The following is a 144,179-nucleotide window of genomic DNA, read 5'->3' on the forward strand; positions in this document are numbered from 1 at the left end:
CTGGGCGCGGACGGGAGGGGCGGGGCCGGGGCGGACAGGGGAGAGGAGTGGGGTCGGGGCCGGGGCACCCCGCGGTCCCGGGCGGGCCAAGCCTGACACTCCCCGCGAGCAGCATCGTGACGGTCGTTGTAATGAGTCGCTGAACGTGGCTGGCGGAAACAGATCGTGCAGCGCGTGCTCGTGGTCCGCGGGGACAGCGCTAACACGCACTAGCTATTCTGGTCGTCCTCGTGGGGAAACTGAGACACACAAAGCAGTGAAAAGGCCAAAGCAGGCCTGGGACTCAAACCCTGGACAGCACAAGCCAGAGCTGGGCCTGAGCCCTCACCCAGCCCTCGCCTGACCCTCGTCTGGCCTGAATGTCAGCTTAGACCCACCTGAATGTGACACAGCAGTAACTACTCTTGACGACCGAACTGACAGACGCTTTGAATGTCAAAGTCTCAGGTAACAATAAAGGCAGACACGTTTTTAAATGCAATTACTGTCAGGTTAGCCAACGTCGAGGGGACTCAAAGTGGTGAGCAAGTTCCTGATTTTAGATAAATTTCCTAGTGACGGGGGCTCAGCCTGCTCAGGGTCGGCCAAGTCCACCCAGAGCTTGAGACTGAGCCCGGGCTTTGGGTGCCTTGGACGGGTCTGGCGAGAGCTTCGATCACAGCTTCTGTCGCTGCTGGGGACAAGAGCCAGTGCAGCCCTAAATGCCCACGTGTGTGCCCGTTGCAGGGCTGGAGTCAGGGCCAGGTTGGTACCCCTGTACCCTGGGGATGGGATCCGTGCTGGCCCTGCGGTCCTTCAGGTGGGGAGGCAGGCACTGGCCTGGGACAGTGCCCTCCCCTCCCGGGAACATGCAGCCCTCCCTGGTTGGCCGAGGCTGCTCCATCTGCAGCGTTCGGTGAGGCGACAGAGGCCAAATAAGTCCTTGCGGGCAGCGGGGTGGGCAGAGCTTTGGCCTGATCCCTGCCACAGGCTGGCTGGAGGTCCCTTGCCTAAGAGAACTGAGGGTCACACCCCCTGGGCCAGAGGCCTGGCTGCAGAGGAGGTGCAGGGATTTCCTTCCCCGGGCTGCTTGGGGCCCGGAGACTCTGCACCTCTGTGCAGGAGACCAACAGGGGCTGGGACTCGGGCGCTCCCAGCCTGCTTCCCTGGTCTTGGAGCAGTGTCTCCATCTGGGATGGCAACTGTCCCAGTTTGCCCGGGACCTTTGGTGCTAAACCGGGGGCTTTCCCCTTTCCCCCCAAGTTCTGCAACACGCTTAGAAGCAGCTACTTACTCGCCTCCCACACTTGACTACGGATGTACCTGTAGGTGACAATTTTAGTATTTTGCCACTGTTTGCCAGTCCTGTGGGCAACGAGCACCCAGTACCTCGGGAAGCAGGGTGTGAATGCCCTGCAGGTCGGAGCAGAGAACCTATTCCAGACACCCAGAGATGATTCAGAGAGCCTGTGCCTGGGGCCCTGCCCCAGGACCGGCCCCGGGTCTGTCCAGGTGCAGTCAGGGAGCGCAGCGAGGGCTGTGGATGTGGGGTTGGCACAGGACTTCCGCCCACAGGGCGGGGCAACTGCAGCCTTTACAGAAGGCTGGGGTTGGTGGGGTCACCAAGTACTAACCAGGCCTGACCCTGCTTAGCGTCCGAGATCAGCCAAGACCGGGCGCAGTCAGGGTGGTACCGCCGTAGACAAGGAAGAAAAGGTGGTGCAGAGCTGGGGAGAGTGAGGGCACCCTGGGGCCCACATCTGAGAACAAAAGGACGTCACCGCTCTTCTGCCCGAGGTGGCCTTGGTGGGGGCAAGTGGAAAATGACTTTTTCACACCCAGTTCTAACCCAAGCTGGTTTCCAGACCCAGAGCCCACCCAGGGAAGGGGGACCAGGGTCCCGCAGCAGTTTCTGCAAGGAGAGCACGGGGTGGCTGGCAGACCCGGCCCCTGGATCACCTGCGGACCCCCGTGGGCCCTGGGCGAGTCTCTCTGCAGGAGAGCGGTGGGAGGGGTGCAGCTCTGCCGTGGGGGCTCCTCTCACGGGTAGTTTTTAAAATAGCAAATGGGCCATGAGCACGGGCACCCACGCCGCCTCCCCACGCCTGAAGGACCTGCCACCCCTTCTGAAGGCCCTGGCAGCCTCCTGGTGGGGGTGACACATTCTTAATAATGTATCGGGGTGTTGACAGCCTGCTCTCTGGTCCCCCAAGTAAAAGGAGTTTGGAAATAAGGTGCCTTCCCCCGATTGTCTGACCCTGTCACCCTGGACACCTATGGCAGACCGTGTCCTGCAGTCCCAGGAGTCCCCATCATGTGCTCTGTGACATGGGAAGGATGACTCGCCTGTTCACCTCTGGCGTCATGTGTCTGCTCCTTTCCTGTGCAGCCTCGGTGACATAGGAACGAAGGTCAGGGTACGGCAGGCCCCTCCCGAGGCCTCCCCAGAGCCCGCCTGGGTGCTGATGCCTCAGCCAGGTGCGCAGAGGCCAGCCTGGCCGGCGGCACTGCGGGTCCCTTCCCCTCCCGGGGGGCAGGGGGGCGCCCTCCACACCATGATGGGGGTCCGGGCGGACGGGAGCGAGGGCTGGACGGAGCACCTGGACGGTGCAGTTGTGCCCTGACTGGTCAGTGCGGCTGAATTCTGATTGGTCAGTGCTGCCGTGTCCTGATTGGACAGTGTGGCTGAGTTCTGATTGGTCAGTGCAGCCGAGTCCTGATTGGTGAATACAGCTGCGTCCTGATTGGTCAGAGCAGTTTGTCCTGATTGGTCAGTGTGGCTGAATTCTGATTGGTCAGTGCAGCTGAGTCCTGATTGGTCCGGGCAGTTGTGTCTGGATTGGTCAGTGCAGCTGAGTCCTGATTGGTCAATACAGTTGAGTTGTTATTGGTGAGTGCAGCTGAGTCCTCATTGGTCAATGTGGCTGAATTCTGATTGGTCGGTGCAGCTGAGTCCTGATTGGTCAGTGAGGCTGAGTTCTGATTGGTCAGTGCAGGTGAGTCCTGATTGGTCAGTAAGACTGAGTTCTGATAGGTCGGTACAGCTGAGTCCTGATTGGTCCATACAGCTGACTTCTGATTGGTCACTGCAGCTGAGTCCTGATTGGTCATTAAACCTGAGCTCTGATTGGTCATTGCTGCTGCGTCCTGATTGGTCCACACGGTTGAGTCTGATTGGTCAGTGCAACTGAGTCCTGATTGGTCAGTGCAGCTGAGTTCTGATTGGTCAGTGCAGCTGAGTCCTGATTGGTCAGTGCGGCTGAGTTCTGATTGGTCAGTGCAGCTGAGTCCTGATTGGTCAGTGAGGCTGAGTTCTGATTGGTCAGTAAGGCTGAGCTCTGATTGGTCAGTGCTGTTGCGTCCTGATTGGTCCATAGGGTTAAGTCTGATTGGTCAGTGCAGCTGTGTCCTGATTGGTCAGTGCAGCTGAGTTCTGATTGGTTGATACAGCTGAGTCCTGATTGGTCCGTGGGGTTGCGTCCTGATTGGTCAGTGCGGCTGAGTTCTGATTGGTCAGTGCAGCTGGGGAAACATACTGTCCCAACCAGGCAGGGACCTGACCAGAGCCACAGCCGTGTCCTGCCATTCTGTCCCTTCTCTCCCGGGGCAGGGCCTGCCCCAAGGCTCAGACCGCGGGTCCGAGATGTGGGTGACCCTGAGGTCTGCTGAGGGACTTGGGAAGCCTCGCTCTGCAGAGGGAAACCTTCATCCTTTGTCGAGAGAAGAGAAGATTCTACCTGTTGGGCTGGCCTGAACCGCACAGGTGTGTGTGCTGAGTCATAGCGGGGAGGGGGCTGCTCCTGCCGTTGCGGGGTTGGCTCAGATGGAGACGCCGTGCCAGCCCGACGGGGCCCACCCTGCTTACGGGGCACTGGGGGAGACACCGGGTTGCATCCCTCACCGGGCGTGCACTGGGCAGACAGGCTGGAGACGGTCCCCAGGAAGGAGCCTACGTCCCCGCCCTCTCACCAGCCAGTGCAGTGTGGCAGCAGCTGCCCTCATCCTGGGGTAGGTTTGGGAATCTGCCCTGAGCCACGGACCTAGCGGGGTGGGGGCTGGGCAGACAGCAGCGCACCCGTCTGCACCCGGCCAGGCGCTGGGGTGGGGCCTGGCGGGCGCTGGGCCTGGGAGGAGCACCTGGTGCCCGGCAGGGGCCACCACACCCACCTCCTCCGCCTTCCACGGCCCGCCAGGCCACAGGGCCACCTGAAGCCTTAAACGCGGAGGAGGGAAAGGCCCCGCCTCCCACTTTCCGGCGCTGCCTGGGCTTTCCCAGGTGGGCCCGGCGCCCCCAGCTGCACGCCCGGCTCTGGGACCCTCTGCCCGCGGCCCGGGGCGGGACAGCCTTGGCAGGAGCTCCCGAGAGCCCGCACCCCTTCCACGGGGCCGTGGGGCCCAGCGCACCCCCAGCCCTGGCAGGGAAATGCCGCGGGGCTGAAGGCTCCGCTCCCGGTGACCCCTCAGGCCTTCTCCCCATGTTTCGCCCGAGGCCCGACCTCCTGGGCCCGCCTCCCGCCCCATCCTCCACCTGCCCGTCCACCCCCCACCCCTCCCATCCCCCACCTGCCCCGCCACACGCCAGACCCCCGCCTCCCCGGCGCCCCCTTCCCCGCCCCTCTCCGTCCTCTCCCCCTCCCGGTCCTCCCGCCCCGCCCCGCCCCGCCCTCGCCCGCTGTCCGGCTGCGCCCCCGTGTGGCCGCGGGGGGACGAGCGGAGCCGCGGCGCGGGGCTGGGGGCTGGGCGCGGACGGGAGGGGCGGGGCCGGGGCGGACAGGGGAGAGGAGTGGGGTCGGGGCCGGGGCACCCCGCGGTCCCGGGCGGGCCAAGCCTGACACTCCCCGCGAGCAGCATCGTGACGGTCGTTGTAATGAGTCGCTGAACGTGGCTGGCGGAAACAGATCGTGCAGCGCGTGCTCGTGGTCCGCGGGGACAGCGCTAACACGCACTAGCTATTCTGGTCGTCCTCGTGGGGAAACTGAGACACACAAAGCAGTGAAAAGGCCAAAGCAGGCCTGGGACTCAAACCCTGGACAGCACAAGCCAGAGCTGGGCCTGAGCCCTCACCCAGCCCTCGCCTGACCCTCGTCTGGCCTGAATGTCAGCTTAGACCCACCTGAATGTGACACAGCAGTAACTACTCTTGACGACCGAACTGACAGACGCTTTGAATGTCAAAGTCTCAGGTAACAATAAAGGCAGACACGTTTTTAAATGCAATTACTGTCAGGTTAGCCAACGTCGAGGGGACTCAAAGTGGTGAGCAAGTTCCTGATTTTAGATAAATTTCCTAGTGACGGGGGCTCAGCCTGCTCAGGGTCGGCCAAGTCCACCCAGAGCTTGAGACTGAGCCCGGGCTTTGGGTGCCTTGGACGGGTCTGGCGAGAGCTTCGATGACAGCTTCTGTCACTGCTGGGGACAAGAGCCAGTGCAGCCCTAAATGCCCACGTGTGTGCCCGTTGCAGGGCTGGAGTCAGGGCCAGGTTGGTACCCCTGTACCCTGGGGATGGGATCCGTGCTGGCCCTGCGGTCCTTCAGGTGGGGAGGCAGGCACTGGCCTGGGACAGTGCCCTCCCCTCCCGGGAACATGCAGCCCTCCCTGGTTGGCCGAGGCTGCTCCATCTGCAGCGTTCGGTGAGGCGACAGAGGCCAAATAAGTCCTTGCGGGCAGCGGGGTGGGCAGAGCTTTGGCCTGATCCCTGCCACAGGCTGGCTGGAGGTCCCTTGCCTAAGAGAACTGAGGGTCACACCCCCTGGGCCAGAGGCCTGGCTGCAGAGGAGGTGCAGGGATTTCCTTCCCCGGGCTGCTTGGGGCCCGGAGACTCTGCACCTCTGTGCAGGAGACCAACAGGGGCTGGGACTCGGGCGCTCCCAGCCTGCTTCCCTGGTCTTGGAGCAGTGTCTCCATCTGGGATGGCAACTGTCCCAGTTTGCCCGGGACCTTTGGTGCTAAACCGGGGGCTTTCCCCTTTCCCCCCAAGTTCTGCAACACGCTTAGAAGCAGCTACTTACTCGCCTCCCACACTTGACTACGGATGTACCTGTAGGTGACAATTTTAGTATTTTGCCACTGTTTGCCAGTCCTGTGGGCAACGAGCACCCAGGACCTCGGGAAGCAGGGTGTGAATGCCCTGCAGGTCGGAGCAGAGAACCTATTCCAGACACCCAGAGATGATTCAGAGAGCCTGTGCCTGGGGCCCTGCCCCAGGACCGGCCCCGGGTCTGTCCAGGTGCAGTCAGGGAGCGCAGCGAGGGCTGTGGATGTGGGGTTGGCACAGGACTTCCGCCCACAGGGCGGGGCAACTGCAGCCTTTACAGAAGGCTGGGGTTGGTGGGGTCACCAAGTACTAACCAGGCCTGACCCTGCTTAGCGTCCGAGATCAGCCAAGACCGGGCGCAGTCAGGGTGGTACCGCCGTAGACAAGGAAGAAAAGGTGGTGCAGAGCTGGGGAGAGTGAGGGCACCCTGGGGCCCACATCTGAGAACAAAAGGACGTCACCGCTCTTCTGCCCGAGGTGGCCTTGGTGGGGGCAAGTGGAAAATGACTTTTTCACACCCAGTTCTAACCCAAGCTGGTTTCCAGACCCAGAGCCCACCCAGGGAAGGGGGACCAGGGTCCCGCAGCAGTTTCTGCAAGGAGAGCACGGGGTGGCTGGCAGACCCGGCCCCTGGATCACCTGCGGACCTCCGTGGGCCCTGGGCGAGTCTCTCTGCAGGAGAGCGGTGGGAGGGGTGCAGCTCTGCCGTGGGGGCTCCTCTCACGGGTAGTTTTTAAAATAGCAAATGGGCCATGAGCACGGGCACCCACGCCGCCTCCCCACGCCTGAAGGACCTGCCACCCCTTCTGAAGGCCCTGGCAGCCTCCTGGTGGGGGTGACACATTCTTAATAATGTATCGGGGTGTTGACAGCCTGCTCTCTGGTCCCCCAAGTAAAAGGAGTTTGGAAATAAGGTGCCTTCCCCCGATTGTCTGACCCTGTCACCCTGGACACCTATGGCAGACCGTGTCCTGCAGTCCCAGGAGTCCCCATCATGTGCTCTGTGACATGGGAAGGATGACTCGCCTGTTCACCTCTGGCGTCATGTGTCTGCTCCTTTCCTGTGCAGCCTCGGTGACATAGGAACGAAGGTCAGGGTACGGCAGGCCCCTCCCGAGGCCTCCCCAGAGCCCGCCTGGGTGCTGATGCCTCAGCCAGGTGCGCAGAGGCCAGCCTGGCCGGCGGCACTGCGGGTCCCTTCCCCTCCCGGGGGGCAGGGGGGCGCCCTCCACACCATGATGGGGGTCCGGGCGGACGGGAGCGAGGGCTGGACGGAGCACCTGGACGGTGCAGTTGTGCCCTGACTGGTCAGTGCGGCTGAATTCTGATTGGTCAGTGCTGCCGTGTCCTGATTGGACAGTGTGGCTGAGTTCTGATTGGTCAGTGCAGCCGAGTCCTGATTGGTGAATACAGCTGCGTCCTGATTGGTCAGAGCAGTTTGTCCTGATTGGTCAGTGTGGCTGAATTCTGATTGGTCAGTGCAGCTGAGTCCTGATTGGTCCGGGCAGTTGTGTCTGGATTGGTCAGTGCAGCTGAGTCCTGATTGGTCAATACAGTTGAGTTGTTATTGGTGAGTGCAGCTGAGTCCTCATTGGTCAATGTGGCTGAATTCTGATTGGTCGGTGCAGCTGAGTCCTGATTGGTCAGTGAGGCTGAATTCTGATTGGTCAGTGCTGCCGTGTCCTGATTGGACAGTGTGGCTGAGTTCTGATTGGTCAGTGCAGCCGAGTCCTGATTGGTGAATACAGCTGCGTCCTGATTGGTCAGAGCAGTTTGTCCTGATTGGTCAGTGTGGCTGAATTCTGATTGGTCAGTGCAGCTGAGTCCTGATTGGTCCGGGCAGTTGTGTCTGGATTGGTCAGTGCAGCTGAGTCCTGATTGGTCAATACAGTTGAGTTGTTATTGGTGAGTGCAGCTGAGTCCTCATTGGTCAATGTGGCTGAATTCTGATTGGTCGGTGCAGCTGAGTCCTGATTGGTCAGTGAGGCTGAGTTCTGATTGGTCAGTGCAGGTGAGTCCTGATTGGTCAGTAAGACTGAGTTCTGATTGGTCGGTACAGCTGAGTCCTGATTGGTCCATACAGCTGAGTTCTGATTGGTCACTGCAGCTGAGTCCTGATTGGTCATTAAACCTGAGCTCTGATTGGTCATTGCTGCTGCGTCCTGATTGGTCCACACGGTTGAGTCTGATTGGTCAGTGCAACTGAGTCCTGATTGGTCAGTGCAGCTGAGTTCTGATTGGTCAGTGCAGCTGAGTCCTGATTGGTCAGTGCGGCTGAGTTCTGATTGGTCAGTGCAGCTGAGTCCTGATTGGTCAGTGAGGCTGAGTTCTGATTGGTCAGTAAGGCTGAGCTCTGATTGGTCAGTGCTGTTGCGTCCTGATTGGTCCATAGGGTTAAGTCTGATTGGTCAGTGCAGCTGTGTCCTGATTGGTCAGTGCAGCTGAGTTCTGATTGGTTGATACAGCTGAGTCCTGATTGGTCCGTGGGGTTGCGTCCTGATTGGTCAGTGCGGCTGAGTTCTGATTGGTCAGTGCAGCTGGGGAAACATACTGTCCCAACCAGGCAGGGACCTGACCAGAGCCACAGCCGTGTCCTGCCATCCTGTCCCTTCTCTCCCGGGGCAGGGCCTGCCCCAAGGCTCAGACCGCGGGTCCGAGATGTGGGTGACCCTGAGGTCTGCTGAGGGACTTGGGAAGCCTCGCTCTGCAGAGGGAAACCTTCATCCTTTGTCGAGAGAAGAGAAGATTCTACCTGTTGGGCTGGCCTGAACCGCACAGGTGTGTGTGCTGAGTCATAGCGGGGAGGGGGCTGCTCCTGCCGTTGCGGGGTTGGCTCAGATGGAGACGCCGTGCCAGCCCGACGGGGCCCACCCTGCTTACGGGGCACTGGGGGAGACACCGGGTTGCATCCCTCACCGGGCGTGCACTGGGCAGACAGGCTGGAGACGGTCCCCAGGAAGGAGCCTACGTCCCCGCCCTCTCACCAGCCAGTGCAGTGTGGCAGCAGCTGCCCTCATCCTGGGGTAGGTTTGGGAATCTGCCCTGAGCCACGGACCTAGCGGGGTGGGGGCTGGGCAGACAGCAGCGCACCCGTCTGCACCCGGCCAGGCGCTGGGGTGGGGCCTGGCGGGCGCTGGGCCTGGGAGGAGCACCTGGTGCCCGGCAGGGGCCACCACACCCACCTCCTCCGCCTTCCACGGCCCGCCAGGCCACAGGGCCACCTGAAGCCTTAAACGCGGAGGAGGGAAAGGCCCCGCCTCCCACTTTCCGGCGCTGCCTGGGCTTTCCCAGGTGGGCCCGGCGCCCCCAGCTGCACGCCCGGCTCTGGGACCCTCTGCCCGCGGCCCGGGGCGGGACAGCCTTGGCAGGAGCTCCCGAGAGCCCGCACCCCTTCCACGGGGCCGTGGGGCCCAGCGCACCCCCAGCCCTGGCAGGGAAATGCCGCGGGGCTGAAGGCTCCGCTCCCGGTGACCCCTCAGGCCTTCTCCCCATGTTTCGCCCGAGGCCCGACCTCCTGGGCCCGCCTCCCGCCCCATCCTCCACCTGCCCGTCCACCCCCCACCCCTCCCATCCCCCACCTGCCCCGCCACACGCCAGACCCCCGCCTCCCCGGCGCCCCCTTCCCCGCCCCTCTCCGTCCTCTCCCCCTCCCGGTCCTCCCGCCCCGCCCCGCCCCGCCCTCGCCCGCTGTCCGGCTGCGTCCCCGTGTGGCCGCGGGGGGACGAGCGGAGCCGCGGCGCGGGGCTGGGGGCTGGGCGCGGACGGGAGGGGCGGGGCCGGGGCGGACAGGGGAGAGGAGTGGGGTCGGGGCCGGGGCACCCCGCGGTCCCGGGCGGGCCAAGCCTGACACTCCCCGCGAGCAGCATCGTGACGGTCGTTGTAATGAGTCGCTGAACGTGGCTGGCGGAAACAGATCGTGCAGCGCGTGCTCGTGGTCCGCGGGGACAGCGCTAACACGCACTAGCTATTCTGGTCGTCCTCGTGGGGAAACTGAGACACACAAAGCAGTGAAAAGGCCAAAGCAGGCCTGGGACTCAAACCCTGGACAGCACAAGCCAGAGCTGGGCCTGAGCCCTCACCCAGCCCTCGCCTGACCCTCGTCTGGCCTGAATGTCAGCTTAGACCCACCTGAATGTGACACAGCAGTAACTACTCTTGACGACCGAACTGACAGACGCTTTGAATGTCAAAGTCTCAGGTAACAATAAAGGCAGACACGTTTTTAAATGCAATTACTGTCAGGTTAGCCAACGTCGAGGGGACTCAAAGTGGTGAGCAAGTTCCTGATTTTAGATAAATTTCCTAGTGACGGGGGCTCAGCCTGCTCAGGGTCGGCCAAGTCCACCCAGAGCTTGAGACTGAGCCCGGGCTTTGGGTGCCTTGGACGGGTCTGGCGAGAGCTTCGATGACAGCTTCTGTCACTGCTGGGGACAAGAGCCAGTGCAGCCCTAAATGCCCACGTGTGTGCCCGTTGCAGGGCTGGAGTCAGGGCCAGGTTGGTACCCCTGTACCCTGGGGATGGGATCCGTGCTGGCCCTGCGGTCCTTCAGGTGGGGAGGCAGGCACTGGCCTGGGACAGTGCCCTCCCCTCCCGGGAACATGCAGCCCTCCCTGGTTGGCCGAGGCTGCTCCATCTGCAGCGTTCGGTGAGGCGACAGAGGCCAAATAAGTCCTTGCGGGCAGCGGGGTGGGCAGAGCTTTGGCCTGATCCCTGCCACAGGCTGGCTGGAGGTCCCTTGCCTAAGAGAACTGAGGGTCACACCCCCTGGGCCAGAGGCCTGGCTGCAGAGGAGGTGCAGGGATTTCCTTCCCCGGGCTGCTTGGGGCCCGGAGACTTTGCACCTCTGTGCAGGAGACTCGGGCGCTCCCAGCCTGCTTCCCTGGTCTTGGAGCAGTGTCTCCATCTGGGATGGCAACTGTCCCAGTTTGCCCGGGACCTTTGGTGCTAAACCGGGGGCTTTCCCCTTTCCCCCCAAGTTCTGCAACACGCTTAGAAGCAGCTACTTACTCGCCTCCCACACTTGACTACGGATGTACCTGTAGGTGACAATTTTAGTATTTTGCCACTATTTGCCAGTCCTGTGGGAGCGGAGACGGGCACCTTGCGGTCCCGGGCAGGCCGGCGGCTTCTCCACCCGATGGGCGACTCGGTTGAAACCTGACACTCCCCGCGAGCAGCATCCTGACGGTCGTTGTAATGAGTCACTGAACGTCGCTGGCGGAAACAGATCATTCAGGGCGTGCTCGTGATCCTCAAGGACAGCGCTAACACGCACTAGCTATTCTGGTCGTCCTCGTGGGGAAACTGAGGCACGCAAACCAGTGAAAAGGCCAAAGCAGGCCTGGGACTCATACCCTGGACAGCACAAACCAGAGCTGGGCCTGAGCCCTCACCCAGCCCTCGCCTGACCCTCGTCTGGCCTGAATGTCAGCTTAGACCCACCTAAATGTGACACAGCAGTAACTACTCTTGACGACCGAACTGACAGACGCTTTCAATGTCAAAGTCTCAGGTAACAATAAAGGCAGACACGTTTTTAAATGCAATTACTATTAGTTTAGCCAACGTCGAGGGGACTCAAGTGAGCAAGTTCCTGTTTTTAGGTAAATTTCTTAGTGACGGAGGCTCAGCCTGCTCAGGGTCGGCCAAGTCCACCCAGAGTTTGAGACTGAGCTCGGGCTTTGGGTTCCTTGGACGGGTCTGGCGAGAGCTTCGATCACAGCTTCTGTCGCTGCTGGGGACAAGAGCCAGTGCAGCCCTAAATGCTCACGTGTGTGTCCGTTGCAGGGCTGGAGTCAGGGTCAGGTTGGTACCCGTGTACCGTGGGGTTGGGATCTGTGCTGGCCCTGCGGTCCTTCAGGTGGGGAGGCAGGCACTGGCCTGGGACAGTGCCCTCCCCTCCCAGGAACATGCAGCCCTCCCTGGTTGGCCGAGGCTGCTCCATCTGCAGCGTTCGGTGAGGCGACAGAGGCCAAATAAGTCCTTGCGGGCAGCGGGGTGGGCAGAGCTTTGGCCTGATCCCTGCCACAGGCTGGCTGGAGGTCCCTTGCCTAAGAGAACTGAGGGTCACACCCCCTGGGCCAGAGGCCTGGCTGCAGAGGAGGTGCAGGGATTTCCTTCCCCGGGCTGCTTGGGGCCCGGAGACTTTGCACCTCTGTGCAGGAGACCAACAGGGGCTGGGACTCGGGCGCTCCCAGCCTGCTTCCCTGGTCTTGGAGCAGTGTCTCCATCTGTTATGATAACTGTCCCTGTTTGCCCGGGACCTTTGGTGCTAAACCGGGGGCTTTCCCCTTTTCCCCCAAGTTCTGCAACATGCTTAGAAGCAGCTACTTACTCGCCTCCCACACTTGACTACGGATGTACCTGTAGGTGACAATTTTAGTATTTTGCCACTGTTTGCCAGTCCTGTGGGCAACGAGCACCCAGGACCTCGGGAAGCAGGGTGTGAATGCCCTGCAGGTCGGAGCAGAGAACCTATTCCAGACACCCAGAGATGATTCAGAGAGCCTGTGCCTGGGGCCCTGCCCCAGGACCGGCCCCGGGTCTGTCCAGGTGCAGTCAGGGAGCGCAGCGAGGGCTGTGGATGTGGGGTTGGCACAGGACTTCCGCCCACAGGGCGGGGCAACTGCAGCCTTTACAGAAGGCTGGGGTTGGTGGGGTCACCAAGTACTAACCAGGCCTGACCCTGCTTAGCGTCCGAGATCAGCCAAGACCGGGCGCAGTCAGGGTGGTACCGCCGTAGACAAGGAAGAAAAGGTGGTGCAGAGCTGGGGAGAGTGAGGGCACCCTGGGGCCCACATCTGAGAACAAAAGGACGTCACCGCTCTTCTGCCCGAGGTGGCCTTGGTGGGGGCAAGTGGAAAATGAATTTTTCACGCCCAGTTCTAACCCAAGCTGGTTTCCAGACCCAGAGCCCACCCAGGGACGGGGGACCAGGGTCCCGCAGCAATTTCTGCAAGGAGAGCACGGGGTGGCTGGCAGACCCGGCCCCTGGATCACCTGCGGACGCCCGTGGGCCCTGGGCGAGTCTCTGCAGGAGAGCGGTGGGAGGGGTGCAGCTCTGCCGTGGGGGCGCCTCTCACGGGTAGTTTTTAAAATAGCAAATGGGCCATGAGCACGGGCACCCACGCCGCCTCCCCACGCCTGAAGGACCTGCCACCCCTTCTGAAGGCCCTGGCAGCCTCCTGGTGGGGGTGACACATTCTTAATAATGTATCGGGGTGTTGACAGCCTGCTCTCTGGTCCCCCAAGTAAAAGGAGTTTGGAAATAAGGTGCCTTCCCCCGATTGTCTGACCCTGTCACCCTGGACACCTATGGCAGACCGTGTCCTGCAGTCCCAGGAGTCCCCATCATGTGCTCTGTGACATTGGAAGGATGACTCGCCTGTTCACCTCTGGCGTCATGTGTCTGCTCCTTTCCTGTGCAGCCTCGGTGACATAGGAACGAAGGTCAGGGTATGGCAGGCCCCTCCCGAGGCCTCCCCAGAGCCCGCCTGGGTGCTGATGCCTCAGCCAGGTGCGCAGAGGCCAGCCTGGCCGGCGGCACTGCGGGTCCCTTCCCCTCCCGGGGGGCAGGGAGGCGCCCTCCACACCATGATGGGGGTCCGGGTGGACGGGAGCGACGGCTGGACGGAGCACCTGGACAGTGCAGCTGAGTCCTGATGGGTCAGTGCAGTTGTGCCCTGACTGGTCAGTGCGGCTGAATTCTGATTGGTCAGTGCTGCCGTGTCCTGATTGGTAAGTGTGGCTGAGTTCTGATTCGTCAGTGCAGCTGAGTCTTCATTGCTCAGTAGAGCCGAGTTCTGATTGGTTAGTGCAGCCGAGTCCTGATTGGTGAATAAAGCTGCGTCCTGATTGGTCAGAGCAGTTTGTCCTGATTGGTCAGTGTGGCTGAATTCTGATTGGTCAGTGCAGCTGAGTCCTGATTGGTCCGGGCAGTTGTGTCTGGATTGGTCAGTGCAGCTGAGTCCTGATTGGTCAATACAGTTGAGTTGTTATTGGTGAGTGCAGCTGAGTCCTCATTGGTCAATGTGGCTGAATTCTGATTGGTCGGTGCAGCTGAGTCCTGATTAGTCAGTGAGGCTGAGTTCTGATTGGTCGGTGCAGGTGAGTCCTGATTGGTCAGTAAGGCTGAGTTCTGATTGGTCGGTACAGCTGAGTCCTGATTGGTCCATACAGCTGAGTTCTGATTGGTCAGTGCAGCTGAGTCCTGATTGGTCAGTGCAGTTATGTCCTGATTGGTTAGTGAGGCTCAGTTCTGATTGGTCAGTGCAGGTGAGTCCTGAATGGTCAGTAAGGCTGAGCTCTGATTGGTCAGTGCTGTTGCGTCCTGATTGGTCCATACAGTTGAGTGTGATTGGTCAGTGCAGCTGAGTCCTGATTGGTCAGTGCAGCTGAGTTCTGATTGGTCAGTGCAGCTGAGTCCTGATTGGTCAGTGCAGTTATGTCCTGATTGGTCAGTAAGGCTGAGCTCTGATTGGTCAGTGCTGTTGCGTCCTGATTGGTCCACACGGTTGAGTCTGATTGGTCAGTGCAGCTGGGCCGTGATTGGTCAGTGCAGCTGTGTCCTGATTTGTCAGTGCATCTGACTCTGATATGTTAGTGAGGGTGAGTCTGATTGGTCAGTGAGGCTGAGTCCTGATTGGTCAATGTGGTTGAGTCTGATTGGTCAGTGAGGCTGAGTCCTGATTGGTCAATGCAGCTGAGTCTGCTTGGTCAGTAAGGCTGAGTCTGATTGCTCAATTCCGCTGAGTCTGTTTGGAGTGCGGCTGAGTCCTGATTGGTGAGTGTGGCTGAGTCTGATTGGAGTGCAGCTGAGTCCTGATTGGTCAGTGAGGCTGAGTCTGATTGGTCAGTGAGGCTGAGTCCTGATTGTTCAGTGAGACTGAGTCTGATTGGTCAATTCCGCCGAGTGTGATTGGAGTGCGGCTGAGTCCTGATTCATCAATACGGCTGAGTTTGAAATGGTCAATGCAGCTGAGACTTGATTTGTCCGTGCAGCTGAGTCCTTATTGGTCAATGCAGCTGCATCTGATTGGTCAGTCTGGCTGAGTCCTGTTTGGTCAATGGAGCTGAGTCTGATTGGTTAATGCCGTTGAGTGTGATTGGTCAGTGTGGCTGAGACTGATTGATCAGTGCATCTCGGTTCTAATTGCCTAATGCATGTGAGCTCCAGACGTGCTAAAGCTGAGTCTGATTGGTCAGTGCAGCTGAGTCCTGATTGGTTAGTGTGGCTGAGTCTGATTGGTCTGTGGGACTGATTCCTGATTGGTCAATTCCGCTGAGTCTGATTGGAGTGTGGCTGAGTCCTGATTGGTCAATGCGGCTGAATCTGAATGGGTGGTGCAGCTGAGTCCTGATTCGCCAGTGAGGCTGAGTCCTGATTGGTCAATGCGAATTGGTCAATGCTTTCCAAGAAGCCCAGCTGCATCCCAGAGCAAAACTCAAGAGTATTCGTAGCCTCATAAGAACACTTGGCACCCAACAATGTAAAATCCACAAGGTCTGGCATCCAACGAAATGTCCGAGCAAGCAGAAAAATATGACCCCCATACTAAGGAGCAGTCAATAAATTGAAAGCAAACCAGAACTGATACAGATGTCAGCAGAGAACAAGGGCATTAAAACAGCTGTCATAACTGCGTCAACGTGTTCAAAGCAAAGGTATAGAAGATGTAAATAAAGAAGACCCAAATGAAACTTACATAAATGAAAACTACCTTGTCTGAGCTGAAAAATACTTGGGAAGCAGGAGGGATGGCCTGGCCGCTGCACAGGCTCTAGCTCTCCCAGGTTGGGGTTTGCCCTTGCTGTGTCCTTACAAGGACAACGCTTGGATTTACTTCCTGTTTCACAGAACCAGGAAGCAGGCAGCGTCTGCACTGTGGGGAGGGCACTGTGGGGGGGCACGGCTGGGGCTCCGGATCAGGTTCCCGGCTGGGGCTCTGCCCTGCCCTGGGCTCCTGCATGGCCGGTGCTGAATCGTCCCGATGCGGGCCTGGTCTGGCCCTGCCTGTCCCCGGGGCTTGGACAGCTCCAGTGCCAGGGGCTTCTCCCAGCCGTGTGCTGACCACACAGCAGCTTCTGGTGCCTGTCGGCTCCCGCCTGGGCCGCGGACAGGGAGGACGCAGCAGGGACCCGCACCCACGTCTGAGCAGCCTGTGGGGGAACTCCTGGGTCACCTGGTGAGCTTCTCGCCAGGTGTGGGCAAACTCCTCTGGCGCCTGAGCAGGTGAACCTCTCCCTGGCCTTTGAAGGTAACAGCACAGCAAACCCACAGCTCAGCTGAGAGGCCGCTTTCTGGTCTGGAGCCGTCAGGCACAGGCAGCACCAGGGGCTCGTGGGAAAGCCGAGTGTGACGGGCCGGCAGGGGCTGCTGAGAGGCGGTGGTCTCCTCTGCGCTCCTTGCAGTGCGGGTAACGTCTGCCCGATGGCGGCCAGTGGGGGGGCGGATGCCCCGGCCTGGCCATGAGGTGGCAGATGGCGCCAGGGTGGGGGGCAGAGGGCATTGCCGCTGGGGCCTCAGCTGCTGGACCACCGGGTCCCTGCCCTGGAGCTGTCCCCTGTGGCCGAGTGACCAGGGGCGAGGAGGGCCCTCCTTGGCTTCTGACTCAGTCTCCCTCTCTGCATGGGGTGGGGGGGAGCAGTGGCCGGACGGTGCTCCGCTCTCACGCTCTGCGCACGGCAGGTGCCGGCGTTCCCTTCCCAGAGGGCCGCAGCGACAGCGTCCCTGGAGGAGGCGGCCACAGCTCAGCTGGCGTTGCCCTCTGGCCCCGCGGGGGTGGGGACTCACCGTGAAGCCCTGAGTCCCCCTGGGCTCCGGGGAGGTCCTGTTCTCTTGACCCGTGGGAAGGGCTGAGGCGCCCAGGCAGAGCTGCCGCCCCTGCCTTGACCCGCCACTGCCGAGTCTGTGTTGGCCCCGTCGTGGGGGACCCGGCGGAGCCGTCACCGAGGTTAGCGTTTGCGCGCGTGGGTGAGACGGTCCCTCCCTCTGGGACTCTGCGAGTTGGTTTGAAAACGCAGGATCGTTGGATGGGGACAGGGCATCGTTCTTGTCATCCTCGTTGTTTTGTGCAGATCCACCTTTCCAGCTGGTTAATGTTTTTTTGCTTGAAGAATTTCTTTTAGTTTTTTTTTTTTTGGTAATGAGAATCTGGTAGTGATAATTTCTTTCATTTATTGGTCTGAAAAAGTTATTTTATTTTCTGTTTTGATGGTATGTCAGATATACCATCTGTTTGCTCCTGTCCTCTGGCATCACGCCCTGTGTGAGAGGATGCGGCTGCCAGTGAGTTAGGCCTTCCCATGCCCAGACCTGAGGTTCCGAGGGTGAGTGCGACCTTCTGGTCCCAGCCCTGGGGACACTGCCTTGCTGTCCCCAGCCGCCTGTTAAGGGGCGGCCAGTCCTCAGAGACCTGGGAGGGGCTCCGTGTGGACATTTGGAAACGGGGAACCACAGTTTCCACCACACTGGGGTCCCTTACGCCCAGGACGTGGTGGCCACGGGTGTGACTTCCACCCGGTGGCCTCTCTACCCTAATGGGGTATCAGACTCTGAGCTGGACGTGGATCTGGCTCAGCCTCTGGGAGGAAGTTCGTTGTCATCTCTGTTTCACTGGCAGGGTGTGCAGGTGGTTGTTCATAAACGTAGTTTCCTTACAGTAATTTTCTCCTTCCAGGGAACGTGCGGTCGCAGCGTAAAGTCCTCTGTGTCCTGCCTTCAGAGTCTCCAGCGTCATTGCTGTGTGAGGTCTGCGCCTGCACGGTAGGTACTCCCGTGTGTTTCACTGTATGTTTCACAATAGCCACACGCTCCCCGATCATCACCGTTAACCCCAAATCAGGAAACACACCTTTCTCCCTGACAGTCCAATCCACCAGGCCCACTTCACCGCCTTCCTCAACTGGGAGAAAAATGTGTCTTTCCCTTCGGTTCCAGTTTCTTTTTCTGGAACTGTTTCTGAGACTGGCTCTCAGTTTCCCAGCCTTGGCAGATCTAAAGAGCAGAGATGACTCCAAGGCTGGTCTGGGCAGCACTTGCTCCTGAGCAGATGCAGACCGCACATTCCGGGCAGGAACACCCTGTGTTTATGCCATGCTCTCTCAGTGCAGCCCCCCAGGGGGAGCGCAGATCCCCCCCACACACACCGGTGGTCTCAACCTGACAAAGGCAAACAGCGCTTTACAGACTCAAGTCTCGTCATGTCGCTCTCCTGATTTATAACTTTGCCAGTGGTTTCCCACTGGCCTTGGAGAAACAACGCAGGACTGGCCATGGCCTCCAGACCCTGAGCGGTCCTGCCTGTTCCCCTCTCCCACACAGTCAACCCCAGCTGCCTGCAGTCTACTCTGCTCTCACTTTCAGGGACACAGCCGGTTTTTGGTGTCTCAGGGTTTTTATTCAGGTTCCCTCAAAGCATCCACCCAGTGGACACCCTTAGCAAATTTTCCAAGGGTTTGCCCAGCTAGAGCCTTAAAGTCACAGCAGTCTGAATGACAAAACGATTCTGACTGATACATTGAAAAAAACAGTGGTCGGAGGGTTTCAGGACCTTGAGGTCTCACCTGCCACCGACAGACACCTCGCCCCCCGCCAGCCCGGCACCCCGCTTCCTCGTCAGGGCACGGCCGCGGCCCACACCGCGCGCAGACGCCATCCACAGTTGCCTGCAGGCCGGGCGGGGAAGAGGCTCCCGCGCGCTCCCGCCCAGGCTCGGTCGCCATCTTCCGCGCGCGCTTTCCCGCGCAGGCTCCACCCCCTGCTGCCGGCGGGCGGCTCGCCTCGGAAGCGGCTGGGCGTCGCGGAGGTGGGGGAGCCGCCGCCGCCCAACCCGAGGCGGGGCCCGGCCGGGGCGGGTCCTGGCCGGGGCGGGGCCGTCATGGCGGCCGCGGCGGCTGCGTCACGAAGGCCCGCCCTCCCGCCAGTCTCGGAACGTGCGTCGCCTCTGGCTGCGCCGGCGCACGAGTCTGGGCGGGGTGGAGGGAGCCGGGAAGCGGCGAGCGTGCCTGGAGCGCAGCTGCCGCTGTGGGGGCGACAGGACCCTCGGAGCCGTCCCGAGAGCGGGGCTGCCGGAGCGGGCGGCCGAGACAAAGGCGACGGTGAGTGCAGCGCCGGCCCCGCGCCTCGCCCTCTCGGGCCCTTGCGCGGCGGCCTGAAGCCCCGAACCCCAGTCCCCGAGGGCTCCGCGGTGAGCGCTGCCCGGCGCTGCCAGCCGTGCGCTGCGGGCTGCGCCTGGGGCTCTGCTTCCAGGTTTGGGCGAGGTCTCTTCCCCGAGGACCGCCCTTTGGGTTTCGTCCATTCTCTCTGAGGAACTGACGCGAGCGCAGCTCGGCATTCAGGCAGGCGGGCACTGAGGCGGCCGAGCGCCCGCCGCGGGGACACGGGAATGCGGACCCCTCCCCCACTTGGCGGGTCTGGCGGTCGCGAGGGTGGCGCGAGGGGACGCCCGGGGTCTCCAGGTGTGGGTTGGGGGGGCGGGGACCCGGCTCTGGATCCCCAACTGTTGCCCGAGGCGCCCGGCGCGTCCCGCCCGCGGGTCCCGCCGAGGAGCTCGCTGGGCTCGGAGCGAAAGTCCCGCCGCCTCGTCGGAGGAGCGCGGGCGACTCCCCCAGGTGGTTTCACCGGCTGTGGCTGCGGGTTGTGACTTTGGTCCCGGGCGTGGTGGGTAGCGGCTCGCTCTGCCGCTTTAACAGCTGAAAAAGCGCCCCAATCCACTGACTTAAATATGTGCAATAAACAGTGTTGAGATTCCTTATTACCTTGCAATTATTTTAAATGATGAGGCTTCGTAGAGGAATTTGGTGGTGGTGTGCAGCTTAAAAAATTTAAACGTTAAAGGGCTTGGAATACAGTAGATGCTCCTTAAAATATTTGTTGAACGAATGAATCTGGAAACATCAGACAAAGCGGGTCTCACATGTAGTAAAATTTAGGCACATACCCTTTTGCCTAAGATGAAGGAAAAAACGTTGGCAAAAAACATGTAGTTTTGTTTATATGCTTGTTTTTGATTTTTACCCAATATATGCATACTTTGGAAAATCAGTTGTTACTCTCAGTGCTACTAACATAGAAAATAAGTTTGAAATGTGAATTTTTTATTTTGAGAAAAGTTGGTATACATTATCTATTTCTTAAAAACAGGCTTTATATCTCATTTTCTTTAAAAATAATGGAGAACATAAAGAGGCGCTGGGATTGTATTTTGAGACCCGGCTTTATTTTTCATTGTGAGTAAAGTTGTTTATGTGTTCTTGAGGGACTGCTATGGTCTTAAGTTTCTTTTTCTACAAGGGAGAACTGTAAATTGAAGGAGAGGAAAAAAAAAAACCTAATGTTGCACTAATACAATTAAACATTACCATTTACTCAACAGATATTCATTAAACATCTATTATGTGCTGAGATCTGTGTTGAGTGCTGTTTCTGGGATGAACAAAACTCACAATAATCCTTTTTTAAAACGAGCATAAAGTTCTTATAATCGATGTTGCAAGTGGAGGCTGTCTTAAACGCCTAGTGCCTGCTTTAGGTTGGGAAAGATTGCAGGTGAACTGCAGGAACTGTAAATTCCTAACAGTCTATTTAAAAGTTAATAAGTAACTTAAAAGGGCTAAGATCATTGGGTTACACTTTCCTATTGTCTGTTTAGTAAAATCTATCTACATTTTAAAAAGAAGGGAGGAAGAGATTTAACAAACTGGTGTTTTTATTATCTCTGTCTTACAAGAAGATTTTAGGATAGCATATTTATTGAAAGGTCTTGTACTTCTGGTTCTGTGTTCTGTAAATAATCTTTGCGACAACAATATTTTCTGTGTTTAAAAATCAGTGATGATAAACATTGGATTCCTTTTCCATAAGGAACATTTTTAATTAAAGCACCATTTCAGGAATTTTATTTTGTCCTTTTCTTTACTATTTACAAACACAGGATTAACTTGATAATGCTGAAATTAGAAGGATTATTAGTAATAATTTGTGGTTCCACATATGGACTTCATCTATAGTTTTACAACTGATTGAACTGCTTATTAAAAAGACGATGAAATTTTTAGTATTGCATTTATTCTAAGGTTGCATTGCCTATTATTATTTTATTTATATATGTTTAAAAACAATATTTGGCCTCTTCAGAAGTCTGAGTTAATGCACTCCAAAGCCAATCTTGATCTTTACAAAATAATGTAGATTACTATTTTTTTTGCAGTTAGCTTTTGAATTTTGGTGGACCCTTTTGACTTGTCAATGCTTATAATAGTTGCTGGATCGTTTCTGTCAGCGTATAGATAATATATGCAGCATATAGATACTGCTATCTCCCATCTTTAAAAAACCTTGTTCACATCTTTCTTTAGTTACTACTCTCCAGAAAAGTTGACATTTGTGGTCTTCAGTACTCCCTCTCTCTCTTGGATCCACTACAGTGAGGTTTTTTTCTCTTCCATTCTACCATAGCAGCTCTTTTTTGAGGTTACTAGTGACCTCTTTGGTGAATTCTAATGTCAGTGAATATAGCAGCAATAACAGCATTTGATGTGGTTGATAATGTTCTCTTGTTTGAAACCTTCTTCCCTTTGCTTCTGTGATATTACTGCTTATTTTCAGTTTCTTTTGCTGGTTCTTTTCATCACTCCAACTTCTAAAAAATGAGGCAGTGTTCCAGGTATATATATTTAGACCTCTTCTGTATTTATATTTAGTCCCTTTTGATCTCATCTAGCTAGAATTATATATTTCTAACTAAAAATTTTATCTTTAGTCTGAATTTCTTTCCTAATCTCCAGACTTGTATGTTCATCTGTGTACTCAACATTTTCAGCTAGATGTCTAATTTAACTAGACATCTAGATCCCAAAGTTAACATGTCACAACTGAACAACTCGTCGCCTCCTTCTTCTCTCCCACCCCCTCCAATAATAGTTTCCATTCCATTCTTCCTCATCTTTTAAATGTCCACTCGCTCTTGCAGTATCTCTGGCCCCAAACCTCATAGACATCTTGACTGCTTTCCTTCTGATACTCCCATGTCTAATTCAAATAATTGTCATGAAAGTACATTCTTTGTGTACTGTAAATGCTGCCATAACTATAAATGGAACCACAATTTGCTGCCACCCCTGTAAGCAACCATAATCCCTTGTTTGTGTTATTTTCATAGTCACTAGTCTCCCCGCTGCTTCTGTACTTTTCTATTCTCAACCCAGCAACCAGGGTGATCCTTTTAACATGAAAGTCTGATTATTTTACTCTTGTGTTCAAACCGTTCAGTGGCTTTCTATATCCTTGAGAGTAAAAGCCACAATATTTACTGTGCCTATAAGAGCCTCTGTTGATCTATACCTCCTGCCTTTCTGGTTTTGTGTCCTACACAATCAGGTTTCTACTTGGCTTTCTATACTCTGGTCCCCAGGCATCCTCCAGGTTTCTTGAACCTGCCAAGCGCAGGCTGGCTTTCATGCCCTCAGGGATAGAGCATTGTTTTACTCACTGCAGAGTCCCCAGGACCGTGGCCTCTTGATGGGCACTCACAGTTCCTGAATGAATGGCTGCTTGTCTTGTTACTCCTGATTCTGGTTACAGCCTATATGCATGTTTCTGTAACAAAAGTATTTGAACTTCACCTAAAACTGTATAGTCCTGTAAGAATTAAGTAGAAACAAATTTAGATACAAGAATATAAAGTAAGTTTTAACTCAATTTTTGTGTATGGGAAGTGAAAATACACAGTGAAATGGTAAGGAACAGAGGAGATGGGAAAGGAATGAAGAGAGCTAAGGCAAATGAAATAAAGAAGAGGAAAACCTGGTTTGGAAATAGGGTGACAACGTGTAAAAAATGTATTTTTTGCTTGTCCCGTATTTCTTTTCAGTTCCATTTCTTGAGTTCTGAGTGTTAGTGATTTTCATGGACTAGACACTTCAAGTTGGACTATATGATACCCTTCTTTTTATCAGGGATGTAGGCTCAGGTGCGATCAGAAGCCAAAACTTCATTGTTCTTCTGTGTTTTGCTCAATTCTTTTTGTTAAAGAAAAGGAGAAATTACTGAGAAAGCCTAATGGTATTCTTAGCAGTTTTTATTTTTTTTGTAGAAACCTCCAATAGAAGTCTCATAGTTTTAGGGAGAGATTTTCAGTGTACAAAAATGTATTGGTATGCCTGTCCTCTTGGTACTGTACCGCCTATTTAGTCCCCCCTTAAAAAAGGAGAGGAATATAAGTACATTTATTGTTTTGCACGGTAAACTAGCAGCTAGCTACAATAATCACAAGTTTATTGAGTAGCATTAAATGCATATACTTATTTGTGCTCTTAATGAAAAAAAAGAAAAATGCTTGTACAGACTTAAATGCATAGTCTAAAAATGCAGTTTAACTGATATTTAGTTGGGAAATGAGAGTGCAAGGGGAATTAATGATATGCAGATTTTTAGTATTTCCTTCTGCTAAGACAAGATTTTTTTCTTTTACCCTTTTTCCCTGAGCTGTAGGTCTCATTTCCTGTTGGTTGATTAAAAAAAAAATCTTTTAGATAAATTGTTGAAATGAGTAGCTCAGTAGTTCCTGAATGAATAAATAATTTTATGTGCAAGTATAAATTCTCCTTAAGCCAGTCTCCACAGTTTCCTATTTTTGTGTAATATGCAAAAATTTGTGTTTATTGACTTGGGGGACTTTTATGCGGCCATAATGTGGACTTGGTTTTCATGGCTATAGGGAGTGTGGGTGTATATGTGTGTATTTCTTTACAGTTTTTATAATATGAACATGTAATTTAGACTGATATGCTGATATTTACTTTAACTCCTGAGCACTAATTTGAACAAAAATCGGATTTGGTGTTATATTTTTCTTTCACTTTAAAATAAACATGACCTTTATAATTCTTAAAAAGTCTATTTACATACCAAATAAAATGATTTTGGATGATACACTAGAAGTGTTTGCCTATGGTTTTGAAATAATCCTAGCCTGAACAACATAGTGAATTTATTTTATAGACTAATTAGGTTATCTTCATTAGAATTCAACATTGATGTACTTAAATTCATATGTTAGCATTTCACATATGAAGTAACCATCTTGGGTTAGTAAGATCCTTATGTCTGAGCTGGTGTGTAGTCCTACCACTAAGTTTATTTCAGCTGTAGTCACAGGTTGTTTTTTTTTTTTTTTTAAGGGACATAGTTTTGCTCTGTTGCCAAGGCTGGAGTGTAGTGGTGTGATCATAACTCCTGGGATTGTTGTAGCTAGCTACTAATTTGCCATGCAGAACAATAAATGTACTTATATTCCTCTCCTTTTTTAAGGGGGGACGAAATAGGCAGTACAGTACCAAGAGGACAGGTATACCGATACATTTTTGTACACTGAAAATCCCTCCCTAAAACTATGAGACTTCTATTGGAGGTTTTTACATTGGCAATCTCCTGCCATTGCCTCTTGAGTAGCTGGGACTACAGGCGTGTACCACCGTGCCCAGCTGAGCAGAATTTTTTTTTTTTTTTTTTTTTTAGAGATGGGGTCTTGCTGTCTTGCCCAGGCTGGTCTTGAATTCTTGGGCTCAGGAGATCTTCCTGCCTCTGACAACCTCTCAGACAATCTCACCTTTGCTCATTACACTCTATCCAAGTTAGTCTGTTCAATTTCTCAAACATGCCATGCTTGGTCTTGCCTTAGGACTTTTACACTAGTTGTTTCCTTTGTCTGAATTGTCTTTCCCAGATCTTGAGCCTGGCCCCTTAACTTTAAGGTCTCAGCTTAAATATCACCTAAGTCACCACTCCGTTTAAAATAGCTTCCCCATTACTGTTTTAATTTCTTCATGGCATTTCTCAGTCCTTGAAATTATGTATTTTTATGTATATTTCTTATGAGAGCAGGGACCTCCTTTGTCTTGTTCCCTGCTGTCCACAATGCCTAGAACGCTACCTGGCACCAAACAGGTGTGCAGTACAGTGTTGAATGGATGAAACCGGGTACCAGTCTCAGCTGTTCTGTTATGAATGATTTTAGTGTACTAGTATTTTAAACTGTCAACAGCACATTTCTTCTGACCTGGGGAAGACAGAAACTGGATCGGTCAGACAAAAGCCTGGTTTTAGAAAAGGGTGAGACAGTCTGGGACCTGCTCTGGTCCTCAGCGTGTCCCGTGGAGCCAGTGGTGCTGGCGTCGGTGGGTGCCTGTGCCTCTCGCTCCGAGTCCGCGCCCGGTGCCTCGTCTGCAGCTTGGACTGGCCGTGGGGGGACAGTTACAACACGGGAGTGGGCAAAAGCTGCAGATCAGGGCTCTGTCTTTCAAAAGAGGTGGTGGTTCAGTATTTATCAGGAGACCACTGGGTGGGCCCATGTGAAATTGCTGGTTTTTGCTTGAATATTGGCAATTTCTTATGTTTTAACCTAGTAGAGTTAGTTGGTTTGGTTTAAAGATAATTTCTGCATAGGAGTTAGTGAAATTACCTCAGTGCTTTACTTTCTTTCTTTTTCAAAATTATGTTCCCTTCACATCTGATGATTACTTGAAATTTATTTAATGCATAAAATTAGCTATTTATATGTTTGTATGTTATTTAACTGTATATCTAATAGTTTAGCTTATTCCAAAGCAGGCACGAAAGATCTTCAGATTCCTCTGAGAATGTTCTTGGTTTTGCTACTGAGCAGTAACTAAGCCTTTTGAAAGGTGTTCCTTTTCTAGTCAAGAAAGCAGATCCGATTCAGTTAGTGATATGGCATTATCTACCCTTTTTTTCCCCCCAGAATGATTTACATAAATATGTCCGAGTTCAGTTCTTTGGTTTTTTTTTTTTTTTCTGGCTTTTTTCTTCTTTTGCCCATTATTACTCTTGAAGCGCTTGCTTACATTTTCTGATCATTTACTTTTGCTACTCCATGATTTCTTCTACAAATAAATGTCACTAAATCAATGAAATGATTTTGTCTTGTTTCTCAAGTTTTTTCCTGTTATCTTTCCTGTGGTTACCTGGACATTCCAGCCCATTTCCAACCCTCCCCCCAGCTCTCCAGTAAAGAGACATGAAATTACAGGCATCATTTTCTTATCTGAGGAAGTTTATTGTTTGAAAATTGAACTTTGTTGGCTCAGGGGAATTTATTGGTATTTCTTGAGCAACATTTGCTTTATGTTAATTCTGAATAAGTGGATTTGAACTGGTGGTATTGAATTGTTATAAAATATGACACCCACATTTCCTATCCTTTAACTCAAATTGTTCTCTTATGTGCATATGAAAAAAAAGTGTTTAATATAGAGCATCAGAAAGTACATATAAGGTAAAGAAGAAACCTTTACGCCTACCACCGCAAGATAACCAACCGCTGGTAATATTTTGCTGAGTGTCCTTCCAGATAAATCAGTGAATATATGCTTTTTCACAAAAGTAGAATCTTATTATACATACTATTCTATAACATTTTGCCTTAGCAAATGTTATGATCATATAAGCATTGCTTTTTATTACTTCAGTTTGAAAGGGTCTTATTGGAAAGTGAAAATTTTGTTTGACAAGGGTAAAGCTGTCAGTAAAGTTGTGATTAAAAACAATGGTGTTTATGGAGAGCAGAATGTGGCAGAGTCAACTGGAGACGAGAATTACTTAAGCAGTAATTGTTTTCTTAGGAGCTCTCTCACCATTGTACAATAGCCTGATTGTTTTATACTAGCTAACAAAAACCGTTCCTGACTCTATGTAAAGTAGAATTATTTTAAATAGCCATATGGTGAAATATGGGCCTGTAAATATGTTCATATTTTTTAGACTGCCCAAGTCCTACTGATGTCTTAATATTAAAAACTTCTAGAAGAAAAATGTGTTTTTTTGACATCCTTCATCTATGTGTAGTATGACAGTTTTATTAGATATTGCTACCCTTTTTATGTGTCAGAGTGAGGGAGTTTTTAGAAAAAGAAAATTTAGCATGTAAGAATTCTTATGTTAATGTCTGATTTGACTTTTGTTTTATGACTGAAAATTCTTGTGGAAGAATTGCTGATATGTATTGGTGTATTGCATTCTTGGAAATTACCAGTCCCAATCTTGTCAAGTAATTGTTTAGGTCTTAAGGTAGCAATTTTTTTTTTTTTTTTTGAGACAGAGTCTTAGTCTGTTGCCTGGGCTAGAGTGCCGTGGCGTCAACCTTGCTCACAGCCACCTCAGACTCCTGGGCTCAGGCAATCCTCCTGCCTCAGCCTCCTGAGTAGCTGGGACTACAGGCATACACCACCATGCTCGGCTAATTTTTCTATATATATTTTTAGCTGTCCGTATAAGTTCTTTCTATGTTTAGTAGAGACGGGGTCTTGCTCTTGCTCAGACTGGTCTCGAACTCCTGAGTTCAAACGATCCGTGCGCCTCGGCCTCCCAGAGTGCCAGGATTACAGGCGTGAGCCACCGTGCCCGGCCAGCAATTTTTTTTTGAGACAGCTCTTACTCAGTTGCTGGGGCTAGAGTGCTGGTGGAGTCGTTATATCTGTCTGCAACCTCCTACTTCTCGGCTCAAGTGATCCTCGTGCCGCAGCCTCCCAAGTAGTTGGGACTACAGGCATGGGCCACCGTGCCCGGCTACTTTTTTCTGTTTGTGGTAGAGATGGGGTCTCACTCATGCTCAAGCTGGTCTTGAACTCCTGAGCTGAAGGGATTCTCCCCCTTCGGCCTCCCAGAGTGCTAGGCTTACAGGCACCAGCCACTGTGCTGGGCCTGAAGTAGCAATTTTTAAAGCCAATCAAATATCCTTTAAGGGTTTTATAATTTAAATGTTTTTTCCTTTGCCACAGGAAAGGTACCTGTTACCTAGGGTAGAAGTAGGCTGTTGATGTTTTGCCTTGTTTTTAGCTATGTCGTTTTCTGTGTTGTATTACTGCTTGCTCGCAAGCTCTTGTAGTCTTTTTCTGTTCAGTAGCCATTTCTCTTACCCCGCAATGCTATATCCTGGACGGTGCATGTGTTGTGGAAAGCACTTCTCACATGGTAAAGAAGAATAAAAAGCAGTGTAGTCAATGTGGATTTTTTTTACTGAGAAATGATGTATTTCTTGTTTAGAGACTGGCAGTGTAGTCACTAAAAAATGTTTTTCATCCACATTATGTTTGTGAATGGATATGCAGGTGTCTCTGTTTGTTGGAAGGTAAAGTGAATCGTGAGATAAATTCGAGAAAAGTGTTTAGAATTATTCCATACATTTTACTGTTTTAAAAAAGTGTTATTTTTTAAAAAGTTTCATTCCACAGTGAGTTTTTAGCCTCTTTTTACATTTATTTTGTTTTTGTAAACTGTTCTAAAGAAGCTTAGAAACTAGTCACACAGTAAGTGGCAGAACTCACATTTGAAGTCTTTTCTGATTTTTCAGAGTCAGTAAGCTTGGGAAGCGCTGTACAGTGGCAGAAAGAATATGGACTTTGGAGTTAGACACACCTCAGTTTGATTCCTAAATCTGGCACATATTTGCTGCATGGCAAGTTCTTACCCTTGGTGATTTTTATTTTTCTTTTCATTTAAGTGAGGGTAATAGGCTTATTAAGATTAAATGAAGTAATACACATAAAGCGCTTGGCTTGTAGAAGGTGCCGATAAATGTTTCATTTCCTTTCTGCTACACCTTATGGTTTTAAAATATCTTGGGAGCCACTTGGACATTTCACTTGAAAGTGAATTGCAGTCAGGAAACTGGAAATAGACATAACCCAGGTGGACTCATATTGTAGTGACCCTCTTAATTTCCCTGTCTGAGAAGCAGAGTGGTTCTTATAACTGTTCAAAATATTTGACTTCAAGGCAGGTTTTATTGTTAAAAGCTGAAATGGAACCCATTGGGATGAGTTAATTATTGCTGACCAAAATGGTAAGAAAGTAACTATTTCTACATTTCCTGAGAAATTGAAGCATTTGTGCTGTATGCATAAAGATGGTAAATTTTAAAGGCTAAGAACTGACCCTTTGAAAAGAAATATATGATGAAAATAGGAGAAGAAAGTGTTAAACCAATAATAAAATTTTTTTTATCAGATTTAAGAGATGGTGCTGATTCAGACGTGCGCACAGTGACACAGGTGCTAAATGCAGTGCTGGAGGGAGTACAGATCTGTGGAACCTGTTGCAGAAGCACTTTGGCAATGTCACAGAGCAGAACTTAGTACTTCTGAGAGTACATCCTAAGTAACCGATTTTTCTGTTTTGCGGGAGTGAGGGGAGAAATAATTTTTTTACTGTAACAGCCTTATTGAGATTATTCACATAACATAAACACCTTTTTAAAGTACATAAGTCAGAGTTATATAGCCCTTGCCACTATCTAATTTTACAATGTTTTCATCACCCCCCCCCAAAAAAAAGAAATTAGTAGTCGTTCCCCGTTCTTCCCTCTCCTCAGCCCCTGGCAACCACTAACATATTTCATCTTTCTAGATTCGCCTCTTTGGACATGTGATATAAATGGAATTATATGCTGTGTGGCCAACTGGCTTTTTTTCACTTTGCATAATGTTTCAAGTGTGATCTGGACAGTGTATATCAATAGTACATCATTCTCTTTTATGGCTAAATATTATTCCATTGTAGGATATACAGCATTTGACTTATGTATGCACTAATGAATAGATAGTGAGTGAGTGAACCCAAACAACTATGATGAACAACGCTGCTATGAAAATTCATGTACGGGTTTTTTTGTGTGGATATGTTTTTTTTTTTTTTTTTCAGACAGTGTCTCACTCTGTTGCCCGGCCTAGAGTGAGTGCCGTGGTGTCAGCCTACCTCACGGCAACCTCAAACTCCTGGGCTCAAGCAATCCTTCTGCCTCAGCCTCCCGAATAGCTGGGACTACAGGCATGCGCCACCATGCCCGGCTAATTTTTTCTATATAGATTTTTAGCTGTCCAAGTCATTTCTTTCTGTTTTTAGTAGAGACGGGGTCTTGCTCTTCCTCAGGCTGCTCTCGAACTCCTGAGCTCAAACAATCTGCCCTCCTCGGCCTGCCAGAGTGCTAGGATTACAGGCGTGAGCCACCGCGCCCGGCCATCAAATCTCAATTTACTGAATCTTTTTTGATTTCAGACCAGGTTCCCTTCACAATATTGACTATGAGATTGCAGTCTAAGAATTTTCCATTTTTTTTGTCAAGCAAGAAAAAAATTATCTATAATCCTCGTATTTGTGGTTTCCAAAATCATACTGTTTAACTCAAGTAATTTGTCTCTTTTTCGTATGTGCTCTTAACATTATCACAAGCTATATAATACCTGCTGTTGATATTTGTCTGATTGAAAGGTTTTCTTGGTGTGCTATTTCCCCAGCAAAGGAATGTGTGTAAAGAGGTCTCTGAAACACTAGCTCTAGCCAGTGCTGACACTAAGGAGTTAAGATCCTGTGTACATCTGGTGTTCTCATAGCACTTCTCTGAACCAAGGACAAATGACAGACTTTTTTAGTCGTGATGTACAGTCAGCCCATGGGTTCTGTATTCATGGATTCAACCAACTTTCTTGTCATTATTTGCTAAACAATGCAGCATAACAATTATTTACATAGAATTTACATTGTATTAGCTAGTATAAGTAATCTAGAGATGATTTAAAGTATACAGGAAGATGTGTGTGGATTATATGCAAATACTATGCAATTTTATATAAGGGATTTGAGCATCCTCAGATCTTGGTATCTGCAGGGAGTCCTAGAACCAGTCCCCCAGGGATACCAAGGGACAGTAATCAGCTGTAACTGATTACTCCTTTTAGATGTAATTTATTCATTTGAGCTATGAGAGACTTAATATTAACTAATCCAACCCATTTATTTTTTAAGATATGATTAAGGCCCAGAAATCTTAGCACTGTACTCCAGGCTTTTGGTCTTTAGTCTGGTCTTGCTGATATTTGCTGATAACTTTATAATAAGCTTTGTGATAGTAAAAAGAAACCATGAAATATTTAGCAATTTTTCATTTTCTCTTAAACTTCTCAATACAATAATGATTATTTCTGTGGTATATTGTGTTTTTCTACAAGCAGAAATGAATGCCGAACCCTTACGAAGAGATAAAGGTTATTTGGTACATATTGGTGGTCTCTGTCCTTCAGTATCTGAGGTATGCCAAGATTTCTTTTTTGAACTTCATTTTTAAGTTTGTTAATTGTTCATATTATGATCATTTGTTGTGTTTCTACTTTTCACAAAGTTATTTCTCTTTTTTTATGCTGATTGGAGGTCTCATTTCCAGAAATACCAAGTTTCTGAAATTTCAATTTATGATTCTTCTCCTAATTACAGGTGTGTTTCCCAAATTCAGTCAAATGTGCATTGCTGTGTGCCTGCTGTTCACTAGAGGTTCTGTAGCAGACATCGGCCACAGTGGTGATAAAGTCAAAGGCCATTCCCACAGGAGTGTCCCAGGCTAGTATAGGGGGACACGTAGACAAATAGTTGCAGTCATTATGGACAAATAGCTGCAGTCATTAGTTTGTGCTGTTCTTAATCAGATCTTTCTTTGATTATACTTTGTAGCTTGTCATTAGAGTGCCTTAGTTAAGGAGAATGGGCTCCAGAAATAGATAACTTTGGCTCAATTCCCAGGTCTGTTAGCAACTTTATGAATAAATTTGGGCAATTTACTTAATCTTTTTGTACCTCAGCCTCCTCTTTGTCTATAAAGTGAGGTTAATAGTACTGTCATAGCGTTGTTGTGAAACTATGAGTTAAGTATGTAAAGCACTAAGAGTAAAGCCTAGCACGTAGTAGATGCGCAGAAAATTGTATTCTATTATTTCTAATTTTAATTGCTTTTTAGATGACACTTTTATGCTTTTTAGGTAGATAGCTACATCATCTATATATAATCTCTTCCAATATATACATTGGTACTTTCTATTTTGTGACATTCTCAGATCATTCAAATCACAGTGGTGATGGAAATACCTTTACTATCTTCTGATAAAAAGTGCTGGCTGTTCATTTCAAATATGAAAATCTTTATCAATTAAGAGAATCCTGTTTGTAGTTGGGGTTGAAATTTGTTAAAAAATAGGTGTTTAATTTTATTTAATGGAGTCACCTAAGAGTATGTGCTTTTTAAATTTTACTCATTAATGTGGTATTAATACATTTCATTATAGTAAAGTAGTATTATAATTCTAGTAGTATTACCTGATGTGAAAGATTCTTTCAATATCTTGTTGAATCCTTAAAACAAACTGTGGGGTTTTTTTTTCTTAATTATTATACATACTGTGTGGAAATTTAGGAAATACAATTAAATGCAAAAATACAAGGAGGTTATAAAAAATTATCCATAGTCGCATCATTTGAAAACAACCACTTTTTAGATTTGATCCGTATCCTGCCACTGTCTAGGTCTGTGCTTTTATAGGAATAGCTCTTGCTCGACTGCCTCAATTATATGGCTAAAATTCTGATTAGATGTTCCAGCTCTTTTTTTGGTCTACATATTTCCCCACAACAAGGCCATAAAGATATTCTCTTAAATATTCTGGTAAATGTTTTAAATTTTGACTTTCACATTGCAGGCCTTTGGGTCATCTGGAGGTTATGTTTGAACATAGGAATTAATTTTAATTTTTTTAGTATAAATAGTCCCCAGATTGCTAGTCTCTGCAACTTTATCATACATCAGCTTTGCAAATGTTTTATGTTAAATTTTAATATAAAATTAATAGGAGATAATTCATGAGAAATGCTTACTATCTTTTATTTCTCATCTTTAATTTGGTTTTTATTTATTTATCCTAAATAAACATTCTTCCTGATTTCAAGCTAAGTATATCAACCATTTTTTTTTTTTTTGGGAGACAGAGTCTCACTCTGTTGCCCGGGCTAGAGTGCCCTGGAATCAGTCTAGCTCACAGCAACCTCAAACTCCTGGGCTTAAGCAATCCTACTGCCTCAGCCTTCCGAGTAGCTGGGATTACAGGCGTGTGCCACCATGCCTGGCTAATTTTTTCTACATATATTTTTAGTTGGGCAGATAATTTCTTTCTATTTTTAGTAGAAACAGGTCTCGCTCTTGCTCAGGCTGGTCTCGAACTCCTGACCTTGAACGATCCACCCGCCTTGGCCTCCCAGAGTGCTAGGATTACAGGCGTGAGCCACCCTGCCCGGCTTAGTATATCATCCTTTATAAGAGCATTTATTATTTTGAAAACTATATTTGAGCCAGTGGTTACAAAATTAAGTTTGAGGTAATTTAAAGTCATTAATGAAAAATCTTTTGGTTTTCTGCTTTTGTATTTTAGATATGCATCTCTTGCTTTCCAAAAAAAAAAAAAAAAAAAAAAAACAGTGATGTAAAGATGGCTGTGAAAGGAATGATGCCAAAAAGGTGGGGGACTGCTGCTTTACAGTCTTTTTTTAATTCTTTATTCTTGAATAGTGCTACTCTATAAGTGACTAATTATTATACTTTCATCACTTTTTGTAGATAACGTTATCTCATAATTGTTGAAACCATAAAATGCAGTCATTTTATTTTTTTATGCCCTCATCTTTACCTCACTGAAGTTTTAAACACGATGTGGAAAATGATGGAAGTTTGCTTTGTTCACTCTTTCCGCTTCTCAGCAAAATGCCTGGGATCCCGTAGGCATCCACAGACCTTTCTTTTCAATGTACATGTAGTAAAATGCACATTTTGGTGTCCATGACTTTAGATGAAGGCATACGGGCAAGTAACCTCCACCATAATCAAGATACAGAACAGTTTCCTCATTCCAGAAAATTCTCTCATGCTCTGATTATTTCCTGTTCTTAAAATTTTACCTATTTCAGAATGTCATGTAAATGAAACCATACTATGTATCCCCAGTAGTCTGGCTTCTTTTACTTAGCTTAATGCACTTGACGTTGATCCATGCTGTTGTGTGTGTAAGTATTTCATTCCTGTTCAAGTATTCCTCATTTTTTTTCAGTTATTTTCTTACTGACTTTTGAATTCTTTATCAGATAGATATGTGATTTGCAAATAATTCTTCTCAGCTTGTGCCTTGTCTTTTCATCTTAACAGTGTCTTTCTTAGCAGGGGTTTTTAATTTTCATAAAGTATAAACTATCAATTTTGCTTTTGTAACTTTTTAGTGTTGTAGCTAAGAGCTCTTAGCATAATTCAAGGTCACAAAGGTTTTGAGTTAATTTTTATAAATTGTTTGAGGTTGAATTGTGGTGGTTTTCATTCTTTGTATTTGTTTCTGTTTTGCATATGGAATTGTGCCAGTGTCATTTGTTGAGAAGACTGTCTAATGTCCATTGAATTACCTTTGCACCTTGGCCAAATATCAGTTGCCCCATTTGTGTGGATCTATTTCTAGACTGTGACAGTTCCATTTAACTCTATCTATTTTTCCACCCATACTACATGGCCTTGATTACTGTAGCTTTATAGTAACTCTTGAAATCAGGTGGAATGAGTCCTCTAACTTTATTATTTTTTAAAATTGTGGCTGTTCTAGTCTGTTTTGTCTTGCTATATAAATTTTATAATTCAACTTGTCTATCCAACAAAAATCTTACTTGGATTTTTACTGGAGTTACTTTGAATTTACAGATCAGCACAAATCCCTTTTTAATAAATGGATGAAAGAAAAATATTCGTTGAATAAATGAATCTAAATTTTTCCCTTAATAAGATAAAGGGATCTCTTTCAACTCTGTCTGTTTTCCAATCCTTTCCTAATTCCTGGAGTTATCACATTCCTTTTCTATAGCATTACCGTTTCCATTCACAGATCTTTGTCTCTACTCTCAGTCAGGCATAGCCCTTCTTTATCCCGACAGGATTTTCACTTGACTTTGCATTCCTTTGACGTTACTATCCTTATCTGTCTTGTGTTCTTATTGCCAGACTTCTCAATGAAGTGATTTATATCCAATGTCTCAATTTCTTTGGTTGCTTCTCTCGTTTGTCCTAATAATCTGTCCTCAGTCTTTACAATTTCACTTGAACTCCTCTTTCCATTGTCACTGGTGACGTTTTCAATGGTCTTTCCCCATCTGCCTTCGTGACTCCTTGGCCTCTTTAAATTAGTCATTTCTTTCTGGAAACTCTTTTCGTCTCATCTCAGTGACACTTCACATGTAGGGTGAATTTTTTGTTTCCTTCCACAGTAGGAAGGAAGGAAACAAAGTACAATTAGGTTACATGGGGACCTAAACAGAAGGTTTGGGAACTGTGGCTTCTCCTCTCCCTTCTCATGTACCAATTAATATGGTTTCTTGCCTCTGCATCTCTGTGTGTTCATTCTCCTCCTCCTCTCTGCACATGACAGTTTTCTGCCCGCATTTGGCTTTGTGTTACTGAATTCTGACTCTACAGTATTTTCAGTTTGACAGATTAATTTGCTTGAGGAACACCAAAGGAGCACCCCGAACGCGGTGCCGGGTACCGGCACGGCCCCTTTGGGCCCTCGGACTCGGAGCTTCTTTGGTTGGACTGGTGGATCGTCCCGAGTGCCGTTTTTGGTTGATGGTCTTGGTTTACTCTGAGCCGGTTCTTTTCCTAGGAATTGTTTGGGATCCTAACTTAGATTTGGAGGTGCATCCTAAAGGGTCTTCTCCCTTGTCTTTTTATCCTAAAATTAATCTCAGTTGGCTTTGCTGTGCATTTTTGAAAGAGGAAACTGAACTGTCTTGTTGGTAGATAAATGAGAGACTGAGTTCCTCAGCTCCGAAGAGAAGGGGCAACCTTACTCCTCCCAGCCTTGGGAGACCCGGGTGACCGGGGTCCCGGGTGGGAGTTGCCTGGGGCGATTCCCTGAGGCACGAGTGGCCCCATAGGGAACCCCCCCACACACATTAATTAAAAGAAGGCTCTTCCAGGAAACGCATATAAGAGCTGATCACTCGGCGTTTGGAGCCCTCTCGGAGGTGCTAGACCTCCGAGAGAGAAACCTGAGACACCTAAGAGGGTGGGAGCGACTCAGTGGTGAGACCTTGAGGAGCCCCACCCACAAGCAGCACACTCTGATCCACAACACCAAACCCCGTGTTACAGTTCGGTTGCTTCTTTTAAAGAAAAAATGGGACATCCTTTAAACTGGAGGAAAGACAAGGGAGAATGACCCCCATGGGGCACCGCAGTTGGTGTGTGGTGCCTCTACTTGCAAGTAGTTCCGGAAATGAAAAGAGTCGAAGGCATGCCAGGTGTTGGTAGGGCTCCAGCTGGTTATAGCTAATGCTTGTGCACAAGTTTTTACGAAAGGGCAAATGACATCCAGGAAAATTCAGAGTTAAAACGGTCTACCTACCGCCTATAGAGTTGAAGTGTCTCGAGCTAGTTCTCTCTCTTCTTTTCTGGCTACTCTAAACCCTGCTAACTTTTTCTGTTGATGTCCAGATAACTCATTCTTTACGGCATTTACAATGGAAAGGCTACGTGGAGATCCTGATGCCAGTTATCGGTCAAAGGGGTATGAAAATATTTCCGTTTTGGTCTTTTAACCCTAAAGGCAGATAGAGTTTACCTCCACTGATTCACTGTGTATAGAGAGGTACACAGGAGGTGTTTGTAAACGCACTGTCATGTAATGTTAACCCGACCCTCAGGGACTCAGAGTTGTCCTACAAGTTGTGGTTAGAAGAGCTTAAGGTGAAAGCTTCGGTTTTCCCTTCGTCTCGTCCATTTTTGTCCCACTCTTTACAAGCGAGCAGGTTATGTGTACATTATGTGGCTGTGACAAAGTTTGTGCCTGGGGAAAATGTTTGTAAATTATTAATTTTTGTGTAGTCATTTATTTTAAGATGAAAAGTGAATGATGATTACAATCCAGAGAATCTGAAAACAGTCTTACTCTTTATGAATACTGCATGTACTCAAGTGTACAGCCCCCCCCCAAAAAAATTGTTCTGAGAACATTTAGATTGTTTCCAGACAGCTTAATCTTGATCCTCACGGAGAAAGCATGCTACTTCTTCGTGTCATTGTTTGAGTTGCTGAGGACTGGCGCTTAGAGTTGTTTTTTTTTTTTTTTCCTTTCTCTGTCTCTCTCTCTCTGAGCCTACACTCAGGTGATCTTATGTTGATATCGGATTCAGAAAACTTAACTTAAAATGAAGGCTTCAGGAGCAAAAATGTTCTGACCTTGCCTCGTCTGCCTGCATCTTGTACCAACCCCTCCCTGAAGCCAGCCATAAAAACCAGAATCCCTCTACCCAAGGCAGGTCGTACAGCCCAGAACCCCTGTTTTTCTGAAAGCTAGCCTCAAAACCCAAACTTAGTCTATGTAAAATGGCCATGAAGTAATTATCTGACCTGCTTTGTTCTTACTTTGTTTTACCGTAAAACCCCGTGCCAGAAAGGGCCTTGCCACCCAGAAGGGAGGAAGGCACACTGGAGAGAGGCCGAGCAGAATCTAAATGTAAAAGCCTTGTTGGTTCTGCCACTAGGCCTGTTAGAATGAGCGCACCCCCTTTTGGGCCAGTCATTTCTACTGCACTGGCCATGGTTTCAACATAAATAATGGGCAGTTTCCCCTGCACCTTTGAGTGTACGTTCTGAAGGTGTCCATGCATAAGTTTTATTCCTTTTTCCTAGTAACCTTCTCAGCAGTAAATTCTCAGCAGGTCTTCACGGGGACCTTTTTGGGCCTTTGCTCCCCGACTTTGGGGACCAGAGAGACTTTGATCCCTGTGATGTCAATAAATTCTATTTTGGCACGTGACGTTTTGGAAGGATCTAACGAACTGATGGGATGTTATAAAATGTCTACTACATTTATAACATTTAAAAGTGATGTCATATTTGCTGACTAAGTCTTACTGAAGGACTTACTTGCTTTTCTTGGTAAAATTTACGAGTTTAACATTGAAAAGCCAGTAACTTAAACGATATTTTAATCCCTGTTCCATGTTACAGATCTAATTTACAGGGTACAAAAATGGCAAACAGAAAAGTAACTTAAACGAATAGCTGGAATCTACGTAAACTGCTAAGGTAAATGAATAGATAAGATAAAGTAGGTAAACACAAATGAATAAAATTTTCCTATATTTTAAAATCTTAAAGTCATTATGTTAATTTAAAAGAGATAATCATAAAATGTTTGGATCGTTTATAAGGTAAAAGACTACAACAGTGGTTCTTAAACATAAGCTTAAAGCTTATACCTTGTTATCTTTGTATTTAGGAATGCCAATAAAATGGGTGACTAACACTTCAAAGTTACTTTAACTTCTTAGGTTTTTGTAAGAGTTGACGTGATCATCTGTATATGTGTGTAATTAAAACTTGTAGATGAAAGGAAAATAATTCCATACAAAATTTTTTAATGAAAATATCATAAGACATAAGTATTTTGTGAAAAGATGATTTTGTCTAATTCACTGGTCTTTGAAAGTGAACTTCAGTATGTCAATGGTCATTAAAAATTAAGTGGATGTGAAAGTTACAGGTCATAAAAGTTTGGCCATAGATGCCGTCTCTCTGACATATCTTGGCCAAAAGGGGGGACTTGCGAACTAAAGTAAAATTTTGAGGCTCACCCTCCCCCAACACTGCCGCAGCTGCCTATAACCTGCAAGCCGCTGCTTCCAGATGGCCCACCTCTTCAGGCCAAAGGGATGTGTACCTGCCACGTATTGATTTATGACTTTACCTAGAGGCCTCTTGGGCGTAGTTCGAGGTCATGAGTCTCAAATTTGGCTCAGATTAAATCTCTTTCAAATTATGTTACGGAGTTTGGTTTCTTTTCCATTGACAAGATTGACGCCTGAGCTTGGCGCTCAGGGAAGACTCAGGACCACCGGAGGAGCAGCCCGAACGTGGCCCCGGATACCGTTACGGCCCCTTTGGGCCCTCCGAAACCGAGCTTCTCCTTTGGTGGGACTGGTGGTTCGTCCCGAGCGCCGTTTTTGGTTGATGTTCTTGGTTTACTCTGAGCCGGTTCTTTTCCTAGGAATTGTTGTTTGGGATCCTAACTTAGATTTGGAGGTGCATCCTAAAGGGTCTTCTCCCTTGTCTTTTTATCCTAAATTAATCTCGATTGGCTTTGCTGTCCATTTTTGAAAGAGGAAACTGAACTGTCTTGTTGGTAGATAAATGAGAGACTGAGTTCCTCAGCTCCGAAGAGAAGGGGCAACCTTACTCCTCCCAGCCTTGGGAGACCCGGGTGACCGGGGTCCCGGGTGGGAGTTGCCTGGGGCGATTCCCCGAGGTGCGAGTGGCCCCATAGGGAACCCCCACACACGTTAATTAAAAGAAGGCTCATCCAGGAAACGCATATAAGAGCTGATCACTCGGCGTTTGGAGCCCTCTCGGAGGTGCTAGACCTCCGAGAGAGAAACCTGAGACACCTAAGAGGGTGGGAGCGACTCAGTGGTGAGACCTTGAGGAGCCCCACCCACAAGCAGCACACTCTGATCCACAACACCAAACCCCGTGTTACAGTTCGGTTGCTTCTTTTAAAGAAAAAATGGGACATCCTTTAAAATCGAGGAAAGACAAGGGAGAATGACCCCCATGGGGCACCGCAGTTGGTGTGTGGTGCCTCTACTTGCAAGTAGTTCTGGAAATGAAAAGAATGAAAGGCATGCCAGGTGCTGCTAGGGCTCCAGCTGGTTACAGCTAATGCTTGTGCACAAGTTTTTACGAAAGGGCAAATGACATCCAGGAAAATTCAGAGCTGAAATGGCCGACCTACTGCGCTATAGAGTTGAAGTGTCTCGAGCTATTTCTCTCTCTTCTTTTTTGGCTACTCTAAACCCTGCTAAGTTTTTCTGTTGATGTCCAGATAACTCATTCTTTACGGCATTTACAATGGAAAGGCTACGTGGAGATCCTGATGCCAGTTATTCATCAAAGGTTTATGAAAATATTTCCGTTTTGGTCTTTTAACCCTAAAGGCAGATAGAGTTTACCTCCACTGATTCAGTGTCTATAGAGAGGTACACAGAAGGTGTTTGTAAACGCACTGTCATGTAATGTTAACCCGACCCTCAGGGACTCAGAGTTGTCCTATAAGTTGTTAGAAGAGCTTAAGGTGAGTGCTCCGGTTTTCCCTTGGTCTTGTCCATTTTTGTCCCACTCTTTACAAGCGAGCCGGTTATGTGTACATTATGTGGGTGTGACAAAGTTTATGCCTGGGGAAAACGTTTGTAAATTATTAATTTTTGTGTAGTCATTTATTTTAAGATGAAAAGTGAATGATGATTACAATCCAAAGGATCTGAAAACAGTCTTACTCTTTATAAATATTTCCTGTACTCATGTACACCCCCCCCAAAAAATTGTTCTGAGACCATTTGGATTCTTTTCCAGACAGCTTAATCTTGATCCTCATGGAAAAAGCATGCTACTTCTTTGCATCATTGTTTGAGTTGCTGAGGACTGGCGCTGAGAGGTTGTTTTTTTCCCCCCTCCCTCTCTGTCTCTCTCTCTCTGTCAGTCTGCACTCAGGTGATCTTATGTTGATATGGGATTCAGAAAACTTAAAACGAAGCCTTCAGGAGCAAAAATGTTCTGACCTTGCTTTGTCTGCCTGCCTCTTGTACCAATGCCTCCCTGAAGCCGGCCATAAAAACCAGAATCCCTCTACCCAAGGCAGGTCATACAGCCCAGAACCCCTTTTTTTCTGAAAGCTAGCCTTAAAACCCAAACTTAGTCTATGTAAAATGGCCATGAAGTAATTATCTGACCTGCTTTGTTCTTACTTTGTTTTACCGTAAAACCCCGTGCCAGAAAGGGCCTTGCCGCCCTGCAGCCCAGAAGGGAGGAAGGCACACTGGAGAGAGGCCAAGCAGAATCTAAATGTAAAAGCCTTGCTGGTTCGGCCGATCGGGCTGTTAGAATGAGCACACCCACTTTTGGGCCAGTCATTTCTACTGTACTGTCCATGCTTTAAACATACATAATGGACGGTTTCCCCTGCACCTTTGAGTGTTCGTTCTGAAGGTGTCCTTGCATAAGTTTTAATCCTTTGTCCAAGTTAATCTTCATGGCAGTAAATTCTCAACAGGTCTTCATGGGGACCTTTTGGGGGCCTTTGCTCCCAGACTTTGGGAACCAGAGACACTTTGATCCCTGTGATATCAATAAATTCTGTTTGGGGACGTGACGTTTTGGAAGGATCTAATGAACTAATGGGATGTTCTAAAAAGTCTACTATGTTCATAACGTTTAAAAGTGATGTCTTATTTGTTTACTAAGTCTTATTGAAGTACTTACTTGCTTTTTTCAGTAAGATTTACGAGTTTAAGATTGAAAAGCCAAGGCCGGGCACGGTGGCTCACGCCTGTAATCCTAGCCCTCTGGGAGGCCGAGGTGGGTGGATTGCTTGAGTTCAGGAGTTGGATACCAGCCTGAGCGAGACCCCGTCTCTACTAAAAATAGAAATAAATTATCTGAACAAATAAAAATATGTATAGAAAAAATTAGCCAGGCATAGTGGCACATGCCCGTAGTCCCAGCTACTCGGGAGGCTGAGGCAGTAGGATCACTTAAGCCCAGGAGTTTGAGGTTGCTCTTAGCTAGGCTGATGCCACGGCACTCACTCTAGCCCAGGCAACAAAGTGAGACTCTGTCTCAAGAAAAAAAAAAAAGATTGAAAGGCCAGTAACTTAAACTATATTTTAATCCCTGTTCCATGTTACAGATCTAATTTACAGGGTACAAAAATGGCAAACAGAAAAGTAATTTAAACGAATAGCTGGAATCTAAGTAAACTGCTAAGGTAAATGAATAGATAAGATAAAGTAGGTAAATACAAATGAATAAAATTTTCCTATCATTGAAAATCTTAAAGTCATTATGTTAATATAAAAGAGATAATCAGAAAATGTTTGGCTCGTTTGTAAGGTAAAAGACTACAACATTGGTTCTTAAACATAAGTTTAAAGCTTATACCCTGTTATCCTTGTATTTAGGAATGCCAATGAAATGGGTGACTAATGCTTCAAAGTTACTTTAACTTCCTAGGTTTTTCTAAGAGTTGATGTAATCATCTGTATATGTGTGTAATTAAAACTTGTAGATGAAAGGAAAATAATTCCATACAAAACTTTTTAATGAAAATACCATAAGATACAAGTATTTTGTGAAAAGATGATTTTGTCTAATTCACTGATCTTTGAAACTAAACTTCAATATGTCAGTGGTCATAGGAAATTAAGTGGACATAAAAGTTAAAGGTCATAAAAGTTTGGCCATATATGCTGTCCCTCTGACATATCTTGGCCAAAAGGGGGGGACTTGTGAATTAAAATAAAATTTAGAGGCTTCCCCCACACACATACACCACTGCCGCCGCCTATAACCTGCGAGCCCCTGCCCGCTTCGAGATGGCCCACCTCTTTGGGCCAAACCGATATGTGCCTCCCACGTATTGATTTATGACTTTACCTATGACCCCTGTCTCCCTGAAATGTATAAAACCAAAGTACAACATACCAGCCACAGCGAGTCCACTTGCTCAAGGCCTCTTGGGCGTGGCTTGGGGTCATGAGCCTCAAATTTGGGTCGGATTAAATCTCCTTCAAATTATGTTACGGAGTTTGGTTTCTTTTCCATTGACAAGATTGACGCCCGGGCGCTGGGCTCGGAGAAGACTCAGGACCACCAAAGGAGCAGCCCAAACTCGGCGCCGGGTACTGGCACGGCCCCTTTGGGCCTTCCAACTCGGAGCTCTCCTTTGGTGGGACTGGTGGGTCGTCCCACGTGCCGTTTTTGGTTGATGTTCTTGGTTTACTCTGAGCTGGTTCTTTTCCTAGGAATTGTTGTTTGGGATCCTAACTTAGATTTGGAGGTGCATCCTAAAGGGTCTTCTCCCTTGTCTTTTTATCCTAAAATTAATCTCAATTGGCTTTGCTGTGCATTTTTGAAAGAGGAAACTGAACTGTCTTGATGGTAGATAAATGAGAGACTGAGTTCCTCAGCTCCGAAGAGAAGGGGCAACCTTACTCCTCCCAGCCTTGGGAGACCCGGGCTACCGGGGTCCCGGGTGGGAGTTGCCTGGGGCGATTCCCCGAGGCGCGAGTGGCCCCATAGGGAACCCCCACACACGTTAATTAAAAGAAGGCTCGTCCAGGAAACGCATATAAGAGCTGATCACTCGGCGTTTGGAGCCCTCTCGGAGGTACTAGATCTCCGAGAGAGAAACCTGAGACACCTAAGAGGGTGGGAGTGACTCAGTGGTGAGACCTTGAGGAGCCCCACGCACAAGCAGCACACTCTGATCCACGACACCAAACCCTGTGTTACAGTTCGGTTGCTTCTTTTAAAGAAAAAATGGGACATCCTTTAAACTGGAGGAAAGACAAGGGAGAATGACCCCCATGGGGCACCGCAGTTGGTGTGTGGTGCCTCTACTTTGCAAGTAGTTCTGGAAATGAAAAGAGTGGAAGGCATGCCAGGTGTTGGTAGGGCTCCAGCTGGTTATAGCTAATGCTTGTGCACAAGTTTTTACGAAAGGGCAAATTACATCCAGGAAAATTCAGAGCAGAAACGGTCTACCTACCGCCTATAGAGTTGAAGTGTCTCGAGCTAGTTCTCTCTCTTCTTTTCTGGCTACTCTAAACCCTGCTAAGTTTTTCTGTTGATGTCCAGATAACTCACTGTTTATGGCATTTACAATGGAAAGGCTACGTGGAGATCCTGATGCCAGTTATTGGTCAAAGGGGTATGAAAATATTTCCGTTTTCGTCTTTTAACCCTAAAGGCAGATAGAGTTTACCTCCACTGATTCAGCGTCTATAGAGAGGTACACAGAAGGTGTTTGTAAACGCACTGTCATGTAATGTTAACCCGACCCTCAGGGACTCAGAGTTGTCCTATAAGTTGTTAGAAGAGCTTAAGGTGAGTGCTCCGGTTTTCCCTTGGTCTTGTCCATTTTTGTCCCACTCTTTACAAGCGAGCCGGTTATGTGTACATTATGTGGGTGTGACAAAGTTTATGCCTGGGGAAAACGTTTGTAAATTATTAATTTTTGTGTAGTCATTTATTTTAAGATGAAAAGTGAATCATGATTACAATGCAGAGAATCTCAAAACAGTGTTACTCTTTATGAGTATTGCGTGTACTCAAGTGTACAGGCCCCCCCCCAAAATTGTTTGGAGAACATTTAGATTGTTTTCCAGACATCTTAATCTTGATCCTCACGGAGAAAGCATGCTACTTCTTCGTGTCATTGTTTGAGTTGCTGAGGACTGGCGCTGAGAGTTTTTTTTTTTTCCCTCTCTCTCTCTCTGTCTCTCTCTGAGCCTACACTCAGGTGATCTTATGTTGATATCGGATTCAGAAAACTTAAAACGAAGGCTTCACGATCAAAAACATTCTGACCTTGCCTTGTCTGCCTGCCTCTTGTACCAATCCCTCCCTGAAGCCAGCCATAAAAACCAGAATCCTTCTACCCAAGGCAGGTCGTACAACCCAGAACCCCTATTTTTCTGAAAGCTAGCCTCAAAACCCAAACTTAGTCTATGTAAAATGGCCATGAAGTAATTATCTGACCTGGTTTGTTCTTACTTTGTTTTACTGTAAAACCCCGTGCCAGAAAGGGCCTTGCCACCCAGAAGGGAGGAAGGCACACTGGAGAGAGGCCAAGCAGAATCTAAATGTAAAAGCCTTGCTGGTTCTGCCTCTCGGCCTGTTAGAATGAGCACACCCACTTTTGGGCCAGTCATTTCTACTGCACTGTCCATGCTTTCCACATAAATAATGGGCAGTTTCCCCTGCACCTTTCAGTGTTCGTTCTGAAGGTGTGCATGCATAAGTTTTATTCCTTTCTCCTAGTAACCTTCTTGGCAGTAAATTCTCAACAGGTCTTCATGGGGACCTTTTTGGGCCTTGCTCCCCGACTTTGGGGACCAGAGACACTTTGATCCCTGTGATGTCAATAAATTCTGTTTTGGGACGTGACGTTTTGGAAGGATCTAACGAACTGATGGGATGTTCTAAAACATCTACTACGTTTATAACGTTTAAAAGTGATGTCATATTTGTTTACTAATTCTTACTGAAGGACTTACTTGCTTTTCTCAGTAAAATTTACGAGTTTAAGATTGAAAAGACAGTAACTTAAATGATATTTTTCTCCTTGTTCCATGTTACAGATCTAATTTACAGGGTACAAAAATGGCAAACAGAAAAGTAACTTAAACGAATAGCTGGAATCTAAGTAAACTGCTAAGGTAAATGAATAGATAAGATAAAGTAGGTAAATACAAATGAATAAAATTTTCCTATAATTGAAAATCTTAAAGTCATTATGTTAATATAAAAGAGATAATCAGAAAATGTTTGGCTCGTTTGTAAGGTAAAAGACTACAACATTGGTTCTTAAACATAAGCTTAAAGCTTATACCTTGTTATCTTTGTATTTAGAAATGCCAATGGGCCAATTCAAAATGGGAGACTAACACTTCAAAGTTTCTTTAACTTTCTAGGTTGTTCTAAGAGTTGACGTGATCATCTGTATATGTATGTAATTAAAACTTGTAGAAGAAAGGAAAATAATTCCATACAAAATTTTTTAATGAAAATATCATAAGATATAGTACTTTGTGAAAAGATGATTTTGTCTAATTCACTGATCTTTGAAACTAAACTTCAGTATGTCAATGGTCATTAAAAATTAAGTGGATGTGAAAGTTACAGGTCATAAAAGTTTGGCCATAGATGCCGTCTCTCTGACATATCTTGGCCAAAGGGGGGTACTTGCGAACTAAAATAAAATTTTGAGGCTTACCCTCCCCCAACACTGCCGCCGCTGCCTATAACCTGCAAGCCCCTTCTTCCAGATGGCACACCTCTTCAGGCCAAAGGGATGTGTACCTGCCACGTATTGATTTATGACTTTACCTAGAGGCCTCTTGGGCGTGGTTCGAGGTCATGAGCCTCAAATTTGGCTCAGATTAAATCTCTTTCAAATTATGTTACGGAGTTTGGTTTCTTTTCCATTGACAAGATTGACGCCTGGGCGTGGGGCTCGGGGAAGACTCAGGACCACCGAAGGAGCAGCCCGAACGCGGCGCCGGGTACCGGCACGGCCCCTTTGGGCCCTCCGACTCGGAGCTTCTCCTTTGGTGGGGGACTGGTGTGTCGTCCCGAGCGCCATTTTTGGTTGATGGTCTTGGTTTACTCTGAGCCGGTTCTTTTCCTAGGAATTGTTGTGTGGGATCCTAACTTAGATTTGGAGGTACATCCTAAAGGGTCTTCTCCCTTGTCTTTTTATCCTAAAATTAATCTCAATTGGCTTTGCTGTGCATTTTTGAAAGAAGAAACTGAACTGTCTTGTTGGTAGATAAATGAGAGACTGAGTTCCTCAGCTCCGAAGAGAAGGGGCAACCTTACTCCTCCCAGCCTTGGGAGACCCGGGCTACCGGGGTCCCGGGTGGGAGTTGCCTGGGGCAATTCCCTGAGACACGAGTGGCCCCATAGGGAACCCCCCACACACACATTAATTAAAAGAATGCTCTTCCAGGAAACGCATATAAGAGATGATCACTCGGCGTTTGGAGCCCTCTCGGAGGTGCTAGACCTCCGAGAGAGAAACCTGAGACACCTAAGAGGGTGGGAGCGACTCAGTGGTGAGACCTTGAGGAGCCCCACCCACAAGCAGCACATTCTGATCCACGACACCAAACCCCGTGTTACAGTTCGGTTGCTTCTTTTAAAGAAAAAATGGGACATCCTTTAAAATCGAGGAAAGGCCAAGGGAGAATGACCCCCATGGGGCACCGCAGTTGGTGTGTGGTGCCTCTACTTGCAAGTAGTTCTGGAAATGAAAAGAATGGAAGGCATGCCAGGTGCTGCTAGGGCTCCAGCTGGTTATAGCTAATGCTTGTGCACAAGTTTTTACGAAAGGGCAAATGACATCCAGGAAAATTCAGAGCTGAAATGGTCGACCTACCTCGCTATAGAGTTGAAGTGTCTCGAGCTAGTTCTCTCTCTTCTTTTCTGGCTAGTCTAAACCCTGCTAAGTTTTTCTGTTGATGTCCAGATAACTCATTCTTTACGGCATTTACAATGGAAAGGCTACGTGGAGATCCTGATGCCAGTTATTTGTCAAAGGTTTATGAAAATATTTCCGTTTTCGTCTTTTAACCCTAAAGGGAGATAGAGTTTACCTCCACTGATTCAGCGTCTATAGAGAGGTACACAGAAGGTGTTTGTAAATGCACTGTCATGTAATGTTAACCCGACCCTCAGGGACTCAGAGTTGTCCTACAAGTTGTGGTTAGAAGAGCTTAAATTGAAAGCTTCGGTTTTTCCTTGGTCTCGTCCATTTTTGTTCCACTCTTTACAAGCGAGCCAGTTATGTGTACATTATGTGGGTGTGACAAAGTTTATTCCTGGGGAAAACGTTTGTAAATTATTAATTTTTGTGTAGTCATTTATTTTAAGATGAAAAGTGAATGATGATTACAATCCAGAGGATCTGAAAACAGTCTTACTCTTTATAAATATTGCGGGTACTCAAGTACACCCCCCAAAAAAAAAGAATTGTTCTGAGACCATTTGGATTCTTTTCCAGACAACTTAATCTTGATCCTCATGGAAAAAGCATGCTATTTCTTTTTAGCATTGTTTGAGGTGCTGGGGACTGGCACTGAGAATTTTTTTTTTTTTTTTCTCTCAGTCTACACTCAGGTGATCTTATGTTGATATGGGATTCAGAAAACTTAAAACGAAGCCTTCAGCAGCAAAAATGTTCTGACCTTGCCTTGTGTGCTTGCCTCTTATACCAATCCCTCCCTGAAGCTGGCCATAAAAACCAGAACCCCTTTTTTTTGAAAGTGTTAAAGCTGGTTCCCCTCATCCCCAGGAACAGAAAGACAGAGTCACTGAGGCTGCAAAAAGGCAAAGGAGTTTTATTGACTAGCTTGAGCTGGGGTCCAAGCCCTGAGCACCAACGCAGTGGTCTCTTTCCCTGGGCAGGGACCCTGCTCAGGGGGTGGTGAATGTCTTTTGTACTTTTCAGCACATTACATGCACGGGGTATACCATCCCCCCTCCCTCCCTTAATTCATTTGCTCCTTCAAAAGTGGCTGATTGTCTTGGCTCCTGATTGGTTGGTTTTCAAGCCATGGGACTGGCTTTTGATTGGTTGGTTTTTAAGTTGCAGGACCGGCTTCTGATTACACCTTGCCCTTCTTATCTGGTTAATTGGTTGGAAGGCCCAGGGACTCTCCAGCCCTTTATCAGGAAGTAACTTACAGTTATCTCCCCCCGGCCTGTCAAGTCCATCTCGGCTTCACTTAAGCTAGGTCAGGAAGCCATATTTACAGAAGCAATTAGCATCCGTTAGAATGAAGGAGAGCACACTTTTTTTTTTTTAAACAACTCCTGTTCTTCAAAATCTAGACTTAAAAGCCAAACTTAGTCTATGTAAAATGGCCCTGAAGTAATTATCTGACCTGCTTTGTTCTTTCTTTGTTTTACCATAAAACCCCGTGCCAGAAAGGGCAGAGGCCAAGCAGATTCTAAATGTAAAAGCCTTGCTGGTTCTGCCACTCGGCCTGTTAGAATGAGCGCACCCACTTTTGGGCCAGTCATTTCTACTGCACTGTCCATGCTTTCAACATAAATAATGGACGTTTTCCCCTGCACCCTTGAGTGTTCATTCTGAAGGTGTGCATGCATAAGTTTCATTCCTTTCTCCTAGTAACCTTCTTGGCAGTAAATTCTCAACAGGTCTTCACGGGGACATTTTGGGGGCATTTGCTCCCAGACTTTGGGGACCAGAGACACTTTGATGTCAATAAATTCTGTTTCAGGCCGTGACATTTTGGAAGGATCTAATGAACTAATGGGGTAGTTCTAAAACATCTACTACATTTATAGCATTTAAAAGTGATGTCATATTTGTTTACTAAGTCTTACTGAAGGACTTGCTTTTTTTGGTAAGATTTGCGAGTTTAAGATTGAAAAGCCAATAACTTAAACTATATTTTAATCCCTGTTCTGTGTTACAGATCTAATTTACAGGGTACAAAAATGGCAAACAGAAAAGTAACTTAAACGAATAGCTAGAATCTACGTAAACCGCTAAGGTAAATGAATAGATAAGATAAAGTAGGTAAATACAAATGAATAAAATTTTCCTATAATTGAGAATCTTAAAGTCATTATGTTAATTTAAAAGAGATAATCATAAAAGGTTTGGATCGTTTATAAGGTAAAATACTACAACATTAGTTCTTAAACATAAGTTTAAAGCTTATACCTTGTTATCTTTGTATTTAGGAATGCCAATAAAATGGGAGACATTAACACTTCAAAGTTACTTTAACTTTCTAGGTTTTTCTAAGAGTTGACGTGATCATCTGTATATGTATGTAATTAAAACTTGTAGATGAAAGGAAAATAATTCCATACAAAATTTTTTAATGAAAATATCATAAGATATAGTATTTTGTGAAAAGATGATTTTGTCTAATTCACTGATCTTTGAAACTAAACTTCAATATGTCAATGGTCATTAAAAATTAAGTGGATGTGAAAGTTAAAGGTCATAAAGGTTTTGCCATAGATGCCATCTCTCTGACGTATCTTGGCCAAAAGGGGGGGCCTTGCGAACTAAAATAAAGTTTTGAGGCTCACCCCCTCCACACACACACCGCTGCCGCCGCCTATAACCTGTGAGCTCCCGCCCGCTTCCAGATGGCCCACCTCTTTGGGCCAAACCGACGTGTGCCTCCCACATATTGATTTATGACTTTACCTATGACCCCTGTCTCCCTGAAATGTATAAAACCAAAGTAGAACATACCGGCCACAGCGAGTCCACTTGCTCAAGGCCTCTTGGGCATGGTTCTGGGTCATGAGCCTCAAATTTGGCTCAGATTAAATCTCTTTCATATTATGTTACAGAGTTTGGTTTGTTTTCCGTTGACGAGATTGACGCCCGGGCGTGGGGCTCGGGGCTCAGGGAAGAGTCAGGACCACCGAAGACTCAGTAGCCCGAAGTCGGCACCGAGTACCGGCATGGCCCCTTTGGACCTTCTGACTCCGAGCTTCTTCCCCGGTGGGACTGGTGGGTCGTCCCGAGCACCATTTTTGGTTGATGGTTCTGAGCTGGTTCTTTTCCTAGGAATTGTTGTTTGGGATCCTGACTTAGATTTGGAGGTGCATCCTAAAGGGTCTTCTCCCTTGTCTTTTTATCCTAAAATTAAGTTTCTTTTGTTTACAAGGATTTTTTGGCATTTGCTACCATAGCCTAAATGGACTAAGATAGTATCTTTCTAGCTTCATTTCCTAGTATATATCTTCTTTCTTGCATCCTTCCATGCTATGTAACGGTAATCCTGCTTCCTACAATGCATCCTAATTCCTTAGCACTTTGTACTCACATTCACAATGCAGCATTCTTTCTCTTCCCAAAATGATCTAGATAAATCCTATTTGTCTTTCAGGCCCAGCCCAAATGACACTTTGGGGCCCTAAATACCCAAATAGGAGTAACGTAACTCCTCCCTCTTTACTTATACTTTTATTAAAAACCAAAGGGCTTACACTTAAAAAACCTATGTAGTTCATGTCTTAGGGAGGATGGCTTGTTATTCTGAATAGAGTATCATTATATCTCACTAAAATTTCTTTTTGCACCAAAAATAAGATTCTCAAACTCACTCTGAGTAGTCCAGTTGCCTCAAATTTCAGTTTAAGATTATACTTGTCAGGAGGGAAAATGAGACCATAAAGTAAATCATTCAATCACCTAGTTGGCCTCAGCACTAGGAATAGGAGGACTAAGGCACAGCTGCTGCCTATAGGAACTCATATTCCACAAAGAGAAAGAGGTCAGCACACAATAACAGGGTGATGGGCTGTGAAAGCCAAGGAGACAGACACAGGAAAATGACAACCTAAAAATGCAGGAGCCAGTGAGTTAGGGAAAGTTCATAGATTAAACGATTTTATAGTAATCTATTTTCCTAAAGAACAGATGGAGGGAAAATAGGAAATGACTAACATTCTATGAGAATATGATTATTGACTAGAATGTCTGTCCCTCTAGGAGACCAACATTTAGCTTGTTGCATATTATGGAGCAATGTTTTTAATAAATGTACAGCAAACCACGTGTAATCCAACTCAATGAAAAAAAAACCAACTGAAATCTCAAGCTATTTTGAAACAGGAAGGAGAAAATTTGCAAATATAAGGTTTTCCCAGCTAAAGCAGAGAAGGCAAAACATACGCACCCTTTGGAAGGTATTAAAGAGGCTGTCACAGTCTGACTGCAAAGCAAGGTCATTGTCAGTTCTCAAATGCCCTTGGTCTCTGCCTCCAAGAAAAAAAAAATCATTTTTTTTCTAAGTTACAATAGTCAAGCCTGTAAATAAATATTTTTAAATTTCCGAAGCTGTATCTCCCCACTAAAAGATGCTCAAAATTAAAAAAAATAAATCAAAATATTTTTTAGCTACTTTTGTCAAAAAGCTAAATATTCTGTAAGGTCTCAATATGCATGTCGGCCCTCTCTTTATCACGCTGTAACACACCATCTCTTGGGTTTTGCCGTGACAGTAGGTAACAAGGCTTCCAGGCTCTCTTCAACGCCTCCAAGCTCCCCTTTCTCCAAACACAAAAGGAAGATGAAAACTACAAATCCCCATCTGCCCACCCTACAGTTCCTGGGAAGAGACAGTCCTCAAATTGTCCCTGCTTAGACCCCTGAAGCTTGGAGAAGGAGATGGGGACAAGTGTGGCAGCGGGTGAGGAAGGATGTCCAATGAGGGGACAGACGCGAGAAGGGACATGGAGAGGAGGGGTCAACGGAGATAAAACAGTGAGGGGGATGAGGAGGAAGAGCAAAAAAACAGGGAGAAAGGAGTGAGGATCACAGAAGAGAGAGAAAGATAAAATGGAAGAGAAAAAGAAGAAAGGGTCAGGGTTAAAGGACGGGGAGACGGTGGCAAAGAACGTGGAAAGGCTGTCACTGGGAAGAAGGGAGGTTAAGGCGGTGCCACCTACAGGGCTTTACCCCAGCAGGTGAATGGGCTGCACGGGGAAGGGGGAACTGGACACCGAGCGGGTGGTAGCAAGGGGCTCTGGGCGAAGGCAGGAGCCTGAGGGGGATGCCTGAGCCAGGGAGCGACAGGCACGCGGGGGCGGCGGCGGCTGCGGCTTGGGCGGGCCCCGCTCCCTCACCGTGGCTGAGCCGGCCCGATCCTCGGGCGCAGCCTCTGCCCTGGGTGCGGCGGTGGCCGGACCGGAGCCCGCCCCCAGGCTGAGCCAGCGCTGGGGCTCCGGGCTCAGCCCCAGCCTCGGCCTCTTTCCCTCAGAAGCCGGAAGTGCCGCGACCACAGCCAGCAGTGGAGCGGACGCTCCGCCCCAGCCGGCAGTGGAGCGCAGACTCCGCCTCGCTAGAGCCGCGCCTGCGCGTTCCTGTTTCTGTTGCTGGGTCCTGGGGTCTGTGTCACTGAGCAGCCGGCAGAGGGCAGGCTTCTAATTGTTGAAGGCCCCGGAGTGTCTGAGTGTGTCCAAGGGGGTTGTTGGGGACCTGTCACCTGGGCGCTGCTTGGTGAAGCCTGGGGGACTCCAGGGGACTGCCACAGTGGGTATGGGGAGCAGCCCTGCTCCGATGGCCAAGAAGATGAGGAGCCTGATCTAAGACCAGGAGGGAACACTGGGTACCGACTCCCAGCCCAGGCATCTTCCGTCCCATCCCTCCATCCCCCTCGCCTGTGAGAAACTGGAAACCGCATATATTGCTGATGAGAGTGAAAAATGGTGCAGCTATTGTTGAAACACTTTGGTGGTTCCTCAAAAGGTTAAGCATAGAATTACCGTATGACCCAGCAAGTCCACTTACAGGTGTGTAACCAAAAGAATTCAGAACAGAGATTCAAACTTACATTTGCATACCAATGTTCATAGCAACTGTATTCACGCTAACCAAAAGGCAGAAACAACCTAAATGTCCATCAACAGATGATAAATGGATAAAGAAAATGTGGCAAGTACACACAGGAATATTACTCAGCCATGAAAAGGAATGGAGTTATATGACACCTGCTACAGCATGGGTGAATCTTGGAAGCATCATGATAAATGAAATAAGCCAGGCATAAAAGGACAAATACCATATGATTCCACTTCTGTGAAATATCTAGAATAGGCAGATTCATACAGACAAAGTATGTTAGAGGTTACCCAGGCCTGAGGGCAGGGGAAATGGGAGTTATCGCCTAATGGTTACAGAGCTTCCGGTTGGTATGATGAGAAAATTGGAAATATATATTGATGATGGTTGCACAGCATTGTGAATTTACTTAACGCCAGTGAACTACACTTACAAATGGTTACAGTGGCAAATTGTGTATATCAGAAGAAAAATAGGTTTAAAGTGAAATACTTTTTAAGATACATAAAAGCTGAAAGAATCAATCAGCAACACACTCTTAAAATGCAAGAAATGTTAGACGTACTTTAGGCAGGAGAAAAATGATACCAGATGAGATTATGTTTAGAGATCTGCCCATGGTAACCAAATGGGTAGTATGTGACTTTTTTTCTTTTTAAAACGTCTTTAAAAGATAATTGACTCTTTAAACAAAAATAACAATAATGAAATTGCGGTGTATAACACATGTGTAAGTAACATGTATGACAATACCATAGAGACCCGAGGGGAAGCGATGGAAGTGTGGAGCATTCTGTATGGCTCTTACGCGGCACAGAAAGTGGTGTCATATCACTGGAAGGTAGAAACCAACGGTATTGTTTCGTATCCTATGCTGCACAGGACAGGTGCCCACACAAAGAACTATCCAACCCAAAATGTAAGGTTGAGAAACCATGCCCTAAAGCTAAATAACTGAAACAGTAAAACAAAAAGTTATAGCTAATGGGCCACAAAGGAAATAAGAATGAAAAAATACTCAATGCAAATGAAGTCATAAAAGAAAACAGAGCAAAGAGCTGATGAGATGAAGAGAAAACGTACAGGACGTGTTTGGTGAATGGAACATGGTGGAAATGACATGGTATCAGCTTCCAGGCCCAGGACTCATGAAACCAGCAGCTTCCACTGTCTGTCTCTTGGAACATTTGCTCTGGAGGAAACCATCGCTCACATTGCCACCTGGGCTCCACCTCTTGTCATACCAGGCATTAGATTGTCATAGCATTTAAAAAGAAATATTTACAGGTAAATCTGACAAAACTACAAAAGACCTGTACTATAAAAACTGTAAACATTGCAGAGTAAAAATAAAGGAGACCTTAGCAAAGGGAGAGATACTCTTTCTTCGCAGGTCAGAAAAACACTCAGACATCAGTTCTGACCAAATTGATCTGCAGATTCAGCACAAGCCCCGTCAACATCTAAGTGTTCTCTGTTATAGAAATTGTCAAGCTGATTCTAATATTCATGTGGACATGAAAATGACATAGAATAAGTCCTCCAGAAAAAAAAAAAAAAGAACAAAGTTCGAGGACTAATACCACTCAATTTCAGGATTTTTAATAAAGCTATGGTAATCAAGACAGTAGTATAAAGACAAATAGATCAATAGAACGAAATAGAGAGTTCAGAAACAGACTCACGGCTGGGCGCAGTGGCTCACTCCTGCAATCCCGGCACTCTGGGAGGCCAAGGAGGGAGGATCACTCGGGGTCAGGAGTTTGAGACCAGTCTAAGCAAGAGTGAGACCCCGTCTTTACTAAAAATAGAAAAAAAATTAGCCAGGTGTGGTGGTGGCACCCGCAGTCCCAGCTACTCAGGAGGCTGGGGCAGGAGGATCACTCAAGCCCAGGAGCTAGAGGCTGCAGGGAGCTAGGCAGACACCATGTCACTCTAGCCCAGCGACTTGAACAAGCCTCTGTCTCAAAAAAAAAAAAAAAAAAGGAAAAGAAATAGACTCACTCATGCATGGAAAACAGATGTGTTACAGATGAGCAAAGGCCATGCAGGGGAAAAAGGATTGTCTTTTCAATAAAGTGTGCAGGAAAATGTGGCTACTCGTGTATCAAAAAAAAAATTTAACTCATTCCACATCTCATACATATACGAATTGGGCCATCAATATAAATGTAAAACTATAAACTTCCAGAAGAAAATAGAAAATGTTTGTGATCTTGGGCTAGGCAAAGACATCTTAAATATAACACCTGAAGCATGGTTTTCCGAAAGAGCACGCAGAATTTTATCAAGATTTTAAACTTATATTCTTCCACAGACACTGTTAGAGTGAAAATACCAACCATAGACTGGCAGGAAATATTTGCAAAGCCTGTACCTGATTAAAGGACTTGTATCCAGAATATGTAAATAGGTCTCAAACTCAGTAATAAAAAGTAAATAACCCAATAACAAAATGAGCAAAAAATTTGGCTAGATACTTCACCAAAGAAGATGCTCAGAAGACAAGTAAGTATGCTCAATGTCATTAGTTGTGGGGGAACTGCGACTTACACCACAGTGAGAATTGCTGTGCACCTGCCCGAGTGGCTGAAAGAGCCTGGCAGGCCACGCAGGGCTGGCTTTGCAGGCCTGTGACCTGTGCAGTGACACAGAGCCCCTGCACGGAGGGCCCTGCGCCTTGTTTCATGCCCTCCTGTTTTCATCTTGAAACCCTTAATGATCTTAGAACAGGGAGCCCGGCATTTTCATTTTGCCCCAGACCCAGCAAATTATATAGCCAGTCTTGACTCCACATGTTAGCAAGGATGGGGGAAAGTGGGGCTCTCATACACCGCTGGTAGGAATGTAAAATGGAACCACCACTTTGGAAAACAGTTGGGCAATGTCTTAAAAAGTTAAGTGTTTACCTCCCGTAGGACCCAGCATTCCCACGCTTAGGTGTATACCCAAGAGAAATAAAAATATATGTGAAAGATTATGTAGATTTTATGGGGATTAACTAACCAATAAAATCCCTTTTCTTTCCATTATATCTTTCATGAATAGTGAAGGCATTACAAATACTTTCTCTGTAAAAAGTTTCTCTATTATGATTGTCCCAAAGGTTACACTGCAAATAATTACATTAGATTTTGACCTCTTATTTATGCAGTGACATTAATTAAAAGTAGAAAAGTAAAACATTTGTTTATCTTAAAGCTAGTAGAGACTTAACTATCCCTTCCATAACAGGCAGAGTTTTCATTTGGGAGAAATAAACCGTTTTTACTGTGACACATACACTACTTACATTATTAACATTGGTTCCATTTTATAAAAAGTATTTTTTAATTCTAAGTTGTGATTTCAGTAATGATGAATTGTACATTTTATAGCTTGCTCTAATCTTTTTACACAATTAAATTAGACCTAGCCCCAAGTTTTACCAACTTTTTAAAAACTTACCAGTCTATAACAATGACACAACTAGGCCGGGCGTGGTGGCTCATGCCTGTAATCCTAGCACTCTGGGAGGCCGAGGCGGGTGGATCACTTGAGCTCAGGAGTTCGAGACCAGCCTGAGCAAGAGCGAGACCCCGTCTCTACCAAAAATAGAAAGAAATTATCTGGCCAACTAAAAATATATATAGAAAAAAAATTAGCCGGGCATGGTGGCGCATGCCTGTAGTCCCAGCTACTCGGGAGGCTGAGGCAGTAGGATCGCTTGAGCCCAGGAGTTTGAGGTTGCTGTGAGCTAGGCTGACACCACGGCACTCACTCTAGCCCGGGCAACAAAGCGAGACTCTGTCTCAAAGAAAAAAAAAACAAAAAAACAAAAAACAAAAACAATGACACAACTGATGAAAATGACATATCTGTGTAACGATGCAAAACTCACCATAGGTTCAAGAATAATGTACTTGTTTCATATCTGAAGATTAAACATATTGTAAATTTGGGGGGGGGTGTCTTTTTCTTTTTTCTTTTTTTGGAGACAAGGTCTCGCTCTGTTACCTGGGATACAGTACAGTGTTACTACCACAGCTCACTGTGTTACCTGGGATACAGTACAGTGTTACTACCACAGCTCACTGCAACTTCAAACTCCTAGGCTCAAGTGATCCTTCTGCCTCAGGCTCTCCAGTAGCTGGGACTACAGGCACATGCCACCACACCTGGCTTTTCTCCCCCCCTCCCACTTTAGTAGAGATGGGGTTTCGCTCTTGCTCAGACTGGTCTTGAACTCCTGGCCTCAACCAGTCCTCCCTCCTTGGCCTCCCAAAGTGTTAGGATTATAGGCACAAGCCACTGCACCAGGCCTAAAATATACTGTAAGTTGTACAGTCCATTTCCTTGGTAGTTGGGAAAAAGAGCACAGGCAACAGCAGAGGACTGTCCTGGGACACTCTTCATCACACAACCAGTGACAGTTTAGTCAAAATCGGACCCGAAAGCCCAACCTTGACTACTCAAGACACAGGGCTATGCTCTGCCATCAATTAGAAAATGGTTACCTTTCTGAAAACCCTCAGGATAAATTTCTTTCTGGTTTTAGCATTGTGAATAATAGCTACGGTTCACCTGGGCAACAAATTTGCTTTATGGCCATCACTAAAATGTTGAGCTTGCCCTTTTATACCAAAACCCAAATTTGTGACACATCCTTAACAAGCTGTAGGAATTCATGGAAGACTTTCTCGTATTAGGTTTCCTCCTGGCTCTATTTTAGATCCTAAACTTCATTTCTCTTTTCCTCATCCTTCTCATCCCCTTCTAATATATATAGCCTTACTCTGTATCTTCTTTTCTAATTGTCCTCAAAATATTTTTGGAACAAAAGCTCTAATAAAATATACCATGTATACTGACTGATACACATGAGGACAATGTGCACACATGCACACACATGGATTAAAAGCCAACCGAATTTTATTCTTCCTTCAGGATAATGGGGACCCTGCTTCCTGCGCTGTGTGGCTTGCGTCTTGTACCGACAGCACTGGTGACAGCGCCAGTCTCACTCTTGGCCAGTGGCAAATATTCCCATCTCTTTTGTTTCTCCATTCCTCAGCAGTTGAGAATAGGAATTAATCAATGTCTCATAATGAAATGGGATGTTTCAAAATGTTACATTAAAGCTCAATTCCACCATTGAAAATATTTGTTATATGTTTTTCTTATTATATACATTTACTAGCCCTAAACCAAATCTAACTGTATTTTGTACAACACTTAGTACATAATCTATTTTAACAGAACTCTAAGACAAACTTTCAATGATTAGCAAACTTTATGATGTATAACCTACTAATTTTGTTGAATGGATTTTCTTTCAAAATAAATTATGTAATTACATCTTTCTAAATCATATACGTTTTTAAAACTTCTATTTTCATTTTAAACTCAATTATAAAATATTATCATAATAATGTACATTGTACCTGAAAAGCCCTAACCTCAGCATGATATAATTCATCCATGTAACCCAAAATACTTGTACCCCCTAAATCTATTGAAATAAAAACTAAAAAAAAGGTCACAATAAAATTATATGCTTTGTCCATTTGTCAGAGAAAAATAATTAATGGTAAATACTAGGCCTTCTTTTTCAATTCTGTATGAAATTTCTCTTGATAACACTTGATAGAATTCTACTCACAACAACACTCAGCCAAATACACTTCTTTCTATAGTGCCAAGTGTTCAAAAACACACAGCATTCAAATAATGTAGTTTCCATGTAATTAGGATATCATTTTCAGTTTGATAATCTCGCATAGAAAAGTCTTCAGTGGAAGAAAAGAGAAATACCTAAAAAGAAACAGTTGACTTAAATGATGATGATTACTACTGAATGAACCGGTTCCCTAAAACATAGTGGAATAGGCTGTCAATGCCTGAATGTGACTGAGATGTGCACATCTGGGAACAGAAGGAAAACTCTGCTGGCAACACAACAGTGATCCGACCAGGCAGGATAATCAATCCTTTCATTACATATCCCACCTCCTGACCCCTGTTTATCATCCACGTTCCCCAACAGGCTTCTGTGCCATCCACTTACTCCTTCTTTAAAATTTTTCATTTAGAAATTACTCATACAAGGAAGTATTTTAAAATATGTGCAGTTTGAAGAATAAAAGAAACACCAGAGAAACCACCACCTCGCCTCAGAAAGAGCAGAAGCTCCTTGGATAGGCCCCCTCCTGCTGGCTCCCGCCACCACCGCCAGTGTCCTTAATCCTGTGGTAACCATCTCCCCGTTTTTGTCTTCATACCGTTGGGTCCTGTGTATGTGCATTCCTTAAAAACACGTTGCTCTGTGCTGCCGGTTTTTGAGCTTTACAGAAATGGAGTCATTCTCCAAGTATTCTTTGGTAATTTGATTCCTTTCTTTGACATTACATTTTTGCAATTAATCCATATTGATGTGTGAGGCGACAGTTTATTTTTATTGTAGTGTAATAGCCTGTTATATAAACATATGACTATCTGTTCTGCTGCTAATGATCCTTTGTTGTTTCTATATTCTGCTGCTGGTGTTACAGTTGCTCTGGCCTAATTATTTTTCACAAATTGAATGTTATTTTTATATTTTATAGTTCATGCTTTAATTTTAACCACACTTATCAACTTTGCTCCTTATTCATTCTTACATTTCAGAACTTTCATTTGGGATCATTTTTTTTCTACCTAATGTAAACCATTAAGAATTTCTTTTCTCTCAGACTTTGTCTAAAAAAGCCTTTATTTCAATTTCTTACTTGAAAGGTAAGTAATTCTAGGCTGAGAGTTAATATCTCTCAAGACATATTGAAGCTATTGTTCCAGTCATTTGAATTCCAGTGCTGCAGTTAAGAAGTCAGTCATGAGTCTAACTACCACACCTTTATAAATGATGTCTTTTCAAAAATCTATTGTCTGTATTTAAGGTTTTCTCTTTCCCTCTAGTAAATTCTGCAGTTTTCACTATAATATGGCTAAATGTGGATATCCTTTTGATTTGTTCTGCACTGGGCTTCCTGGATTGAGTACTAGTATCTTTTACCCAATATCTCTATAAATAGTGATTCTTCCTCATTTCCTCTATTATCTCCTTCTAGAACCACAGATATATAGATCTGTCAGTGAACTCGTATTCAGCACATATGAAGAACTCTATAACACTTCAGTAAGAATGCTGAAATAAACCAACTCACTAAGAAATGGGCAAAGGAACTGAACAGACACTTTGTGAAAGAAGATATCATTGGTCAATAGGCACATTAAAAGGTGCTTACATCAGGAAAATGCAAACTTAAACTTTGTGAGATGCCACTAACAAACCCACTGGAATGACACAAATTTTATAAGATGGACAATACCAGGTGTAGAAAACTTGGAATTCTCATATACTGCTGGTGGAAATGTAAACTCTTCACTTTGGATAACAGTTGTGCTGTTTCTAATAAAGTTAAACATACATTTATCATATGGCCTAGTGATTCCACTCTTAGATATTTATCCCAATACACGCCTATACCTGTACATAAAAGCACACTCTATCTTATGTCATAATAACCCCCAAATGTCCCTTCAGCAGCTAAACGGATTTAAAAAATCATGGTATATATATATATGCACACAATGGACTACTACTCAGCAATGAAAAAGAATGAACCACCAACATCCTTAAGCAGATGAATCACAAAACATGTTGATCAAAAAAGCCAATCATGAAAAGTAATACACTGTATAATTCCACTTATATAAAATTCCAAAGCAGGCAAAGCTCATCACTGTGACAGCCAATTGGTGATGGAGTGGGGCTGGAGGGCAGGGTGGGCTGGCCACACAGGAGCACAGGGAACTTCCTGTATCTTGAATGAGACGGTGGTGACACAGAGGCACCGATTTACAGACAAAGTAAGAAAAATGACTCCCTCCAGAAAACACAGCCAGTTAATAGTAGAGCAATATTAGCATTAGTCTCGGTCTATTAACGTTTTCAAGCTTTCTCTCAGAAGGACAAACTGGCTACAGGAAAAGAGCTCACGTGCACCCAGCATGTAATAAACACTGCTGGAGACAGCTGGGTGAGGGCCACATGCCAGCCACACGCGACAGAGACCCCTGCCTCACAGAGACCACACACCGGTGGGAAGAGGTTTCACGGCAGAGGGCAAAGAACACTATGGCACTGCCAACAAGCAATTCAACCACATGGTCTGCTACAGGGGCCCCTAAAGTATCTCCCACAAGAGTTCTTAAGACTTTTAAGTTTAAAGTCTAAAGAAGAAGGTAGACTCACAACAAACAATAAAGTAAGGTAGATCCTCACCTAACACATAAAAAGATAACTACAGATGGTTTAAAGACCTATGAAAGGTAAAACTATAAAGTTAGTAAAGGAAAATGTAGGGAATATTCTTGTTGCCTTAAGGACTTCTTAAATAAAATTTCAAAAGCATAAAACAGTAGGCAAACTAGACTGAATTTGATCACATCCAAATTAGAAGTTTCTGTTCAGTAAAGAAAACTATGGAAAAAATTAATAAACAGATGACAGAGAAAAGATTTACAAACCATAAAACCTATAAAGGAATTATTGTCCAGTGTAACAAGAGCTTCTGGAAGTCAACAGGAAAAGACAGCAATCCCAGTGGGAAATGGGCAGAAGGCAGTAACAGGCACCCGCAGCAAAGGAAGCCCAGAACCATATAAGAACACCATGAGCTGCCTAAACCAAATACAGAAATGCAAATTAAAACATCCCTCTGAATGACAAAATTGGGGCAAGTGAACATCCAGTATATGCAGATGTACAGGAAAATAAAACCCAATGTGCACAGTGCTACCGAACTTGTAGACTGAGGCATCCTTTCTTAAGAGCTTAGTCAAATTAAGTACCCATATGCGTATGGCATCACCACGGAGGAATTCTTTCTGGACCTACATCCCAGTGAGTGGCCGTGAAGAGCTGGGGCAATGCACAGTTATCTGTGCTGGAAGGAAGCCAGAGACACTCGCCTGCGTGTCCACAGTAGGGAAATAATTCAAAGCACGAGGCAAGGGTATGATGCGAGGGGACACGGAGCATGGTGAAAACACCCAGGTTATCCTAGCATGCGATGGTGATGGCAGCGTGATGAAAAAGGCAGAGGACACTCACCTCAGGGTTGTAGACAGAGCCAGATGAGGTAATGCACGTAAAGTGCCCAGTCCCTTGCCCTTAGTCCTACAAAAGTAATTCCTGCTCCTTGGTATAGGTTACCCCTCTGAGCTTTCACCCCACTATTTATTTGTGCAGCTGGAGCACGGAGCTTTGTTACGAGAACTTAATAGAAGATGCGGCGGCCCCGTGAGCGCCCGGGGGAGGCGAGGCCTCTGGAGTCTGCGGGTCCCCTGTGCACAGCGGCTGCTGTACGGCAGGAGAAGCCCTCACTCCGCCTGCATCTCCACCTGCACACCTAGACAATCATTAAAGCCAGTGCCATGTGGCTGTGTTGCGGGTAAATGAGATAATGCAAACCTCATAACAAGTGCTCGTTCACCTCGCTTCTCCTCCCTCCCAGGTATGGGGAGGTGCCGTCTTACCAGGGGGAGCCCCGTGCCACCATCACATGTTGCGGTGGCCACACGACAACATGAAGGACGACTCAGCCATGCTGAGACAACACATACATATACAGAAAATGACTAGAAAGAACAACATCAAAATGAGTACCTTAGTTGAATTTGGGTAGAGAAATTACAGGTGGTTATTTTTCTGTTTTTCTATTTCCCAAGTATCCTATTATATGGTTATGTTACGTTTAGGAATGTAATATTTCATGGCAAACAAATATTTTACTTTAAAATTGCATTGAACAAAAAGTGTTAAACTTCAAAACCTAAACAGCATCTTTATAGATTCTGTATCAAATGGAGTTAATTTTAAAATTCTAGAATATATTCTGAAGCACTGGGTTCTTCTTAATTCTAACACTTAACCTGGGACAAATAATTTACTGAGAGCTGCATTCTTCACCTATAAAGTGCGGCTAGTTTTAACTCACAGTTGTGAGGATGAAATGAGATAATATGTAAGTACCATGGAGATGATCATGTTTTGAAAACTTCAAAGTTTGCAAAGATATAAATATAAACCCATTAAATACCAGAAGAAAAAATTTTAAATGTTTAGTAGCTTGAACTCCAACATTAGATGGACCTATTTTCAAATTTTAGCTCTGCCACCAACAACCTGGATGACTTTGGGCAACTACTTCACCTTCTCACTACAGTACCTTCTCAGCAGTGTGGGGGTAATGACCACATGCCTGCGTTGCTGTGAAAATTAAATAAGTAACTTATACATAGCACAGTGCTTGTCACAAAATAATGGCTCATTTAATGTTACCAATTATTATAATCCTCCTTAAAACCACTTCTGCAGTTAATAAAACTGAATATTATTATTAATGTCTCAATCACTGTTTCACATTAAGATACAAAAATAGAAGAGATATTCCCTACTCTTAAGGTTCTCACAGTCAATAAAAGAAATGGAAATATATTTCAAAGATCATAGGAGACTTCAATAACTAATAAAATCAAATTTTATATCTATTACTATGAGAATAAAGACAAAGGGGAACAGGATTGGTTACAATGAGGAATGTATCAAAATCTCAAAGGAGATGATATTTTAGTTGGATCTTGAAAGACTGGGTATGATTTTGTCCATTAATGAAGGAAAAATACAAAATTAAAAATCCAAGCCAGGCATGATGGCACATGCTTGTAATCCCAGCTACTCAGGAGGGTGAGGTGGGAGGATCATTTGAATCCAAGAGTTCGAGTCCAGGCTGGGCAACCTAGCGAGATCCCATCTCTTAAAAAAAAATATCTATAGAGTGCTCAGGCCATTGAGACTTGTCTCATCAGATGGAACACTGAGAGGGGAAAGGCTGGTTGTAAAAAGAAGAAATATTATGATCTAATTGTGAAGAGCTTTATAAAAATGCCCTGCTCCATTATTTGGACTTTATGCACAATAGGGAAATCAAAAGAGGATTTAAGAACACAATCAGACCTAAAATTTAGAAAAATAACTGGTAAAATTAGGTTGGCTTAACAGTGTCAGGAAAGACTTCCCAGGGATGACATTTGGAAGAAGAGTCTGGGAAGGTCATCCCATGTGGCGTGTGGGAGACACAGACCTGAGGACCTTCCAAGCACATCTCTGGCTTCTGGAGCGTAGCAGAGTGGGGGCGGCGGAGGTGATGTGGAAGACACGGGCCAAGACAGCGACACCTTTGCCCAGGAATGTGGGCTTTGAGGGCAAGAGAGAAAGGCCTGCGATGGTAGAGCGATCTGAGATGACGTTGTGGAAAAACAGGGGCTGGAGGAACAGGCAGGAAATCACAAGAGTGAAAACTCAGCCCAGAAGAGGGAAGAGCAGATGGACTCAAGAGACATTTGAGGGGACCATTCAGTCTAGCCTGAGAGGGAAAAAAATGAGTATGTTGTATTTTTACCATTTTTCTATTCAAAAAGCACTCACTATTCCCCTCTACCTATGGATTAAAATGTCAACGCTAGCGTTCAAGGCCTTCCTAGTCTGACCTCTCTGCCTTTTTATCCACTTTCCTTACAACCCACGGTCCCTCTACTTGGACTGTCCTCTCTGCCATGTCAAACCCCATCCGACGACTGAGGCCTGACTAATTCCATGCCACCCACAAGGCCTTCCGAGCTCTCCTGGTGTCTCTCCCCTCAAACAAAGCCTCCAGTGTTGTAAATTAATAAACCCTCATCATGTGGTAACGACCCTCTCCTATTACTAGGTACTACTGTCTGATTCTTTAACAGCTGTTTACATTTCTATGTGCCTTGTCTGTATGTTTCCTTCATAGAACTGCAAAGAAATGTCAAGCACATGAACACAGCTAGACAATCCAAGGCAAGATGAATGTCAGAAGATTTTGGCTTCCTGGAAAAAACTCACCATGGACTTTGGTTATTCAGAATTAGCTACTTCTTCTGTAAGGCTATCAGGTAAAATAAAATAGTAATGATAACAGTGGTAAAGTATACCTGCCAATCCACTTTCACAATAAGATACATAAGAAGAATAAATCCATATAGATTGAAAGGAGAATACAATGAGTAATTCCATGCAGAATCCTTGGAATTACATGAACAGCATAATAACAGGTAGTTTTTCAAACTAACTTATTTACAAAGAAGTAACTTAGGAATGGCCATTCTCCTCCTCTCTAATAATTCTAAGAGAGAGAGACATAGCAAACTTTAACTTAAATAAACAGTTTCTGGAAATTGGGCTTCAACAAGTGAAATTATAATACATAAAAAAAGAAATAATATGTACCTAGTTGCAACTTCAAAGTCAAGCTACACATGAAGAGGACTTGCAGTTTGGGCTTATGTATATCTGTAGCAACAGGAAGAACTCCAGGAGAACTCAGAACTTTCAATGCCAAACATGTCACAAGAGGTCAGAGGTCACATTTTTCTAACTTGGGTTTGACCCTAAAGTAAGCAATACATGTAATTAATCGATGCCCTATTCTGAAACATTAACTTGATTGGGACTAGTCTACCAATCTGCTGTTAGTCTAATCATGCTAGTCACAATGTGATCACCTCTAAAAACACAAAGTCAAAGTTACTCAAGACAGAAAGGAAACACATAGGTTGACTATTTTGATTGCTTTTTCCCAGTAGTCAATAAAAAATAAGTTAACCTCCCCAATCACACTGCCTAGCTAATAATGCCAGCAGAGACTAGTAAAAAATCCATATCTGTTTCAAAAGCATGTCTTTAAACTATAACTATTACTTAAAATAATGATAAACTTCTAATGCCATGTTATAATTACCCAAATTAGATGTGCATAATTTGTTTGGTTTAAAGAAAAGCAAGTGATATATGTAACTTGATTTTATTGGACATTAAACTATACATGGCATTTAGAGAAATAACATGACAATGAGTTATGAATCATATTAGGAATCTGCATGACTGAAGGCTTAAATTTCACTTGTTACTGATTCTTTGTTCTTTGATTCTTCACCCTTTACATCTTGATTGGAAATCTGTAAAACAAGGGCATCATCTGAAGCATAAAAATATTTTATAAATATTTAATAGAAATGATAAGTAACTGAGTATTTCAAAGCTTTAATGACACCTATCCAAATTACATAAAAGTGATGAATTCATGTGACAACTATAGTGTTTACAGACATTTAAACTGAAAAGAGGACTACTATTATCATGCGTATCTTCATACAACCCTCAACTGACTACTGTATTTCCTTTTTTAATAATAAAATGACTCAATTGTTTCAATTTTGTGATGATTAAACATTAGAAGACATCCATTTCTAGAAATGTAAAACGTTTTTACTGAGAGGCCAAAATTCATGCTTATTTAGTTCCCAAATGAAGTCATCTATAGAATTTATGTTATTATTAATTTATAAACATGAGCTGTAAATCAGAGGGACAGCTTCACCATTAATCAAAACATCAGACTTAATCCCAGATAGGTGTTTTGAGGTCAGATTGATCTTTTTAGTAAAAATACTTTCCATAGCAAAATAATAAAACTTGTGAAAGAAGTTTCCCTTAGGTATATATTTTTAAAGATTTGAATTATTGAATAAATCTCAGCAGTGATTCTGTAACTTACAGCACCTTTCCTACTTTCTTGGATACAGCACTAGCAGTTCTTTTAAAAAAGGAAAATTAAAAGAAAATGGTAAAAAGGACTCAGAACACTCTTTCCTGGGGAGGTATCATGGACAGGTACTGCTATGAACTCTGAATGTTGGATATCATCATACTTAGGTGGAATAAACATCTAGAATGAACACAGATACATTCTCCTATTTTTTTATTGAGATAAGAAGATTATTATTAGTTCCAATTAGCCGGGCATGGTGGCGCATGTCTGTAGTCCCAGCTACTCGGGAAGCTGAGGCAGTAGGATTGCTTAAGCCCAGGAGTTTGAGGTTGCTGTGAGCTAGGCTGATACCACAGCACTCACTCTAGCCCAGGCAACACAGCGAGACTCTGTCTCAAAAAAAAAACAAAAAACAAAAAGATTATTATTAGTTCCTAAGAGTTCAATCAATTATGAGGATCTGAGGCTTAACTACTTTAAAAGGCCACAAATTCTACTCATGGAATTTCCTTTTAAAATTGCAATGTAAGTCTTACAACATTCAGGATCCTGTATTTGATGATGAGATTGCTGTGGATTTTGAGGTGTCCAGTGTTATATACAAACATGAAGAACATGCCTTGGGTTTGTTTCTGCTAAAAGGGATTTTTTTTTATTGCTTTTAGCTCTGCTTTTGAACTCCAGAAAATATCCAGTGCCTTTAGCAACAAATTTTTTTTTTTTTAAAGATAAATCACAAGATTGTTGTCAGCTGGGAAGATGGTGGAGGTAACAGTTTTAAACTCACCCCTGAACCTCCTAGACAGAGTTACTGGAAGAGAAGCAAACAAAACAAAGCAAAAGGCCCTGGGACAACATATACAGTACCACAAAAATTAAGTGATAAGGAGTCCTGTGAATCCCAAAATTTGAGCAGTCAGGACAAATCTGCAAGAGCTACAGTTGCAATCAGTACTGACAGCTACGGAGGACAAGGAGGGACACAGTGGGGAATCTAGGGGAGCTGAGCACAGGAGGACCAACCTTGCAGCTGCAATGGACAGGGTGAGACATCCTCACATGAGATGATTCACAGTAACGCACGGATCCATGGTAAAGTCCTCAGGAGCTGGAGCACGACAGTCCTCTGAACACCCAAAATTAGGCAAAGCTCCCTTCCAGGACAAAGCCCCACATTATAGATAAGTGTGAGGAATTAAAATATCAAATACTACTGGAGTCAGTTAAAAAGACCTTTAGTATAAGAAAGGGTGGTTCAAGGAAAAATGGGGGAAAGATAGAGAAAAACCTAGGAAATCTCAAGAAATATGAGGCCATATTTTTAGCACTTCACAAAACTGGCATAAGAAGAGCATTAGAGCCATAAATCTAGTAAAAGGATTCAGACCCACTTCTACCTGCTACAAGTTTGGGAAAACAGATTTTCACACCAGAATGACAACAGGAAGGACTGCGGCTCACAGGACAGAGTGACACCCTTAGATGAAGGCATGTCAGAAAGATATGTCTGCAAAACAGAAGAAAACCAGGATCCACTGTTTCAAGAAATGAGAAAAGACATTAAGAAAATGATATAATAGGAATGCTGTAAATCAGAATTAGAAAAACTCAGGAATGGGTTAAACATTTGAAGTAAATGGAAAAGAAATCACTTCAGAAGTGAAGTCTAAACTAGAAGCTACACAAGAGTGATTATACAGCAGATAATATCAGATAAACATAAGTTGCAAAGAATGAAAAAATTAAAAATCAAAAAGAAAAAAGATGAAAAGAATTCAATTGAAAATTACAAACAGAAGACAGGAAAAGAAGACTGAACACACTAAGACAGGCCTCAAATAATATAAACTAAATATATATAATAGTAATATAATCTTAACTATATATAATTTTGTTTCTTATTCTCAGATAGCTGTGTATATAATGTTGCATAAAATATTGACTAATTATATGATATTCTAAAATTTTATTGTTCATGATATCCACAATTCTCACCATGTCAGAGAGGAGGTAAGATTTTAGATAGAAGAGATACATAAAACCCAGTAGCCATAAATTTCAATGGAAAATATCAGTATGAATTAATGAGGTGTTTTTATCTTTTAAAAGTATATTGATTTCCTAACTCTGTCCATTCCAAGGCCTAGAGAGACAACACAGTAGCAACACGGAGTGGCCAGAAAGTACTCTTGAAATACAATTTCAAACTAAAAGAAACCGGAGCCCTTGGAAGAAAGCAGTGGTTTAGGATGTGTACAAAATGGGCCTTAAACCTTGTCACCCGAGAAAGCAGGAACAAACTTTGGGATCCAACACAGAGGCCCCCACTGGTCAAAGATGGGAAAACCTCAGCATCAGAAAGGATTTTGTCAAAAAATGACAACTGAAAGAAAAAACCTAGCTGGTTACCACTGAAGGATGCTATTTTGAAAACTGGTAAATACATAAAGAGAAGGAATTAAACACTTCTCCTACTTTTCCCATGTGAACCATACCACAGCATAACCAAATAGCAGATAATGGGAAGCCTATGTCCTTACAGAGGCATTCCAGTTAGCAAAGGAAAGAAAATTAGATTACCATCATTTTGCAATTCTTAATGAATTACTGGATCTAGCATCAATAGCTACATATATCACAAAACGAGAAAACTGACACGTGTGCCTCCTGAAAACACAACTTTCCGCAGCCTGTGCAACAGCCTCGACCCACCCCACAGCCTCTGGACCAACCATCAGTTTCCGGGAAATACAGAGGACTGAGCAGCAGGTCAAACTGGACCACAGAGCTGCGATCCTCAAAAGCCAGACTATGAGAAACCAAATGACCCAGTTTCCCCAATCAATAAATCCCAAATGAAAGCCACAACAAAAAAGATGGATGAGAAATCCACAGATCAAAACAGAAACAAGCAGAATGAAGCCATTATACCAAAGTAAATGATAATGTTTAGGATGCAGGATGCAGGATAGCCTAAGAGGGAGTCACACCAACTCCCATAACTTTGAATGCATGACTAAAACTATGTAGCTTTCAATTTTTTTTAAAATGGAGTCACTAGTCAAAATAAAGAGTGAAACTTAATGACTACATATGCAATCCTAACAATAATTCTTCTGCAGCCTTCTGTAACTTCAGCCATTTCTAAAGTTTAAAAGACACCTCTATGTTGAGACTTACCTGTAAATAAGCAGAACAACTTGACTTAAAATGAATCCAAGGCTTGAGAGTGCAGAATAGGCATATCAGGCTTTACAGCAAAAGATCAGAGTGCCTGTCCTCATCCCACGCCACTTCCTAACTGACCTCAGGCAAGCGCAACAGGCAAGAAAGTTGACGTTAACCAAGAAGCAAAGGCACTGGGTCAGGCAGTTCTCTGCACAGTCCCCCCTGGAGCCAACTGTCCAGCAGGGAAATAGTTACGACTGTGACTGATGTTGGGAAAAAAGCACAGAACGCTGAGACGTGAGCCACTGCGATGGGAGGAAATATGACACAGCTCTCAGAGGGGACGAGGCAGAGGACACACGGGGAACCCCTCCTGAGCACTTAACCTCCGATTTTCTTCCTTTCTTTTTATCTATCTTTAGATGACACTAATAAAACTAAGACTATTTACTAGGTAAAATAAATTTATTGATATTTAATTAGGAACTATGGACCTCACAACATGAAGGAAAATAAGCCTTGGCATCATTTAAGGCTATACCGATGAAGCAAGGAGAGAAAGGAACACTTAACGACAAGCCGCGATACAAAAGGAGAAGGTGTGTGCAATCCTGTTTAACAACCTTCGCATCTTTTGTCACAGTTTAACTTGCGCACACACGTACACACATAAGTGTTGCGATAATCCAACAGACGTCTGCACCCGGCACTGTGGGGTTAATTCTCTGACTCCCACACAGCAGGTGGTCACAATCTAACAGCAATATTTACTAGGAGAGTCTGACAGCTTCCTAGGGAAATCCCTAGAGCTTCTAGAAGGATGCTACACGTGAGATCTAGAAAGATGCTACACGTGAGAAAAACGAATAGTCTGAAAAACTGAAATGTTTCAGTGAAGCTTACATGATTTTAATTTTTAAAAACAAATCCAAAGAACAGTATTTTATTTCAGCGGTCTTCTATGAGCAATTTGATATACAAAAACTGTTTTCTTAAAAGTCTCAACCATAAGAAAATACTTTTTATTCTTTGAGATTTCTTTAAATGTTTTTATTATCAACATCACCTCTCTGTAATTTGTATTTAGCTACCACACCTCAAATTATTTGCTTTAATTAAAACTATAATAATAAAAACAATGTACTATTTATTTTATTCTTACTTTTCATACAGTATTATTTTGTTCCTTCCACTAACCTACAGGAGCTAAGAGTTGAACATGGTCAGCGTCAAAGTATTCTGAGGGTGAGCATAGAGTCAGAGCCACACAGAGCCCGAACCCTTTCTCCATCTTCTGTTCCTTCCCTTGCAGGTAATTTTATGATCTTCTTCACCAGAATACAGGGAAGGGACAAAAATATATGAAATTCAATTTTGTTACTTATTAACAAAAGCCAACAAAAAGTGTTTAAGTGAGCTTTTGTAAATTATCTGTTTCCATTTTTACAAATAGCATTTAAAGAATATGGAGAAATAGGTATAAAGAAATTTTATCTAAATTAACAACAACAACAAAAAAACCAACCTCCAAACATTTAAAAAGATAAATTTGACTTTTTTTTTTTGAGACAGAGTCTCACTCTGCTGCCCGGGCTAGAGTGCCATGGCATCAGCCTAGCTCACAGCAACCTCAAACTCCTGGGTTCAAACAATCCTCCTGCCTCAGCCTCCTGAGTAGCTGGGACTACAGGCATGCGCCGCCGTGTCCGGCTAATTTTTTCTATATATATATTTAGCTGTCCATATAATTTCTTTCTATTTTTAGTAGAGACAGATCTTGCTCTTGCTCAGGCTGGTCTCAAACTCCTGAGCTCAAACAATCTGCCCACCTCGGCCTCCCAGAGTGCTAGGATACGTTTGGCTTTATTCCTTTAAAAATACCCAGAGAAACAAAATAAAACCAAGTTCTTATTTTAAGACATCCTTATAATTAGTATATAACAAGTAAATAGAAGAGTCATGAATTAGTTTGATTTTTTTTTTTTTGTATCCTGAATCTTTGTCTACCAATATAAATAGCATTACAAACTGGGGTGGGGAGGAAATTTCTTTTTAAAAACTGAGTGGTTTGGCCAGGCGCAGTGGCTCATGCCTGTAATCCCAGCACTCTGGGCGGCCGAGGCGGATGGATTGTTTGAGCTCAGGAGTTCGAGACCAGCCTGAGCAAGAGCGAGACCCGTCTCTACTAAAATAGAAAGAAATCATACGGACAACTAAAAATATATATAGAAAAATTAGCCGGGCATGGTGGTGCATGCCTGTAGTCCCAGCTACTTGGGAGGCTGAGGCAGAAGGATTGCTTTGAGCCCAGGAGTTTGAGGTTGCTGTGAGCTAGGCTGATGCCACGGCACTCTAGCCTGGGCAGCAGAGTGAGACTCTGTCTCAAAAAACAAAAAAACCAAAACCGAGTGGTTTATTTAATAATTTCTAAAATATAGAATGAAATTGTTAAAAATGCTGTCAGTGGGCTTTGACCTAATACAATTTTGCTTTGTTTTCTTTTGAGGGTCTTTGAGGGGCTCTGTGGCCCCAGTTAGAGTACAGTGCCATCATCATAGCTCACTGCAGCCTCCAACTCCTGGGCTAAGGTGATATCCTCCTGCCTCAGCCTCCCAAAGTGCTAGTATTACAAGCGTGAGCACACAGCCAAGATGTTATTTACTTACTGCGCATACCGTGCTTGTCCTGTATTACAATGAGTAATGAACAGTATACTATTTTTAGACAGCTTCACTACATAAAAGCAAATGATTAACTAAAATCCATTTTAATAAAAGACCTAAATAAAGTTACCAAGAGTTAAAAATTCTGATAACTGCAAAACTATTATAAATAGTACATACTGATATTTTACTTATCTAATATTTATTTTATAAACACAAGTTGCTTGTGTATGTTTCTATATTTGTTTTTCTAACAACTATATACTCCTGCAAAGAAAGTGACTTCAGTCCTTTGTAATATATGTTGATTAGCATAATAAAGTATTTTTGGACTTTTCCCCCAAGGTCTCACATGAAATTTTACAAGGATTTTTTTGTTTGTTTGTTTAAATTTACTTACTTGGTAATACGGTCAATGTTGGCAATTTGCTTCTGGTTCCGTATAATCTCAATGGCTGCCCAAAGATGCTGGATAGCTTTTGTATCCGCCTGTCATCTTTTTGTTAAACGTGCCATGAGCTGTTTACTTCTTTAGCTGTAGTAATACATAAAAACATAAGAGAAAAAAAGATTACAAATTGAATTATTATTAACACAAGCGAGTAACATCATCAGTGCCTCTTGACTACTGATCATACCAAGGTAGCAGGTAGCTCTGCCAACTTTCTGCCTCATTCCCTACCATCTGCCTCACCACTTTCTTCATACAAGTTACCATTTGCTTCGTTACTTCATAAAAAGTGAGAGTCTAAAAATGAAAGGGTTAAGGTTTTCCCAAGGAGAACAAATGGCTACATTATGCCAACATGTTTTTTTAAATAAATTTAAGTTTTATTCTAATGCACAGATATATTACAAGACAACATTTATCAATAATGCATTGTTTGTAATTTGATCAATAGAAAATGGAATTTAAATGCCCTAATTGTTTGTACTTTGGTTTATTATAATCATGGCTTAAAAAACCCAATTGTATATGCATATATTGATAAATGAAAGCATTTCAATAAAATAAAACCATGAACAGAAAATGCAAAAAGTATTAATAGTTACTTCTGGGGTAAGATGGGAAAAGCTGGCAAACAGGATACCAGAGGGCCACAAATTATTAGGAACAATCATATTCTTGAATAGATGTTAGTTTCAGGGGTATTTATTACATTATTAAGAAACAACATTGCTATTTTATTCAAATTTCAGTATTCTGGATTAACAGAAGAAAACAGTCACCCGACCTCCAGATGATTTTCCACCTGTGCCTGGCAAGACTGGGGAAAACCCTGGGGCTACACTCGGGTGTCTGATGACTGAGGGTTTCACAGAAGAGGCCTCTCCTGACTCAGCTTGGAGGGACTCGTCTGTTAGGAACAGCATGAGCCTAGGAAACCTTCACCACGAACCTTGTGTTAGATCATGAGCCCCAGCATTTGGGAACAACTGAAACATATCTCTAAATCTTACAGATTATAATACTGTTTAAATTCTAGGCCTTAAAAATACAGTAAACATTAAAGCTTCTGGGATTCCTAAAATCTCCTTGCCCGGACCTTTCCCGTCCCATAAGGGAAGAGAATGAGCGAGGGAAGCTCATTCTCAGCACTTCACTGTATTCCATGATTGCAACTGAGCCCTGTGAATCTCCTCTTTCCCCACCTCCACACTTCCTTTCACAGCCCCCTCAGTCCTCCCTTTCCTTGACAAACCCAAGTAAACCCCACAGTTCAACCAACTGTAGATCAAAAATATTTGAGAAAAAAATTGTATCTGTACTGGACATGTACAGACGTTCTCCTCTTGTCATTATTCCCTAAACCATGTAACAACTATTTGCATAACATTTACATTGCATTAGGTATTATAGGTATTATAAGTAATCTAGATATGATTTAAAGTAGATAAGAGGATGTGCATAGGTTATATGCAAATACTACACCATTTTATATCAGGGACTTGAGCATCCATGGATTTTGGTACCTATAGGAGGTCCTGGACCGAATCCCCCACTAAGGAACAAGGAACAAATGTATATGTATGTATGTATGTATACATGCACACACATACATACATATACACATAAACACAAAGATGAGTATACCAGCAGCAATGAGCATGCCAGACATCCAGACTTTGGTTTCTAAATACTATTCTCCTCAAAAGGAACCAGAGAAATGGCTAATTTCAGGGCTCAGGCAGGGAAAGTATTGAATAAGCCTAGAACATCATGTGCCATAAAGTATGGAAATTCCCAAAAGATCATGGAGATATGTCAAAATGACACTGGAGCTAACCAAGGGGCTCCCACTGGCTAAATCTGGGACAATTTGAACATCAAAGAAATGATATAATGAGAGCAATTGTCTATAACCCATTGAATAAAATAGGAACCTAGGAGCCCATACTGATATCAATTAATAAATAAATGGGGGGTGGATACAGAGGCAGGAAAGCTTTCCCTTACAATACAAGGTCAACTAATAAATGTAGAACGATGATGGAAGGGATGATTACCATTTGGTAACCCTTATAATAATTGTTTTGGTCAAGGAGCAAAACTGGATACTAATATAAATGGGTGAAAGTGTGATCAGGAACAGGATTTTTACATAGTCTCAAAATATCTCCAGACAATATTTATTCATTAACTTTCCATTGCAAAGTCTGGCAGATATCATCTTACCAAATGATAAAAGTAAATGTCATCAGCAATGGGACAAATCAACATCATGTGCCTTCTGATAGGATGCATTGAGAAGAACACAGCATCACTTCTGTGGTATTCCTGCCAAAAATGTATGTCCTGAGTACATTGGTGGTATAGTGGTGAGCACAGCTGCCTTTCAAAATGCATGTCCTAAATCCAGTCATGAGGAAACATCAGGCAAACACATACTGATAGACATTCTGCAAAGTAATTGGCCTGTCCTCTCCAAAATATCAAGGTCATGAAAGGAAGGAGAGACTCAGAACTGTTCAAGATAGAAGGAAACTAATGAGACATGACAGTTAAATGCAACATGTGATCCTATATTGGATCCCGGATCTATAAAAGACTTTATTGGAGAAAATCAGTAAAATTTGAATGAGGTTTGTGGATTAGAATGTGCTATTGTATTAATTTCCTGATTTTGATGGGCATAATGTGATTCATGTAGAAAAGTGTCTCTATTTTTTAGGAAACAGACATTGAAGTATTGAGGGGTCCTGTGACATCATATCTGTGACTTACTGTCAAATGGTTCCAAAAAAAATGGCTTGTATCTACAGAGAAAGAGAGAGTGATAAGGCAGATATGGTAAATTTCTAACAACTGGGAAATCAGGCTGAGGGAACACAGGATATCTTTGTACTGTTCTTGAAACTGTTTTGAAGAGTTTAATTATTTCCACTTTAACAGTTTTGAAATATTTTTAATAACCGTATTGTAACATCCCCTTCAGCAATTTAATTCAAGGTCAGTATAAAATAAGAGCATGAAGCTAATAAGAAATAAGTCATGCACAAAGGAAGAGAATTTATAAAGATAAATAGATAAGAGTTACTAAATATATTAAGACCTATGAATCTTGGACGCTATTTTTTAATTACATACTAAATTTTACTGTTAAAGAGCCATGGGGGGCCAGAAAAGTCCTAAGAGGTCTTTTCTTCATATATTTTTATATTAGGATCAAGAATAAAGTACAATGATCCCAAGAGGATTATGTATCAGAGAGTTCTTCTGGAGTTAACTCATATAAGGTTTTTATTTAATTTCGTCATAAAACAAGTCAAGCAAAAAAAAGCCTAGCTCTCTTTTTCTGCTGTGACAATGGGTCTGGTTGTCATCTGTGGCATATGTATCACACTCTGTAAACCTGTATCTTGCTCTTGCCCTATAATCCTATCTTTCTCTCCTCAATAAACCTCATTTCCATGCTTGCCTTACAAAAAAAAAAAAAAAAAAAAAAAAGCCTAGAGAAAACATCACCAGGACTTAATTTTGGACAGGGAATGAGGGAGAGGCAAGTCTCAAGGACAAAGCTTCCATTTCTGGCTTACACGGGGTACTGAAGTAAGGACTGTGGGATGAAGACTAAGTTTGCAGAAGGCAGTGGTGTGTGCACGTGTGTGCTGAGTTCAGTTTGGGGCAGACCAAGTTCAGATGCCTTTTAGAAATCCAAGGGAAGATGCCAAGCAGCTATGTGGAGATACAGCTGGGGAGTTCAGGAGAGCACATGATGAAGATCTGTGAGACACCCAAGAATAGTAACCAAAACCATAACTGCAGATTTGACTTCCCTAGGATAGAATATGGCAGAAAGAGACCTAGGCCCCAAGAACTAAGAGCAAATCCAGGAGAGCTATCCTATAGAAATCCAGTGAAGATAGGGTTTCAAAAAGTGCAGAGTATCACTGAAAAGTCAAAAAGCAAAAGGAACTGAAAAGTCCACTAGATTTAGCAAACTGTTGGTCACTGGTGACTTTAGCAAGAGTAATATTATTTTGTTGAAATAATATTGTTCCAAATCAGATCAGGGTGGGTGAAGGAGTGAGTGACAGGTGGCGAAACTGAAACAGAAATAGAGCTCTTCCCAGAAGACAGACTGAACAAAGGGAGGAGGCAGATGGGAAAGGACCTGGAAAGAGATGAGAAGGCACAGGAAGGTCTATGGTTATGCAAATTTTATCCTCATTTTAATTCAAATACGTACATATGATTTTTCAAAAATCAAACAATCCCAAACCCTGTACCTCTATTGCTGCTACCCTACGGCAATCCCTGCCCTCTATTTTAGTTTTGTTTTTTGGTACTTACCTCTGTATTTATAAGCCCTACCCTTACCTACTGACGTCCTACCTCAAGTCAATTAATCTCTTCCACATACACCCACCCCCAACAAAAATGCACATACACTATCCTTCCTCTTATCTTCTCAATAAAGTCATACCCGACTTTCTAATTAAACCAGCATTCACTGTTTTTATTTATCATTCATTCATTTATTTATTTATTTATTTATTGACAGAGTCTCGCTTTGTTGCCTGGGCTAGAGTGAGTGCCCTGGTGTCAGCCTAGCTCACAGCAACCTCAAACTCCTGGGCTTAAGCGATCCTACTGCCTCAGCCTCCCGAGCAGCTGGGACTACAGGCATGCGCCACCATGCCCAGCTAATTTTTATATATATATTTTTAGTTGGCCAGATCATTTATTTCTATTTTTAGTAGAGATGGGGGTCTCGCTCTTGCTCAGGCCGGTCTCGAACTCCTGACCTTGAGTGATCCACCTGCCTCGGCCTCCCAGAGGGCTGGGATTACAGGCGTGAGCCACCGCACCCGGCCCAGCATTCACTGTTTTAATTACCAGGACTACGTGCTGACACTCACAACTGCTCTGAACTCTTATCGCATCTCCAGTGCCCCAAGACCCAGTCAAGACATTTTCCCAGACACAGAGCAGGGCAACTGTGGGCTCATTTCCTCTATTTACTTCCTCTCGGGACTGCAGTCTTATACTGCCTATTGCCCAGTGCCGGAAAACAATAGCCTCATGTATTTTACCCAGTTTCATCATGGATGGTGGGAATGTAAGTCCATTAGCAGTTGCTCTGCCATGGCCAGAAGTAGAAGTCTAGACTGTTTTCTAGTACCCCTGTTTCTAGAAGGGCATCACCCACTTTCAAGACAGTCTAAATGAGAACTGTTCTCATTTGCCCTTTTCAGAAAACACACCTCAAGGCTTTTGCAGTATAGAAAAAGGTAGCGAGCTGGCTGCAGGTGCTAGGGAAGGACTCTGCGCATGTAACTACCACAGACTGGGAGAAATCACCCCATTCTCAGGCCCTTCACTTCCCCACCCCCAGAGGGACCTGGTGCCTCTAATTCTTGAGATTTCCATGGTTTTGAGGCTCAAACTGGCATGTTCCTTGACCTTCCCTCTCAGGCACTTACCTTTCCTGCTAAATCAAAAGACACTTCCACCACTTTCTTTCCAGTTTCCAAAATGTCATCTTTTCTACACTCTAGTCTATCTCATTCTTTTTGTCTCTATATATGGATTCACACACACACACACACACACCAACACTCATTTCAATAGGGTTTCAGGAAAGAATGCACATTCAGTTAATCATGTTTCAACAAAGGATTCATTTCAAATACTAAAGGCTTCAAAATGCTTGAGATCCTATAAAAAGATTCAGTTGAGAGGATGAGGTTGACTATATAAGAGAGAAAAGACATACATAAACTTTTTTTAAAGCCAGAAGATCAAATTCAAGCCACAGAAAACATAGTTTTTAATAAGAACAAAAAAAGTATATCACATGCAAATTAATAACTTTGGCCATATTTGAAAAAATTTATTAATATTTATAAATCTAAAGAATCCTAAGGAAAATAATTATCTTCTCCTAAATAGAAATTCAGGAATATGCCATAAAATTATTGAAATCAATATAAAAGAATAGTGAAAAGAAAGTATTCAATTTTCTCCTGCTTAATCATAAAGAGTGGGGAACTATAAAGGGCTTCTCTGTTAGCCTCAAGTATTTGATGCATAAAAATGTCCTATGTACCTATACAACCTGCACTGTACCTGCCAGAGCACAGCACAGTTCCCATAAGAGTTAGTTTGTTTTGACACTTTCTTTACATTCTGTGGGACAGAGACCCTACACCATTCAGCATGGGATCCAAGCTTAACATGGAAAAGTCTGAATTTAATAATTCCAAAACACTGTACAACACTGTATCCTGGGGAAGCAAATAAATCTATATAAACAGAAATTTTGGGTGCAGATTGCATAATTCAAATTTTTGCTTGCTTTCTTTTTTTTTGAAACAGAGTCTCACTATGTGGCCTGGGCCAGTGTACAGTGGTGTCATCACAGCCCACTGCAACCTCAGACTACTGGCCTCCAGCGATTCTCCTGCCCCAGCCTCCTGAGTCGCTGGGACTACAGGCGTGTACCACTACACCTGGCTAATTTTTCTATTTTTTGTAGAGACAGGATCTCGCTCTTTCTCAGGATGGTCTTGAACTCCTGGCCTCAAACAATTCTCCCACCTCAGCCTCCCAGAGTGCAAAGATTACAGGTGTGAGCCAAATTTTTGCATTCTGAACATGTCAAAAACACTATCACATACAAAAATGACCTAAAGCAGTTTGCTGTCTACACATTTCTCCATAAAAATGGAAGTCTACAAAAAATCATAAATTATGGAAGAGATTTGAGTTGTAATAGCTTATCAACAATTTACTACATTAAAAAGATGAGTATATCACGTTAATCTAAAAATTTTAGAACTACATTATGAAACCTAGGCTGTTAGTTTCTCTACTTGCTATAAATTATTTTGGTTTTATCCAAAGTGGGTTATGTGTCCAAACCTAACAAATATTAAGTTACAAACTTCCTCCATTAAAAACTCTAATATTTTACACTTCTAATAGAAAGCAGCCTATAAGTATATAAAGCTAAAATTTCAAAATGTAAAAAATTCTTTATTCACAGGAAGGAAACACTCTTTCATAAGGAAGAATGTCATTTACAAGCAAAAGGGAGTAATAATTATTAGTGACTATTCATTTCTGCAGGGACAGAAAGAACTAGAAGGAAGTTAAAAGGTGGTTTTTTTTTACATCTTGTCATGTAAAATTATGATTAAATATAACATAAATATCTCCCTATTCAGCAAAGATAAACAAGTATTCTCATAAAAATATAGCTAAGAGCTGAAAATATTTGCTGGTAGACAACACTACTAATTTTGCATCATTTTGCACTCCACGTTGTTGGGCCAGTGAAGTTTTTTACCAGTGATCTAAATCAATACTGCAATTGGAAGTTTATGGAATTATAAGCATAATACATTGTATTTTTGCGATAACTTTCTGGTTTGTATTGATTAATGATGGTGATTTCTAAAGACTTTTCCTAAAATGTTTTTGAATACTTAAAAAATAACTATTACTATCAAAGAAAATTACTCTCAGTTGTCTATAGCAATTCATATCAAAAGCACACCTAATTTTGTTTAATGGACATTAAAGAAAATAGGAAAAGGGCCCAGTTCTATTAAAGTGCGTATTCCCGTTAGTGGGAAGTGTAAAATTTTGCTTATTTCAAAAATTAACCTAGAATCATTCATCCAATGTTTTTGAGCACCTACTATTTGCTAAGCACTGCTCTAGGTACTCAGGATATAGTGGTGAATGATTCAGAAAGGTTCCTATACTTATATGGCTTAGTGTTAATATTTGAGGCTATTGGGGGAACAGACAATAAATGTGAAAACAAAAAGATGATTTCAGATAGTGACAAGTCCTGTGAAAAAAAGAAAAGAAAAGGAAAAAAACAGCAGGCAATGGGGAGTGCCACTTTAGATTGGGTGGTCAAGGTTGCTGTGGTGGTCATCAGTGTTGTTCACTAAATACTTCTAGTTGTCCTAAGCAACAGCAGTATTGCACTTGTAAAGGAAAATCAAAACCTCAGGACCCTCCAACTCCTTATGCCAAAAGGGAAGGTCAAGCCCAGATGCTGAGTCATGCAACACCCTCTTGCAAATGAACAGCTGTTACTAACACTACTAGCCAGATTGCCACAGAAAGGTAAAAGGCTTCAGGCATCTACATGGACAGTTCCCACAGATCATCCATAAGGACACTGTTTGCTGGCCGCCCATCAATGAGGACATGCAAATTGTAACTTCCAGGTCTGCAGGCTAACTCTAGCTCCTAAAACTAAAGTCCACTTTGATTCCACACTAATAATGTGGATTACAAGTTTATCTTCCCAAGTGCAGAACAGAGACAAGACCATTCTTTCTTCCAGCTACCCAGGGACATCTGCATAACCGATTCTTCCTTTACTCCCTTTTCTCTTCAAACATTTACCTAATCTTGTGTAAAATGAAGATTTCCTGGCACTAACACAAGAATGTCACCATTTGCATCATGGCCCATCCTCTCCCCTTTTTTCTTTCTATATGCCCTCACTCTTTAAATACTGAGTTTCCAAATCCCTCTTCAGATAGCACAGGTGCTTCTGTGGTTTGTCCTTGAACTTTGGCTTTGTAACCCTCCACTGATTGAGATCTTTGCCTGGCCACCTATTTGGGTTGTCACACTTCCCCACAACCCTAAAAAAGTGATTTATGACACTTGGCATTTGAAGATTCATGAATCTTACTCTGATTTGCTATGCTTTTTCTATATACCACAGGCAGTGGCAATGCCCCAATGGTGGCTGCTGTCAGCCTCCTACCAGAATGAGGACCATTCGAGGCAGAGCTCCCACTAACCCATGATGGATGGGTAGAATGAGCATGACCCATTTTTTGAACCACTGAGGTTTGAGGTTGCTTGTTTTGGAGCACAACCTAACCAATCCTGCCTATCATAGAAAGTTAGGGAGATCATAAATGAAGTAAAACTTAAATGATGAAAAAGAGCTAGACACACCAAGGGGAAAACACATGCAAAGACATAACTGAGAAAGGACAGTGGCGGGAGTGTGGCGAATAAGGAGAATCAGTATGAAGGAGGTGGAGAACTGTACTCAGATCAGGCCACGCAGGATTGAAGGCAGACTGTGGGCAGCTTGGGCTTAATACCATTTCGATAAGTGAGCAAGGTGGGGATTTTAAGCTGGAGTGGGTGGGATGGGCATCGGGGGGCTTTTAAGGGAAAAGCTACCTAATGAATCATGAACAGGTAAAGTCCCTTTCTACCACCAAATTCCAGTTGCCTGATCTCAGGCGCAGACAAGAGACCAAACAGTACCTTTCTGGAGAAATTAAATGATCCCAGAGAAAGAATTTTCAGACACTGACATTTGAAGGAACCTAAAGAAAAAGCCATCTGACCACCTGACATCCCAACAGTAAAACCCACACAAAGAATGTCCAACTAGCTTCCCAATGTCTCACTCATAAATACAAACAGACAGCCAGGAATCACCAGACATTTGAGACCAGCTTCTCCACAAAAGAGAGAAAGAGGCCACATGGAGCAAACAGAATACATATAATTGATATCATGGAAAAGTAAGAAATGGAATTGCACGTATAAACCATAAATAGGATACTCTAAATAGAAATATTCAAAAAACTTTAAATATGATAAACAAATTCAGTAAAAGGGTTAGAAAATAAAATTGAGGCAATCTTGCACAAAGTAGAAACAAAAGACAAGAAATACACAAATAGGAGATAAGAGAAAAAAACTTTGTGATACAATATCTGAATAACAAGAGTTACAGAATGAAAACGGGAAAAATTATTCAAGAAAAGTACCTACCAATGAAAAATAGGCATCTGCAAATGGACAAAGACCATGAAATGCCCAGCATATGAATGGAAGGAAGCGCAAAGCACATCCACCTGGAAAGTCAAACACTGGTGGTATGAAGAGGAGGTGAAAGGCTCCACAGGGTGGGTGACAGGAGAGGTCATAAAACAAACTGGTATCAGATTTCTCAGTAGCAACCTGGAAGCTAGAAAATCATGGAGAATGCCTTTTAAATTAAAAAAAAAAAAACAGAAGTGGAAGATGAAGATGTGACTCAATTGCCACAATCACAGGATAAAACTTTAACACATGAGAAGTTGCTTCTTATGAATGAGCAAAGAAAGTGGTTTCTTGAAATAGAATCTACTCCTGGTGAAGATACAGTGAACATCATTTAAATGACAACAAAGGATTTAATAAATTTAATTGATAAAGCAGTAGCAGGGCTTGAGAAGACAGACTCCAGTTTTTTTTTTTTTTTTTTTTTTTTTTTGAGACAGGGTCTTGCACTCTTTCCTGAGCTAGAGTGTAGCAACATCATCATAGCTCACTGCAACCTCAAACTCCTGGGCTCAAGCCATCCTCCTGCCTTAGCCTGTTAAGTAGCTTAGACTACAGGCACATGCCACCCCACCCAGATAATTTTTCTATTTTTTATAGAGACAGGGTCTTGCTATGTGGCTGAGGCTGATCTTAAACTCCTGACCTCAAGAGATCCTCCTGCTTCACCCTTTCCTATGACTCCAAATCCAGAAACAAAGCAAGCGAAAGGCTGAAAAATGGGACTACCACCACATACACACAAAAACACAAAAAAAACCCACAAAACCTAAAAACAAACAAGCAAAATTAAAACCTTTTACATGTCCAAAATACACCATAAACAAGGTAAAAATATGCATGACAAATGGGATAGGTAAAAGAAATTTTTGCAAATTAAATTATGAATTAAGGGTTAGTATCCTTGGTATGTTAAAAAAAAAAAAAAGAAACCTCTAAAATTTCAGAAAAAGCCCCAAAAACCCAATGAAAAAAATGAGCAAAAGATACAGACAAACAGAAAACACAACACAAAAGGTCAAGTTATGGAAAGACAATTTCTCTTAGAGAAGACCAATTTCTAAACTACATCTAATATAGCATTTCTATTTAATACCTATCAGACTAGCAAAACTATAAACAGGGATTCTCATATAGCAGTGGTGGGAACAGAAAATGTCCCAATGTTTATGGAGGGGAATGTGGCAATAACCACCAAAATTACATATGCATTTTCTCTTTGACCCAGCAATCCCACTGGCAAAAATCACAAAATGATATACATACACATGCATGTCTTATGGCAGTATTTGTAATAGTAAATCCACAAGGAACTAACTGGTGGAATACAGTGCAAGGCATCTACACAGTGGAATGCAAACAAACTAGAAAAAAGAGATCATATCATGTCAAAAGGCAACCAAAGAAAAAATTTAATGGATAAAATGGGCTACGTCAATATTAAAAACTTTTGTGCTTCAAAGGACACCATCAAGAAAGTGACAGCCACAGAATGGTCAAAAAGACCTGCAAATCCTACATCTGATAAAAGACTTCTACTCAAAACACATAAAAGGTTTTTACAATTCAATATAAAGACAACCCAACTAAAACATGGACAAACGATGTGAACAGACATTTATTCAAAGAAGATCAACAAACAGCCAATAAGCACAAGGATGCTCAACATCATTAGTCATTAGAGAAATGCAAATGAAAATCACAATGAGATGCCATTCCCAACCACCAGGGTAGCTATAGTCAGGAAATCCGGACAATAACAAGTGCTGACAAAGATGAGGAGAAACTGGTATTCTCATACATTGCTGGTAGGAATGTAAAATGGTACAGCTGCTTTCAAAAGCAGTTCAGCAGTTCCTCAAAAAGAAAACAGAGTTGACACGTGACCACAGCAATTCCACTTCTATATATATGCCCAAAAGAACTGAAAATATATGTCCACACAGAAACAGGTACATGTATATTCACAGCATTATTATTCATAATAGCCAAAAAGTGGGAAAAACTCAAATGTCCATCAACTGATGAATGGATAAACAAAATGTGTTACATCAGATGGAATATTATTGACACAATGAAACATTATTTGGCCATAAGGAATGAAATAGTGATACATGCTACAACATGGATGAACCTTGAAAACGTTCTAAGTAAAAGAAACCAGACACAAAAGGTCATATATTATATGATTTCACACATATAAAATGTCCAGAATAGACAAATCCAGAGACAAATAGTAGAACAGTGAGTGCCAGGGGCTGGGGTGAGAAGAGAATGGGAGACGACTGATATTGCATCTGGGGTTTCTTTTGGGGGCAGTGAAAATGTTCTAAAATCAGATACTAGTAACAGCTGCAAAACCTTGTAAATATACTAGAAACCACTGAACTGTATATTTAAAGAAAAAAGTCACTGGAGCCAATTTACATGTCACTTTGTTCAAGTGGGGAGTCAGCAGAGGATTATTTTTGTAGCTTCTATTTAAAATTATCAATTTACAAAGAATTTTCAATGATTCCTGATTTTTCCATGTGTCTCCCCTTCCTTTGCGACTTTCCCCCACCCTCTAGGAAAGTTTTCATCATTGTTACTGTTACTATTAACTTTTAAAAGTATCTGTTATGGACATTTTTCAAGCATACAAAAGTAGAGAGAATTATATAAGCCTTTTGTGCTACAATAGTTCATTAACATGTGCCATGTATTTTAAATCTAAATTATTTTCCTGAAATTGCCAAGACCCAGGCCATAGCCTGAGGCATGGCTAATCACTCAAACCTGCCAGGATGGTGCTGGGCCAGTCATGTAACACTTTCAGGCTAACTTTGGGTGAATTCTGGCAAACTATTTCCTTCACTCACAATGACATTTCTCAAATTTCCCCTTCACTATCTTTGAAGATAGGATGGGCAAGGTAACTAGTGACCATTACATCACCTAAGGAGCAGGGTTCCATAAAAAAGGAAGTGAAAGAGTGAAAACAATGCACGTCGTTAGACTGTTTCAGCTTTTGTCCTTTCTCACAATAAAGTGCCATTCTCCTAAGTGATATAATGTCTAGTTAAAGGGTAAGGCTTGATAAAGTATAAAATCCATCCCCATATACACTAAAACATACCCAGAATGTAGAGTACAAATATTTAAAATGCAAGGTAACTGAATATATTTAGTTATACTTTACTAGTGTGTTGCTCTTCCAAATGTAAACTATATTTTTAAAATAATAACCAGTTTACTGCCTTGAAGCAGTTCTCAGGCCACAGTGCAGGGACAGAGAATCCAAAAGGAGTCTGAGGACTGAGTTGCAGAGACAGAGACCAGAGACTGAAGTGGCCAATTTTCAGTTTAGCCTTTTTTCAGAGAATTCAGATTTTTCAAAGCCAATTATTTTCTATGATTAATACTTCAGAGTCTTTTGCTTTCCTATTATTTACAATATTTAGGATAATTCTATGAAATGGTACCTACTTAAGAATACTGACTCACAATAGTATAGCCACCTAACATTTTCTACTCTGTTCAAGATCAAATTTTATAAAAATATTCTCTTTAAAATGTAATTCTAACAGCAGCAATTAAGAATATAATTCTTGACTGTATCTGATAATCTGAGACTGAGAAAATGATATGTATTTAGAAAATTTGACTGAACACACTTTAAAAACACAGAACTTTGTGTGTTATCCCCGAGGCAAACTGAGAAGACAGAACACTAACACCACTGGGAATCCAGCCACCTGGGGAAGGGCCATGTCATGCAGTGGGAGAAGCAAATAAAGAACACGGACCAGACTCTGCTGAACACCCTGTCAACAGTGCCAGCCCAGGGAGGCTTCCCTGTCACTTCCCAGATGTCCCTCCTCCTTTAAAACCCATCTGCCATGCACCTTGACTTTGTGAAACTGGTGGAGAATGATGAACCTATATTAAAGAGGAATTAAAGAAACCTGTGGAAATTATCACAACTGTCTAGGTCCTAGGATCACTATGAAGCCTCAAAATGCTTGTATGAGAAATACAGTTAGTGAGGAGTGAACACAGATATTGTCCAGTAGTGGCTGAAGCCACAGTAAGTCTTGCAGCTCAAGGACTTCTTCCCAGGACAAAGGAAGTAAGTAATAATCTTCTAGAGCTCAGCTGAAAGACTTTGAGTCTCCTCCTCTGGATGGCCATACCCACTGAACCACCTGTAGGTGGAAATGCCACCCCCAATCTGAAGGGACAGGAAGAATCATCTGAAACCCAGACAAAGGCCAGGGAAAAGAGGGGGCTAGCCAGAGAGCAGGGCAGAGCCTGGAAAACTTTCTGAGGTTGTCTCATCATGGACTGCAGATGTGACCCCAAGACGGCTGGTCTGACTGCCCTAGGGAAAGGCTTTCAAGCTTTTCTGATTTTCGTACAGGATTATGAGGAATCCAGAGCACTGAGGGCAGAAGGGGCAGGAACACCACACTGCTGCTTTTCAGTCCAATTACTGGAATGCCCAGACATTCAAACTGGATGTCAGCCTATCTCCTGAATATTACCTACCTCAAGATACGGTACGTATTTACCTGTGATTATAGCTATATCTGAGCCCATCAGGGAACATCAGTCAATGATACTTTTGCTATCCATCTTACCTAGCAACACAGTAGCATTTCCGAGGAACCTGAAAAGACTTAAGGCTTTCTTCCAGGATGCACTTATTTTTCAGGTTGTGTTTTTTTCCCCCAGGTTGCTTTGATTATCGTCTTTTTTTCCCTAGGAAACTTAATTGATCTGATTCTTGAAAGAGAATTTCTGAGATTTAGAGCTAAAGGTCCCAGGGTACACCATTTTCTATAATCTATTCCAAAAAGAAATATTTAAAAAGAAAGCATGAATACCACTTAGAAAAATAAAAAATTTGAAATGTAAACATTTAAAAAAGTGTAACTTTTTTTTTTTTTTTTGAGACAGAGTGTCACTTTGTTGCCCGGGCTAGAGTGAGTGCCGTGGCGTCAGCCTAGCTCACAGCAACCTCAAACTCCTGGGCTTAAGCAATCCTACTGCCTCAGCCTCCCGAGTAGCTGGGACTACAGGCATGTGCCACCATGCCCGGCTAATTTTTTCTATATATATTTTTAGTTGTCCAGATAGTTTATTTCTATTTTTAGTAGAGACGGGGTCTCACTCAGGCTGGTCTCGAACTCCTGACCTCGAGCGATCCACCCGCCTCGGCCTCCCAGAGGGCTAGGATTACAGGTGTGAGCCACCGCGCCCGGCCTAAAAAAGTGTAACTTTTAAAACTTAGAGCTTAGATCCATCCCCAGAGATTCTGGTTTAATGTTTTTATAAAACAAAATTTAAAAAGCAATTTAGATGCTTACTCATGATTGAGAACCAGCATGCTAAATATTGTTTCTTCCTAATGTGACTTGTGTAGCACTGTCACCTAAAATCCCAAAGAATTCATTTAAAACAATACGGTACAAATACTACTGCAACTAAGGCTTACAATAGTACATTTTTAATCAGCATTTGTCTAAAAATGCAGATGAACCAAGAGAAAGTCCAACTTTATGTTAGAGTGCTGGTCGTTTGGCTTTTAAGTCACTTGAAAGTAACTGGGACTGGCCGGGCGTGGTGGCTCACACCTGTAATCCTAGGCCTCTGGGAGGCCGAGGTGGGTGGATTGTTCAAGGTCAGGAGTTCGAGACCAGCCTGAGTGAGACCTCGTCTCTACTAAGAATAGAAATAAAAATTATCTGGACAACTAAAAATATATATAGAAAAAAAATTAGCCCGGCATGGTGGCACATGCCTGTAGTCCCAGCTACTCAGGAGGCTGAGGCAGTAGGATCGCTTAAGCCCAGGAGTTTGAGGTTGCTGTGAGCTAGGCTGACGCCAGGGCACTCACTCTAGCCTGGGCAACAAAGTGAGACTCTGTCTCAAAAAAAAAAAAAAAAAAAAAAAACAAAATAACTAGGACTAAAACTAATTTTATTTGAATAGTCCTTAAAAAACATAAAATTTAACTTTCAAATGATTCAAATGGCAGTTTCTTGCCTGAAACAAACCAACATGAACATTAATCACAAGTAAGAGGCTTCTTAAGATTGTGTAGAACATGTATGTGAAGAGTGGTAAATAAGTAGGTATTTCAAAAGAAACATTTCAGGTATGTTGATATTAAGTGATATTAAACTTGGTATTTCCAAACATATAAGAGAAATGATAAATTATAAGTACAGTAGAAAAAAATTACTTTAGACTTTATATTGTCTATAATTTAAAAAGACAACATCTCTAATGGTAAATACACCTCCTCCCAAAACCTATTAAATTTGCCATCAATGGAAACCCCAAATAAATTATTCTTATTTTTTGACTGGACAGTTAAAACAGGCATATTTTATATTAATTGGGGAAGTGCCCCATGTCAAAATTCATTTGAAAATTAAGGACTTGCTCTCTCAAACAGCATTTTTCAGATGCACTTTTGAGATACAAAAAACAAACAATAAGCAAGTAAATCAAGAATCTACAAAAAGAGAAAAGTAAAAAATTCATAATAGCTTTCAAGTTCAGAGAGCTTCTCTATACTTAGCCTTTGTTAAAAAATTTCTTTTTAAAAATCTTTCCATAGCTATCAAATATGAGAAAATCATTTAATAACCCACTGGAACATTGCTATTGATGGCTGTCAGGATGCTCTGGATCTGTGGATGCTATAACTCACTTGGTCTGTTACTCTCTTCACCACATGCTTCTCATGAAAGGGTATTTTATTTTAGATGACAGTGCACACCTAATGGAATTCTGAAGCCTTAGCATTTACCGCAGCTTTCAAGAAATTAGCTATTTCAATCTAAATTGAACTTATCCAGTAGAAGGTATGTTAAAAGATTCCTCAAGACAATGACTTCCCCTTTGAAGACAAGAATGCTTTAATGTTGGAGTTAATTCCAAGTGTTTTCAAACATTTTTCTCCATTACATAAGTATTAAAATAAAGATCATAGGTCTCCCCACCTCCACTGCTCCTGCCTCAAGTTATCTTTATAACTAACGTGAGCTACCATAGTGACAGCAAGAAAATGAGCCAATTACCCACACTTGTTCTTAGATTGCCAGCTATCATCACCAGTGAAACTGGAATTAACCAGAATTTTATGTGTGGAATGTTTTGATTACCAGGAGTTTCCTAATATCCCTGCCTTTCCACTTTCTGCTTCTGTAGGTAGAATGAGCATAGTTTTTACATTTTGTTAATATTACATACTTTTGCAGACTTATAAAGATACATTGGGAAGATGAAGGCATATCAGTACAAAGACCCAAGAGGTTGATGGGTTTTAGGGAGACAGGCTAGCATAACATACTACAGGTTTGGTAGTCATCATACACATGGATTGAAACCAATTTGATTAACTCTGTGTGAACTTGGGTACCAGCAATTTAACTGTGTCTCTTCCCTTATTGTAAAATCGTTATAACAACATTCCCCTCATGATGCTGTTGTGAAGACTAAATGGAAAATATACATTGCCTAGTATGGAAGATGCTCAATGATGGACATCTTAAAAAAAAGATGGTAGTGCCACAGGCACTGTTTGTGATAAAACCTAGCTTGCTAGAAACTGCTTGCAAAGTGGACTTGCAAAGTGATCTAATGTGCATAGTCAAATTAAAATGTATATAAGTCAGATTCTCTTGCTATAAACCATAGTATCTAACTGAATTTTTTAAATAGTATTTTTAATCCCACTTATGAGAATTAATGTGACAAGCTCTCAACAGAAATCCATTGAAAAATATTTGTATATCTTGCTTTTATGTCCATATGATAAATGCTTAAACTAAGAAAGAAGATCCTACATTCTTTGAATTATATTTTAAATTTATTTAACATACAAGCTGACCAAACTGGAAAAAAAAAACACTAAAACTTTTAAATGGGTGTATGTTTCACTTAAATGCTCAGATAATATCTGGAGAACATAATATATGTTTGATATTTAATACAGGTCTACTTTTTAACAGAGTACTGTAAAAAATTAACATAAGAAAGTTGCTTTTAGGCTGGGAGTGGTGGCTCATGCCTGTAATCCTAGCACTCTGGGAGGCTGAGACAGGTGGATTGCTAGAGGTCAGGAGTTTGAGACCAGCCTGAGCAAGAGCGAGACCCCGGGTCTACTAAAAATAGAAAGAAATGATCTGGATAACTGAAAATATATAGAAAAAATTAGCCGGGCATGGTGGCACATGTCTGTAGCCCCAGCTCCTCGGGAGGCTAAAGCAGTAGGTTTGCTTGAGCCCAGGAGTTTGAGGTTGCTGTGAGCTAGGCTGATGCCAGGACACTGTAGCCAGGGCAACAGAGTGAGACTCTGTCTCAAAAAAAAAGAAAGTTGCTTTTAAAAACCCGCAGGTGGTTAATACGGTAAAATCTCAAAGTTACAAATTAGAATAAATTTTAAATCATCAGTGGTAACACCTCACAAGTAATCTTAACTCAAATACAATGTATCTTACTTCAGATTCTGTTCCACAGTACCCTGGACTTACTCTCTTCTGTTACACTTTATTGTGCTTCCTTCAGTAATTGTGTTACTCTGAACTATAAACTCTGCAATGGCTAGAACTCTCTTATCTTGTTCACCTCAGCACCTAGCAAGTGTATGGCACATAGCAGAGTTCCAATAAATAACAATGTATTAATAAATGAAGTTAAGACATTAAAATTGCATATATTCTACTTGTACAAAAATGCAATTTTTAATATGATTTTATGAAACAGATTTAATTATGAAGCAACTTGAACTATAAAAGCATTTATTTAAAATAAAACTAGCTTACCTACTATACTTATTATTCAGTTTAAAAAATAAAACTTTGTGTACAAGTTTTCAGCAACACATTTTCCAACTAATGTATAAGATAATGTGATCTGGAAATATATCACTCTCATCTTTGAAGAACACATAGATAAGAGTCTATATGACTCCTTTAAAACTCTGATGCAACAGTATTCTATTACCCTCATCATTTCTCTTTTTAATTTTACATAAAGACAAACTTTTAGCCATTTATGGAGCAAACACTCTGGACAATTGCTGATGTTACCAACTTTAAGTGCAATCTGCCACATACCCAGTGCAAACGTAACTTTCCAATGACTTAATAGTGTGAATAAATTACTTCAGTGTTTGCACATAAGGGTATTTCTACTGCTATCTGATCAAACACATTTAAAAGATCTTACCCTGCACCTTAATTGTGAAAATACATTCCAAGATGCTAAATTTCCCCTAAAAGAAACCTGTGTTAAAAATCAGAATACTACTCTGAAATAGAAAATATACAAAAAACAAAGATTAACTAAATATCTAAATAATTTGTTGAATTGAGTTAAATATCTAATTTGCTAAATTTCCCTCCTAAAATATGTAATGGATTATACAAGTACTAAGAAAAATTCCAAATAATTTTTATTTTATAGACTATTTCTTTCCATTTGTAACTAATTTTGATATTAAAGCTTATATAGCATTTTCACAATACAAACTAAATAACTTTTTATGAATTTCCTACAGAAAAAACATAACAGCAGGTACCTACACACACATAAGCTCTTTCTTTAAAGCAATAATTCATTTCTGTATGTTTTAAAAATTAAAGTTAAGCCGTGATTACTCAAAAAGACTATTTTATTGAGTATTTAGATTTAGAGTCTTATGTCCCTCCCATTATCTTCATTTCTATCATTTACCTCTTATTCCAGGGATTCTCAAACTTTCATGTGACATGGATCACATTCTCTCTCAAAACATCTGATTCACCCACTTCTCTTCTGCTTGTGTGTTTTTCTGTTTGTCCTGCAATGGGAGGGGATGAGGGGTGTGCTACAAGGAGGTGAACCTTCCATAACTTAAAGGAGGACTGCTATGCTTTTAAGATGATAATACATAAGGGTTTTAAGTGAGATAATGTATGTAAATAATTGCACAGTGGCTGACATACAGTAGATGGACAATACATGATATTAATATATATCATTATAACTCATCTGTGTTATAAAATTGTAGACACCAAAACATTTCAAAAACCAAGACTACTGGGGGGCAAAACACTCATAACCTGCAGTGCAACCTCTGCACAAAGTCTCTGCACCAAAGCAGATTCATACTTGTTTTGAAATGTGACAGTGGTACTGCAAGTAACTAACTCAAAGTTATTACATGACAGATACAGGTAGACACTGAACTCAAATCAGTTACTTTTTACTTCTTGTGAAAATTCCTAGTAAAAATGTTGGTAAGGGATTAAGGACGATCAAATGAAGAGGTGACAAAGATTTTCTTTATTCAAAAAGTCTGTTTCAAACAAATATAAAACATACAACCTGAAACAATTACAGACAGGGTGACAGATGTGGGGGGAAACATTAATTTAAAACTAATGGTTAAAATAAGAACTCTCACAATGCGTATTTCAGATATTTGTATTATTCGTCAAAGATTGAGTCATGATAAAAAACATTAAAATTGCTTCAGGTAAACAAGCCCTCAGGAGTGTAAGGAATGCTTATTTTCCAACATTCTGAGATAACTACTGTGCAAAAGCAGAGATTCAGATGTATGTCATGAGAGTTAAATACAAATTAATAAGACAAGGCATATCGTATGTGAATATATCATACCATAATTTCAGATCTCATCCCTTTCCACACTAGTTTAATTACTATTTTCCTGAATTAGATTTGACTCATAAACCACCTTGAGTACCTTCTATGTATGTGACAGTCCATTTTCTTCTTCCTTCTATTCTTAATATGACTTATAAAAAAATAATAAGAGCACACTAGGAAAAGCAAAGCAGAAACAAAGCAAACTAAACACAGAAACTGTCTAACTTCTATCATAGGAAACAACAGTCAAAATCAATGATGAATGAGGTTTTAGGTTATTTATGAATTTCATTTAAATCCATGCTTTGGGCACATGAGGTTTCAAAACCTAAGGTACATGGTACTTGAGCTCCAAATACTAAAACTACCATTTCTAATAGGCAACTTTTATACTGGCAGCTTTTAAAAAATAGTGACGGGCATGCATTACACATATTCCTTCTCCTAGTAGAATGAAGAAAAAACAAATAAATTTAGAAAGAATTCTTAAGGTTAGACTGTCACTGGGAACACAAGACAGCCTATATCAGAACACAGTACGGAAATACCTTTATTGAGACTACAGGTTGAGGATCTGTGTTTCCTAAATCAACTTGAAAATAATGTATTGTAAGAAGGAGCTCAACTTGTGTTTACCTATCTTTGCTGTGCTCATTATGAGCCAGGCACTGTTTCAGGTGCTTTAAAAATGGTACCTCATCTAATCTTCACAATAACCCTATGAGTTTGCTGCAATTACTATCCCCCTTGTTTTTCATATAAGGAAACTGAGACAAGGCATGGCAAGTTAAAGTGATTTGCCCAAGGTCACTGTGCTAGTAAAGGACAGAGGAGAGATTCAAACCTGAGCTGTTGTGTCTCAAAGTCTGTGCTCTTCATCATTTTGCCATGCTACCTCTAATGACAAAGGAAAAAAAAAAAAAAAAAAGCCAAACGAACAAAAAAACCCCTATCACCCTGTAAAAAAAATTAAATAGTAAATCCAAGTTAAGGTTTGCAAACAGTGAAAAGTTTTTAACTATCAAGGATAAGACTATTTTCTCCATTTTTTTTTTTTTTAAGACACAGCCTCTTTGCTTAAATGTAATGATGGTCTCTGTGTAGAATTCAATTGAAGGACAAGGAAGACAAAGACAATCTGACATCAGAGCATTAGGGCTTTAAGTAAGCAAGTTAGAGCAGCATTTCATACTTCTATTACAAATGTTAAAATTCTTAGTTCGCTCCAATTAGTGTCTCAATTAAGGTATGCCAAAGGGTATGAATGCCCGTATTATACATTATCTGAGCAACCCTAAAAAGAAAAAAGGGGGGGTTACAAAACGGTAAGAGTTCAAACAAACATATGTCATTTACTGAAGCATGCAAGATGATATCTATTCAAAGCACCAACATAACCACATCCTAGGAATGTTTAGTATGAACTAAAGAGCTAAATTTTAACATTTTAATTGATTTTTCTTTGTAAAGCTGGAAGGACATGTATGCTTATTTAAATACCTCACAAATGGTAATTGCAAAAATAAGGTGCCCAATTTAGAGAATGTAAAAGGGAGATTCAGTTTTCACATCAGCAATTTCTACAGAAAACAAAGACATTGTAAAATACAGAAATCCTCTTAATCTCATACTTAAATAAGAAAAATATTTTGATTCTGTCATAATTACAAACTATATCTTCTGATCTGATTCTGTATCCTGTTCATCTTATAAAGATGAGTCAACCAAAAATAATGACTGTAATGTAATCTGCATCAATTAGTCAAAGACAAGTAAAATAATATGCCTGTACAGAAAATCATATTTTATCTCCTGCATGTACAAATCAGACATTCAGAAGAATTACAAATATGACCTTGCCTACCAGAAAGCACTCAAACCTTTAAACTTTTAAAGTACAACCAACATTCTCTCTCTGATAACTTCAGACCATTAATTAGAACCAATGACCCCAAAATCTGAAAAGTTTAAACGTTCCATTATTAGTAAGCTGATACTACTGTGCTTCTCAGTTTAAAAGTAAACAAGTAAACATTAATTTTCTGCCTGTGGACAAACAAATTAGATTATTTTTAAGAATTGTCTTGCCTCATGAGACACAGCGACTGTGGGGTGCAGAATGCCACAGTGAGGCAGAGCAAGGACCCAGGACCTTCCTAAAAACCCAGCCTGCCTGTAGGATGCCCGCTCCTTGAGGGGGCCACCTGGGCATCACTTCCAACCTCACAAACATCCTTATTACCAGGGACAATGTTTACACTTTGTATGACATAGGGTACTACATACTCTGGATAGGACACTGGGGACTGTGTACACACTGCATCTGACAGTGGGTGCTGGGTACACAGCTTATGTGACAAGGATACTACATACACACCAAATATGACATCAGGTACTACAGACACACTATATGTGACACCAGGTACTGTGCTAGGTACACACTGTATGACACTGAGTATTGCATACATACTGTACATGACAGCAGGGTACCTTGTACACACTGCATAGAGCATCAGGTACCGCATACACACTGTATATGACACTGGGTACTGCATGCACACTGGTACTGTATGTATACAGCATAGAACACCAGATGCTGCACATACACTGTATATAACACTGGTTATGTACACAGGGTACACAGCAGAAGTGACAAGGATACTGTACACACCATATATGACACTTATTACATATACAATGTATAGGATAGTGGGTCCTGCATACACACCGTATATGACAATGGGAACTGGGTACACAGCAAAAGTGACAAGGATACTGTGTACACACTGTATATAACACCAAGTACTATGTACACATTGTATGTGATGCCAGATGCTATGTATATAATGTATATGACACCGAGTACTGTGTACCCAGCATGACAAAGATACTGCATACACAGCAGTCCTATGTATATGCTATATACGATACATTGTATACTGCGTACTCAGCATGACAGGGATACCATCTACACGTTATATGACACTTGGTACTATGTACATACCCCATGATACCAAGTACTATGTATATACTCTATTTATGACACTGAGTACCGTATGCACAGCATAAGTGACGAGAATACTCCCTACACACCATGTATGACATGCGGAACTATGTATACACTGTTGTATATGACACCAAGTACTTCGTATACACTGTATGAGACAACCGGTAGCGCTTGCATACACAGCGTGACAAGGACAGTGTGTACACACAGTACAGAACACTAGGTACTATGAACACACTGTACATGGCATTGGGTACTGTGTAATACTCTATATGACACTCGGTACTGCATACACAGCTTAAGGACAAGGATGCCGTGCACACACAGCATGACTCTGAGTACACACCACATACAACCCCGCACAGGACGCCGTGTAAAACACCAGGTGCTGTGCACACACCGCAAAGCGCCTCCACAGCCTGGCTCTGAAGAAAACCGCAAGGGAGGACAGAGCAAAGGACAGTTCGCGGCCCGGCCGTCCCCAAGGAGCCCCCTCGTCCCAGCGCGGCCCGGCAGCTTCTCCCCAGAGCTCCGGCGGGAGGAGGGCGGCGGACCCCACGGGACAGTCCCGGAGGCCTGCGAGGACCCGTTGAGGCAGCGGCGGCCTCACCCCCGGGATCGCCCGCAGCCCCCGGGACAGGCACGGACCCCCGCCTGGCCTCGGCCCAACCCTGCGCAGCGGCTCCCACCGCCCACGGCGCCCAGAGACTGCGAAGCGTCCTCTCCTCTCCGCCGTCCACACGCCGGGCCCGCGCTGCCGCCGGCCCCACCGCGCACGGCCGGAGGCCTGGCCGGGCGGGCGGCTTGGGGCCCGGCGGACGTGATCACGCGACTATGCAGCTTCCCGGCCCGACCAGGCCCCGCGCCGTCCTCCCGGGCCTCCGCCCCGCGCCGCCGAGCTTTCCCCACCATTATACTCCGGCTCCGCCGCCGCCACGCCCGGCCCTCCCTCCGGAGCCGCCGGTTCCCGCCGCCCGGCGCCTCTGGGGCCTGAGCCGGCGCCAGGCGGGCGCGGGGGGCGCCATGTTGGCAGCGCGTCCGCACTGTCTGTGTGTCCTCCGAGCGGTGGCCACGGCCAGGAAAGGAAGTTCGGCGCCGTCGCCGGAAAGGTTGGCGTCCCCGCGGGCCGCCCGTCCCTGCCGCCCGGCCGGGCTGTGCCCGCCAGAGCCCCGCGCGCCGCTCCTACCTCCGCTCCGTCCCGGCTTCGGCGCGCTGCCCGCAGCTGCTTCAGCGCGTTCCCGCGCAGCCGCACGCGCCCTCCGTCCGCACGCGCGCCGAGGGGCAGCCGGCTCCGCGGTCCCAGCGCCGCTGGTTCTGCAGCCACAAAACCGGCCACCTGGTTCTAGCATCTTTTTAATCCGTCGTCAGGAGGAATTGCAGACAGGTGCTGCACTCCCGTTCCGTGCACAGGCAAGCAGCACCTCAACAAGAACAGGACCAGCCCTTGCCAATTTGGCAAGAGCACCGCAAATTTGCGTTCCAAGTAGGTTGTCTATCAGTCAGTCAGTCTGCATCTGACATCTAACGGGAGGAGACCCCGCACACCTGTGGTTTAAGAAAGTGTCAGCGATAGGCATACTTTTATAATGCTCGCATATTTTCCGTCTTGTCCTTTCTCCCAGGAGTTTGGAAGGAAGACATTTTGGCTAAGACGTCTTGCTCTCGTCATCAGTGGGCACGTGCACCTATACTTAGTTCCAGTTACCAGCAGTCAAGTGAGGTCTGAAAATAGGCGAGTACAGTACAGTAAGATATTTTGAGAGAGACCACAGTCACATAACTTTTGTTATAGTATTTTGTTATAACTCTTCCATTTTATTATTATTGTTGTAAATCTCTTATTGTGCCTAATCTATGAATTAAACTTTATCATAAACATGTATGTGTAGGAAAAAATCATAGTATAAGTAAGGTTTGATAGTATCCTGGTTTCAGGCATCCACAGGGGGTCTTGGAACCCCTACAGCTTAAGGGGGGACCACTATACCTGAGAATCATCAGAAAGAGACTGTTCTAGAAATTTTGGGAATCTAATCCAATTTATCAATTAGCTTTCATTGCTGGTCTCTAAGATTAAGTTAGAACTTAGAAACAGGTGGTACTTGAATAGGTCTATGATGTACATCAGTCAAACATGATCTTTCAAACCATTCACAGCCCTTGTTCTCATACATCCCAGAGTTTTTGTCTATCTCAAAGACCATCACAAAATAATTTTAACTTATTTTGATTTTAAGGATAAATATATGCCATTAAAATTTAGTAGAGAGGTTAAAGAATGTGAGAAGAAAAGCAAGCCATAACTGGTTTGAACATTGGACTTCCAACAATGAAAAGCTTTAAGTGAATCGCCTTTTTTTTTTAAGTCTGGTACTTAATTTATAAAATAGAGGACTGTATGGTTCTATATATTAATATTTCACAGAGACCACTCGAGTAAGACAGCATCATATATGTGTAGGAAAGTAGTGGCTGCATAACTGCACATTTTTCTCCTCTTATACTTTGTGGGCATCATTTCAATTTTTGTACCCACATACCATCTCTCATTCAACCTAAGTTAAATTAGGTAACTTATCTATGAATTTCTAAATGGTTTTGCCTAGCATTTAACCCTTGGCTCTGTTTTCCCTTTACAATGGTTCTATTTATCTCTTTTGTCCTTCTGCTGAGTGAATGTGTGTGTGGGTCTGGTGGCCAGGGGCTGGAGGTTGGGGGGAAGTCCAGAAGACCAAAAGAGTTATTTCCATGCAACCTAATTCGGATTAGGTTGAATTTATGAATTTATCTACTAGATTGTGAAGAGAGGGCAAGAGACTAAGGTGGTGAGGGGAAGGAAGGGAAAGGGAGAGTAATGGGGCATGAGGTATGGTTTTTCATCAACTAGTTTCAGAGCCGGGACCACCTAGGGAAGGACCCCCAGGCATGGCCCTCCAAATTCTTCCTTGCCCCAATGAACACTCTCTGTGTTTCATAACACCTGACCAGTATACCACTTCTCCAGATTCTGCATTGAGACATGTTATATAAATAGAGAAAGCATGGATTAGTCAACAAACTGGAGTGGAAAATTTGTCTCTGTAAAAATTAAATATATCCTTACATTACACTACACTCTTTTTACAAAGTCCAAATCACTTAAGTAATACAACTGTAAAAACACAAGATTTTTTTCAAAAGCTATAAGAAAATATAGGCACCTGTTTGTAAGATTGAGCATGGAGAAGAATATCCAAAGCCCTAAAGCAATGGGGAAAAAAATCACACGCACACAAAGACTGATAAATTTGAGTATGTAAAACTTTATAAATCCTATATGTGAAAAACAAGTATAGTCCTACTCTAAAATATGTCCATAAGAAGTTTCTTGTAATACCCTTTCTCCTACTTTCTTTGTATAATAAAGACCAACTCAAATTTCTTAGGACTTGCTAATGAGCCACGTGGGCAACTTGAGACCAAGGTGGATAATGATGAGCTAAAAGTTGTAGTGGAAACGAATCCATCTCAATGGATGCGTGAATGAGCCAGCAGCAAGGTTTGCTGTTACTGTTCCAGTGGCATTGGATCATTTGAAACAAATTGGCAAGGTAAAGAAGCTGGATAAATGGGTTCTGCATGAATTAAATGAGTGTCAGGAGAGAAATCACCCCAAAGCTTGCTTTTCTTTGCTGTCACAACATAAAGATGAGCCATTTTTACACCATATTGTTATGTGTGATGGAAAATGTATTATTTTTGACAATTGCAAGCATTTGGCACAATGGTTGGATAAAGATGCAGTGCCAAAACACAGTCCAAAACTGAATATTCATCAAAAAAAGCTAATGGTGCCTGTTTGGTGTCCAGCGCTGGTATTATCCACTACAGCTTCATGAAGCCTGGTCAGTGGATTACAGTGGATGTCTACTGCAGCCAATTGGATGAAATGATGAGGATGCTTGAAATTAAGCAGTGATATTGGTTGATAGAGACAGGCCAGTCCTCTTGCAAGACAATGCTCAACCACACATTGCACAAACAACACTGCTATAACTGCAGAGGCTGGACTTGGAAACTCTGTCATCCACCGTATTCACCAGACCTTGTACCAACTGACTACCACTTTCAGGGTTTGGACCACATCTTGCGAGGAAAAATACTCAATTCTCAACAAGCTATGGAAAACACCTTTTGAGATTTCATTGCCATTCGCTCTCCAGGCTTCTTCGTTGCTGGCATAAAGAAGCTACCATTAAGATGGCAAAACTGTGTCAGTAGTTTAGGCACATACTTTGATTAATTGTACTACTTCTTGTTTAAGATATAATAAACAATACTTTTGATTAAAAAGTTAGACATTTCATATTTAATGACTTAAATATATCTGATAAGGGATTGATACTCAGAATATGTAAAGAACTACAACTCAACAAGAAAATCACCGAAATAAAAAATGGGCAAAGGATCTGAGTAGATATTTCTCCAAAGAAGATACACAAGTTGCCAATAAGCACACAAAAAGGTGTTCAATATTACTACTTATTAGGGAAAAGCAGTCAAAACCACAATGAGGACCGGGCGCGGTGGCTCACACCTGTAATCCTAGCCCTCTGGGAGGCCGAGGTGGGTGGATCGCTCAAGGTCAGGAGTTCAAGACCAGCCTGAGCGAGACCCCGTCTCTACTAAAAATAGAAATAAATTATCTGGACAACTAAAAGTATATATAGAAAAAAAATTAGCCGGGCATGGTGGCGCATGCCTTTAGTCCCAGCTACTCGGGAGGCTGAGGCAGTAGGATCCCTTAAGCCCAGGAGTTTGAGGTTGCTGTGAGCCAGGCTAATGCCACAGCACTCACTCTAGCCTGGGCAATAAAATGAGACTCTGTCTCAAAAAAAAAAACAAAAAACAAAAAACCACAATGAGAAGCCAGGCGCTGTGGCATGCTCCTGTAGTCCTAGCTACTCAGGAGGATTGCTTGAGCTCAGGAATTCAAGACCAGCGTAGATAACATACCAAGACCCCATCTCAAAACACACACACACACACACACACACACACACACACACACACACACACATACACTGAGATACCACTTCCTAGGCATTAGGATGGCTATTACCCAAAAAAGAGAAGATAATAATGTTATGGAGAAACTGGAAGCTTTGTGCATTGCTGGTGGTAATGTGAGATAGCACCACTGCTGTGGAAAACAATATGGCAGTAGCTCAAAACATTAACATGGCATTAATATATAATCCAACAATTCTACTTCTGAGTATATACCCAAAAGAAGTGAAAGCAAGAATTCTAACAAGTATTTGTACTCCCATGCCGGGATCCCAGCAGTGTGGGGGCAAAGTTTCCATGCTGCCCTTCCCTGCCAATTGATCGGTGTCTGCCAGTCAATCTTTGTGCAAGTGCTCTCAGCTGGGAAAAATGCCACCAGCCTGAAGGAAAGGCGAGGGGAGGGACATCGGAGGGTGCAGCCTTCCCAGTGCTCAGGAAAAGACAGGGGCAGGTCCCAGGGCCCGCGGGGTCCTTCCTTCTCCTAGGGAGACTTTGGTGGGGGGCTGTGCTGCCAGTTCCCCAGGAACAGGCTGTGTCAATGCCCCAGCGTGCGGGCTTCCTGGAGTGCCTCTGCATTGGGCCCACAGGGGTCTGCTGAGCCCAAGGTGCGGGGCTGGGTGTAGGGTTGGTTCCTGAAGACACTGGAAGCCCTGCCTGGCCGGACAGTGCTGGTCCCTCTGTCCCCACCCATGGGGGAGGGGAGGATGACCTCAGAGCCTAGCAGCGGGTGAATAAGCTGTGCCCCCACCCCCACCCCCTGGGGGCCACGCTGGGTTCCACTCGGTGTCCCTGCAATGCCAAGATTTCCCAGCAGGACTCAGGCCTGGTGTGTCTTGGGGTCCTGGCACCCTGTCCTGCCTGGACTCTGGGCAGCATGTGCCCCTCAAGGGCTGGAGCCATAGGGGGCCTGTGGTCCTTCCATAGGGGACAGCACAGCAGCCGCAAGCCAACTCAGTCTGGGAAGGGTGACTGCGGGCCTTGAGCAGCCCTGGAGGGACCCCCACTCTCTCCTGCAGACCCATAGGCCAACAGCACCTCCAGGTCCCCGGCAGCACCTACACAGAGAAATCCCCTGGAACAGAAGGTGCCGGGGGACCCTGGGGTCTGAAGTCACCCTCAGAGGCCTGGCGGGCAGCTCAGAGCCCACCTGTGAGCAGGGGTCCGCGCCAGCTGAGATTCTGCCCTGTGTCGGGAGCTCCCCACTCCTGTTGGGAGCTGGGTTCTTATGCAGATGGGGGGCAGATGGAGGGACCTCCCGGCAGGCCCCCGGGGCCTTTTCCCCTTTGTTTCCTGCACTGCAGTGTGTGTGTGTAGGGCCCTGTCACCCTCCCTGGAAACTACACCCCCTCCTCATTGTCATGTGGGGGCTGAGCCTAGACACTGGCTGCCCCCCAGGTGGATGGGACGTGGGGACATCTACATGGGACATGCACACCGGGGTTGTGACGGTGGGGTCCCACCAAGGCACTCGTCCTCTCCTGGGAGGATCTCTGTGCCCCCCTACCCTACTCCATGGTCAGCCTGTCGCCCTTGATGGTTTTCAGGGGCCAGAGACCTCTCCTGGGGGGCTATAGCCCTCACCCGCAGGGAGCCACTACTGTGGTGGGTGGGGGTGGACCTGCCCAGTGCTAAGTCCCTGGGGGCTTTGGGGGGCACCTGTGGCAGCATGAGCTCACCCCCAGCCCCCAGCCCAGAAGGACCCTCAGCCCCCAAGAGCCTCTGCTGCTTCAGGGGCTCGTCCCAACAGGCCTGGGTGATCTGACGAGCTGGGCCCAGCATACGCTGTTGGGCTGATGGGCGCGTGTGCGCCTTGGATGTAGGCATGGGGCCAGTGGGACAATCATGGGTGTGTGCAGATGCCCATTTGGGGCAGTGATGACCAGCGAGGGGATGCCCAGGGCCGAGGGTGGGGTGGATGGGCTGCAGTCAGGGAGGGCTTCCCGGAGGCAGTGTCCAAAGTGCCCTACGAAGGCTGTGCTGAGGAATGACCCTACTAAGTCCCAGGCACAGGCATAGGAGATGGCCCAAGATGTGGTCCTCCAGCTAGAACAATGAGAAATAAGGCTACGGGCACCTCCCTGGGATCAGGCAGGGCCAACATGGGGAGAAAGCAGGAAAGGTGGCCCAGGCCCCTTGGGCAGGGCCTGGGGGTTCCAGGTGCATCTCGAGGAACAGTTTCCCTTTGCCCTGGGCCAGGGCTATCCCATGAGCCCAGGGCCACAGGGAAGCTGCAGCCCCCAGTCCTGGGCTAGTGAGGCCTCCCAGCTTGGCTCAGCACTAGAAGGGCCCATTTGCCAATCTGTCTCCCCCCAGGGCTCTGATGGCAGCACTGGGTCCCAACTTGCTTCATTCCACCTGGCCCGGGACTCAGTGGCTGGGGGCCAGTCAGTGGGTGACAGGACAGAGCCCGTCCTGGGACGGCACTGACTGTCAGATGTTCTGGGGGCTGGACTTGCTTGGTGGTGGGGGCACTGTCTGGCCACCTGTCCTGGCCAGACATCATGCTGTGGGGACACTGGAATGTGCTTGTGTCTCCACCTTGGCCAGGCCCACTGCCTGGGACCTCCCCCAGTGAGCCCTGTCTGCAACCACAGAGCCTGAAGGATCAGTGTGACCCCGAGCTTCCGGCCAACACACCCCAGGCTCGGGAGGGGATTTCTCAGAGGGATGGTAACTATCTTCATCACTGTCCGCAGTGCAGGCCTGTCCCCTGGGTCCTTCTGCCCCTGGCAGGCAAATCCACATATGCCCCTGTGGGGCACCTGTGTCTTGCATCACCTGCTGTGGCCCTCCCGATTGGCAGGGGCACCTTGATACCCTCGGTCCCCACAAGTTTTCCACGTGGCCTATGTGCTCATCAAGTTTGCAAACTTGGGCACTGGGGCTGCTGTGACCATGGTTTCTTGAGGTCTCGGTCACCAGCCCGGCCCTCATGCCCAACCCCTGTGTGGGTCAGGACCATCTGTGTGAGGACCGAGAAGCAAAGGGGAATTCATCAGGTCACCCCCGACTTTCAGCACAGCTAGGCCCAGGGGCTGGTGGTGGCAGGAATCTCGGTGCCATCTCCTGGCTCCCTCTGCGCTGCCTTCATGTTTGACAGCTCCCTGTGGTGGTGACACAGGTCCCTGGTGGCTCCCAGCTGGCTTCCTCCCAGCTCAGCTGCCTGTGTCAGGAGAGCCGGGTCCTGGAACTCACTCACCGGCTGCCTTTGGCCACCTGCCACCCTGATGGGTCAGGTTGGCAGGATGGGGATGCTCCAGTTTGGCGGCCTGGTCACATGTCCCCCAAAACTCCCTGGCCCGAGAGTGGAGGAGGGGCAGTTCTCTCACAGGCAGTGGGGGACTGCCCCAAGGAAGGACATGAAGACAGTCCTCCAAGGGGACCGGGAGATACTTGCTGTCTAGACATGTCCCAGGGAGAGGGGTGCAGGGGTGTGGGTGGTGAGCCGGTGCAGCTGTGCACACCCAGCGTGGCCGGCGGGGCAGGAGCTCCTCCTTCAGCAGGGTTCAGTGACCTTTTCCCCAAGTCCTACTGGCTGGTGGAGCCTTGGCTGGGTGACCCGTCGAGGGCACAGCATTCCCACCTCAAGATGAGGTGGCCGGGCTCAGGCTCAGGTGACCAGTCCAAGAGGCAGCCTTCCAGGTGCTCAGGCTCAGGGAAGTCAGGGAGCCCAGGGGCCCCGCCTCTTGGCCCACGGGCTTTTCTGGTGGCCTCAGCACTCCTTTTCCAGCCCTTTCCTGCAGCCTCCAAGAGGGGCTGCCTGGAGCGGTTTGGGCCGCGGTCACGTGGGATGACGACGCCATCTGCACCACTGAGTACTCACGCATAGTGTCCCTGGAGAATGGCGAGGTGAGTCCGAGGACAGCGTAGTGGTGGGTTCTGCCAGTCTGCTCCTGGCGGCCACACCTGGCCTCACCGTCCACACCTTCTGCAGATCATGGTGTCCCTGGTGAATGAGTGCCCAGGGTCCATGAACTACTCCTACTCGCCACTGCTGCGCAACTTCACCAAAGCCACCAACGTCCGCCTACGTTTCCTGCGCACCAACACACTGCTGGGTCACCTCATGGGCAAGGCGCTGCGGGACCCCACAGTCATGCACCGGGTGAGCCCACCCTGTCTAGCATGTGGGGCAGCCCCTGGCGGATGGGGGGGGGGAGCCGGCTCTGGGGGGCAGCCGGGACCTGAGGTCCTGGGACGCGGGTGGGTGAGCCTGGGCCCTGGCGCTCAAGGGCCTGCAATGCAGTATTATTACGGCACCAAGGACATCAGCATCGGCAGCCGCTGAATCTGCCATGGCCACGTGGTTGTCTGCAATGCCAAGGTCCCTTCGGACCCTCTCAGGAAAGGCCATTTCAGCTGAGGCCCTTTCAGCTGAGGCCACTCTCAGGTGAGGCTGCTGTCAGCTGGGGCCCCCTCAGGTGAAGTCCTTTTCAGGTGAGGCCCTGTTAGCTAGGTCCCTCCAGCTGAGGCCCTGTCAGGTGAGGCCCCTTTCAGTCCTTTTCAGGTAAGGCCCCTTCAACTTTGGCCGCTTTCAGGTGAGTCACCTCTCCGATGAGGCTCCTTTAGGTGAGGCCTCTCAGTGAAGCCTGCTCAGGTGAGGTCCTCTCAGTAGCTACGTCAGCTGAGGCACTCACAGCTGAGGGCCCCTTTCAGGTGTGACACCTCTCAGTTGAGGCCCTTTTAAGCTGAGGCCCTTCCCAGGTGAGGCCCCTCTCAGTTGAGGACCCTGTCAGGTGATGTCCTTTTCAGCTGAGGGACGCTCTCAGCCGAGACCCTTTTCAGCTGCAGCCCTTTCAGCTGAGGGGCCTCTCAGGTGAGGGATCTCTGAGAAGAGCAGAGGTCCCTTACAGGTGAGGCCCTTTCAGCTGAGGACCCCCCCCCCCCAGGTGAGGCTCCTCTCAGGTGAGACCCACTCACCTGAGAACACTTTCAGTGCAGGTCTCTGTCAGGTGAGTCCCCTTTAGGTGAGGCCCTTCCAGCTGAGGGTCCTTTCAGCAGAGGCCTCTTTTACATAAGGCCCCTTTCTGATGAGACTGTTAAAGGTGATCCCCCTCCCAGGTGAGACCCCTTTTAGGTGGGGCCCTTTCAGCACAAGCCCCTCCCAGGGGCCTCCCCATTTTCCTGAAAGACACAGGACAGTGAGCCCATCTGAGTTTGAATTTCCAGATCCTGGCTCCGAAGATGCTGAACTTGGATTTTAACTGGTTCTCCAGCAAGGCCAGGAGGGAGTGCTCTCCACCGCCCCCCCCCTCATGAGCACCGAGGGCTGCAGGGCCGGTGCCGGCTGGCAGGGGGCGGAGCGCCCGTCATGCCCCGCGGCTTTGCATGCGGCGTTACAGGTGGCGTGAGAGGACGCAGTGCCGCCATGTTAGCTTTCCCAGTACTAGCCATCTGCCGCTTGCTGGCCGGGCCTCAGACCCGAAGCGAGTGCGACCTCCTTGTCCTTACTCAGACGTGAGGCCCCCAGGGTGAGTTCAACCTTCCTGTCCGAGCCCCACGGGCACCGCCTTCCTGTCCGCAGCTGCCTGCTGAGGGGCGGCCAGTTCTCAAAGACCCGGGAGGGGCTCCGTGTGGACATTTGGAAATGGGGAACCCACAGTTGTCACGACACTGAGGTCCCCCACGCCCAGGACGTGGTGGCCACGGGTCTGACGTCCACGCGGTGGCCTCTCCACCCTAATAGGGTATCATACTCTGAGCTGGATGTGGGTCTGGCTCAGCCTCTGTGAGGGAGTTCGTTGTCATCTCTGTTTTACTGGTAGGGTGTTCAGGTGGTTGTTCACAAACATAGTTTCCCTACAGGAATTTCATCCTTCCAGGCAACGTGCCTTCGCAGCGCCAAGTCCTCTGTATCCCGCCTTCAGAGTCTCCAGCGTCATTGCTGTGTGAGGTCTGCTACTTCACGGTAAGTACTCCCGTGTGTTTTACCATGTGTTTTGCAGCAGCCACACGCTCCCAGGTCATCACCGTTAACCCCAAATCAGGAAATACACCTTTCTCCCTGACAGTCCGATCCACCAGGCCCACTTCACCACCATCCCCAACTGGGAGAAAAATGTGTCTTTCCCTTCGGTTCCAGTTTTCTTTTTCTGGAAGTGTTTCTGAGACTGTCCCTCAGTGTCCCAGTTCCACCAAGGTGATTTAGGAAACCTGATAATTTGCATAGATGAGCCGTGGTCTGTAGACCAGTCCCCCCAGGGATTTAGGGAACCTGGGACAGCCCACAGATGAGCTCTGGTCCTTAGGCCAGTGCCCCCAGGAGATTTAGGGAACTTCAACAGCCTAGAGATGAGCCCTGGTCTGTATAGAGGTACCCCCAGGGATTTAGGGAACCTGGTCCAGCCCACAGATGAGCCCTGGTCCTTAGGCCAGTGCCCCCAAGAGATTTAGGGAAACTTAGCAGCCTAGAGATGAGCCCTGGTCTGTATACAGGTACCCCCAAGGATTTAGGGAACCTGGGACATCCCACAGGTGTGCCCTGGTCTCTGGATCATTCTGACCAGGAATTTAGTGACCTGGGACATTTCACAGATGAGTCCTCGTGTGCAGGCCAGTCCCTCCAGGGATTTAGGGAGCCTGGGACATTACAACATGAGCCCTGGAGAGTAGGTCACTGCCCCAAGGAATTTAGGGTACATAGGAAATCCTAGAGATGAGCCCTAGTCTGTATGCCAGACCTCCCAGGGATTAAGGCAACTTGGAACATCCCAGTGGTAAGCCCTGATTTGTAGGCCAGTACACCAGGGATTCAGGGAACCTGGGACATCTCAAGATGAGCCCTGGTGTGTAGGCCAGTTCCCCGAGGCATTTAGGGAACATGGGAAATCCCACAGATGAGCCCTGGTCTGTAGGCCAGTACTCCCAGGGATTTAGGGAACGTGAAACATCTCAGAGTTAAGGCCTGATTTATAGGCCAGTACCCCAGAGATTCAGTGAACCTGGGATATCCAAATAGATGAGCCCTGGTCATAAGGCCAGTCCCTCCAGGGATTTAGGGAACCTGGGACAGCCGATAAATGAGCTCTGTTGTGTATGTTGGTACCCCCTCACGGATTTAGGGAACCTAGGACAGTGCACAAATAAGCCCTGGTCTGTAGGGCAGTCCCTCAATGGGATTTAGGGAACCTGGGACAGCCCACCGAGGAGCCCTGCTCTCCAAGTCAGTCCACCCCAGGGATTTAGTTAACCTGGGACATCCCAAAGATAAGCCCTGGTGGGTAGGCCCATGCCCCCTGGGCATGAGGAAACCTGGGACAACTCTGGTCTGTAGTCTAGTCACCTCAGGGATTTAGGGAACCTGGGACAGTCCACAGATGAGCCCTGGTCTGCAGACCAGGCCCCCATGTGATTTAGGGAACATGGGACATACCACACATGATCCGTGGTTTGTAGTCCTCCCTCCAGGGATTTAGGCAACTTGGGAGAGCCCACAGATGATCTTTGGCCTGTACACAATCCACCAGCGATTTTGGCAACCTGGGACACTGCACAGATGAGCCCTGTTTTGTAGAACAGTCACCCCAGGGACTTAGGGAACCTGTGACAGGCCACAGATGAGTCCTGGTCTACAGACAGTCTCCCCAGGGATTTAGGGAACCTGGGACAGCCCACAGATGAGCCCTGGTCTGTAGATCAGTACTCCAAGGGATTTACGGACCTGAGACTTCCCACAGATGAGTCCTGTTCTTAGGCTAGTCCTCCCCAGGGAATTATTAGGGAACCTGGGAAATCCCACAGATGAGCCCTTGTGTGTAGGCCAGCCCCCCAAGGGATTTACGGGACGTGGGACATCCCATAGTTGAGGCCTGGTCTGTAGGCCGGTATCCCAGAGATTCAGGAAACCTAGGACATTCCAATAGAGGAGCCGTGGTCTGTAGACCAGTCTCCTCTGCGATTTAGGGAATGTGGGATATCACACATATCAGCCGTGGTCTATAGACAGTCCACCCAGGGATTTAGAAAACCTGGGACAGTCCACAGATGAGCTCTGGTGTGTATGGCTGTCCCTCCCCAAGGATTTAGGGAACCTGGGACAGACCACAGATGAGCCCTGTCTCTAGGCCAGTCCCCTTTGGAATGTAGGGAACCTCAAACATTCCACAGATAGGCCCTGGTGCGTAGGCCAGACCCCCCTGGGTTTTAGGGAGCCTGGGAAAGCCCACCAATGAGCCCTGGTCTGTAGACAGTCCCACAATGATTTCAGCAACCTGGGACAGCCCACAGATGAGCGCTGGTGTGTAGGTCAGACCCCGCAAGTATTTAGGGTACCTGGGACAGCCAATAGATGAGCCTTGGTCTGTAGGCCAGTTTTCCTTGGGATGTAGGGAACATGAGACATCCCACAGATGAGCCCTGGTCTACAGACTGGCCTACCGGCCAGTCCCCTGTTGGATTTAGGGAACCTGGTAGACCCACAGATGAGCCCTGGTCTGTAGACAAGTTCCCCCCAGGGATTTAGGGTCATGGGACATCCTGCAGATGAGACGTGGTGTGTAAGACAGACCCACAGGGATTTAGGGAACATGGGACATCCAAGAATTATGCCCTAGTATTTAAGCCAGTATGGGAGGGATTCTGGGAACCTGGGATGGCCCACAGATGAGCCCTGGTCTGTAGCCCAGTCCCACCCCCAGGGATTTAGGGAACCTGGGACCGCCCATAGGGGAGCTGTGCTCTGTAACCCAGTCTTGCCAGGGATTGAGGAACCTGGGACAGTTCTGGTCTGTAGGCTAGTCCCCCCAGAGATTTAGAGATTTTGGACATCACTGAGATGAGCCGTGGTCTGTAGCCCAGTCTGTCCCAGGGATTTCTGGCACTGGAACAGCCTACGGATGTGCCCTGGTCTGTAAATGAGTCCTCAAGGGATTTGGGCAATCTGGGACATACCACAGTTGAGCCTTGTTGTGCATGCCAGTTCCCCCCTGGGATTCAGGGAACCCGGCACAGCCCACAGATGAGCCCTGGTCTGTAGGGCAGTCCCCCCAGTGATATAAGGAACCTGGGACATGCCACAAATGAGCCCTGGTCTATACAGTCCCCCCAGGGATTTAAGGGACCTGGGACAGCCCACAGATTAGCTCTGGTGTGTAGGTCTGTTCAATGCCAAGGATTTATGGAAACTGGAACAGCCCACAGATGAGCCCTGGTCATAAGGCCATTCTCTCCAAGTATTTAGGGAACCTGGGACATCACACAGATGAGCCCTGGTCTGCAGACAGTCTCCCCAGGGATTTAGGGATCCTGGGACAGCCCACAGATGAGCCCTGGCTAATAGACCAGTCCCTCCTTGGGATTTAGGGAACCTAGAACAGCCAACAGATGAACCTGGTCTGTAGGCCAGTTTCCCCCAGGGATTTACAGAACCTGGCACAGCCCACAGATGAGCCCTGGTCTGTAGGCTAGTCCCCTCAGTGATTTAAGGAAACTAGCACAGCCCTCAGATAAGCCCTAGTTTGTATGCCACTCTCCAACAGGGATTTAGGGAACCTGGGACAGCCCGTAGATGAGCCCTCATCTCTAGATCGGTACACTGAGGGGTTGAAGGACCTGGGATATCCCACAGGTGAGCCCTGATGTGTAGGACAGTTCCCACCCAGGGATTTAGGGAACCTGGGACATTCCACAGATGAGTCCTGGTCTCTAGGCCAGTCCTCTTTGGAATATGGGGAATCTGGGACATCCCACAGATGAGCCCTGGTCTGTAGGCCAGTCCCTCTAGGATTTTGGGAAGCTGGGACATCCCACAGATGAGCCCTGGGCTGCAGGCCAGTACCCCCCTTGGATTTAGGGAACCTAGTAGAGCCCACAGATGAGCCCTACTCTGTAGGCCAGTTCCCCCCAGGGATTTAGGGTAATGGGACATCCCACAGATGAGCAGTGGTCTGTAGGCCAGACCTCCAGGGATTTAGGGAACCTGGGACATCCAAGAATTATGCCCTGGTCTTTAGGCCAGTCTCCTCCAGGGATTCAGGGAACCTGGGACCACCCACAGAGGAGCTGTGCTCTGTAGCCAAGTCCTGCCAGGAATTTAGCAACCTGGGACAGTTCTGTTTTGTAGGTTAGTCCCCCCACAGATTTAGGGAACCTAGGACAGCCCACAGATAAGCCCTTGTCTGTAGGGCAGTCCCTCCCTGGGATTTAGGGAACCTGGGACAGCCTACGGAAGAGCCCTGCTCTCCAAGTCAGTCCACCCCAGGGATTTAGGGAACCTGGGAAATCACACAGATGAGCCCTGGTGGGTAAGCCCCCAGGGTTTTAGGGCACTGGGACAGCCCACAGATGAGCCCTGATCTGTAAATCAGTCCCCAAGGGATTTGGGCAACCTGGGACATCCCACAGTTGAGCCTTTGTCTGTACGCCACTCCTCCCCATCTGTGATTTACAGAACCTGGAACATCCCTCAAATGAGCCCTGGTTTATAGGCCTGTCCTATCCAGATATTTAGGGAATCTTGGCCCTGCCACAGAGCAGCCCTGGGCTGTAGGCCACTCCCCAACAGGGATTTAGGGACCCTGGGACCACCGACAGATGAGCCCTGTTCTGTAGATCAGTCCCCCCAGGTATTTAAAGACCTGGGACATCCGACAGATGAGCCCTGGTATGTAGGCCAGTTGCGCCTTTGGATTTAGGGAACGTGGGACATCCCACAGATGAGCCCTGGTGTGTAGGCCAGACCCTGAGGAAATTAGGGAACATGAGATATCCTGTAGATGAGACCTTGTCTTTTGGCCAGTCCCCCCATGTATTTAGGGAACCTGGGACAGCTCTGGTCCATGGACCACTCCCCCCAGTGATTCAGGGAACCTGGGACATCCCACATATGAGCCTTTGTCTTTAGGCCAGTCTGCCCCAGGGATTTAGGGAACTGGGAGAGCCCACAGGTGAACCTTGGTGTGTAAATCAGTCCTCAAGGGTTTTGCGCAAGCTGGGACAGGCCACACCGGAGCCCTGGCCTGTAGACCTGTCCCCCCTTGAATTTAGGCAACCTGGGACGGCCCACAAATGACCCTGTTCTATATCCCCATCCCCCCAGTAATTTAGGGAACCTGGGACAGCCCACAGAGGATCCCTGGTGGTAAGCCAGGCCCCCAGGGATTTAGGGAACCTGAGACTGCCGAGATGAGCCCTGTTTTGTAGGCCAGTCCCCCCTCCTGGCATTTACAAAATGTGGGACAGCCAACAGATGAGTCCTGGTCTGTAGGCCAGTCCCCCCAGGGATTTAGGGAACCTAGGATATCCCAAGAATGAGCCCCGGTCTGTAGGCCAGTCCCCTCAAGATTTAGGGAACAGTGTACAGATGAGCCCTGTTATATTGGCCAGGCCCCCCTGGGATTTAGGGAACCTGGGACATCCCACAGATGAGTCCTGGCCTGGAGGCCTGTCCCCCCAGGGATTTAGGGAATCTGGGACATCCCAACAGTTTAGCCCTGGTCTGTACACCAGTCCCCAAGGGATTTACGGAACCTGATATGGCCCAGAGATGAGCCCTGGTCTTCAGCTGGTCCCTTCCAGGGACTTAGAGAACCTGACACAGCGCACAGATGAGCCCTGTTCTGTAGGTCAGTTCCCACCTCTGGGATTTAGAGAACGCTGGACAGCCAACACATGAGCTTTGGTGGGGCTGCCGTGTCCTGCGTGAGGAGTGGGGACGCATTCCCTGCTTGAGGGAAGGAGGGGCTAACACGTCCCACCCACTGTTAAAAGAGGTGGGGCCACAACACAGTGCTTGAGAGGAGACAGGGACCCTTGCCCAGAGTGAGAGGCGTTTTAAGCAATGCACTCTCAACACCCTTAGAGCAGGCGGTGCTGTCGCAGCCTACATGGGGGAGGTGGGATGGCCACGCCCTATGGGGGAGGAGCCAGGGCTCCTGAGCCAATCCTGGGAGTAAGTGGGGCACCGATTCCCCGCGGAAAGAAGGTGGGGCCCCATATCCTGCATGAGACGAGGTGAAGGCCCGAATCGTGTGTGAGAGGAGGGGTAGCCCGTGACTTGTGTGAGGGTGGAAGAGGCCAACACATCCCACCCACTGTTAGAAGAGGCGGGGACACAACGCCGTGCTTGAGGGAAGGCGGGGCCTCTTGCCACGAGTGAGAGGAGGTTTAGGCAATGCACTCTCAACACCGTTGGAGCAGGTGGGGCTGCTGCGTCCTGCATGGGGGGCGGTGTGACGGCCATGCCCTATCGGGGAGGAGCGGTGGCTCCTGAGCCATGCCCGGGAGGAACTGGGGCCCTCATGCCCGACAGGAGAGGAGGTGGTTCCCCATACCCTGCATGAGGATGTGGGGACCTGAATCACGTGTGAGAGGAAGGCGAGCCCTGTGCCTGCATCAGAGGGGGTGTGGCACCTTGGAACTTGTTGATGTGAGGCGGCCCTCCCTACCCTGTGTGAGAGGAGGTGGGGTTGCTGTGTCCTGCATGAGGAGAGGAGGGACCAATGTGCCTGCCCCCAAAGAAGACGAGTGGCCCCGTGCCCTGCATCAGAGGAGGCGGTCCCTCCATGCCCTGCATGACGGGAGGCTGGATACCTGCGCCTTGCTTGACATGAGGCGGCCCTCGATTCCCTGCGTGAGAGGACGTTAGGTGGTTGTGTCCCGTGTGAGGGGAGGAGGGGCCAATGCGCCTCCCCTGAAAGAAGAGGAGGGGCCCCTTGCCCTGTATCATAGGAGGCGGTGCCGTCATGCCCTGTGTGAGAGGATGCGACGCACCTGCGCCCTGCTTGACAGGAAGCGGCCCTCTGTGCCCTGCCTGAGGGGAGCAGGGGTCAATGCGTCGCACCCACTATTAGAAGGGCGAGGTCACAACGCCTTGCTTGAGAGGAGGCGGGGCCCCTTGCCCACAGTGATAGGAGGTTTAACCAATGCACCCCTCCCCCGCATTAGAGTAGGCAGGGCTGTTGCAACCTGCATTAGGGGAGGTGGGATGGCCATGCCCTATGGGGTGGGAGCCAGGACTGCTCAGCAAATCGTGGGAGGAAGTGGGGCCCCCATGGCCCACGGAAGGGGTGGCGGTGCCCTGCACCGTACATGGGAGGAATTGGGGGCCCTCATCCAGCGGGATAGGAGTTGGGGCCACAACGCCCTGCTTGAGACGAGGCATGGCCCTTTGCCCAGAGTGAGAGGAGGTTTACCTAATGCACCCCCCAATCGTTAGAGCAGTCGTGGCTGTTGCGCCGTGCTTGAGGGGAGGTATGATGGCCACGCCCTATGGGGGAGGAGCCAGGATTCCTGAGCTATGTCTGGGAGGAATTGGGGCCACCATGCCCGACTGGAGAGGAGGTGGCTCCCCGTCCCCTATATGCGAGGAGGCGGGGGCTCGAATCACGTTTGAGAGGAGGGGGAGCCCTGTGCCTGCATCAGAGGGGGTGTGGCACCTGCAAACTGGTTGATATGAGGCCGCCCACCGTGTCCTGCATGAGAGAAGGTGGGGTTGCTGTGTACTGCGTGAGGAGAGGAGGGGCCAATGTGCCTTCCCGCACAGAAGAAGAGGGGCCTCATGCCCTGCATCGGAGGAGGCGGTGCCGCCAAGCCCTGCGTGACAGGACGCGGGGCACCTGGGCCGTGCCTGACAGAAGGCAGCTCTCCGTGCCCTGCGTGAGAGGAGGTGGGGTGGTTGTGCCCTGCGTGAGAGGAGGAGGGGCCAAGGTGCCCCCCTACAGAAGAGGAGGGTCCCCGTGCCCTGCATCAGAGGAGGGCGGGGACTCTGCCCTCTGTGAAAGGAGACGACGACGCACCAACGCCCTGCTTGGCAGGAGTCGGCCACCTGTGTCCTGCGTGGGAGGAGGTGGGGCCAATGCATCCCACCCACTGTTAGAAAGGGCGGGGCCCCTTGTTCAGAGTGAGAGGAGGTTTTGCAAATGCACCCCCCCACACACACACCCTTAGAGCAGACGGGGCTGTTGCGCCCTGCATGAGGGGAGGGGGGATGGTCACGCCCTATGGGGAAGGAGCCAGGACTCCTGAGCCCATCCTGAAAGGCAGAGGGGACCCATGTCCCACGGAAGAGGACGTGGGGACCCAAATGCAGTGTGAGAAGAGGTGGGCCTGCCGTGCCCTGCGTGAGAGGACGCGGGGCCCCTTGCCCACAGTGAGAGGAGGTTTAGCTTATGCATTCCCCCACCATTGGAGCAGGCAGCGATGCCCTGCTGTGCGTGAGGGGAGGTGGGATGGCCACGTCCTATGGGAGAGGAGCCGGGACTCCTGAGCCAATCCTGGGAGGCAATGGGGTACCAAATGCAGCGTGAGAGGAGGTGGGACTAATGTGTCCCACCCACTATTAGAGGAGGCGGGGCCCCTTGCCCAGAGGGAGAGGAGGTTTAGGCCATGCAACACCCCTACCATTACAGCAGGTGGGGTTGTGCCCTGCATGATGGGAGGTGGGGTGGCCACGCCCTGTGGGGGAGGAGCCCGGACTCCTGAGCCTATCCTTGGAGGAAGTGGGGGTCCCCTTGCTCCACTGAAGTGGAGGTGGGGCCTTGTACCCTACATGAGAGGTAGTGTGGTCCCAAATATAGCGTGAGAGGATGGGGGCCTGCCATGCCCTGCGTGATGGAGGCGGGGCCCCTTGCCCATAGTGAGAGGAGATTTAGGCAATGCATACCCCTACCGTTAGAGCAGGTGGGGCTGCCTCAGGCTGCATAAGGGAAGGTGGGATGGCCCCGCCCTATGTGGGAGGAGCCGGGACTCCTGAGACAATCCTGGGAGGAAGTAGGCCCTCCCCCATGCCCCAGGAAAGATGAGGTGGGGCCCCGTACCCTACATGACAGGAGGTTGGGGTCCGAATGTAGCGTTAGAGGAGATGCAGCTGCCATGCCCTGTGTAAGAGGAGGAGGGGCTTATGCGTCCCACCGACTGTTAGAGGAGGTGGGTCCCCTTGTCCAAAGTAAGAGGAGGTTTAGCGAATGCATTCCCCTACCATTAGAGCAGGCGGGGATGCCGCGCTGTGGGTGAGGGAAGGTGGGATGGCCACGCCCTATGGGGGAGGAGCCCAGACTCTTGAGCCAATCCTGGGAGGCAGTGCGACCCATGCCCCACGGAAGAGGAGGTGGGGGCCCAAATGCGGCATGAGAGGAGGTCGGCTAGCTGTGCCCTCTGTGAGAGGAGGCGGGGTCCCTTGCGCAGTGTCAGAAGAGGTTTATCCCATGCAACCCGCGGCGTTAGAGCAGGCGGGGCTACCGAACCCTGCATATGGGGAGGTGGGATGGCCACGCCCTATGGGGGTAGGAGCCTGGACTCCTGAGCCAATCCTAAGAAGAAGTGGGGCCCCATACCTTACATGAGAAGACGTGGGGACGCGAATCCAGCTTGAGTGGAGGTGGGGCTGCCGTGCCCTGCGTGAGAGGAGGCGGGGCCCCTTGCCCACAGTCAGAGGAGGTTTAGCCAATACACCCCTTTAGCGTTACAGCAGGCGGGGCTGCCGCACCCTGCATGAGGGGAGGTGGGATTGCCACGCCCTATGTGGGAGGCGCAGGGACTCCTGAGTCAATAGTGGGAGGAAGTGGGGCCCCCATGACCCCCCGGAAGAGACGTGGGGCCCCTTGCTCAGACTGAGAGGAGGTTTATGCCATCCACCGCCCCCCCCCCGACTGTTAGAGCAGGAGGTGCTGTTCTGCCCTGCATGAGGGGAGGTGACATGGCCATGCCCTATGGGGGAGGAGCCGGGACTCTTGAGCGAATTCTGGGAGGAAGTGGGGGCCCCCATACCCCACGGAAGAGGAGGTGGGGCCCGAGGAGCTGGGGCCCGAACCATACATGAGAGGAGGTGCGGGCGCAAATGCAGCATAACAGGAGGTGGGCCTGCTGTGCCCTGCATGAGAGGAGGCCGCGCCCCTTTCCCAGAGTGAGAGGAGGTTTAGCCAATGCACTGCCCCAGCGTTAGAGCAGGCGGGGCTGTCGCGCCCTGCATGAGGGGAGGTGATATGGCCATGCCTTTTGGGGGATTCGCTGGGACTCCTGAGCCAATCTTGGGAGCAAGTGGGGTCCCCATGCCTGCGAAAGAAAACATGGGTCCCCGTCCCCTACATAAGAGGAGGTGAGGGCCCAAATCCAGCGTGAGGGGAGGTGGAGCTGCTTTGCCCTGCGTGAGAGGAGGCCGGGCCCCTTGCCTAGAGTCAGAGGAGTTTTAGGCAATGCACACTCCCACCATTAGAGTAGGTGCGGTTTTCGCGCCCTGCATGAGGGGAGGTGGGATGGCCACGCCCTATGGGGAGGCGCTGGGACTCCTGACTAATCCTGGGAGGAAGTGTGGCCTCCTTGCCCCTCGGAAGAGGAGGTGGGGCCCCGTACCCTATATGAGAGGAGGTTCGGTTCCCATTTCCTGCGTGAGAGGAGGAGGGCCAATGCTTCCCACCCACTGTTAGAGGATGTGGGGCCACAAAGCCCTGCTTGAGAGGAGGCAGGGCCCCTTGGCCAGAAGGAGAGGAGGTTTAGTCAATGCACACCATGCACCATTAGAGCAGGCAGGGCTGTCACACCCTGCATGAAGGGAGGTGGCATGGCCATGCCCTATGGTGGAGGCGCTGGGAATCCTTAGCCAATCCTTGGAGGAAGTGGGGCCCCCATGCCCCACGGAAGAGGAGGTGGGACCTGAACCATACATGAGAGGAGGTGTGGGCACAAATGTAGCGTAAGAGGAGGTGGGCCTGCTGTACCCTGCGTGAGAGGAGGCGGGGCCCCTTACCCAGAATGAGAGGAGGTTTAACCAATGCACCCCCCCCCACGGTTATAGTCGGCGGGGCTTTCACTCCCTGCATGAGGGGAGGTGGGATGGGCGTGCTCTATGGGGGAGCACCCGGGACCCCTTAGCCAATCCTGGGAGGAAGTGTGGCTCCCTTGCCCCACGGAAGAAGAGGTGGGGCCCCATAGCCTATGTGAGAGGAGATGGGGGCCGGAATCCAGCATGAGAGGAAGTTGGGCTGCCGTGCACTGCGTGACAGGAGGAGGGGCAATGCCTCCCACCAACTCTTAGAGGAGGTGGTGCCACAACGCCTTGCTTGAGAGGAGCCAGGGCCCCTTGACCAGAGTGAGAGGAGGTTTGTTCAAAGCACGCCACCAGCGTTAGAGCAGGCGGGGCTGCTGGGCCCTGCCTGAGGGGAGGTGGGATGGCCACGTCCTATGAGGGAGGAGCCAGGACTCCTGAGCCAATCCTGGGTGGAGGTGGGGCCCCGATGCCTAGCGAAAGAGGAGGTGGGGCCCCATACCCTACATGAGAGGAAGTGCGGTTGCCATTTCCTGCGTGAGAGGAGGAGGGGCCAATGCTTTCTACCCACTGTTAGAGGGATGTGGGGTCACAACGCCCTGTTTGAGACGAGGCAGGGCCCCTTGCCCAGAGTGAGAGGAGGTTTACTCAATGCACCACCCCCACTGTTAGAGCAGGCGGGGCTGTCACACCCTGCATAAAGGGAGGTGGCATGGCCACGCCCCATGATGGAGGTGCCGGGACTCCTGAGCCAAGCCTGGGAGGAAGTGAGGCACCCATGCCCCATGGAAGAGGAGGTGTGGCCCCGTACCCTACATGAGAGTAGGTGGGGCCGAAATGCAGCGTGGGAGGAGTCAGGGCCCCTTGCCCAGAGTGACAGGAGGTTTTACCCACCCCTCCACCGTTAGAGAGGTGGGGCTGTCGCGTCCTGCCTAAGGGGAGGTGGGATGGCCACGCCCTATGGGGGAAGGAGCCGACTCCTTAGCGAATCCTGGGAGAAAGTGTGGCCCCCATGCCCCACGGAAAAGGAGGTGGGACCTGAACCATACAGGAGAGGAGGTGCGGGCACAAATGCAGCGTAAGATGAGGTGGACCTCCTGTGCCATGCGTGAGAGGAGGCAGGGCCCCTTGCCCAGAGTGAGAGGAGCTTTAGCCAATGCACCTCCCCACCATATAGTTGGTGGGGCTTTCGCTCCGTGCATGAGGGGAGGTGGGATGGCCACGCCCTATAGGGGAGCACCTGGGACTCCTTAGCCAATCCTGGGAGGAAATGGGTCCCCATTTCCCTTGGAGGAAGAAATCGGGCCCTATACCCTATATGAGAGGAGGTGTGGCCCTGAATCCAGCGTGAGAGCAGGTGTGGCTGCCGTGCCCTGCGTGAGAGGAGGAGGGGTCATTGCGTCCCTTCCACTATTTGAAGAGGTAGGGCCACTATGACCTGTTTGAGAAGAGGCAGGGCCTCTTGTGCAGAGTAAGAGGAGATTTAGCCAATGCAGTCTCAACACTGTTAGAGCAGGTGAGGCTGCTGCGCCCTGCATGAGAGGAGGTGGGATGGCCATGCCCTATGGAGGAGGAGCCGGAACTTCTGAGGCAATCGTGAAAGGAAGTGGGGCCCCCATCCCCCCCGGAAGAGGAGGTGGGGCCCTTTGCCCTACATTAGAGGAAGTGGGTGCTCAAATCCAGAGTGACAGGAGGGGGGGGCTGCCGTGCCCTCCGTGAGAGGATGGGAGGTCCCTTGCCTACAGTGAGAGGAGGTAAAGCCAATGCACCCCCCCCTCTGCTAGAGCAGAGGGTGCTGTCCCGCCCTGCACAAGGGGAGGTGGGATGGCTATGCCGTATGAGCGACCACCCGGTCATGTGGGCTGTGGGCTGGTCACATGGCTGGTTATGTTGGCTGTGGGCTGGTCAGGTGGCTGGTCACGTGGCCTGTGGTTTAGGGTTACGGTTTAGGGTTAAGGCTAGGATTAGGGCTACGGTTACAGTTAGGGTTGGGTCAAGGTCAATGGCTGTGGAATTGTCACGTGGGAGGTCACCTGGTCAAGTAACGGTCACGTGGGCTGCTTACATGGGCTGGTTATGTGGCCACGTGATGGTTACTTGGCGGTCACATGTTGTTCACATGAGGGTCACCTGGTGGTCACGGGATGCTCCCGTGGCCAGTCACGTGGCAATCACGTGGCTGTCAAGTCGAGGTCACCTGGTGATCACGTGGTAGTCTCGTGGAGGTCACGCAGCAATGACGTTGATGTCACGTGATGGTCATGTTGAGGTCACGTGACCTGCCCACGTGACTGGCCCTGTAACCATAACCTGATTATCACGTGACTGCCACACAATCGCTACAGGACCGGACACATGACCATCACGTGACTGCCCTGTAACTGCCACACGATGATCACGTGACCTTCAGGAGGCCATCACATGACTGCCACGTGACCATCTTGTGCCCTCCACGTCACCTCCTCGTGACCTTCAGGTGACCACCACATGATCATCCCATGACCTGCACATGACCAGCTATGTGACAATCACGTGACCATGTAACTAGCCGAGGTGAGCAGCCACGTGATGATCACATGATCTTCACCTGACAATCATTACTGCTGGGTAACCATCACCTTAGCAGCCACGTGACTACATAACCAGCCCATGTTACCAGGAACGTGACCAGCCCACGGCCCAGGTGACCAGCCATGTGACAAGCCCAGAGCCCACATGACGGGGTGGTCCCTCATAGGGCATAGCCATTCCACCTCCGCTCATCCAGGGCGCAACAGCACCATCTGCTCTAGAAGTGGGGTGGGTGCACTCGCTTAAACTCCTCTCACTGTGGGCTAGGGGCCCCCCCTACTATGAGGTAGGGCATGGAAGCCCCACCTCCTCTTCTGTGGGGCATGGGGGCTCCACTTCCTTTCACTATTGGCTCAGGAGTCCCAAACCCTCCCCCCTATGGTGTAGCCATCCCACCTCCCCTCATGCAGGGCGCGGCAGCCCCGCCTATTCTAACAACGGTGTGCGGATGCATTGGCTAAACCTCCTCTCACTCTGGGCAAGGGGCCCCGCCTCCTCTCATTCAGGGCACGACAGGCCCACCTCCTCTCAGGCTGGATTCGGGCCCCCACATCCTGTCATGTACGGTATGGGGCCGCACCTCCTCTGCCGTGTGGCATGGGGGCCCCACTTCCTCCCACTATTGGCTCAGGAGTCCCAAACTCTCCCCCCTATGGCGTGGCCATCCCACCTTCCCTCATGCAGGGCGTGGCAGCCCCGCCTGGTCTAACGGTGTGAGATTGCATTGGCTAAACCTCCTCTCACTCTGGGCAAGGGGCCCTGCCTCCTCCCAAAGAGATTGTAGTGGCCCCACCTCCTCTAACAGTGGGTGGGACGCAATGGCCCCTCCTCCTCTCATGCAGGGAAGAACAGCCACACCTGCTCTCACCTGAATACGGGTCCCAACCTCCTCTTGTGTAGGGTACGAGGCCCCACCTCCTCTTCCGCGGGGCATAGGAGCCAGACTTTGTCCCAGGATTGCTCAGGAGTCCTGGCTCCTCCCCTAGAGGCCGTGGCCATCCCACCTCCTCTCAACAAGGACCGGCACTCCAGCCTGCTCTTATGGTGGGGAGGGTGCATTGCCTAAATCGCCTGTCACTCTGGGCAAGGGGCCCCGCCTCCTCTCACGCAGGACACGGCAGGCTCACCTCCTCTCAGCCTGGATTCGGGCCCCCACATCCTGTCATGTACGGTACAGGGCCGCACCTCCTCTTCCGGGGGGCATGGGGGCCCCACTTCCTCCCACTATTGGCTCAGGATTCCCAAACCCTTCCCCCTAGGGTGTGGCCATCCCACCTCCCGTCATGCAGGGCGCGGCAGCCCCGCCTGTTCTAACAGTGTGGGGGGGCATTGGCTAAACCTCTTCTCACTCTGCCAAAGGGGCCCCACCTTCTCTAACAGTGGGTGGGACGCAATGGCCCTTCCTCCTCTCAGGCAGGGCACAGCAGGCACACCTACTCTCACACTAGATTCGGGCCCCCAATTCCTCTCATATAGGGTACAGGGCCCAACCTCCTCTTCTGCAGGGCATGGGACCCCACCTCCACCCAGGATTCTCTCAGGGGTCCAGGGTGCTGCCCCATAGGGCGTGACCATCCCACCTCCTCTCTTGCATGGTGCGGTAGTCCCGCCTGCTCTAGCGGTGGGCGGGGGGTGGGTTGCATGGGCTAAACCTCTTCTCAATCTGGGCAAGGGACCCTGACTCCTCTAAAACAGGGCGCTGTGGCCCCACCTCTTCTACCAGCCTGTAGGACGCATTGGCCCGTCCTCTCACACTGGATTCAGGCCCCCACCTCCTCTCATCTGTGGTACATAGCCCCACCTCCTCTTCCGTGGGGCATGGGGGCCCCACTTCCCGGCAGGATTGGCTTAGGAATCCTGACTCCTCCGCCATAGAGCCTGGCCATCCCACCTCCATTCATGAAGGGTGAAAAGCCCCGCCTGCTCTAACGGTGGGGGGATGCATTGGCTAAACCTCCTGTCACTCTAGACAAGGGGCCCTGCCTCCTCTCTAACAGGGTGTTGTGGCTCCACCTCCTCTAACAGTGGGTGGGACGGATTGGTCCCTCCTCTTACCCGGGGCATGGCAGCCCCCCCTCCTATCACGCCAGATTTGGGACCCCACTTCCGCTCATATATGGTACGGGACTCCACCTTCTCTTCCGTGGGGCAAAGGGCCCCACTTCCTCCCAGGATTGGCTCAGGAGTCCTGTCTCCACCCCCATATGGCGTGGCCATCCCACCTCCCATCATGCAGGGCACGACAGCCCCGCCTGCTCTAATGGTGGAGTGGTTCATGTCCTAAACCTCCTCTCACTCTGGGCAAGGGGCCCCGCCTCCTCTTACACAGGGCATAGCAAACCCACCTCTTCTCATGCTGCATTTGGGCCCCCACCTCCTCTTCCGTGGGGCATGGGTAGAACTGCCTCCCAGGATTGGCACAGGAGTCTCGGCTCCTCCCCCATAGGGGGCGGCCATCCCACCTCCCCTCAGGCACAGTGCGGCATCCTTGCCTGCACTAAAGGTACGGGGATGCATTGGCTAAACCTCTTCTAACTTTGGGCAAGGGGCCCTACCTCCTCTAATAGTGGGTGGGATGTATAAGCTCCTCTTACACAGGGCACAGCAGCCCCACCTCCTCTCACGCTGCATTCGGGTCCCCACCTCCTGTCACATAGGTTATGGGGCTCCACCTCCCCTTTTGTCGGGCATGGGGGCCCCACTTTCTCCCAGGATTAGCTCAGGAGTCCCGGCTCCTCCCCCATAGGGCGTGGCCATCCCACCTCCCCTCGTGCAGGGTTCCATCAGCCCCGCCTGCACTAATGGTGGGGATGTTCATGGGCTAAACCTCCTTTCACTCTGGGCAAGGGGCCCCACGTCCTCTCATGGAGAACACTGCAGGCCCATCTCCTCTCACGCTCCATTTGGGCCCCCACCTCCTCTTCCGTGGGGCATGGGTCTCCACTGCCTCCAAGGATTGGCTCAGGAGTCCTGGCTCCTCCCCATAGGGCGTGACCATCCCACCTTCGCTCATGCAGGGCGCCACAGTCCCGCCTGCTCTAATGGTAGGGAGTGCATGGCTAAACCTCCTCTCACTCTGGGCAAGGGGCCCCGCCTCCTCTCACTCACGGCACAACAGGCCCACCTCCTCTCAGGCTGGATTCGGGCCCCCACATCCTGTCATTTACGGTACGGGGCCGCACCTCCTCTTCTGTGGGGCATAAGGGCCCCACTTCCTCCCAGTATTGGCTCTGGAGTCCCAGCTCCTCCCCCTAGTACGTAGTCATCCCACCTTCTTTCAGGCAGCGTGCGGCATCCCCGTCTGCTTTCATGGTTGAAGCATGCATTGGGCAAACTTCGTCTCACTCTGGGCAAGGTTCCCCGGCTGATCTCACGCAGGGTACGGCAGCCTAACCTCCTCTCATGGTGGATTCAGGCCCCCACCTCATCTCATCTGGGGTATGGGGTCCCATCTCCTCTTCCGTGGGGCTTCAGGGCCCCACTTCCTCATAAGACTGCCTTAGGAGTCCCGGTTCCTCCCCCAGAGCATGGCCATCACATCTCTGCTCTTGCAGGGCACGACGGCCCCGCCTGCTGTAGCGATGGTGGGGGTGCATTGGGTAAACGTCCTGTCACTCTGGGCAAGGGGCCATGCCTCCTCTCAAGCAGGGCATTGTGGCCCTATCTCCTCTAACAGTGGGTGAGACGCACTGGCCCCACCTCCCCCCCTTTAGACTGAGGCCCCCATCTCCTCCCATGTAGAGTACCGGGCCCCACCTCCTCTGCCGTGGGCCATGGGGGCCTCACTTCCTCCCACGATTGGCTGAGGAATCCTGGCTCCTCCCCCATAGGGCGTGGCCATCCCACCTCCCTTCATGCAGGGCGCCACAGCCCTACCTGCTCAAATGGTGGGGGGGGGCATTGGTTAAACCTCCTATCACTCTGGGCAAGGGGCCCTGCCTCCTCTTAAGCAAGGCGTTGTGACCCCACCTCTTCTAACAGTGGGTGGGACGCATTGGCCCCTTCTCTCACGCAGGGCTCAGAGCGCCGCCTCCTGTCAAGCAGGGCGCAAGTGCATCGCCTGCTCTCAGGCAGGGCATGGCAGCACCGCCTCCTTTGATGCAGGGCATTGGGCCCCTACTCTTCTGTGGCGTGGGGGTGCCTTGGCCCCTCTCCCCCACGCAGGACAAAACCACCCAAGCTCTTCTCACGCAGGGCATGGAGGGCCACCTGCTGTGAAGCACGGCGCAGGTGTCCAGCCTCCTGTCATGCAGGGCAGGCCGGCACGGACTCCTCGGATACGGGGCACGGGGCTCGTCCTCTTCTGTGGGGGAAGGCACATTGGCCCCTCCTCTCCTCACGCAGGACACAGCATCCCCTCCTCCTCTCACGCAGGGCAGTGAGGGCCGCCTCATATTAACCAGTTCGCAGGTGCCGTGCCTCCTCTGATGCAGGGCACATGGCTCGCCCTCCTCTCATACATAATTCGGGTCCCCACATCCTCATATAGGGTATGGGTAAGCACCTCCTCTCCAGTCGGGCATGGGGGCCCCAATTCCTCCCAGGCATGGCTCAGGAGCCCCGGCTCCTCCCCCATAGGGCGTGGCCATCATACCTCCCCCCATGTAGGACGCAGCAGCCCCACTTGCTCTAAGGGTGTTGAGAGTGCATTGCCTAAACCTCCTCTCAATCGGGGCAAGAGGCCCTGCCTCCTCTCAAACAGGGCATTGTGTCCCTGCCTCTTCTAACAGTGTGTGGGATATGTTGGCCCCTTCCACCCTCACGCAGGGCACAGGCCCCCCCCCCACCTCTCACACAAGATTCGGGACCCCAACTCCTCTCATATAGGATACAGGGCCCAACCTCCTCTTCTGCAGGGCATGGGGGCCCCACCTCCACCCAGGATTCTCTCAGGGGTCCAGGGTGCTGCCCCATAGGGCGTGACCATCCCACCTCCTCTCTTGCATGGTGCGGTAGCCCCGCCTGTTCTAGCGGCTGGCGGGGGGCGTGTTGCATGGGCTAAACCTCTTCTCAATCTGGGCAAGGGGCCCTGACTCCTCTAAAACAGGGCTCTGTGGCCCCACCTCTTCTACCAGCCTGTAGGACGCATTGGCCCGTCCTCTCACACTGGATTCAGGCCCCCACCTCCTCTCATCTGGGGTATGTAGCCCCACCTCCTCTTCCGTGGGGCATGGGGGCCCCACTTCCCGGCAGGATTGGCTTAGGAATCCTGACTCCTCCGCCATAGAGCCTGGCCATCCCACCTCCATTCATGAAGGGTGAAAAGCCCCGCCTGCTCTAACGGTGGGGGGATGCATTGGCTAAACCTCCTGTCACTCTAGACAAGGGGCCCTGCCTCCTCTCTAACAGAGCATTGTGGCTCCACCTCCTGTAACAGTGGGTGGGACGGATTGGTCCCTCCTCTCACGCAGGGCACGGCAGGCCCCCCCCTCCTATCACGCCAGATTTGGGACCCCACTTCCTCTCATATATGGTACGGGACTCCACCTTCTCTTCCGTGGGGCAAAGGGCCCCACTTCCTCCCAGGATTGGCTCAGGAGTCCTGTCTCCACCCCCGTAGGGCGTGGCCATCCCACCTCCCATCAGCCCCGCCTGCACTAATGGTGGGGATGTTCATGGGCTAAACCTCCTTTCACTCTCGGCAAGGGGCCCCACGTCCTCTCACGGAGAGCACTGCAGGCCTATCTCCTCTCACGCTCCATTTGGGCCCCCACCTCCTCTTCCGTGGGGCATGGGTCTCCACTGCCTCCAAGGATTGGCTCAGGAGTCCTGGCTCCTCCCCATAGGGCGTGGCCATCCCACCTTCGCTCATGCAGGGCGCCGCAGTCCCGCCTGCTCTAATGGTAGGGGGTGCATGGCTAAACCTCCTCTAACTCTGGGCAAGGGGCCCCGCCTCCTCTCACTCACGGCACAACAGGCCCACCTCCTCTCAGGCTGGATTCGGGCCCACACATCCTGTCATGTACGGTACGGGGCCGCACCTCCTCTTCTGTGGGGCATAAGGGCCCCACTTCCTCCCAGTATTGGCTCAGGAGTCCCGGCTCCTCCCCCTAGTACATAGTCATCCCACCTTCTTTCAGGCAGCGTGCGGCATCCCCGTCTGCTTTCATGGTTGAGGCATGCATTGGCTAAACTTCGTCTCACTCTGGGCAAGGTTCCCCGGCTGATCTCACGCAGGGTACGGCAGCCTAACCTCCTCTCATGGTGGATTCGGGCCCCCACCTCATCTCATCTGGGGTATGGGGTTCCCATCTCCTCTTCCGTGGGGCTTCAGGGCCCCACTTCCTCATAGGACTGCCTTAGGAGTCCTGGTTCCTCCCCAATAGAGTGTGGCCATCACACCTCCACTCTTGCAGGGCACGAAGGCCCCGCCTGCTCTAGCGATGGTGGGGGTGCATTGGGTAAACGTCCTGTCACTCTGGGCAAGGGGCCATGCCTCCTGTCAAACAGGGTGTTGTGGCCCCATCTCCTCTAACAGTGGGTGAGACGCATTGGCCCCACCTCCCCCCCTTTAGACTGAGGCCCCCATCTCCTCCCATGTAGGGTACGGGGCCCCACCTCCTTTGCCGTGGGCCATGGGGGCCCCACTTCCTCCCACGATTGGCTGAGGAATCCTGGCTCCTCCCCCATAGGGCGTGGCCATCCCACCTCCCTTCATGCAGGGCGCCACAGCCCTACCTGCTCAAATGGTGGGGTGGGGGGGCATTGGTTAAACCTCCTATCACTCTGGGCAAGGGGCCCTGCCTCCTCTTAAGCAAGGCGTTGTGACCCCGCCCCTTCTAACAGTGGGTGGGGCGCATTAGCCCCTTCTCTCACGCAGGCTCAGAGCGCCGCCTCCTGTCAAGCAGGGCGCAAGTGCATCGCCTGCTCTCAGGCAGGGCATGGCAGCACTGCCTCCTTTGATGCAGGGCATGGGGCCCCTACTCTTCTGTTGGGTGGGGGGTGCATTGGCCCCTCCTCCCCCCACGCAGGACAAAACCACCCAACCTCCTCTCACGCAGGGCATGGAGGGCCGCCTGCTGTGAAGTATGGCGCAGGTGTCCAGCCTCCTGTCATGCAGGGCAGGCCGGCACGGACTCCTCGGATGCAGGGCACGGGGCTCGTCCTCTTCTGTGGGGGAAGGCACATTGGCCCCTCCTCTCCTCACGCAGGACACAGCATCCCCTCCTCCTCTCACGTAGGGCAGGGAGGGCCGCCTCATATTAACCAGTTCGCAGGTGCCGTGCCTCCTCTGATGCAGGGCACGTGGCTCGCCCTCCTCTCACACATAATTCGGGTCCCCACATCCTCATACAGGGTATGGGGAACCACCTCCTCTCCCGTCGGGCATGGGGGCCCCAATTCTTCCCAAGCATGGCTCAGGAGCCCCGGCTCCTCCCCCATAGGGTGTGGCCATCATACCTCCCCCCCATGCAGGACGCGGCAGCCCCACTTGCTCTAAGGGTGTTGAGAGTGCATTGCCTAAACCTCCTCAATCGGGGCAAGAGGCCCTGCCTCCTCTCAAGCAGGGCGTTGTGTCCCTGCCTCTTCTAACAGTGTGTGGGATATGTTGGCCCCTTCCACCCTCACGCAGGGCACAGGCCCCCCCCACCTCTCACACAAGATTCAGGCCCTCACCTTCTCTCATGCAGGGTATGGGGCCCTACCTCCTCTTCCGTGCGAAATTGCTGCCCCATTTACTCCCAGGATTGGCTCAGGAGCCCTGGCTCCTCTCCCATAGGGCGTGGCCATCCCACCACAGCCACAGCCGCTCCTGCTCTAACAGCGTTGAAAGTGCATTGTCTGAAACTCCTCTCACTCTGGGCAAGGGTCCCTGTCTCCTCTCAAGCAGCGCGTTGTGGCGCTGCCTCTTCTAACAGTGGGTGGCATGTGTTAGCCCCATCTACCCTCATGCAGGGAACGGGTCCCCACTTCGCACGCAGGACATGGCAGCCCAACCAAGGCTCATCTGTTGGCTGTCCAACATTCTCTACATCTCAGGGGTGGGGACTGACCTACAGAGCAGGGCTCATCTGTGGGCTGTGTCAGGTTCCCTAAGTCCCTGGAAGGGACTGGCCTACAGACCAGTGCATCATCTCTGGGCTATATCAAGTTCCCTAAATCCCTTGGGGTCTGGCATACAGACAAGGGATCAAATGTTGGGATGTCCCAGATTCCCTAAATCCCTGGGTGGGCACAGGCCTCCAGACCAGGGTTCATCTGTGGTATATCCCAGGTTCCCTAAATCCCAGCGGGGCCTGGCCAATAGAACAGGGCTCATCTGTATGCTGTCCCTGGTTCCCTAAACCCTTGGGGGGACTGGCCTATAGACCAGGCCTCATCTGATGGCTGTCCCACGTTTCCTAAATCCCTGGGGGGGGGCACTGGGCTAAGAAGCAGGGCTCATCTGTGCAGTGTCCCAGGTTCCCTAAGTCCCTGGAAGGGACTCGTATACACACCAGAGCTCATCACTGGGTACTCCCAAGTTCCCAAAATCCCTCGGGGCCTGGCCTACAACCAAGGAATCCTCTGTGGGCTCTCCCAGTTTCACTAAATCACTGTGGGGGACAGGCCTACATACCAAGGTCATTTGTGGGCTGTCCCAGGTTGCCTAAATTCAACGGGGGACAGGCCTACAGGCCAGGGCTCAGGTGTGGCCTCTCCCAGCTTGCGCAAACCCCTCGAGGATTGATTTACACACCAGGGTTCATCTGTGTGCTGTCCAAGTTCCCTAATTCCCTGGGGCAGACTGGCCTAAGGACCAGGGCTCATCTGTGGGATTTCCAAGGTTCCATGAATCCCTGGGGGGACTGGCCCAAGGAGCAGAGCTGTCCCAGGTGCCCTAAATCACTGGGGGTACAGGCCAACAGACCAGGGCTCATCTGTGGAATGTCCCAGGTTCCTTGAATCCCTTCAGTACTGCCATACACACCAGGGCTTAACTCTGGGTATCCCAGGTTTCCTAAATCCCTGGGGGGACTGGCGTACAGACCAGGGCTTATCTTTGGTATTTCCCAGGTCTTTAAATACCTAGAGGGACAGATCTAGAGACCAGAGCTCCTCTGTGGGCTGTCCCAGGTTCCCTATATTGCTGAGGGGACTGGCCTACAGCCCAGGGATCACCTGTGGGACGTCCCTGATTCCCTAAACATCTAGGGAGGACAGGCCTATAAACCAGGGCTCATTTGTGGGATGTCTTAGGTTCCCTAAAACACAGTGGGGGGAACTGGCGTACAGACAAAGCCTCAACTGTGGGATGTCCCAGGTTGCCCAAAGACCTTGGGGACTGATTTACAGACCAGGGCTCATCTGTGGGCTGGCCCAGTGCCCTAAATCCCTGGGGAAGACTGTGCTACAGACCAGGACTCACCTGAGGGATGTGCGAGGTTCCCTAAATGTCTTGGGGGACTAGCCTACAGACTACAGCTATTCCAGGTTCCCAAAATACCTGGGGGCCCGGCCTACAACCAGGGCTCCTCTTTGGGATGTCCCAGGTTCCCTAAATCCCTGGGGGTGACATGTCTACACACCAAAGCTTATTTGTCGGGTGTCCCAGGTTGCTGAAATCACTGTGGCACTGTCTACAGACCAGGGCTCATCTGTGGGATATCCCAGGTTCCCTGAATCCCTGGAGGGACTGTCTATAGACCAGGGATGCTTTATGGGATATCCCAGATTCCCTAAACCCCAGGGACGACTGGTCTACAGACCATGGCTCATCTATTCGGATTTCCCAGGTTCCCTCTATCCGTGGGGTACTGGCCTACAGACCAGGGCTCAACTCTGCGATGTCCCATGTCCCTTAAATCCCTCAGGGGACAGGCCTATACACCAGGGCTCATCTGTGGGATGTCCTAGGTTCCCTAAATCCCTGGGGGAACTGGGCTACAGGCCAGGGCTCATCTGTGGGATGTCCTAGATCCTTAAATCCCTTGGTGGACCGATCTAGAGACCATGGCTCATCTATGGTTGTCCCAGGTTCCCTAAATCCCTGTTGGGGAGTGGGCTACAAACCAGGGCTCATCTGTGGGCTGTGCGAAGTTCCCTAAATGACTGAGGGGACTGGCCTAAACATGAGGGCTCATCTGTGGGCTCTCTCAGGATCCCTAAATCCCTGGGGGTAACTGGCCTACAGAGCAGGCTCATCTGTGGCCTGTCCCTGGTTACCTAAATCCCAGAGGGGCACTGACCTATAAACCAGGGCTCATCTGTGTGATGTCCCAGGTTCCCAAATCATAGGGGGAGCCTGGCGTACAGACCAAGGCTCAACTGTGGGATGTCCCAGGTTGCCCAAAGACTTTGGGGAACTGATTTACAGACCAGGGCTCACCTGTGGGCTGTCCCAGTACCATAAATCCCTGGGAAAGACTGGGCTACAGAGCAGGGCTCATCTGAGGGATGTCCCAGGTTCTGTATATCACTGGGGGGACTAGCCTACAGACCAGAGCTGTCCCAGGTTCTCTAAATCCCTGGGGGCACTGGGCTACAGACCAGGTCTCATCTGTGGGATGCCCCAAGTTCCCTAAATCGCTGGGGGGGGGGACTGGCTTACAGAGCACAGCTTCTCTGTGGGTGTTCCCAGGTTTCCTAAATCCCTGGGGGAAAATAACCTACAGACAAGAGCTCATCTGTGGGATGTCCCAGGTTCTCTGAATCCCTAGGGTACTGGTCTACACACCAGGGATTAATTCTTAGATGTCCCACGTTCCCTAAATCCAGGAGGGGGACTGCCCTATAGTCCAGGGCTCATCTGTGGGACTTCCCAGGTTCCTGAAATCCCAGGGGGAACTGGACTGCAGACCAGGGTTCATCTATTGGGATGTCTCAGTTTCCCCTGAATACCTGGGGTACTGGCCTACAGGCCAGGGCTCATCTGTGGGCTGTCCCAGGTTCCCTAAATTGCAGGGTGTGTGGTGTACAGATCAGGGCTAATCTGTAGGCTGTCCCAGGTTCCCTAAATCCTTGGGGCAATGGGCCTACAGACCAGATCTCCCCTGTGGGCTGTCCCAGGTTCCCTAAATCCCAGGGGGGACTGGTAAACACACCAGGGCTTAAATCTGGGATGTCCCAGGTTCCCTAAATCCCTGGCAGGCCTGGCTTACACACCAAGGCTCATCTGTGCGATGCCTGAGGTTCCCTAAACTGCTAGGGGTGACTTGTCTACAGATCAGGGCTCATCTGTGGGATGTCCCAGGTTGCTGATATCACTGTGGGACTGTCTGCAGACCAGGGCTCATCTGCAGGATGTCCCATGACCCTAAATCCCTGGGGGGAACTGGCCTACACAGCAGAGCTCTTCTGTGGGCAGTCCCAGGTTTTCTAAATCCCTCGGGGGGGGGCACTGGCCTACAGCTCAGGGCTCATCTGTGGTATGTCCCAGGCTCCCTAAATCCCTTGCAGGACTGGCCTACAGACCAGGGCTCATCTGTGGGATGCCCCAGATTATCTATATCCCAAGGGGGACTGGCCTACAGACCAGGGCTCATCTGTGGGATGTCCAAGGTTCTCTAAATATGTGGGGAAACTGGATGACAAACTAGGGCTCCTCTGTGGGATGTCCCAGGCTCCCAAAATCCCTGGGGGGACTGTCTATAGACCATGGCTTCTCTGTGGCCTGTAACAGGATCCCTAATTCCCAGGGGGGTCTGGCCTACACACCAGGGCTGTTCTGTGGGATATCCCAGGTTCCCTGAATCCCTGGGGGCACGGGCTAAAGAACATGGCTTATCTGTGGTATGTCCCAGGCTCCCTAAATCCCTGGCAGGACTGGCCTCCAGACCAGGGCTCATCTGTGGGATATCCCAGGGTCCCTAAATCCCTGGAGGGACTGGCCTACAGACCAGGGCTCATCTGTTGGATGTCCCAGATTCCCTACATCCCAAGGAGAACTGGCCTATAGATCAAGGATCATCTCTGGGCTATCCCAGGTTCCCTAAATCATTGGTTGGGGGAGACTGCCCTAAACACTGGATCTCATCTGTGGGCTGCCCCAGGTTTCCTAAATCCCTGTGGGGAGTGTCTGTAGACCACAGCTGATATATGGGATATCCCAGGTTCCCTAAATCCCAGGGGAGACTGGTCTACAGACCAGGGCTCATCTATTGGGATATCACAGGTACCCTGAATCCCTGGGTTACTGGCCTACAGACCAGTGCTCAACTGTGAGATGGCCTATGTCCCTTAAATCCCTCACGGGACTGGCCTATACCGAAGGGCTCATCTGTGGGATGTCCCAGGTCCCTAAATCCCTTGGGGTACTGATCTACAAACCTGGGCTCATCTCTTGGCTGTCCCAGGTTCCCAAAATCCCTTGGGGGACTGGTCTAGAAACAAGGGCTAATTTGTAGGCTCTCCTGGGTTCCCTAAATCGCTAAGGGGACTGGTCTACAGACTGGAGCTCATTTGTGGGCTGTCCCAGGTTCCCTAAATCCCTCTAGGGGACTGGACTACAGACGAGGGCTCATCTGAGGCCTGTCACAGGTGTCCTGAGTCCCTGGAGTGACTGGTCTACAGACCAGGGCTCATCTGTGTGGTGTTCCAGGTTCGTGAAATCACTGGGGGACTGTCTACAGAGCAGAGCTCATCTGTGGGCTCTCCCAAGTTGCATAAATCCCTGGAGTTATGAGCCTACAAACCAAGGATATTCTGTGGGATGTCCTATGTTCCCTAAATCACTTGAGGGACTGGTCTAGAGATGGACTGTCCCAGGTTCCGTAAATCCCGTAAGGGGACTGGACTACAGACCAGAGCTCATCTGTGGTCTGTCCAATGTTCCCTAAATCCCAGGGGTGGGGACTGGCCTACAGAGTAGGGCTCATCTCTGGGCTGTCCCAGGTTCCCTAAATCCCTGTGCGGTCTATCCTACAGAACAGAGCTCATCTGTGGGATTTCCCAGGCTCCCTAAATCCCTTGGGGTCTGGCCTACACACCAGGAGTCATCTGTTGGGATGTCCCGGATTCCCTAAATCCTTGGAGGGACAGACCTGCAGACCAGGCCTCTTTTGTGGGATGTCCCAAGTTCCCTAAATTCCTGGAGGGACTGTCCTTATGACCAGGACTCATCTGTGGGATATCCCAGGTTCCCTAAATCCCAGGGGGTACTGGTCTGCAGACCAGGGGTCTTCTATTGCGATGACCCAGGTTCCTTGAATCCCTGATGTACTGGCCGACAGACCAGGGCTTAAATTTGGGATGTCCCAGGTTCCCTAAATCCCAGGGGAGACTGGCCTACAGACCAGGCCTCATCTGCGGGATGTCCTATTTTCCCTAAATTCCTCAGGAGACTGGCCTACAGACCAGGTCTCATCTGTGGGACGTCCCAGGTTCCCTAAATCCATGGGGGGACAGGCCTACAGACCAGGGCTCATCTGTGGGATATCACAGGTCCTTAAATCCCTGGGGGGACCGATCTACACACAAGGGCTAATCTATAGGCTGTCCCAGGTTCCCTAAATTCCTGTTGGGGAGTGGCCTACAAAGCAGAGCTCATCTGTGGTCTGTGCTAGAGGTTCCCTAGATCACTGAGGGTACTGGCCTACAGACCAGGGCTCATCTCAGGACTCCCCCAAGTTCCCTAAATCCCTGGAGGGACTGGTCTACAAACCAGGCATCATCTGTGGGATGTCCCATGTTCCCTAAATTTCTTGCTGGACTGGTCTACAGACCAGGACTCATCTGTGGGCTGTCTCAATTTTCGTAAATGCTTGGCGGTGGACTGACCTACACATGAGAGCTAATCTGTGGGCTGTCCCAAGTTCCTTAAATCCCTAGGAGGAGTGTCTGGAGACCAGGGCTGATTTTTGGGATGTCCCAGGTTCCCTATATCACTGGGGGGACTGGCTTACAGACCACGGCTCATCTGTGGGCTGTGCCAGGTTCCCTACATCCCAAAGAGAACTGGCCTACAGACCAAGGCTCATCTATGGGCTGTCCCAGATTCTCTAAATACTTGGTGGGGGGTCTGACCTACACACCAGAGCTCATCTGAGGGCTGTCCCAGGTTCCCCAAATCCCTGAAAGGACTGTCTATGGACCAGGGCTCATTTATGGGATGTCCCATGTTCCCTAAATTCACTGGAGGGACTGGTCTACACACCAGGGAAAATCTGTGGGATGTCCAAAGTTCAAAAAATACCTGGAGGAACTGGTGTACAAACCAGGGCTCATCTATGAGCTATCCCAGGTTCCATAAGTCCCTGGGGTGACTGTTCTACAGAGCAGGGCTCATCTATGGGGTGTCCCAGGTTGCCAAAATTGCTTGGGGACTGTCTACAGATGAGGGCTCATCTCAGGGCTCTCCCAAGTTCCCTAAATCCCTTGGGGGACTGGTCTACAAACCAGACATCATCTGTGGGATGTCCCATTTTTCCTAAATCCCTTGAGGGACTGGTCTACAGACCAGGGCTAATCTGTGGGCTGTCCCAGTTTCCATAAATCCTTGGCAGTGGAGTGACCTACACGCCAGAGCTAATCTCTGGGCTGTCCCAGGTTCCTTAAATCCCTGGGGGGACTGTCTATAGACCAGGGCTCATCTGTCGGATGTCCCAGGTTCCCTATATAACTGGGAGGACAGGCCTACAGACCAGGGCTCATCTGTGGGCTGTGCCAGTTCCTTAAATCCTTGGAAAAAGCTGGCCTACAGAACAGGTTCATCTGTTGGCTGTCCTGGGTTCCCTAAATCCCAGGGGGACACTGGCCTATAAACCAGGGCTCATCGGTGGGATGTTCCAGGTTCCCTAAACCACAATGGGGGACTGGCATACAGACTGAGGCTCAACTGTGGATGTCCCAGGTTGCCCAAATCCCTTGAGGACTGATTTACAGACCAGGGCTCATCTGTGGGCTGTCCCAGTGCCATAAATCCCTGGGACAGACTGGGCTACTAACCAGGGCTCATCTCAGTTATGTCCCAGGTTCCCTAAATCTCTGGTGGGACTAGACTACAGAACAGAACTGTCCCAGGTTCCTAAATCCCTGGTGGAACTGGGATACAGAGCACAGCTCCTCTTTGGACTGTACCAGGTTCCCTGAATCCCTGGGGGAGACTGGCCTACAGACCAGGGCTCATCTGTTGGCTGTCCCAGGTTCTCTGGATCCCTCGTGTACTGGCCTATAGACCAGGGGTTAATTCTTGGATGTCCCAGGTTCCCTAAATCCCAGGGGGTCTGGCCTACAGACCACGGCTCATATGCGGGATGTCCCATGACCCTAAATCTCTGGGGGGAACTTGTCTACACACAGGGGCTCGTCTGTGGGCTCTACCAGGTTCCCTAAATCCAAGAGGGGGACTGGCCTACAGCCCACAGCTCATTTGTGATATGTCCCAGACTCCCTAAATCCCTTGCAGGACTGGCCTACAGACCAGGGCTCATCTGTGTGATGTCCCAGGTTCCCCAAATCCTGGGGGCACTGGCCTACAGACCACAGCTCATCTGTGGGATATCCCAGATTCCCCATATCCCCAGGGGGACTGGATAAAAGACCAGGGCTCATGTGTGGGTTCTCCCAGGTTCCCCAAATTTTTTGGGGGGTGACAGACCTACATATCAGAGGTCATCTGTGGGCTGTCCCAGGTTCCCTAAATCACTAGGGGTACTGGCCTACAGAACAGGGCTCATCTATGGGATGCCCAAGGTTACCTAAATATCTGGGGGCACTGGTTGACAAAGAAGGGATCATCTGTGGGATGTCACATGTTCCCTACATCCCTGGGGGGACTGTCTTCAGACCAGGGCTCCTCTGTGGCCTGTAACAGGTTCCCTAAGATCCTGGGGTGACTGGTCTACAGACCAGGGCTCATTTGTGGGGTGTCCCAGGTTGCTGAAATCACTGTGGGACTGTCTACAGACCAGAGCTCATCTGTGGGCTTTCCCAGGTTCCCTAAATCCCAGGGAGGGACTGGCCTACACACCAGGGCCTATCTGTGGGATGCCCGAGGTTCTCTACATCCCAAGGGGGACCGACATAGAGACAGGGCTCATCTTTGGGCTGTCCCAGGTTACCTAAATCTTTGGGGGATTACTGCCCTCCACACCAGAGCTCATCTGTGGGCTGTCCCAGGTTCCCTAAATCCCTGGTGTGACTGTCTATAGACCGAGACTCCTCTGTGGGATTTCCCAGGTTCCCTAAATCACTGTAGGGACCCGCTTGCAGACCAGAGCTCATCTGTGGGATGTCCCAGATTTCCCAAATACCTGGGAGACCTGATCTAGAAACCAGGGCTAATCTGTGGGATGTCCCAGGTTCCCTAAATCCATGGAGGGACTGTTTGTAAACCAGGGCTCATCTGTTGCTTGTCACAGGTTCCCTGTGTCCCTGAGGAGACTGGTCAAGAGACCAGGGCTCATCTGTGGTGTGTCCCAGGTTGCCAAAATCACTGAGGTAATGTCTACAGACCAGGGCTGAACTGTGGGAAATCCCAAGTTCCCCAAATTCTTGGGAGGACTGCCCTACAAACCAGGGATCATCTGTGGGATGTCCCATATTCCCTAAATTGCTTTAGGGCCTGGTCTACAGACCAGGGCTCATCTGTGGACTGTCACAGGTTCCATAAATCCCTTAAGGGGACTGGACTACAGACTAGGGCTCATCTGTGGGCTGTCCAACATTCCCTAAATTCCAGGGGTGGGGATTGTCCTACAGACCAGGTTCATCTCTGGGCTGTACCAGGTTCCCTAAATCCCTGGTGGGACTAGCCTACAGACCAGAGCTCATCTCTGGTATGTCCCAGGCTCCCTAAATCCCTTGGAAGATTGGCCTAGAGACCAGGGATGATCTGTGGGATGTCCCAGCTTCCCTAAATCCCTGGGGGGACTAGCCTACAGAACAGAGTTCTCCCAGGTTCCCTATATCCCAGGGTGGACTGACATAAAGACCAGGACTCATCTATGGGATGTCCCAGGTCCCTACAAGGTGGGTGGAGTGATCTAAAAACTAGGGCTCATCTGTGGGCTGTCCCAGGTTCCCTAAATCCCTGGTGGGACTGGTCTACAAACCAGAGCTGATCTGTGGGCTGTTCCAGGTTCCCTAAATCCCTGAGGGTACCTGTGTACAGACCAGGGCTCATCTCTAGGCTGTCTGAGGTTCCCTAAATCCCTGGGGGGGACTGGTGTACAGACCAGGGCTTATCTGTGTGATGTATCAGGTTTCCTAAATCACCTTGGCAGAAGTGGCCCATGGACCAGGGTTCATGTGTGGGATGTCCCAGGTTGCCTAAATACCTGGGGTGCCTGGGCTACAGACCACAGATCTTCTGGGGACTCTCCCAGGAGTCCCAATTTGTGGTCCACTGTGATTGCCACTAGGTTACCTCAATGCATGTCTTTCTTCCTTTTCTGTAAGCGATCAGGATCTCGCTGGGCAGGGCATCTAAGAAGGCTTTTTCTTCCTGGCTCCTGGACATCCCAGGGTGGAGACAGGACTCAGTGATGAGCAGAGGGCCACTGGAATTCCTGCGCTGACCTGGAAGGGAAGAGCCGCCATTCCCCATCTCTTCCTCATTATTAGGTGTCGAGCATGTGTGTGATGGCCAGAGCCCTTGCTGCTGTGGGCCAGGAGGCTGTTCCAGTGGGAGCTGTGGGAGGCAAGAGGAAGGTGGTAGGAAACCAGGGTTGGCTCTCTCTGCCCACACAGGGTACCTCAGTCATTTCTGGACACATCCAGGCTCCTGTCTCCCACCCTGAAGTCTCACTCCTCTGAGCTCCCCTGAGCTCGCGCATCTGTAATGTGGCTACATCTACCCTATGTTCTGTACTGAGGGAGGTGAGTTGCATTTAAAACTTCAAAACCTGTAGGTAAAATGGCTCCTCTCATGTTTTGTATAAAAGTGTCTTCCCCAAACTTCACTTGAATTCAGAAGAGCAACCTGCACGCAGCCCCAGGCCCATCCCCACCTCACACAATCCTGTGTCACTGCAGGTGCCCTGGGCAAGGGAGCAGCCTGGGATGTGCAAGGGTGTGCACCCCATGGTTGAGAGTGGGGCCCCCTGCCTCCTGGTCACTCCCTGACAGACAGCAGAGACTGTGACTGTGCAGACTCTGCACCAAGGTCACAGGTCACAGGTTGTCCTCACAGACTGCACCAACTGTGACTGCTCAGATTCCAGGCCAGGGTCACAGGTCATCCTGACAGAAGCAACGGGCCCTGTTCAGAGTCCACGCGCAGGACACAGGTCGTCTGAAATTCAAATTCCAACCACAATGACATACCCACTCACACACACTAGAAAGGTTATTGTTGAAAACAATTGAAGATATCTGTTGGCAAGGATACAGAAAACCTGGATACCCTTAAACACTGCTTGTAGAAATATAAAATGGTACACAGGCTGTGTGTAAACTAGTTGAATCTTCCCTCAAAAATTTACACGCAGAATTAACATAGCTCAACAATTCCATTCCAAGGTACATACTCCAAAGATTAGAAAACAAGTGTTCAAACAAGAAGTTATACATGAATATTTATAACAGCCCTGTTCACAATAGCTGAAAGGTGCAAACAACCCAAACGTCCATCAACAGATGGGTGGATAAGCAAAATTAGGCATATCATAACCTGATATATTATTCAGCCATAAAAAGAAAAGAGAAAACTGAAACGGAGCAGCTGTTATGGGCACAATATAGCAGTACCTCAAAAATTAAGCATGGAATTCACTTACAACACAGTGATTCCACTTCTGGGTATATACTGAAAAGAACTGAAAACAGGGACTTGAACACCCACGTTCATGGCAGCATCATTCACTGTGCCAAAAGGTGGAAGCAACACAAGTGTCCACTGACAGATGAGTAGAAAAAATGTGGCCGGGCGCGGTGGCTCATGCCTGTAATACTAGCCCTCTGGGAGGCCAAGGTGGGTGGATCATTCGAGGTCAGGAGTTTGAGACCAGCCTGAGTGAGAGCCTGTCTCTACTAAAAATAGAAATAAAAATTATCTGGACAACTAAAAAAATATATATATATAGAAAAAATTAGCTGGGCATGGTGGCACATGCTTGTAGTCCCAGCTACTTGGGAGGCTGAGTCAGTGGGATCACTTAAGTCCAGGAGTTTGAGGTTGCTGTGAGCTAGGCTGACACTACGGCACTCTAGCCTGGGCAACAAAGTGAGACTCTGTGTCAAAAAAAAAGAAAAAGAAAAAGAAAATGTGGTCCATCCACACGATGAAATATAATTCAGCCTTAAAAATGAGGAAACTCTGACATACATAACAACATCGTGCTAAGTGAAACAACCCAGGCATACAACAACAAATAGAGTATGGTCTACTTATGAGGTAGCTGGAGTAGTTTCCAGGGGCTAGGACTAGAGAAAATATGAAGTGGGTGTTTAACAAGTACAGGGTTCCACTTGGGGAAGATGAAAAAAATTCTGGAGATGGATGGAGGTGATGGTTACGCAACAATGTTCATGTGGTTCATGCCACTGAAGTGTGCACTTAAGAATGGTGAATGCTGTATGTATTTAATCATACAGAAAAAAGGAATGAAGTACTGATGTATATTACAACATGGATGAACCTCAAAAACGTCCTAAGTGATGTTTGCCCTGAGTCCATTTGTATAAAATGTCCAGAGCAGGCAAATCCACGGAGGTGAATAATAGATTAGTGCTTGCCAGGGACTTGGGGGATAAGGAAAGGAAAGTGACTTCATAACAGGCTTTGAGTTTCCTTCAGAGGAAGAAAAAAAACATCTGTAACTATTAATAAATAGACGGTTGCACAACATGGGCAATGTACGACCCTCCATTGAATTATATATTCACAAGTGGTAAAAATGGTGAAATTTTAAAAGGTGCTTTCAAATATTTATACACATTGTCATAATATGGACTAGAACTTTATCACTTAACTATATCGAGGGTGATGTAAACATAAATGTGCAAAGCTGAGACACCTTGCAACTGCTGTGAACACACATGCGCACACACAGGGCTAGAGAATTACAGTAAGGTAATGTGTGGTTCAGTAAACTCTTAAGAAATTTCCATGATGAACTGAGTCATTTGCTTTTCATTTGGCAGTGAGATTTAATTTTTCTTTCCTAATTATCGCAAATATAAACTCTGTGTTTAGGTACTATTTCCATGGTTTATATACAAATCGAATGTGATTCTTACACACAATATATCAAATAATAATTTTTAGGGGGGGTCTGGGAGCAGTGGCTCATGCATATAATCCTACTCTCTGGGAGGCCAAGGTGGGCAGATCGTTTGAGCTCAGGAGTTCGGGATTGGCCCGAGCAAGAGCGAGACCCCATCTCTACTAAAAATAGTAAGAGACTAGCTGGACAACTAAAAATATATAGAAAAAATTAGCCGGCTATGGTAGCGCATGCCTGTAGCCCCAGATACTTGGCAGGCTGAGGCAGAAGGATGGCTTGAGCCCAGGATTATGAGGTTTCTGTGAGCTAGGCTGACGCCATGGGACTCCAGCCCGGGCATCACAGTGAGACTCTGTTTCAAAAGAAAGAAAGAAAAAGAGAAATCTTTTTGTCTTTTGAAAAATCACATCATCCACTTTTTCTACTGTTAGATATTACAAACTGCTGTGACTTTAAAGGTCTAGCTGGGCAAAGCCTTAGAAAATTTGCTAAGGGTGTCCAATGTGTGGACAGGTTGACGGAAAATGAATAAAAGATCCGAGACACCAAAAGCCTTCTGTGCACCTAAAAATGAAAGCAGAGTAGACTTCCAACAGCTGGGGTAGGCTGCATGGGAGAGGGTAGCAGGCAGGACCGCCCAGGGTCGGCAGGCCATGGCCAGTCCTGTGCTGCTCAGGAGGAAGCCCTGCCCACACCCATCTTGGAGTCATCTCTGCTCTTTAGATCTGCCAAGGCTGAGAAACTGAGGGATAGTCTCAGAAACAGTTCCAGAAAAAGAAAACTGGAACCGAAGGGAAAGACACATTTTTCTCCCAGTTGGGGATGGCAGTGAAGCTGGCCTGGTGGATCGGACTGTCAGGGAGAAAGGTGTATTTCCTGATTCGGCGTTAAAGGGGATGACCTGGGAGTGTGTGGCTGCTGTGAAACACATGGTAAAACACACGGGAGTACTTACCATGAAGTAGCAGACCTCACACAGCAATGACCCTGGAGACTCTGAAGGCAGGACACAGAAGACTTTGTGCTGTGATCGCATGTTCCCTGGAAGGATGAAATTAGTATAAGGAAACTACATTTATGAACAACCACCTGAACACCCTGCCAGTAAAACAGATGACAACGAACTCCCTCACAGAGGCTGAGCCAGACCCACGTCCAGCTCAGAGTGTGGTACCCCATTAGGGTGGAGAGACCACCGCGTGGACTTCACACCCGTGGCCACCTCGTCCTGGGCATGGGGGACCTCAGTGCCGTGGAAACTGTGGTTCCCCGTTTCCAAATGTCCACACGGAGCCCCTCCCGGTTCTCTGAGGACCGGCCGCCCCTCAGCAGGCGGCCGCAGACAGGAAGGCAGTGCCCATGGGGCTCAGACAGGAAGGTTGAACTCACCCTGGGGGCCTCACGTCTGAGTGAGGACAAGGAGGTCGCACTCGCTCAAGTCTGAGGCAAGGCCGGCAGGCAGCAGGGAACTGGCCCCTGCTGGGCGAGGCTAACATGGCGGCGTTGCGTCCTCTTACGCCACGTGCAACGCTGCATGCAAAGCCGCGGGGCATGACGGTCATTCCGCCCCCTGTCGCCCGCACTTCCCCTGCAGCCCTCGGTGCTCATGGGGCGAGGGGACGGTGGAGAACACTCCCTCCTGGCCTTGTTGGGGAACCAGTTTAAATCCGAGTTTAGCATCTTTGGAGCCAGGATCTGGAAATTCAAACTCAGATGGGCTCACTGTCCTGTGACTTTCAGAAAAACGGGGAGGCCCCTGGGAGGGGCCTGTGCTTAAAGGGCCCTCAGCTGAAAGGACCTCACCTAAAGGGGATTCACCATACAGGGACCTGCACTGAAAGTGCTCTCAGGTGAGTGGGTCTCGCCTGAGAGGAGCCTCACCTGGGGGGGAGTCCTCAGCTGAAAGGGCCTCACCTGTAAGGGGCCTCTTCTCTTCTCAGAGGCCCCTCACCTGAGAGGCCCCTCAGCTGAAAGGGCTTCAGCTGAAAAGGGTCTCGGCTGAGAGCGTCCCTCAGCTGAAAAGGACATCACCTGACAGGGTCCCCAAATGAGAGGGGCCTCACCTGGGAAGGGCCTCAGCTTAAAGGGGCCTCAGCTGTGAGTGCGTCGGTTGAAGTAGCTACTGAGAGGACCTCACCTGAGCAGGCCTCACTGAGAGGCCTCACCTAAGGGAGCCTCATCGGAGAGGCGACTCACCTGAAAGCGGCCAAAGTTGAAGGGGCCTTACCTGAAAAGGATTGTAAGGGGCCTCACCTGACAGGGCCTCAGGTGGAGGGACCTAGCTAACAGGGCTTTACCTGAAAAGGTCTTCACCTGAGGGGGGGCCCCAGCTGACAGCAGCTTCACCTGAGAGTGGTCTCAGCTGAAAGGGCCTCACCTGAAACGGCCTTTCCTGGGAGGGTCCGAAGGGTCCTTGACATCGCAGACATCCGCGTGGCCATGGCAGACGCAGAGGCCGCCGGTGCTGATGTCCTTGGTGCTGTAATAATACTGCACTGCAGGCCCCTGAGCGCCAGGGCCCAGGCTCACCCACCCGCGTCCCAGGGCCTCAGGCCCAGGCTGCCCCCCAGAGCCGGCTCCTCCCCCCTCTGCAAGGGGCTGCCCCACATGCTAGACAGGGTGGGCTCACCCGGTGCATGACTGTGGGGTCCCGTAGCGCCTTGCCCATGAGGTGACCCAGCGGTGTGTTGGTGGCTTTGGTGAAGTTGCGCAGCAGTGGTGAGTAGGAGTAGTTCATGGTCCCTGGGCACCCATTCACCGGGGACACCAGGATCTGCAGAAGGTGTGGACGGTGAGGCCAGGTGTGGCCACCAGAAGCAGACCGGCAGAACCCACCACCACGCTGTCCTCGGACCCACCTCGCCATTCTCCAGGGGCACGATGCGTGAGTACTCAGTGGGGCAGATGGCGTCATCATCCCATGTGATGGGCTCCAGCGTCCTGGGCCCCAACCGCTCCAGGCAGTCCCTCTTGGAGGCTGCAGGAAAGGGCTAGAAAGGGAGTGCTGAGGCCACCAGAAAAGCCCGTGGGCCCAGAGCCTGGGGTGCATTGGCCTGAAGCTAGGGGTCACACTGGTCCTTCAGGCTCTGTGGCTGCAGACAGGGCTCACTGGGGGAGGTCCCAGGCAGTAGGCCTGACCAAGGTGGATACAGAAGCACATTCCTGTGGTCCCACAGCATGATTTCCAGCCAGGACAGGTGGCCAGACAGTGCCCCTACCACCAAGCAAGTCCAGCCCCCAGAACATCTGACAGTCAGTGCCGTCCCAGGACGGGCTCTGTCCTGTCACCCACTGACTGGCCCCCAGCCACTGAGTCCCAGGCCAGGTGGCATGGAGCGAGTTGGGACCCAGTGCTGCCATCAGAGCCCTGGGGGGAGACAGACTGGCAAATAGGCCCTTCTAGTGCTGAGCCAAGCTGGGAGGCCCCACTAGCCCAGGACTGGGGGCTGCAGCTTCCCTGTGGCCCT

At 47.7% G+C, this 144,179-nt stretch overlaps 3 long non-coding RNA genes across 10 annotated transcripts; 2 read left to right on the forward strand and 1 right to left on the reverse strand.

Moving 5' to 3' along the window:
• The first annotated feature begins 18,992 nt into the window (after nucleotides 1-18,992).
• LOC123620604 lies at nucleotides 18,993-74,096 on the forward strand. Of its 2 annotated transcripts, XR_006728917.1 has the most exons (6): nucleotides 18,993-19,113; nucleotides 31,039-31,115; nucleotides 33,277-33,362; nucleotides 64,695-64,836; nucleotides 70,143-70,971; nucleotides 73,523-74,096. It is a non-coding gene; the product is annotated as an uncharacterized LOC123620604 (long non-coding RNA). The 2 variants fall into 2 exon arrangements; XR_006728918.1 differs by lacking the exons at nucleotides 33,277-33,362; nucleotides 73,523-74,096 and having other exon boundaries at nucleotides 18,999-19,113; nucleotides 70,143-71,160.
• On the forward strand, nucleotides 58,359-60,283 carry LOC123620605. The gene is made up of 2 exons (XR_006728919.1): nucleotides 58,359-59,192; nucleotides 59,919-60,283. It is a non-coding gene; the product is annotated as an uncharacterized LOC123620605 (long non-coding RNA).
• LOC123620603 lies at nucleotides 65,726-97,910 on the reverse strand. Of its 7 annotated transcripts, none has more exons than XR_006728916.1 (3): nucleotides 97,889-97,910; nucleotides 72,723-72,857; nucleotides 65,726-65,898 (listed from the first exon to the last, which is right to left on the reverse strand). It is a non-coding gene; the product is annotated as an uncharacterized LOC123620603 (long non-coding RNA). The 7 variants fall into 7 exon arrangements; XR_006728910.1 differs by lacking the exon at nucleotides 97,889-97,910 and adding an exon at nucleotides 97,496-97,594; XR_006728915.1 differs by lacking the exon at nucleotides 97,889-97,910 and adding an exon at nucleotides 97,219-97,240.
• Between the last annotated feature and the right edge of the window lie 46,269 nt (nucleotides 97,911-144,179).

Source organism: Lemur catta, chromosome 15, assembly GCF_020740605.2.
Source record: "Lemur catta isolate mLemCat1 chromosome 15, mLemCat1.pri, whole genome shotgun sequence".
NCBI lineage: Eukaryota > Metazoa > Chordata > Mammalia > Primates > Lemuridae > Lemur > Lemur catta.